The sequence below is a fragment of the Lissotriton vulgaris genome, chromosome 5, assembly GCF_964263255.1.
Source record: "Lissotriton vulgaris chromosome 5, aLisVul1.2, whole genome shotgun sequence".
Classification (NCBI taxonomy): domain Eukaryota; kingdom Metazoa; phylum Chordata; class Amphibia; order Caudata; family Salamandridae; genus Lissotriton; species Lissotriton vulgaris.
Window position 1 is genome coordinate 300057215 of NC_141693.1, and position 123116 is coordinate 300180330.

At 45.1% G+C, this 123116-nt stretch overlaps 1 protein-coding gene across 1 annotated transcript; it reads right to left on the minus strand.

Moving 5' to 3' along the window:
- Positions 1-17242: 17242 nt before the first annotated feature.
- On the minus strand, positions 17243-121480 carry LOC147710769 (taste receptor type 1 member 2-like). The gene is made up of 6 exons (XM_086919387.1): positions 121302-121480; positions 116080-116377; positions 49269-50024; positions 39387-39599; positions 35105-35225; positions 17243-18517 (listed from the first exon to the last, which is right to left on the minus strand). The coding sequence occupies exons 1-6, from the start codon at positions 121478-121480 to the stop codon at positions 17586-17588; spliced, it is 2499 nt and encodes an 832-aa protein (XP_086775513.1). The 3' UTR covers positions 17243-17585.
- Positions 121481-123116: the final 1636 nt, after the last annotated feature.

Below are 123116 nucleotides of genomic sequence, written 5' to 3' on the forward strand. Positions count from 1 at the left end.
TAGCATAAAGTACATTTACAAATTATTTTAAATTATATTATTAATATTTTGATTTTCAAAATGTCTGTGAATTCTACTGTCCTTTTTTCTAAGTCAATATTATTGTACTCCATATTTTGGTTGTAGACATTCTTGTGGGTCTATATTTTCGAATCAATAGATGTCATTTTAATTAAAAGTATAGGATCATGATATATATGTGGCTGATATTATATTGCAAATACTTTAGTCGGAACTAAACCACCACTCCAACCACCACTGCCACTGTAGGCCAGAAGCAGGAGGCCTGAAACCTTTTTATCGCATTTAATGACATTGAAAGTTTTCAGGTTGAGAAATTACCTGGAAACCTTTGTTGATTTAATTTGTTAGTAAGTGTTCACTAAACAGTAGATGTAGGTACATCCCAAAAGTCAGCTGCAATAAGCAGATTTTTCATCTAGAAACTGGACCATACGCATGGAATATCCATGAGAACATATGCAACATATGAGTCCAAAATACCACTTATGAATTTTTTTATTATTTACACAAGAAACTGGCAACAGTGATTGTAAAATAATGCACACAAAAATGTCTTGAGGTTGTGTAATTGCACATTTATCTATGTTTATGCAACTGTATCTTTTTTCTACACCCCTACTGATAATTGGGGATGATTTCTTTCCATTACTGCTCTGAAAAATAATGTTATCCTGCTCTTAACAGAAGTTCATCTCCAACCGGAGAAAAGTGTATGAACCCCAACAAACTTTCTAGATTACACCTCTATCTACCCCCTCCTCCCCCGATATGACTACTCCCCATCCTTTAAGAACCAAATACACATTTGTAATGTTACAGTAATAGAGGGTAATGTTAGAGAAAGTTAGGTGAATTTACCAGTTCAGCTTCAGGATTTCTGGATATGCACTTGTAAAACCAGACTTTTGTGTATGTGAGTTCAGTTTAAACACTGAAATTGCTTTGAGAATCTAGCCCATGATAACTAATATTTTTAATTTTAATAATCCGATCTGTGCTCATGGTAAATAAGTATCTGACTCAGGTTGGGAAAAACAGAAACTCTTACTTTATTAACAAGCTGCATGTTAAGCATAGTAAGCCGTAGTAATAGGTCAAAAGCCCTGGTATGAGCACAGTCGCCAGCAGAGCTTAGCCCTTTCCAAACTGGCAAAGGTTGAGCATCAGTAGTAACACAGAACGCAAAGGACACCATCAGTAGTAACATAGAACATAAAGAACACTCAGGCTCCACTGATCTCCTTGAAGCACTCAAACATCCACGGGGAGGATCAATACATGGTACAATAGTCATGCATGCCGAAGGAATGCATGAGGCACATGCTGCTTCCACTCTTCTTCTTGTTATGGGACTGGATTGAACATGTGACCACCAACTCCTCACAGCCTACCTCTTATTGAAAGACTGTAAGAGACATATCACCACCAGCTCCTCCCAATCGTTTGTTTGATGTGGGATTGGATAGAACACGTGACCCTGGGGTTGCAATCTTCTGTTGAGTATAATGCATCCTCCCCATTAGCAATCCTTGATGTTCTCTTCTCTGCTGCTCAGCCAGTGTGTGGGGCCATTAGAATGTTAAAAGCGTTTGTGTTTGGAGGAGTTCAGTTGGAGTGGATGGGCTGAGCAGCAAGGATGCTGCTCCTGGTGGGACTTTACCTGTAAATGATAATTAAGTTAAATAAACCTACAACTTACAAGGATTTATCTTTTTTGTAAAACTGGTGACGATTTAAGAAAGAACCTACGTGTGGAAAGGGAATTAAAGAAGATGATTTACTGGCTGAGAGAAACAGAAGAACCAAGAGTAACCTACTGCAAAATGAAGAATACAATAAACTGAAGTCTGAAAAGAGAGGAACGACTGGCAGCCCTACCAGTGTCTATTGCACCTGATAGCACACGTCTGAAATAGGTCTGAATGAACGTGATGAAATTTGGGCACTGATCTGATCTGTTGTTGGTTCCTTTTTGAAGCCTTCCTGATGTTCACCCTTTTGCTGCTTCCTCTTGTCAATTGATATAGACGATGTAAATATGATGCATAGCAGTGCTGTATGCATAGTGATACTATAATTGCTTCTATATTGACTCCTTTGTATATTTCTCTATGTATATATAGTTTTTATACATTTGGGAAACCAATTTTGGATAGCCAGTTTTCATTAGATTACCACTTGTTCTTTTCTTTTTTTGTAAATAGGATAAATATGTAATATCTAGAATGGGAACCCAAGTAGTGGAAATGTAGGAGCCTTTTGTCTTTAACTATTGTATTCTTTATTCTTTCTCCCTCGCTACTTGTGAGCATTGGTCTCTGTCTGATGATGATTTATCACTCACGTTAATCACATCTTTGTCTTTGAATGATTGCCTATTCTTGCGTGTGTGCGCCAGCCTTCCTCCAATCGAAAGAATCGGGATTGAGGCTTGCTGTCTTTTTTTTTTTTTTTCCCAAGCAGTATAATATTGGATCTGCTAGACTGCCCTGTGGGGAGATTTGTCCGTTCTTAGTGTCCATCTCGGGACCGGCGCCTGGGCTGACGCTCTAGATGCGCCTTTAATATACGTGAAGAGGCCCGCCCTTCCTTACTTGGAGTTTCAATCTCGCCACAGCGTACACCGGTTGTCCGTGTCGCCTCGTCCTTGGGACTGCAGTTAATTTTCTTTTTTTGTTGCTCCCTGCACGGCGTACTCAGGCATATGTTATGCGACTGCCTTGTGGACCGGGTGCAGTTACTTGATCACGCGAGTCAGCGCGATAGGTTTGCCTTTGAGATAGATTCCCTGCACAGCGTACTCGGGCATATTTTATGTGACCGCCTTGTGGACCGGGTGTAGTTACATGATCACGCGAGCCAGCGCGATAGGTCTGCCTTTGCGATATATATTTGTCTCTCTGACTAGCGGGAACTACCTCATTAAATGGGAGATATGATAGACCTATTCTTTGTAATTCACTTGGATTGTGAATAGCTCTTAGACATATGCAGACACGTTTGTCCCCCGCCTCCTTTGGACCCTTATATATCCACTTTGGATGCATGTTTGTGTTTTCACTCGGTCCCCTAGACGTTCAGAGTATGTATGTGAGACACAGACATATATTGACACTACTTACCACTGTGGGATGCCTTTCACCTTTGTGCGCGCACTATTTACGTAATAGGCTTGTGATTATGAACCAGTGGGAACAGAGGTCTTGGGACCTTTTTTAATGGACGACTTCCCTTTCTTCTTCTTCCCTTACTCGATGATCTTTTGATGACAGAAAGTACGTGTGATTCAAGCCACGCCTGCCCTCCTCTTGCCCTATCCAAGTGGACACATTGTTGTTATATATAAAGGTATGTCAGACTTTCTAGTTTGATTGAGACTTACTACTTTGGTTGAGTCCATATGTATGGATACTTTGAGAAACATTCTTCTGTCCAGAGTTTTACTCGGGATTACGACTCAATAGCTTCTTGTTATATGTTCACTCTAGGAAGAATTCCTTGTACTGGGGTTAGATATTTATTCCTGCCCCAACCCCCCACCCTTGTGTGGGTGGGTGTGTCTGCTGACCGCCGATATTTGTCCGAGAGATCACGAGGACCTAGAAGAATAGGTATATATATTTTTCCTGTCGGGTGACAGGGTTTGAGTTACTAAGCACTGGAATTCACTATGGGAAGATATTGAGCATTTATTTCTGGTGTTCCTGTTGTTCCCTGAGACGTGTGTCTTTTCACAGAGAGATGTGGTTGATGGTTTCTTCTATATACACGTTAGTTTATTCAATTCTCTTTCCCTCAGTATGCTTGATCTTTCTTTGCACACGGGTGGATAGTATTCCTTATTATTTTTTGTCTTTTCTTGGCCTTTTGTTTTCTCTTCCATTTAATTGGTGGACATATAAATAGACCTTGCATTTCCACGCATGGGACAGATAATGTTATTAGTGCAGCTGTGATATGATTTGAGTATATGTATTCGTATTCAAGTAAGATGGTATAATATATGTACATAATTGTTGTTACCAGAGTACCCATTGTCCTGATGAAGCCTACATCATCTGGCTGAAACGCGACTGCGACTGCGTCGACACCTTTTACTTCAATTGGAGTCCCCTGTTATCATTAAATAATTTGTTTGATTTTTGTGTGATTGGCACCAATACAAATATAGTCTGGGTTGATTTAGTAACCCCCAGGTGCTGTACTTTTGGGACTACCATTTTTTTGTGCTCTCATTATAAATTAAGTGGAGGCACTGATCCGAATTAGGATATATATGTATATATATTTTTTATATATATCTTGTGTTTGGGGTACATGGTAACTTGATACTGTAAATGTGATGTATATTTGTATATATGTATATGTGATATTTTGTAGATAGACTGTCGGTTGTTGTGCTTCCCATGATGCCAGCTCATATGTGTTGATGAATTTATATATGTAATTCTTTCATGTTTAATTTCTGCTTCACAAGAGAATTAATTGTTTCTTGTTTGAGAATTAAATTTGGATCAATCCCTTCGGTACCCTTTGTTTCTATTTTTTCATCCTAGGATGTCCCCTGCTCAGGTATGGGAGGGTTAAGTGGGCAGAACCCCTGACCATTTTTTTGCTAGTCTTTACTTTACACTTTGTCAAGTGTGAGGGTGGTTTTTCATAAAGACAATTGCAATATATATTTGTTGTTTTGAATGTTTAGTGTTGTTACATATATGAGTTTGCATCTTGGAGAGCTTCTTGTTCATTGATTGTATGATATATGTCTGTTGTTGTGCCTTTTTGGCACACTTAACATAGCTGCATAATATATATGTATTTCACCTTCTTCCCGACATTTTTTTTTTTTGGGTGTGTTCCCATTCCCCATATTCTTGATATATTTTGTCAAAAAATGTTCTCCTAAGAGGGGTATTACTAGCTTCTACATGGTATATGAAATATGTCTGTTCCTCATCTAGTTAGCTTTACAGAAGGGGAAATCAATAGACTTAAACAATTACCATCTGTACTGGGAGGGGTTTTGGCTGGAGATAGACCATTGAGCTCTGATAAAGGAGAAAGGTTAATCCAATTGCGTCAGAAGAATACCCGCACACAACTGCATGCTGAAGTTCTGATAGGGCACCTCAAATCCAATACTCTACCTGTAGGTTTACAGGTGAGAAACATTCCGGTGATCTTCCTTCAAGACAAACCATATCTAACTGATTTCAGTGGGGTCGGTACGAAGTGCTCTCAGGACTGGATAGTCCTATCTATTAATACAGCATTACGTATCAGCGAAGAGGATCTTAAGGAAATTAAAAAATTGGAGGAAGAGATACAGGGAGACCCAACTATAACTGATACTAAAGCCTTGCTAGACAGTATTGAAAAGACTCTTACAGACTTCAAATCGCATACTGTAAATCTTAAAACCACCAAACTAAGCAGGGATATACAAAACATTAAATTGGAACTGGTGTACCCTTACCTAAAGGACGATTTCTTCAAGAACACAAACCCAGGGAATCTCAATACTCAGTATAAGGGAAGATCCAAAACGAGATTCCTGACTTTCTCAAACTCTTCTTCTGACTCAGACCAAAGTGACGGAGGGTATTATTACCCCCCATATCCACAATACCAACCACACTACCAATACCAACAAAACCCCCCGCCCTTTGTAGATAAAGGTTGGAAGCGAGGTAGAGGCTTTAGACGAGGCTGGAGACAACCACAATATCAATCTTTCCAACCTTTTCCACAGCCAGCCCCAGCACAGGATCCGAATCTTTTTTGGACACGCCAACGAGCATACCCACGTTGAACATGGGTGATGATCACCAGGGCCCTGGTGACAATGACACCCACGATCACTTGAATACTGAACCCATACCAATCTATAATTTATCCAAAATAACCTTGTCTCCTGTGGAATTGAGAGTCCTTCAGAAAGGACTATCTTTTGTGCCTTTAACCATACAAGACCCTGTGGACACTAAAACTGAGGTCCTTGAGTTCCTCAGAAAGGTCAGGCTGAAAGCATTTTTTATAGATCAAGAACAACAGATGGACTGGAATGTTAGTGGTCTCAAATTGAAGTCCACTTTTTGCCCCGATTCTGCTAGTATGCCAGACGAAGTGATACTCTTTGAGAACCAGGTACTAAGGGAGATTGACAGATTGAATAAAAAGAAAATTTCTTATAGATTCAATTTCTGGAAAGAAGATCGCCAGGCATTGATCAGTCTAGCTAACAACCCTTTAGCGGTGATAAAACCTGCCGACAAGGGCGGTGGCATTGTACTTTGGGCTAGTGATGATTACGACAGTGAAGTATTGAAACAACTGAACAATCCTGCACACTATCGCAAAATAGTAAATAGCCCCGCCCCTATGTTGAGAGCCAAAATTCTACACCTGACCACTGAAGCTTTGGATCTGGGATATCTAGGCAAAAAAGAGTACGAGTTTTTGAACACTTCTGAACAAAAGACACCTATGATATATGTACTCCCAAAGGTACATAAGGATGCTCAAAAACCCCCGGGACGTCCGATTATTGCGGCATGTGGCTCAATCCTTGAGCCCCTTGCCAAATATATCGATACGTTTCTTAAACCATTTGTTAGCACCACTAGGGCGTTTGTGAGAGACACAATGGATTTTATACATAAGGTGGAAGACTCGGTGTTCGACGGTGACCAACAACTGTTGGTCACCCTCATCATCGAAAGTCTGTACACTAATATACCTCAAGATGAGGCATTATTGGTTATGGAGTTGGTCTTAGACCGTAGAAGTAGACCTCACCAGGTCCCGACGAACTTCATCATAGAACTGGCTAAAATCTGTATTAAAAATAACTTTTTTAAGTTCAAGGACTCCCTGTATTTACAACTGAAGGGAGTCGCAATGGGGTGTTGCTTTGCACCTGAAATTGCTAATCTGGTGATGGACCAATTCGAGGAGGTGTACGTCTTCGGTGCAGCGAATCCATTTCGGCATTTGTTGTCGAGATGGGTTCGCTACATCGATGACATATTCCTCATCTGGAACAGCAACAATGAAGAACTGACTCTCTTCTATGAGTGGCTTAATTCATATTCCTCCGATTTGAAATTCACCATAAGTGTAAGCAACGATAAAAGCAATTTCCTTGATGTCTGGATTTTTAACAACGAAGGAACCTTGAAAGTTAATCTCTTCACTAAACCTACTGACCGGAACACGCTTCTAGAATTCAGTAGTGGCCATCCTAGGAGCCTTAAAGAAAACTTGCCCTATGGGCAATTTTTGCGCATCCGTCGCAATTGCTCCAATAAAAGTGATTATTTCGACAATGCAGAGATCTTAATGAAAAAACTCTGCAATAGAGGGTATCCCAGGAAGTTGATCAGAGCAGCACTCAAACGGGCATGGTATAGACCCCGCGAACGCTTACTAACACCAAGAGATAAAAAAGAAGGCATTGCATTGACCTGTGTATTGACTTTTAATCCTAAAGCGAATAAGGTCAAACAGATTATTTAAAAAAACTGGAGACTTATAGACCATTTGAATATACCGAAACCTCTTTTTGCGTTTCGTAGAGGAAAGAATATAAAGCAGCATTTGGTTAAGGCAAACAGAATGTTACCACTCAAAAAAGACACTAGGGGCTTGCTGGGATTACCACCTGTAATTGGACATTACCGCTGTATGAACTGCTCTGTATGTCCAAACACTAGAGATTTGAAAGAAATAGAGATCAATGGTCACACGCATACGATACGTACTTTTTCCAACTGTAACACCAAGAATTGTATCTATGTGGTCACTTGTCCTTGTGACCTGGCATATATTGGTCAGACGTCACAAGCTGTTAAAATGCGCATTGGACAACATAAATCACGCATAAGATGTAAGTACATTGGGGCGCCACTAGTACAGCATTTTATGGAGGCAGACCACAATGAAGAAGATCTCACTTGGGCAGTTCTGGTCACAATTATAGCTAAAAATAAAACAGACTTAGAAACCAAGCTGAATCGAACCGAAGCGAGATTAATAGAGAGATACCACACGTCTGAAATAGGTCTGAATGAACGTGATGAAATTTGGGCACTGATCTGATCTGTTGTTGGTTCCTTTTTGAAGCCTTCCTGATGTTCACCCTTTTGCTGCTTCCTCTTGTCAATTGATATAGATGATGTAAATATGATGCATAGCAGTGCTGTATGCATAGTGATACTATAATTGCTTCTATATTGACTCCTTTGTATATTTCTCTATGTATATATAGTTTTTATACATTTGGGAAACCAATTTTGGATAGCCAGTTTTCATTAGATTACCACTTGTTCTTTTCTTTTTTTGTAAATAGGATAAATATGTAATATCTAGAATGGGAACCCAAGTAGTGGAAATGTAGGAGCCTTTTGTCTTTAACTATTGTATTCTTTATTCTTTCTCCCTCGCTACTTGTGAGCATTGGTCTCTGTCTGATGATGATTTATCACTCACGTTAATCACATCTTTGTCTTTGAATGATTGCCTATTCTTGCGTGTGTGCGCCAGCCTTCCTCCAATTGAAAGAATCGGGATTGAGGCTTGCTGTCTTTTTTTTTTTTTTTTTCCCAAGCAGTATAATATTGGATCTGCTAGACTGCCCTGTGGGGAGATTTGTCCGTTCTTAGTGTCCATCTCGGGACCGGCGCCTGGGCTGACGCTCTAGATGCGCCTTAAATATACGTGAAGAGGCCCGCCCTTCCTTACTTGGAGTTTCAATCTCGCCACAGCGTACACCGGTTGTCCGTGTCGCCTCGTCCTTGGGACTGCAGGTAATTTTCTTTTTTTGTTGCTCCCTGCACGGCGTACTCAGGCATATGTTATGCGACTGCCTTGTGGACCGGGTGCAGTCACTTGATTACGCGAGTCAGCGCGATAGGTTTGCCTTTGTGATAGATTCCCTGCACGGCGTACTCGGGCATATTTTATGTGACCGCCTTGTGGACCGGGTGTAGTTACATGATCACGCGAGCCAGCGCGATAGGTCTGCCGTTGCGATATATTTGTCTCTCTGACTAGCGGGAACTACCTCATTAAATGGGAGATATGATAGACCTATTCTTTGTAATTCACTTGGATTGTGAATAGCTCTTAGACATATGCAGACGCGTTTGTCCCCCGCCTCCTTTGGACCCTTATATATCCACTTTGGATGCATGTTTGTGTTTTCACTCGGTCCCCTAGACGTTCAGAGTATGTATGTGAGACACAGACATATATTGACACTACTTACCACTGTGGGATGCCTTTCACCTTTGTGCGCGCACTATTTACGTAATAGGCTTGTGATTATGAACCAGTGGGAACAGAGGTCTTGGGACCTTTTTTAATGGACGACTTCCCTTTCTTCTTCTTCCCTTACTCGATGATCTTTTGATGACAGAAAGTACGTGTGATTCAAGCCACGCCTGCCCTCCTCTTGCCCTATCCAAGTGGACACATGGTTGTTATATATAAAGGTATGTCAGACTTTCTAGTTTGATTGAGACTTACTACTTTGGTTGAGTCCATATGTATGGATACTGTGATGAGATTCTTCTGTCCAGAGTTTTACTCGGGATTACGACTCAATAGCTTCTTGTTATATGTTCACTCTAGGAAGAATTCCTTGTACTGGGGTTAGATATTTATTCCTGCCCCAACCCCCCACCCTTGTGTGGGTGGGTGTGTCTGCTGGCCGCCAATATTTGTCCGAGAGATCACGAGGACCTAGAAGAATAGGTATATATATTTTTCCTGTCGGTGACAGGGTTTGAGTTACTAAGCACTGGAATTCACTATGGGAAGAAATTGAGCATTTATTTCTGGTGTTCCTGTTGTTCCCTGAGACGTGTGTCTTTTCACAGAGAGATGTGGTTGATGGTTTCTTCTATATACACGTTAGTTTATTCAATTCTCTTTCCCTCAGTATGCTTGATCTTTCTTTGCACACGGGTGGATAGTATTCCTTATTATTTTTTGTCTTTTCTTGGCCTTTTGTTTTCTCTTCCATTTAATTGGTGGACATATAAATAGACCTTGTATTTCCACGCATGGGACAGATAATGTTATTAGTGCATCTGTGATATGATTTGAGTATATGTATTCGTATTCAAGTAAGATGGTATAATATATGTACATAATTGTTGTTACCAGAGTACCCATTGTCCTGATGAAGCCTACATCATCTGGCTGAAACGCGACCGCGACTGCGTCAACACCTTTTACTTCAATTGGAGTCCCCTGTTATCATTAAATAATTTGTTTGATTTTTGTGTGATTGGCACCAATACAAATATAGTCTGGGTTGATTTAGTAACCCCCAGGTGCTGTACTTTTGGGACTACCATTGTTTTGTGCTCTCATTATAAATTAAGTGGAGGCACTGATCCGAATTAGGATATATATGTATATATATTTTTTATATATATCTTGTGTTTTGGGTACATAGTAACTTGATACTGTAAATGTGTTGTATATTTGTATATATGTATATGTGATATTTTGTAGATAGACTGTCGGTTGTTGGGCTTCCCTTGATGCCAGCTCATATGTGTTGATGAATTTATATATGTAATTCTTTCAGGTTTAATTTCTGCTTCACAAGAGAATTAATTGTTTCTTGTTTGAGAATTAAATTTGGATCAATCCCTTCGGTACCCTTTGTTTCTATTTTTTCATCCTAGGATGTCCCCTGCTCAGGTATGGGAGGGTTAAGTGGGCAGAACCCCTGACCATTTTTTTGCTAGCCCTGGTATGAAAGGCGCGTTGGATCTCTTTAACTCTGGATTACATAACTAGTGCCGACGATGTTGGAGTTAACCGCTGGCAGCAAGTGAACTGGCATTGTGATAGAGAAATGCCCTGGGGCGCCACCAGTGCTTGAGATGAGGTGAGCGAGCCGGCAGGGTTGGAATTAGCCTCCCAAGAGCTGAGGTGCAGTTTTGTTGGTGTACGTGATGTACCAACATTCATGGTCAGCTGGCATGGAGCGGTTCTGGGATTTCAAGTGTGAGTCATTTTGACCTTCAGCTAGTGGCGTGGGTAGTGTTGGATTTCAATGGATTAATTGGTGGCAAATGGTCAAATCGCTAGTGTTTTTATTCAAAGGCATACCATTGCTGCTTGTGAGTCGCATGGTCTGCCATGCGCTGCTCCTTAGGCACGTATTCAGTGCAGTGAGAGTCAGAGGATCCGCTAAATTGGCTCAGTGAAGTCTTTCTGTCAAGACTGGAACGCAGACCTCTCTTCTCATTGAGGCACATTGTGTCAGTAGCTCTGTAGACCTTTGCTTGAGGGACGTTTCCCAGTAAGCAGCTGCAGACAGGTAAGCGAACTGTACGCTGCGTGCAGGGGCGCTGACCTTTGTGTGAAACTGTTTTCACGTCATCACACCGAATGGTTGATGCCATCTTGGAACAGGGCACTTATTATTCAATTGCACAGGAGTGTGACAGTGCACTATCTAGTTACTCCTTCGTGCTACTTCTACGCGGGAGAAACTGATGTGGTAACCAATTTTCTTGCCAGTTTCTCAACAATTGAACACGCTTGTGTGACACATTTATGAGCAGTTTCTTATGTGCATTGAAACTGTTCTTGTTTGAAAGAAGCACTGGAGGGGAGCGAACTGATGGCAAGGAGCATCTTACCTGCGTAATGCTCGTCGTGAAGCAAGTACCTGCAGTGAGTGTTGGAGGTGACACACTTAAAGAGACAATTTTAAGTGTTTGCCTGCCACTGCCGGGATAATGCACCTGAAGCGGTATCGTTAATCTGAGCTGCATTGTGTGACTGTACCCTATTTAGAACTGCTAAATACTTGTATTGACCTCGCCTGCTTACCGGTATCTTTAAGTGCACTGCATTGATTGATTGTGCCATATTCGACCTGTGCATTTTATCGAACAGCTAATTAAGTGTTTTAACTGCACCTCGCTTGCTTGCACCATTGTAGTTTTGACTCAGAGTTAACTGCGCGATACCCCCCGGCGCCCTGCTCGACTCCCCCCTCCATTTTGGAGCTGTTGTTGTTGTGCTCCGTGTTGACCTGAGCCCGCCCCGCCTCCCAGCTGAGACGCCCTCCCACTAACTATTTACAGCGCTCCCTGTTCCAGAAGCGCTGTGATCCCTCTGTGCTTCTGCCCTGAGTGGTCGCTCCCCTGCCTCTCCACCTGAAGCGGTATCGTTAATCTGAGCTGCATTGTGTGACTGTACCCTATTTAGAACTGCTAAATACTTGTATTGACCTCGCCTGCTTACCGGTATCTTTAAGTGCGCTGCATTGATTGATTGTGCCATATTCGACCTGTGCATTTTATCGAACAGCTAATTAAGTGTTTTAACTGCACCTCGCTTGCTTGCACCATTGTAGTTTTGACTCAGAGTTAACTGCGCGATACCCCCCGGCGCCCTGCTCGACTCCCCCCTCCATTTTGGAGCTGTTGTTGTTGTGCTCCGTGTTGACCTGAGCCCGCCCCGCCTCCCAGCTGAGACGCCCTCCCACTAACTATTTACAGCGCTCCCTGTTCCAGAAGCGCTGTGATCCCTCTGTGCTTCTGCCCTGAGTGGTCGCTCCCCTGCCTCTCCACCTGAAGCGGTATCGTTAATCTGAGCTGCATTGTGTGACTGTACCCTATTTAGAACTGCTAAATACTTGTATTGACCTCGCCTGCTTACCGGTATCTTTAAGTGCGCTGCATTGATTGATTGTGCCATATTCGACCTGTGCATTTTATCGAACAGCTAATTAAGTGTTTTAACTGCACCTCGCTTGCTTGCACCATTGTAGTTTTGACTCAGAGTTAACTGCGCGATACCCCCCGGCGCCCTGCTCGACTCCCCCCTCCATTTTGGAGCTGTTGTTGTTGTGCTCCGTGTTGACCTGAGCCCGCCCCGCCTCCCAGCTGAGACGCCCTCGCCCCTCCCCCTCCACCATCCATATATGACAGGAGTTCCCACGCGCAGCGTTCACGCGCAGCGACCGCGCCCCATTCGCGCCGAAGGTGCGCCAAAGGTAAGCCCGTCTACGCCCGTCCGCGCCTGGACTGCACCCAGCGCCAGACCCCCTGCCCCTCGCGCTGCCCAGCCCTCCCGCATTACCTACGATGCCGCCACCCTCCTAGCCCTTAACCCCGGTCGCGCCCCCAACTGCGTCCAAGCCGCTCCTGGACAAACCCATGGTCCTTTCTCCTGCTACTCCTGCAAATTCAGCGGCACCGACAACATCTCCGCTACGACCACACCACAGACTCCCGACCCCAACCACCTACAATGCATCCTTCTCAACACCCGCTCGGTCCACAGACACGCCATTGACCTATGGAATCTACTAGACACCATTTCTCCAGACGTCGCCTTCCTAACGGAAACATGGATGAACGCTTCCTCCGCACCAGACATTACCATTGCCATCCCTGAAGACTATAAGATCACTCGCAAAGACCGTACCAGCCACACAGGAGGAGGAATCGCTATCGTCCATAAGAAATCAATCCGCATCTCAACCAGCTCTGACGCCAACCTCGCCAACTCCGAACACCTTCACTTCCAAATACACATCGACCCCAAGACCACACTCAGAGGCACCCTCCTCTACAGACCACCAGGACCCCGCGCAAAATTCAGTGAAGACATCACGGACTTCATCACTCCACACGCGCTCCCCTCCAAAGAATACATCCTTCTGGGAGACCTCAACTTTCACCTTGAAAAGATCAACGACCGCAACACCACCACCCTCTTGGACAACCTTGCCAACCTCGGACTTAAACAACTGGTCACTTCCCCCACCCACATCGCAGGTCACACACTCGACCCCATCTTCACCTCCAGCAACCATGTCTCCTTCAGCCACACTACGGATCTCCTCTGGACTGACCACAGCTGCGTTCACTTCACCTACAACAAGCCCAAACCCACCAACCACCTCCAACCAACTCTGCAAAGAAACTGGAACAAAATCACCACCGACCAGATCTCCTCATCGCTCCTTCTAAACACCCCAGCCCACTCCTCTGACCCAAACCTAGCCACCGCCAACTTCACCCTATGGTTATCCAACACCGCCGACACCATAGCACCACTGAAAAAACGTCAAAGCAAACCTGGCAACAAGAAGGCCTCATGGTTCAATGATGATCTCAAGAAGTCCAAGAAACTCTGCCGCACCCTTGAAAAAGCTTGGAAAAAAGACCCAACCACCAGCACCAAGGACGCCTTCAAAAACGCCACCCGCACTCACCACCAACTAATCCGAAAGGCCAAGAAAACAGCATTCAAGGATCGACTTGACAACAACGCCCACAACAGCAAGGAACTTTTCAACATCGTCAAGGAGTTTTCCAATCCCTCGGCCAACTCCAACGACATCACCCCCTCTCAAGCCCTCTGCGACTCCCTAGCCTCATTCTTCCACAACAAGATTGCAGACATCCACAACAGCTTCGACAACCAACCCGGAGTCCAACCCACCCAACCACATGCTGAACACTCTCCCCCCGCGAACACCCTTAACGACTGGAACCCAATCTCCACTGAGGACACCATCCGCCTGATGATCTCCACCCACTCAGGATCCCCCACAGACCCATGTCCTCACCACATCTTCAACAAAGCAGACTCCGTCATAGCACCGCAACTCCGAGACGTCATCAACTGCTCCTTCAACTCCGCCACCTTCCCGGAAAACTGGAAACACGCTGAACTCACCGCCCTTCTGAAAAAACCCACAGCGGACCCCACCGAACTCGAAAATTACCGACCCATTTCGCTCCTTCCATTCCCGGCCAAAGTAATCGAGAAAGCTGTCAACAACCAGCTCGCCGCCTTCCTCGAAGCCAACAAATCCCTCGACTCCTCACAATCTGGCTTCCGAGCAAAACACAGCACCGAGACCGCCCTCATCGCAGCAACAGACGACATTCGAACTCTACTGGACAATGGAGACACAGTCGCCCTCATCCTCCTCGACCTCTCTGCAGCATTCGACACAGTCTGCCACAGCACCCTTTTACAACGCCTCAACAACATCGGAATACAAGGAAAAGCACTTGAATGGATCACCTCGTTCCTCACCGGAAGTACCCAGAGAGTCCGCCTTCCACCATTCAAGTCCGAGGCCACCGAAGTCATCTGTGGCGTACCACAAGGATCCTCACTCAGCCCCACCCTCTTCAACGTATACATGAGTCCCCTCGCGGCCATCGCCCGCCAACACAACCTCAACATCATCTCTTACGCGGATGACACTCAACTAATCCTTTCTCTCACCAAGGACCCCAGCACCGCCAAAACTAACCTACACGAAGGAATGAAAGAAGTTGCTGAATGGATGAAACACAGCCGTCTGAAACTGAACTCAGATAAAACAGAAGTCCTCATCCTAAGTACATCCCTTTCTGCATGGGACGACTCTTGGTGGCCGGAAGCCCTTGGAAAAGCACCCATCCCGACAGACCACGCACGGAACCTAGGCGTTATCCTGGATTCCTCACTTTCAATGAACAGACAAGTCAGCGCCGTATCCTCATCCTGCTTCAACATTCTTTGCATGCTCAAAAAAACATTTCGCTGGATCCCCACCGAAACCAGGAAAACAGTCACCCATGCTCTGGTCACGAGCCGACTGGACTACGGAAACACCCTCTACGCAGGTACTACCGCTAAACTCCAGAAGAAACTCCAACGAATCCAAAACGCCTCAGCCAGAATCATATTAGACATCCCACGCAACGAACACATCTCTGGTCACCTGAAAGACCTCCACTGGCTACCCGTCAATAAGAGAATCACTTTCCGACTGCTAACCCATGCACACAAATCACTCTACGACATCGGACCAGAATGCCTCAACTCACGACTGTCCTTCTACACCCCCTCCCGCCAACTACGTTCTTCCAGCCAAGCCCTCGCCACTGTACCTCGCATCAACAAGACCACCATGGGAGGCAGATCCTTCTCATACCTGGCTGCTAAAACATGGAACTCACTCCCCACTTACCTTCGCCTTACCCAGAACCACCTAGCATTCAGAAAGCAACTTAAAACGTGGATATTTGACAAGTAATCCTCCTCCCCTTCCTTAGCGCCTTGAGACCCTCTGGGTATGTAGTGCGCTATATAAATTATCTGACTTGACTTGACTTGTACTGATATTTGAATGCTGATTTTACAATGCCATTTTAAAGGTCAGTTACCGGAATTCTTGTGTGTTTATAGTGTGCTGAAGTTTTCAATGCCATGCTGAATTTTTGTGGATTTTTTTTGTGGTTGTATGTTGCAGTGGTATATGCAGTTGTGACATGTAAGTGACATTATCAGAATTTAACATGATTTTGTGTTACCCCTGTCTTGTTAGGTTGCGGTGGAGGGGGAGAAGTGTGTATCTTTGGTCCTGTAGTATTAACATGTGTTGAGAGACATGTGGGTGTTGTGTATCCCTTCTGGTCCTATTGTGTATGCCGAAGTTTAAGAGTGTAAGTTATCCTGGCCTTCACGTGAGACCATGTTGTTAACCGTGCTTTGATAATCCACTGTGTTTTGACCATCATTTTAAGGTGTTAAGGATGTAGGGGCAAGTGTTTTAAGCCTGGATTGTGAGATTACCATCTTTCCTAAGGAGTTAAGGATGTTGGGGCAGAGTGTTAAGCCTAATGTTGTAGGGGGTATGTGTGTTACAACCCAGTGTTGTGTCCATCCTTCCTAAGGGGTTAAGGATGTAGGTACAGTGTGTTGCGTCCAATGTTTTAGAGGGTACGCAGTTATGCCCCAGTGCAGTAGAGGGTAGAGAAACCCTGGTCCTGTTTATGTGTTTACGTTGTGTGGGGAACGTAGTGTTAGTATGTACCATGGTATGACCAGTGGAGGGCATTATGTGTTCCTGGTCTGACCTAAAGTTCTAAGGTGTTGTGGGGAAAGTGTGTTTAGTTTTCCCTGATGGATGAGCAAACATGGCGGGGTTGTCTGTTTGACCTTTTTTCTATGTATTTCTTTGGCGAAGGATTTATAGATTTTGTGGGACGTATTACTTGGGGATCTTACCATCTTACGTTCTATTGTATTTTCTATTGCCTCTATAAGGGTGGAGATGTGTTGAAATCTTCTGTTTAGTGTAATGCATCCACCCAAGTGATGTTCATTGATGTTCTGTTCCCTGCTGCTCAGTCAATGTGTGAGGTTGTGAGGTCGTTAGAATGTTGAGTGTTAGTGTTTGGATGTGGTCAGTTGTAGTGGATGAGCTGAGCAGCAAGGATGTTGCTCCTGGTGGGACTTTACCTCTAATTTATAACTAAGTTAATTAAACCTACATCTACAACCTACAATCGGTCTTATTTGTAACACTTTGTCTCCTCTCAGGCATCCCCTTTGAGTAAGAGTGCAAGAGACATATCACCCACAGCTGCTTCTACTATTCCTCTTGGTGTAGAAATGTATAGAACATGTGACCACTGGCTCCTCCTGATCCATCCCCTGTGAAGGGTTGCAAGAAACATATCATCGCCAGTTTCTCCCAATCTTTCCTTTGATATAGAACTGAATGAAACATATCACCGGCGGCTACTCCCACTCTTCCTCTTAGTGTAGGACTGGATGGCAGACTGAAAATGCTGTGTCGTATTGAGCTCTGGTCTCCAGAAGATGACATAGCACTTTGGGAAGAAGTACCCACCCATAATGCCAAAGAGGCTGGCCAGGGCTAGACTGGCATTGATGGCTGTGATATATTCAGGCAACTTGATGATCTGTACAGTGAAGAAGGAAACACAGACAGCAAAGTACACCAGCATGGCAAAGGTGATGCACTTGGCCTCACTGTAGTTCTTGGGCAGCTCCTTTCCCATGTAGGAGAAGACAAAGCAGAGCAGGCTTAGGAGGCCATTATAGCTGAACTGCAAGATATTTCCCACTGAGCTGGACTCACTGCAGTCCATCAGCAGCCTATCAGTATTGATGCTCTTCCAGGCCACCTCAGGGGAGCTGTAGATGGCCCACCCACACGAGATCAACACCTGGACACTGGTGAGCAGCCACACACATACATATTGTCCATCCCTCTTGACCCAGTAATCGTAAGCCTTGGGCAAAGTGGCGGCCATCTTGAATATGCAGACAATCTGGAAAGACTTCACGGCAATGTACGAGAAGCACACCGTTAAGGCGGTGCTGTAAATTGGATGCCTGAGGATACATTTAAGGAAGCTGGGCTTGCCAATGAAGGTGAGGACACTTAGGTATGCCGTAGCTAGTGCAGCCAGCATGAGAATGCCCATACGCCCACCAGCTGCTTTTACCACTGGGCTCTGGAAGTGAACCACAAAGGCCACCATCATCACAGAAGTCAGCAGGAAGCCCACAACCACTGCGGCTTCCAGGGGAATGGCCAGCGGTGAGGTCCAGTCCAGGAACTCCCGTGTCTTATTGTAGCAAAGGGTACTTTGTTCCACAGACCATTGGTCAGGGTTGCAGTTGGTGCAAGAGCCTACAAAGTTAAAAAAAAGACTGGTATTAAAAATGGCAAAAATACCTACACATCTTTGTGTACTCTACATTTTAAAACAGCTTACATAGAGGATCACAAATGAAATCCTTATGCTGAACACTGACCATCCATTTCACATAGCACCACAAATAAATTGGTTATTGGCATACTATCCACAGTGCGCTTTATTCACCACAAACTGAACTGTCTCTTGGCATGTTAACCATAGGGCATTTATTACCCTGCACATTGGTATTCATTTGATTAACCCCAGCAGAATGCAGCATTCAGCCTGTCCTCCCAGAATTGAAGCCTGTGAGCTTCAAGTTACACACAAATCACAAAATCACAGCAATGGATGCTCAACCCGCTGAGCTATGTAAACTAAATAAAATGATCACAGTGGGGATGAGGAAAGGATTTACTCTTAGACCAGGTATCCTGGTTATGGAAATTCCACCTACACAGGAGACACCTTGATCATTTTTTATGTGGAGATAGCTTTCAATTCTGGCCACATGTGTCTCTCTTGCAGTTTTTAAATATGATAATCCACTCTCGTCTCACCTTCATGATCTTCCAAAAAGCAGTCATGACTAGCAAAAGCGAGCAGAACTGGAGGTGAAAGAGTTTCCTTTTGACTTCCTGAGGTGTAAAATGTCCTCCTCTTACACTAACAATATAGAAGAGAGAGGCCTCCTTCACCTACCCTCTTAAGCCTCAGGTAAGCGACTTCAAATTTAATGAGCCCCGCATGGAATATTGCTTTGGGCCAGGCACCACCAGCCACAGAAACTTGGCACATACACTGTCCTCTAGGAAGGCCAGTGGACATCTAAAGTATTTTGCCACTGCATGGTAGCTTGATGTAAGTTGCCAGGTACACATGTTGTGAGATTAAAGGCATATTTACTTCAACTCTTTTGATAGCTCAGTGGGTTTACTGCATGCTGCTGAGATGGAAGACACATTTAGATGATTCAGAGTGCTACTTAAGTGGGATTATGGTTACTCCAAGTATTAACAACATGTTTCAGATATAATCATGTGAGAGTAAGTACTATATAATCACTGTACTGTATGTTTTGCATTTTACAATAAGGACATCCTGTGTGGGTGTCACCCACTAGATCCAGCCGGACAAATAGAAAACTATTAAGGAGGATAAAGAGGTAACAAATCTACGGTCACACGAAGATAACCCTTTGCCCTGCCAAATTTGCACAGAATCCTCAATCTACTTGCACCAGTGTTTGGGCTGGTACTCACAATGATTACCAACCATAGTCTGGCCGCAGCAGGAACATTTCCAACGCCATTGGAGCTTGCTGTTGTTCTCTTCCTACAAGTATTGACTCATTGTAAGCCACCCCATTATCAGCAAAAGCACGCAGACCACTGTCCATGCTGGAGAAAGATGTCTTGACACCCATCAGCTGCTAGATTCCCCTCAGTTTGGTTTTTAACAGGTCCCTGTAACTAAGCCAGGTATGACTGACATTAAAGATCATCTCATTTGGGTGCAGTCTGACGGAAACCGGTGTTTCTTATTTTGTTGGATCACCCGCTGCCATTGACACGGAAGATCTTCCACTACAAGTACAGCGACTTGAGGGAGTGGCAGGGGGGCGTTGCAGTGAATGAGACTTTTTTCTATTTCCTTCCTTTCATGTTTTTTTCTATCTCCTGGTCTGTTTAGTGTTCCCTTTTTAGACCAAGAGATCGGACTATTGGAATCCCCCAGGACTCGGCTCTATCTACAGAATTGTCTGACAAACAAACACTGGCTGAGTTGTGCAGGGTTTATCAATTACAGCATAAAATGTATGTGGATGAGACCCATCTGGAAATGCAAATAAAATGGGGCAAACAACCGCATCTGTATGATGGAGAAGTAGTGACAATGAACCGCAGTATGCTGGCATTGAAAGTCAGTCACACCGAATTTGTTACCATTTATGTTAACTTGTTCATTGGACAACAATGACAGATCCAAGAGATGGTTACAGAAAGGGCTGTGAGAAGTTCCAAAGTCTCCAGAATGTCAAATTTGTGATTTTCTTTAAGTTCATGGGCTTCGCGAAGTGCAATGCTTCTGAGGTTTAGCAGCCCTGATGGATGTTCATGACAAGATTGGTTTCACTTGGCAGGCATCCTCCGTTATGAGTCCAATCCCGCCAATGGTGTGGCTTCAAACTTTAAAAAAGTGTAGATGTGCATGTCACTGTAACCTGAAGTTCAGCAATTACCTTTTCAAATGGCTTGGCTACTTTGGTTGACGGTCATGGCGAGAGTCTACTACAAAGTCCTTGCTCAAGGCGCTTTTGTACATGGGAACACTTTGCACACACAATCACATTAAAAGACATCTACTTTGACGGTGCTGCGAGAAGCCAAGGTTTTGTTCCATTGCGCCCTCTTCTATTAAATCAGGCCCGTATTCTCTTTAAAAGCAATAGATTTGCCTGAGCATTGAGATTTTCAAATGACAAACGCCCTGTGCAATTTACAAAGACATGCTGGTGATTACATCACATTATCATGGCTAGAGCTGACCGGTAATCACTGGCTGCCCCCATTGTCCCATATAAAGGAAGCACCACAACACTGTAACAAGGTGTGTCGCTTATTCAATGGCAAGTTCTAGTTAGACTGCTGGCTAAAGAGCTGCTTTCAGTGCAGCTGCTGCTATCAAAACACACTCTGTGGTGCCATTCTTGTTATGGCCTCGTGTTGTGTGGTTTTAACATTTTTCCATGATGATTTTGGTTTCAAGTCCAGCCTGGCTCTGCCTCTGCTTATTTTTGAAGAGCTAGGTGTCCCCAGACTTTAAGCGAAGACCAGTGCAGAAAGAGATCTTGCAGCAACAGTCAACGGGGACTGCTGTGTCTAACGCTCACACAAAAAAGAGGTAGTGCAGCGCTACAGTCTGGGCTGATCCAGCTAGCACCCAAACGAGGAGGTTACAGTTCGCAATGCAGTGTACCTTGGATCCACCCTGAACCAATCACCTAATGAACTTGTTCCTGCTGCACTACCAAGAGCGGAAGTGAAGGACATGAATCGGCACAAAAAACAGGACGGCAAATAGCACATAGGAGACATAGGCTGCAACATACTTGACATGAAAGCACCAGAGATCAAGCATCAGTTCAAGCAAATGGTAGGGAAGATGCATTACAAGCTACCTGCGGTAAACAGCAGTAAGAAGAGAGTACAAACTAAGCTAAAAACCAATCTATGCAGATATCTGTTTAAGGAAAATGAGACCTGCTACGGTCAAGACCGGCCTGTGCAGGTAAAAGTGGTGGGGCAGTGGGGTGGGGTGGGGTGTGGTGACGGGAAAATCAGACTACGAGGAGGGAAAATTAAATAAATAATTCAATTTCCTAAGTCGTCATCTGTCAAGTTACTACCCAGCCCTTCCCCCCCCCCCCCCCCCCCCATCCCGCCTCACCGCCCTTACCTGCAACCGCTTCTGGATAAGGTAGTCCCACCAAATTGAGGTTGTGCCATGGTTATGGGACACATAAAACACACCAAAACGAACTTTTATGTGACAAGGCAAGATTTGACAGAGGAGAAGGACATGTAAGAAACGTTATACAATATTCTAATTACTACAAGTAGTATAAGGCATGGAATAAAGACTGGTAGAGACCCCCCACTTCCAGCAGCTCAAAACCTGCTAGAATAGATCTGAAAGGGACCATCTGCAAAAGTAGAGAACCCCAACTAAACCAGAGGTCAACGATGACCATAGTGGAAATAATCCACAAATATCGGTGCACGACTCCTCTATGCCACTGAAAAAGACAAAAACCCCTAATGGCTCAATCAAAAAAGGAAAATCAGTTGGAGAAACAAAAACTAAAATAAAAACAGCCAGCGAAGGCAACAATTTACAGCCAACTTTGGAGGTCAACATGAAAAGATCCACACCAAGAAGAACCATAAAAAAAAGCCGTCCGCTGGAGGAAATAGAGCACCTAAATGGAACCATACGAGGCAAATGTAGATTTACAAACCATGATCAGGGAAGGGCCATAATAACAGGATGTGACTAGACATCATAGAAACTAGACTTCAGGGAAGAAATTATAGGACATGAAGCATACAAGGGTAGTATCAGCAACCAGGGCATTCAATTGCTGGCAGAAAAACATAACCATGGCTATACAAGAGAGACGAGCAAAAGAGGTACGAGAAGCCTAGACACAGCAACCAAAGAAAAATGGAAAAGAGGGCAGAACATTAATTTTTGCTCCCCGAGATGGGGAGCAGACATCTAATAAGGTAATTCTGCATTAAAAGAGTAATAGCAGCTAGTGTAGAGCAGAAGGAGAGGCAAAGTGAAGAAGGAATTTATGGCAACCTATATCAGAGCTAAATCAAAGAGGAAAAGACAAAACGAACCACGCAGTGGTGGAAACATGGCAAGAAGGCTAGACATTCATAAAAGTGATTGATTGCACATCGGAAACAGTGTGCAAAATACGTGATAAAGACCAAGAGACAAGTGACACAGAATTATGACAAGAAAAAAGTAAATCCAACATGAATATAAAAACAAATGCTAGAAAAAAATCAAATCACCTAAATTATATTCAGGTTCTCAAATCCTCACTATAGACCAAAAATAAGGGTCTGAAAATGAAAAGCCAAGAAATTAACACGAGGCAGACTTGTACGTCAGTGACTCGGTGGGACTAACAAAATGGCCAGAAAACAGTGCACAACTATAAAGGAAGATCCCACAGTGATTAAGTGAGTGGATGTCGGGAGACTGATGCCTGACAAAGGAGCTATGCTTGTAGGTAGGTCAGGATGCCCAGGTTTTAACAATCTTGGTCTGTCAGATGTAACGTCGACCACTTACAATAGCGATGATGGTAGCGCCCAAGCAGATTGTCCCTTCCAGAAGGAGCCCCAAACAGAGGAAATAACCCGAATGCAAAAGCCTCTTGGATGGCTGGAAGGCTCCAGGTGGATGACTGGAGACAATCAAGAGTAGACTAAACACATCCAAGAAAGGCGAAAGGCTGGAGGAAAAACTTGTAGTAGCCTAGAGCAGGAACAAAATGGAGACAAGCTAAAGTCAGGAAGCACCTGTCGAAGGTCAGGAGCGACAGAACACACCGACAGGCCTGATGAAGCGTTCTTTACTATAGGATTGTGGGAATAAGGAGGATTCAGGAAAATGGAGGCACCAAACATGTCTCCTACTAGCACCTCCCCCCCTCCCCGGGAGAATTGCGAGAGCACATGAGACTGTCCCGGGGGGCCGGTTGCAGTAAAGTAAGTTTATTGAGGGAGTGCAGTGACCCAACAGGGCACTCTCAAGGCCCAACTCGCATCCAGGAAGACACGTGTCCTGTCCGCCTGAGACCAACTTGGGAGCTGCCGTCGGGCGGGGAGCAGGCAGCAGGCAAACATGAATGATTAATGTAAGTTCACCATAAGTAACATACCAAAACGGCTAGCAAACAAAGGTATATTGTTATTTAAAAACAAAGTCTACAAATGCCTAACCAAGAAATTAGGGGAGTGGCCTGTTGATATAAACGATCTGCAAATAGCAAAATGGTACAACAAACGTAAAAGTGACAAGGAGAACAAGATCCTTGTGGGCACTGGGAACTCAAACTTGATCAAATTCATGTTGAAATCAGCTCCACTCACACACCGTTTTGAAAAGTAGGATAAAAATGTAAATAGAAAAAATAAGGACACACTGAGTGTGGAAGGGTGCACAAATGAGGGACCAACTAAATATAGAAATGGGAACAGGATGTAAGATGAGGAGTGAATAAGTCCTCAAGAAGCCCAAAACACACCTATTGCGAAATATGAAAAGATAATTGATAAATAGAGAACACAAAGGAGTAATAGCAGCAGCTACTGATAACTCATGTGAGTTACACCCAATGACTGACATGGAAGAAAACAAGAAACAGATAAACACAAGAAAACAGAACTCCAGCTCTGAATCTGTGACTATAACTGGACCTTTGCAGAATAGGAGCTATGCAGTTGGACCGTAGCTGGCACCCCTCAAAAACAAGGAACACTGTCTTAATGAAATTCCTGACAAGTTATGAAATCTTAGCCCTTCAAGAAACTTGGCTAATAACAGAATGGGAAACTCTGGGCTACAACAACCATACACCATGTGCAAAGCAACTGCAAGTCACAAGAAATAGCAAAGGTGTCCACCCATCCTGTCGTAATAAGTATTGTGCAAAATTGAAAGCAAGGTATAATTGGCATGGAAATATACAGATGTACAATATTACGTTATTTGACAAATCTATACTGCGGGTAATAAATGTTTAAGCACAGTAGAAATTTGAGGATTTTCCAGATCTTCTTACCAAGATAAGTGAAGCTTTGGCTAAGTCAAACCCAATTATTGTTGTCTGTGGAGAATTCAACTGCAAAATGGAGAAATGGAGAAATGACTCAAATGAACATATGGAAATAAACTCAGCTTTCGGTATCCTATCTATTCAACATAAATCTCCAAAATTGAGGCAAAAGGCAAAGGACTGCTAAATTTTTATTGTGCAAAAGGCCTCTATAGGCCGAAATATGTATGAAAATCCGGTCGTCTGGATCCCAATATACAATGTAAGAGGGGCCCAGACAGTCATGGATTACATTCTTGTCATATTCGAGGATAGAACCAGATTTGAAAACTCAAGAATCTTATGTAAAGCGGCCATAACACATTATCATTGGATTCTAAAGGCAATATCTCTGACAACCCTACTAAGAAACAAGACCCAACCAGAGAATGGGATTTTGGATTGTCAAATAAGTATAAGATGAAATGAGAGAAGGGTATCAAACATCAAGGAATTGCAAAACAGTTCAGCTACAGTTGAACTGTTTGTCAAGTTGAAGTACTAAATAAATATACAACGAACATGAACATTGTTCAATCAGGAACTTCTTATGTCCCTATTACCCCTAGCGTCAAAAAGGTTTTCCCAGACACACCAATGTACAGAGAAAAACAAACATATGCTAGTTTGATGCATAATGCAAGACAGTTAAAGAAGGATCAAGAAATACTGTGCAGACAAAAATAGCACAACACAAAATAAAAAATGACAGAAGGACTTACAAATTACTGATCAAACAAATAAAAGAAGATGCTATGAAAAATGAATGCATATCTTTGGAAAAAGCAGCACTCTACAAAGATCTGCAGACTTTCTGGTGAAAAGTAGGGGCAAGCCTTTAAATAACAGAAATGCGCTTGAGACTCACATCACAGCAGATATCTGGATACAGCACTTCTCTTCTATATTCCAACCAATTGACCACAACCACAGTAAAACACAGAACTCTCATTTATCTAAGAAAACGAATAGAGAAACAGACAAGACAGAGAGTAGAGCTCTGTTTGAAAATATCTTCACAGAAAAAAACTAATATTGTCAACAAACGAATGGTAAAAGGAAAGGCACCAGGGCCAAACATGATACCAGCCGACGTCTTCAAGCAGAGCACAGATTGGTGGTAACTGATTTTAACCGAAAGTTTCATTGAGAATGCTACAACAAAAATAAGCTACCAATCTTGGCAGAACAGCATCATCGCACAAAAGGGCCCCAAAAATCAACCCAAAATCATTTCACCCAACATTGACTACAATCTTTTCCACAACTCATATTCAAGGTCTTAGATGAATGGGTACAAAAAGATTAAGGGGCCTATTACGATGGAGGATGGTGGAAGTCACCGCCGGCCCGGAGGATGCTGAAAAGCCTCTGCAGACCCACCAAAGACCCACCGCCACATTAGGATGGCTGGTGGGTCCTGGTTTCCGTCTGCAGCTTTTCCGCCACGGTTGGCTTACAACCGCTGCGGAAAAGCTCTAATATGGTGACGATGTCTCTCAGACACAGTCAGCCAAATTAGGATGGGCTGTGAAACATGCTTTTCCGCTGCGGCTTTTCCGCCGTGGAAAAGCATGTGTAACTTCACTGCGGGGGGCCCGTTTCGGGCCCCCTGGATGAAGGGGGGTGGGGGGTGCACATGGGGGTACCTATGTGTACCTGCACCATATTAGAACTTTTCCGCCGCGGTTGTAAGCCAACCGCGGCGGAAAAGCTCTAATATGGTGACGGTGTCTCTCAGACACCGTCAGCCAGATTAGGATGGGCTGTGAAACATGCTTTTCCGCTGCGGCTTTTCCGCCGTGGAAAAGCATGTGTAACTTCACTGCGGGGGCCCGTTTTGGGCCCCCTGGGTGAAGGGGGTGTGGGGGGTGCACATGGGGGGTACCTATGGTACCCCCCTGCATTTGTATGCAGAAATCGGCAGGCACCGCACGGTGCCTGCCGCTTTCAGCATACAAATGCAATGTATGCATTTTTACCATTGCGGCGGATGCAGCTTGAAGCCGCACCCGCCGCAATGGTAAAAATAGAGGATGTGACCGCCAGGGTGGCGTTCACATCCTTATTGCACAGGAGGGAACTCTGCAGGCCATGCGGAGGTTCCCTCCTACTCTATGGTGGCGGACGGACTCAGGTCCGTCCGCCATCATAATAGGCCCCTAAATACGAATCCCAATCTAAGGGGGACTCAGAGGACTGTCCATGGTGGTTCAAATAACCTTTCTTCATATCCTTCATAAATATAGCTCCGCAAAAGAAATGGCAACCTATGTAGCATACCTGTGTTTTGCTTCAGCCATTGACCTAATACACAGGCAGAGGCTATCGAAAAAGCTAAATGGGTTGTGCTTAGATCCTGCCTTACTATCTCTGATAGATATGCTGATCTCAGATACAATATCTCAGGTCAGGTTAAACCAAAAAGGTCAAGTTGGCAAAATAGTTAGCAAAATAATTGGTAGTGTTTAGCAGAGTGAGACAGGGCAGGCTGCGTGTGCCCCAATCTTTACCACTAAATTCAAACGCCATGTACAGCGAAGTCCTGAACGCAAACATAGACATTCCAGCAATTGAAGGCTTCCAAGTCCCTGCGATCTAAGATGGTAACAATGCCTACCTAATTCCTAGAACACCAAAGGGTCTCCAAGCTTAGCTTTAAGAAGTAGAGAAGCACTGCTAGAAAAGTGGTCTAAAAATAAACAAAGAGAAAACTAAAACAATGACTTTCAGAAAAAAAAGTCAAGTAATGTTTTCACAATCAAGAATATATGATTGGACGAAGTGATAGCAGATATATACTTGGGAGTATCAATTTCCAGCAACCTCAAATGGAGGACACACATTCAGACTGTCACAGAAAAAAATCAGTGCCTGCTGTGAAAGCCATCTGCAAAATGTCACGTACCCATGGAAATGACTTTTTATGTGATATTGATCGGGTCATTCAGGCCAAAGCAGGAAGCCGAATAGCCTATGGTGCAGAACGTTGGGGGCTGGACTACCTAGCATCAAAAATAGGAATTTATGAAAGAATGTTCTGGAAGTCTTTGCTAATGTTACCCTTAGGTTTTTCTACAGCTGCTCTGGAAACAGGCTCAGGTGTCAGCTTTTCCTCAATTCAGAGAAGATGGTAATTGATCCAATAAAGTATGGAATGATGAGGCTAAACGTGGCAGGTGTAGATCTAGTTGATAATGCCTGGAGAGAACATTTTAAACTAAGCAAGAAATTGAGCTTTGTGACATGCTGGATTAAAAAAACTAAGGGGTCCATTAGGTTGGCAGCCATCCGTGCCGGAATGACCCCCGCCATAGTTTCATGGATGGGGGGTCCATGGCTGGGGGGTCTGCGGCGGACGAAAAAAAGGCCGTCCGCCGCTTTTCCACCCGGTGGACATATCGACCGGGCGGAAAAGGGTTCTATGTGGGGTCGGTGTCTATCAGACACCGCCAGCCATATTAGAATGGGCATTTTACAATGCCGCCACGGAAAGGCATGCAGAGTCTGATTTGGGGGCCGTTGCGGGCCCCCAAGAACTCCAGGGGGGTGGGGGGGTGCACATGTGGGGTACCTATGGTTCCCCCCAGCAGTTCCATGCACAACATGGCAGGCACAGCGCGTTGCCTGCCATGTAGTGCATGGAAGTGCACAGCATGCCTTCCTGGCATTGTGGCAGGCGGTGCTGAGTTCACCGTCTGCCACAATGTCAGGAATGCTGGATGCACCCGCCACTGTGGCGGGCGAATCCTAATTGCAGGCACGGGACCCCCGCCCTTATGGCGGGCGGTCACTTGCTACGATGGGACGGCGGGTGGACAAAGTTCGCCCGTCATCCTAATGGGCCCCTAAGAGACTATGACAAGACATCTCATCGGCAAACGCGGCTTTTAAAATAATGTCAATAAAACAGATGAGCAAGAAAATCCACAAAATACTTCCCATATTAAAATTGGAAAGGAAACTGAAATCACTTGAGACCTTTTGACCAATAAGTCTAGTAGGCCTCTTCAACCTCTCCTTGGCAGTCAAGTTATACTTTTTTGATTTCAAAACCATTGTTATTGAGGTTTTATGCGAGCAGGAGAATAAAGATAGGGTACATATTAAGAGGTGGGGTATAAAGGATACATTTGAATACATTGGCATATAACTTGATAAAGGAGTCTCATGTAAATGCAGTACTTGGGCATTACAGAGACGGAGAGGTGTCCGGAAGATGTGTTAGATAGGAAAAAAGGAGGGGTGGGGTGGGGTGGGGGAGGTTGGTGTGGTGGTACGGGGGGTGGCTGACCAGTTGCTTAAAAACCTAACAAATCATAAATAAAGGAGACTATTTGCTTTAGCTGATCACTAACATAATATCGAATACAAAAATATAGACTTACCAAAATATCGTTGACAAAATATAGAATGCAAAAATATCGAATTCCTATCTACAAACAGGTAAGTACAAAAATATTGAATCAAAAATATAGTTGTAAAAAATATAGTTAGGTAAAATATCAATTTTTTTTAAATGTCTTAAAAGTAATTTAAAATTAATGAAATAATAAATATAATTAACTGAAACATACTTACAAATATGTAAATAACCTTAAAAGTAAACAATAATTAATTTAAGTTAAAAAAATAAACATACAATTGTATTTTTAATACTTATATATATATATATGAATGAAATGAAATTTATAATGTGCAACTAGAACCCGAAGGCATCAAGGCGCCTAACAAAAACAAATCAAAACAAAAAAGGCAGAACACAACTACAAGTATGACTTCGCGAAAAGCCGAGTTTTCAGAGCCTTTCTAAATGACTGCATGGTGGGAAGGGACTTAAGTTCCACCGGAAGAATATTCCACCACTTAGGTGCCAGCGTGGAGAAGGCTTTGCCACCCCATTTAGCTCTACGGGTGCGGGGGACTGATAACAGAAATTTGTTGGCAGAGCGCAAGTTCCTAGAGGGGCTATAGGGAGACAGGATGGATCCAATCCCAGTAGAACTGCCTCTGGCCAGGGCCCTGTAGGTCATGCACATAGTTTTAAAGAGGATCCGATCTTCGATGGGGAGCCAGTGTAGCGATTTTCTGGCGGAGGTGGCCGAGGCACATCTGGGCAGATCTAATACAAATTTGGCCACCGCGTTCTGGACCATTTGCAAGCGCTGCAGCAGACCCTTGTTTAGTCCCGCATACAGCGCATTGCAATAGTCCAGACGGGAGCCAATGAGTGCAACCACAACTTGTTTTCTCGCCTGCTGAGAAAGATAGTGTCTAATCTTCCTCAGTACATAGATTATGCCCCAGCAGGTTGAAACTGTTCTATTGGCCTGTTGACGCATGCTGAGGGTAGGATCAATCAGGACTCCTAGGTTTTTAGCTAATGTAGCAGGGACAGGACAAGCTCCCAGTGAGTCCGGCCACCAGTTCGCCGACCACATCTCTTCTTTTCCTCCGAACACCATGACCTCTGTCTTCTCCCCATTTAATTTCAATGAATTGTGGATCATCCATTGAGCGACTGCCTCCATGCAAGATCTAAAATTGGAGGCAGCCGAGCTGACCGGCTGGGAGAGAGAGACAAGGATCTGGGTGTCGTCGGCGTAGGAGACTACCTCCATCCTGAAAGATCTAATCAGTCTGGCAAGAGGGGTCACATAGATGTTGAAAAGGGTCGGACTTAATGCCGACCCCTGAGGGACCCCACAATGCACAGACAGGGATGGAGATAGAAAATCCCCCAGCTTCACCCTCTGCTCTCTCTGGTCGAGGAAAGAGGTCAGCAAACACAGGGCAGACCCCTCAACCCCAATCTCCCTCAGGCGTGATGTTAAGACCGAGGGAGAAAGGGTGTCGAAGGCAGCCGTGAGGTCTAGCAGGATCAGGAGGGTGGTCTGGCCCCCATCAGCTCGTGTGCGGATATTATCCAGCACTATGGTGAGGACCGACTCGGTGCTATGTTCCCTCCTGTAGCCATGCTGCGAGTAATCCAGCTGACCAGAGCTTTATATTATATATTTAATAAATATATATACTATATATTAAAGTAATATTAATAAAAAATATACAATAATTTTACTGTAAGATAGCAGGAGGGTAAAATCTACTATTACCACTCCAGTGAGTGCAAAAAGTAGGAAAAGCGTTGGATAGCGGGAGGGTAAAAATTACTATTCCCACTCCAGAGAGTGCAACAGTAGGGAAAGTGTTGGATAGCATAGGGGTAAAAATTCATATTCCCACTCCAGAGAGTGCAACAGTAGGGAAAGTGTTGGATAGCTTAGGGGTAAAAATTACTATTCCCACTCCAGAGAGTGCAACAGTAGGGAAAGCCTTGGATAGCGGGAGGGTAAAAATTCCTATTCCCACTCCAGGGAGTGCAACAGTAGGGAAAGCGTTGGATAGCGGGAGGGTAAAAATTACTATTCCCACTCCAGAGAGTGCAACAGTAGGGAAAGCGTTGGACAGCATAAGGGTAAAAATTACTATTCTCACTCCAGTGAGTTTAACAGTAGGGAATTATTAGTAGGGAATGATTTAATATATCAATAAAAATAAATTAAATATCAATACCAATAAAACATTAGTTAAAATTAATTACCAATGTAATATATAATAATTAATTTATTAGAAATATAAATAAATATTAGTTATTAAAAATTAATTACCTATTCATAATTAATTAACAACTAATTAAATTTCAACAAAAAACAATTAATAAAAAATAATTCCAATTAATATTTAACAGTAAATTAATTATCAATACACAAAAAGTATTTTTAATATGTAATTAATTACAGTTACATTACTTCCCACCCTATTCCCCTATAAACCCACAACCCGCTACAGAAAATAAATTAATAAAATTATCATAAGTAATTAATAAAAATGAATAACCAATTAATAAAAATTAATTACCCATTAAAAATTAATTAACAATACATTAAAAATCAATGCCAATAAATAAAAATAATTTATTTAATTACAATTAAATTAATTCCCACCCTATTCCCCTAAAAACCCACAACCCGCTACACAACTAAAAAGCTAAATTAAATTAAAAATTATTAATAAATGCTAAAAATAATATTTAATTTAATATAATTAAATTACTTCCCACCATATTCCCCTATAAACCCTCAACCCACCTACAGAATTAAACTATGCGAAAATTAAATACCATAAAATGAATTACTCAAAATAAATTAAACATACATTACAAAAGTAATATACACTTTTCACACATATACTAACATACAAAACACTTTCGATATTATTAAAAATTCGATATATTTTAATGCCTATATTATATACTTCGATATTTTAAACTATTTTGACAATCGATATATTATTACTTACCTTCAATTCGATATTTTTAACCACTATCTTGTGTCCATTCGATATTTTGTCCATTCTATATTTTTACTTCGATATTATGTCCATTCTATATTTTGTATTCGATATTATGTCTAGTTACCGCTTTGGCAGTATGTTACCACTCAACACGATTTTAAAGAAAATTAAGCAAGTGATCTCCAACTCCTTGCTGAAACTGAAGATCTGAGCCACTTCTTGCTGAGCTGTCCTTTCTACACCAGGGTCAGACGGTGCACTTTCAAAAATCTTAATAAACAAGGAAAAACTGAAGAGTGACAAGGACCGTATTTCCTTCATGCAGAGCGATTTCTCAGAAGAAATAACCGAGTGAATGTGATGTTTTCTCATGAAAAGTTGGCAACTTAGAGAAAAATACCTGAAAGGCAATGTTAGGAAGAAATTCATTCTGTGATGCCCTCATAAACACCTGTATGTGCATACAATTTGGCAGCATCTATTTATGATAATATCTGAAATATTCCTTTGTTTTTATTTCTTCCCTTTTGTATAAATATTTAATTTCATTATTTTGAAAATATTTTTGGAAAATATTTAGATATTTTTGTATGGTCTTTATAAGAAAGGCAGCCTTGGATGCAGAAATCACCTGTTAAATACTTTAAAATTCATATTCCATTCATGATGGGCCATTCTGAGATCAGCAGATTCATCATCTTGCATCTTAAAGGATGAGCAAAAAGCAGGCAACAGCATTTCACACGATCTCAATGCTGGACAAAGATCTGAAATACTGGACAAACTTGCAAAAATGAGGACAGTTGCCCACCTTAGCCAGGTTTGGTGGTTGTCTTTTAATGTGTCAACTCAAAGAACCTGAGCCTGATCTCATGTACATATATTTGAGTACTGGTAGATCTACTTTGTTTTTCATCCTTCTAAGTTTGATAAAATGGTAAGTTGGATAATAGTAACCATTTATTATTCAATGCAAAGATGCTCCAATGGATGGACATGTGTTTTGCCTATACACATAATATACTTCCTATCTTAGATTATATTAAATAATACCTTAACGCTCTTAACAACCATATGTTTAGGGAGAGTTATTCTATTCCTATAACCTTATTCCTCCCTGCACATGCTTTTTACAGTCCATCAGCTTTAATTTCCCAACTGGTCCTAGTGTACGGAGTAGCATGCACATAGAATGGGATATATGACGGTACCACACGTACTTTTACAACGCGTACCGTTACAAATCTACTTTTACCACACAAGTCGTTACAACGACTTGCGTGGAGGGGCGCTGGATAGTAAATTTTTAAATTTACTATTCCAACTCCAGTCCCTGTGGACTCTAGGGACGGAGTTGGATAGTAAATTAAACTATTTACTATCCTGGAGCGCCCTCCAGCGCAAGTCGTGGTAACGACTTGCGTGGTAAAAGTAGCGTGGTAACAGCACCGCGTTGTAAAAAATGCGTGCTAACCGCTGTATTCCCATAGAATGGTGTCAGGGAAGATTATTTCTAGAACAAATTACCTGATTTAGATCTTGGCAGATCAGCTGCCGCTGTCGCTTTCCAACAGTTTTCCCTGCCACCAGCTTGGCGATCCGCCCACTAGATTTAGATGTTGGTGTGTCTGTGGAATGAAGACCGCCGTTATAACGCCGACTCTGCCAGGAATTCTCACCCGCATCGACAGTGGTAGAGGTAGAAGTGGCTGGGGGCGGGACTCCAGCCCAGATTCCTGCTGTCCATATTACAATGTGCCTTTCCATGGAGGCAATGTGGTGGGGAAACCTCTAAGCTTGAGCTAGAGGAATGGAGGAAAAAGAGATAAAAACTCACCTTTTTTCCGGGTTCTCACCACCGATTCAGTCTTGAACACCAATGTCCAGGTTCATCCTGTTCCTCTGCTACGCTCAGCAACCCCGTTGTCGCTGGGATCTGAGGTAGGCTTTTGAGTGGGCGTAGGTGTACATTCAATAGTGTGTGTATGTTGTTGGTGTGCAATGCTATATGTACAAATATGTGCTTTACACTTTAGCTACATATACATATGGACCGATTCACAACATATATGTGTAACATATATCGTACTTACTTGTCTCCACACCACCATGGCCTCACCCCATCAGGACTTTGCTGCCAGGAAAACGCCAGCACAATGGGAACATCTAAATCGGCTTGGCACAATCCTGACAGGCTGACAGCAGTGAAGTACTATTAGCCAGCAGAGACGCCTGCAGCGGCGGCGTCTTCTGTCTGTAGCTGCAACATCTAAATACGGCGGTGGAACACCGTCAGCTCAACGGAGTACTTGGGACCGGTGCTGTGGCGGGATGGCTGTAATCCCGCCAAGATCTAAATCAGGCCCTTGCTATTATTTTGTCGAGTCTCAAACCTGGTGATTGGTCCTCAGGCTTAGCCTGCAATGTATACATCGTTAACTTAAAGAATATGAATGTCAATATTAAAATGAGTCTGGCCATTTGTATGCCTTGGAGATTAAGCATATGCTACATTATTGTGATACCATACTATGGTGGCATAGGTGTATTTTGTGTCTTGCTGTGCTAAGACATAGTAATGTGTATGTGTAAACACACTTCTACCACTGGAATAACCTCTTACGGAACACCACCCAATGAGAAGACACCAAACGGTAATATACTTAAGTGACAACGATAATAAATGGTGCTAGCTACCTAGTGGCGACAGAATGTCATTCGCAAAGACCCAAAGCAGATGAGCCACTCCCACTGCCAATGTACATACTGGACTAGTAACACACTTAAAGAACATTTAGTGCAGAAGCTGACGCAAATAATCACAAACCATTTGGAGCCAGGTAGGTTCCTGCGGCGCAGCTCAGGCAGGTGAAGCAGCAACTGTGGAACCCCAGCTGCATTTTTCCCTGCCCCGGAAGGCACTCAGGAGAGCACTGTGACAGTGGAACCTAAGAAGGAAAGATAAACATGCATAATTGTACAATGAAAACTGACTGTTCCATGGGCTAGTGGAAGGTATGGAGTGAGTGAGGGACATGAGTGAGCACAAGAGTAATTCAGATAGTTTTATTGAGTTTGGAAAGTGAGTGAGTGAGTCAGTCAATCAGTGAGTCAGTGAGTGGGGGAGTGAGTGCTACCAAGCAGGGTTGTAAGTAGAAAGAACCCAAATAAATGGAAACAGACAGTGTAGAAGTGCATAACAATGTCAGTCAGGGACAACAAGACTTGAAAAAGTCATGACCTAAAGAAAAACAATCCCTTCCCATTCGATAAGGAAAACTAGCCAGTGCAAAAAATAATACCCACACTAGATCATCCCTTCGTAATGCATTATGAAGCAAGGTAAAGAGTTGTGGATTTTACTTTCCAGAACTATGGGCATAATCGAACAGGGCAGGAGCGTCCAAAGATTTAAAAAAACTTGTCTCCCAAATAAAAAATCGGTAGAAACTCCAGCATCTCTTCAAAAGGAACAAATACATTCCACGTGCCATTGAACCTTACTACCCAAACCTTCTGAAGTTCCCTGGAGACAAGAAGCGCAAGACAGATCTATTCAATGAAAACGATTTGTTACCATAAGATAATCAACAACCGAACTTACATCAAAAACTAAAACTTCCGTCATATATGCGTTTAAACATTGTTGCTAGCGAGATAAAAACGCATTCAGTTTTTTAAAAATAAAATCACTAGCTGCCACCGTTTATTTATTTATTTAAAAAAAAAAAAATTTAAGACGTTTATTGGTATTCAATAGAGCAGTACATATAGCGAAGCCTACATCCCTGTGGGCCGGCTGCAACATTGCGATGTATCGTGAGGGTAGGGGAGTACAGGGGAAGGTGCACCGTACCATCGGTTGTATCCTCAGCGAATGGGACTTCAAATACATTTTTCATATCACATGTGCTCATTATACAGTTGTGTCTGCAAGTGACGTCTTATTTTTTCATTTTTTCTTATAAGTAAACAGTTAACTCTGCAAACAAAACAGATCAGTTCTCATCGGTATGTCCCAATGTTTAGCTGCGCTATCGCGTATATTTCCGGCATCCATGTCACCGAAACCCACAGAACGGAGCGTCAGTCCCTGGGGGCGCGGCAGTGGAGTAGGGGTTAGCAGTGCATGTGCACAGTCTGCCTTTGTCATGGTGTGCGACAGCCATTGAGAGCAGTAGGGCCCCATGGGCTGTCGACAGAGTGTGTGATGCGCCTAACGGATGAATGGTATAGCCATGCTGTGTTCTCGGAAGACGCTACCCGTGTCCGGTCCCGTGGCCGGACATGTGTCCAGGTACATCTTCCAGGTGTGGCGTGTAAGGAGGTCATGGCTATATTTGGAAAACAAGAGTCCGAAACAATGAACATGGGGATATGTGTGGGATGGGGAGTGGGAGGGGGGAGTGTACTTGCAGGAGCGATGCCACGGAGAGGGGCCGGGAGTATATTTCAATCCGTCGTGGACTAGTGAGTCTTCGTGTGGGTGGCCGTCCGTGCCCATAGCCAGCGCGTCGGACGTATGGCGCGGCCGCTGCTCAGGGCGTCCAGGGGGGAGGCGGGCTGCCTACTGGCCGCAGGCGCCACATCTCCAGCGCTCCCGGCGGGCGGGTGTCGTGGGGGGGGATACAGCCTGCATCCCTGTCGCCGGCACTGCCACCCCAGCAGTGCTATCCCATTCGTAGCGGTCTCTACGCGAGCCCTCTGGCCGTGCCTTCCCCCTGGAGGGACCTCAGGATGTCGTCCCAGAGTTGTGCTATCGGGAACTGCCTTAAGCCCGCTATCTCCTACCGGTGTAGTGCCGTGCTTTCTGCTCTAGCCCAGTTGGTGAAGGATGCATACCAGTGTTTGGGGATTGGCGGTTCCCTTCGTTTCCAGTGTTTAGTGAGCAGTCGTTTGGCTGTGATGAGGCCTAGATCCCAGAACCGAGCTTGTGTCTTGTTGAGTTTGGTTCTTTTGTACAGCCCAAGTATGCAAGCCTCCCACGTGTGTGGTAACCCCGGGCCAGTGCTATGTGTCAGGAGAGATGTCACCTCCCCCCAGTACGTGACTAGAGAGGGACAGTGCCAGAGCATGTGTAAGATGTCCGCGCCTAGCAGGTCACATCTGGGACAGGCGGCAGTGTTAGTCATGAAGTATCTGTTGATTCTGTCTGGCGATAAATATGCCTGGTGCAGTATGTACAACTGAATGGTCCGGAAGCGGGAGTTACGTGGGATGTTCACGGGGCTGGCCAGAACCAGGTTCCATTCCTTATCCGTCCAGTCCCTCCCGCGGTGGGTCGCCCATTTGTCCCTAATCGGTTGTGTGGGTCTTTGCGTGTGCATGAGGAGGGCCTGCGCCAGCCAGCGAATGATGTGGGAGCCGTTGCCCATAACATGCAGGTACTGCATTAGGTGGTGAATCGGTGGCTCATCCTGGATATCCCCCCAGGACTCCGTATATGCCCGCAGTATAGACGCGTGGAGCAGGAATTGCCCCGCCGGCAGACCCGTGCCCTCCGACAGTTCCGCAAATGGGAGCATGGCCCCATCCGCATAGAGGTCGCCCATGGTCTCCACCCCAGCCGCAGTCCAGCTCTCCAGAATACGTGGTGTCACCGTTCCACCGCTCCAGGGGCTGCCCATCAGGGGGAGTGCAGGGGCATATGGCCTGACTTCCTGAGTCAGTTTTAGGCTACGGATGAAGCATTTATGGGCCACAGCCACGTGCAGGGGTAGAGGGCGGGGTCCCTTGGTCAGGGGATGAAACAAGGCGCAGACCTGCGAGTGGGTCCATTGATAGTCAGCGGTAGCCGTGTCGTCAAGATGCGAGCCGCTAAGCACTAGCTGCCACCATTTATATTTAGATTTTTGTGGTTGTAATTGATGACTTGGAACCGAAAATTTCACCAAATGCAAAGTCATCTGGATTCACCCATGATACCAACCTCTCATTCAAGGAACACATTTAAAAAAACACAGAGATGACCTTGTACCAATTCTTGCTTCTCAAGAAAGTCAGTCCTTTTCTTCCAGAAAACGACCTCAGAACTAGTATTCAAGACCTCGTCCTCTCGCACCCAGAGAGTGGTAATGTCCTACTCTATTACCATGGCCTTGCAGACTCCACACTAGTACCCCTTAGGAGCGTCATTCATGCACAGCATGTCTCACCTGAGGCTTCAAGAAATATGATCACTTCACTGCCATCCTGATGGAACTCAAATGTCTCCTCTTGCCAGCTCGCACCATTTTTCAAAACCAGCTATCATGATCAACACCCTTGCTTATCTTGCAGACAAAGTCACCTTATCTAGTGGTTAATGGCACACTACCGCCAGGCCACAATCATGCTGCAGACTAAGACATGTAAACAAGAAAAAAATATAGGACAACAGGACTTTTCCATTTATGCACCCAGGATCTGGAACAACATACTTGTATCCATCAGGGCAGCTCCAAGAGTCGATGACTCACCCCTTTAAAGTACACTATATCACAGTGCATTCATCTTCCACAACCCAGCTTCCTCTCCAGTTACTCATTAAATGTATATTCTACTTTGACCATGTACAGCTCTACGCTGCATTTTGGATAATTCTGCACTACAGAAATACCATTTACATACATGTACTCCAGATAAGATGAGGCAGACTGTATCTCCTTGCCAGTGTTAGTAGGTACAACTGTTTGGGAAGAGAAACTCTTTGCATGTGCCATTGAATTGGTGGAGGCAAGAAGGAGTGGGATAAAAGTAGGGTCATCGATGCAAATACTGTTGGATAGAGGAGGACAGGATGGGCTTTAGGTCATAAAGCCTAAGGAGTACGGGAAGGGCAGTGAAGAAAAGGTAGTGCTGGTAATAATAACTAAGAGACCCTAATGTTCAGTGGATTCACCAAGGAATTCCAGTTATCAAGAGTGGCAAGGAAAAATTCCTCATTATTCATAAGGAGGAGTACCCCCTGACCATTGGTTACATGGCAGTACAATACATGCCTTTGCCATGCATGCTCTTACTACGCTGCCTTCGCAATGCAAGACTTCACCATGCATGGTAAGTATAAGGGCCACTTGGTACTACCCAATTTTCATGTCAGAAGCAAGTTCGAGTATGGAGTTTTTTACCGTGTTATTTATGGTGTTCCATTTGATCCTCTCAGCCTGGATCTCCAGATCCCCGGTGCTGCTGTAGGATCCCACGTACAGGAAGGTGTCTGTCCTGCTGAGGTCCCAGTCCCAGAAGACAATGTCAAAGCCGGTAGCAGAATCCCCATATTTATCAAAACTGATGGTTCGATTAAGCAGGGTAAAGTTCACATATTTCAGTGCCTGGGTCACCTGGTTTAGGGAAAGACAAGAAAGGGTTACTTAAGTCAAAAATACTTATGACAAGGTGTTTTGTAGAAGAAAATTGAGTCTGGAGGCACTGCTAATGGTGGCGAAACTGTGGGATTAATTACCTGTAATCTTCGTTACTCCAATTCTGCCCATCTCTCCACAGTGCTCACATTCTGATTTAAGTGCACCTCAAAAGACACTAAATAGAACATTCCTCCTTCATAATACCAGGCGCAGAGGGAGTGACATTCACTAGAGTTGCCTCCGGAATCCTACTGGCCAGGTTGGTATGTTGATGACAAGGCAGGTAAAACACGTGGAAAATCAAAATCTGGTATTATTCAACACTAAACAAAAACTGAAAACAGCAAATGCAAGGCAAAATCAATTTCAAGTATGATACAGCTGTTTAAATGAGGTCTGAAGGATTCTTAAAACAAGCAGTGGGACAATTGCTATGTTAAGCAAGCAATGGCAATGCCAATAGGTCTGCTTTGATATGAGAACATTTATGTAAACACAGGCAAATGCTGTTCTATGCGTTGCATCCACAAATTCTGTTTCACCAAAAAACCTTTCCTATTGAATTTCCAAGTGCTGGGAAAACGTGGCAAAAAGGACCGCTTTCTCTATTGAATGCATATATAAGATATTAATTTAATGTGACAAACAGCGGGACAATTCAATTTTCTTTTTAAATGTACAATAGCCCCTCATGAATTCCAGTGGAGAATACCCTGGAAGGTGGAATGATACACCAAACAGTCAATAAAATGAGATGATATAGTAATACTTCCAAGTCCATGTACAAGTAGTTATGCTGTAAAGCCAGACCTGAAAAGTACACTGAGGATTTTGGACGAATTTGAGACCATCTACCAACTATTGTCCCTTCCAGATCATCACCACTCAAACAAATGGCCGTCATTGCTTTCTGACAAAGGTGGGAACCCTACACATCACTCTACCCTTTATCATCAATCACATCACTTACTTGGCCCGTGCCCTACCTTAATTCTCTTGCAGCCTCCTATTTACAAATCAGAGGCATTGAGAAGAGCAAAATGTAGAAGCTACAGAAAGTAAAGAGGATTCCTAGATTCATATCTACCTTCTGTTCTTGCTGATGCGCGAGACCAGCGCTAGTAACAATGGTGTTGAGGGTATCAACGGGCAAGCAAGGAATTGCAACTACTTCCTCTAGTTACCTCTAATTGGTCACCATGTATAACTCATTGCCAACATTTATTTTTTAAACAAAACTCCCACTAGGGCCACTCTGTTGCGAGATAGTAGCCATTAGAGAGGTCCTTTTGAAAGGTCAGTATTCTTAATACTTTATGCCTAACTACCTTAGCACCCAAAGATGTCATTGAAACCCATAGGGAGAGTGGGAAGTAAACATCAGGATAAGGAAGACAGAATTAAAGTAAGGGAGATTACTAGGTGTAATTTGTCAATTACCTTCCTTTCCTTATTTTAAGGATATGCCAAAGTGGAATGTCATTGGCCTAATCCCACTCAACAACCCAACAAAAAGATACTGTGTATTCATGAACACTAAACACTCCACAACACCCCTACACTCCACCCATCCCTGAACTCCAAAAACACCTCACCAGCTCTAAACTACACTCATCCATGAGCCCTATAAAATTATTACCACTCCTAAACCCCAATCCATTCCTGATACCTAAAAAATGCTCACGCCCCTAAACTCCACCCATCCCTGAACCCTAAAGACCTCTTTACATGCCCCCTAAAAAGAAACATCACCCCTAAACATATACCATTCCCAAAACGAAAAACCCCTTATTGGCCCTAAATTCCACACAGGTTTATTGTACTTTTGGATTTTTCATTACAATTATCTTTCCTTTATATTGTTTCCTTTAATGTTTGATTTATGTGAATTTCCTTAAAATGTTCTTACTTTAAAATTGTTTTCCCACGGTTTGGTTTCCTCCAATGCTGCTTCTTAGTTTTCCATTAATTCACATACATCATCTCTGAGTATCCTGAAGTGGATCATGGCTGCATAAAATTACTAATGCCAAGCCAACATCAATACCCAGCAATTGTGACCGGTAACTACTCGGGCATAGTCAAAAGATGTACAAAGTAACATGGACCCGTCCAGGCTGTTGCCGACACCTGATTCCATACACAGATATGTTATGTTATCTTATATCTACTTGATATAGCTCACAACTCACTCCTGGAGGAGTAGCTCGGTGGAAAACTGTTCCAATGAATCTCTGCCACCAAATCTGGCAGCATGGATACGTGGAATCTGCAGAAAGGCATTATCAGAAGATCTTAACTGACTGGAAGGCAAGTAATAACTCATTTTTGAACTGCGCTGCATGAGCGGAGACTGATAAGGGCCTTGTGAGTCAGGCAACAAAGCTTGAAGATTGCCCTTTTTTATGGGCAGCCAATGTATTTTTGTAATGTAGGAGCCTAAGATGACAGAACAGGTAAATTACAAATCATCCAGGCAGCGGTATTCTGAACGACCTGTAATTTAGCCAGCAAGGTTTAATTTGCTGTAACTAACAATGCATTTCAATAGTCCAGGCGACAGCTGATAAGTGCCTGGACCAGGGTTTTCTTAGAGGTGGAAGGTAACCAGAGAAATACTTTTTTAATAGCCGCATAGTGGTATAACAGGTGCCGCATGTGGCATTGACCTGGTCTCTTAAGGATAGTGTCAGATCGAGTTTCACTCCTAAATTTCTCACCACTTGTTTGGGAGTATGGGCTGGTCCAAGATCCGAAGGCCACCTGTCAGCTGATCAGAGCTTGAGCACTTTGCCAAATAACACAATCTCAGATTTCCTGCTAATAAGTTGGAGACAGTAATTGACCACCCAGTCAGCAATCTCCCTCATGCTGTGCACAAATAGTTTTTTCACCATATCTCAGTCTGGACCGAAAGAGATAAGGAGCTGAGTGCCATCGGCATATGACACAATCTCCACACCGCAGGATCTCACCACATCTGCCAGACATCTGATAGACAAACCATACCTTTTTTAAGTACCACCCCATGGAAAGGAAAAAGACTCGTGCAGTTCAGCACTGAAGAAAGGAAGTCCTATATGTAAATACACAGTTTGTTCTTTTTACTTTTTTTCCTGCACAGTCTAAACTATTTCTCCATTGAGCAATCCCTTTCCCTACATTTTAACACCCTAGACCCAATTTACAAGCTAATTTACGGTTGTTAATGAGTCCATTAGTACCAAACAGCTATCCATAGAAAGATAGAATACCTGATAAGAGTAAAGGGTTTTATACCTGGGAATTCTCTGTCACAACTAAATGCAACGGTGAAATAGCACACCCCATCCAAGAGGTAGGGACATTTTCCCATCCAGATAAAAATCTGAGTGTTGCTCCAGGAGTGGGAAGGGAATGAGTCACTCTCAAACATAGTGGGGATATGTGAAAAGGGGTTTATCCATGTTTAATCAATTCACGGGTATAACTTTTTTTTAATTATTTGAATTTCTTTAATTTAATGTGAATTTATTAAATACATATTGGTAATAAGTATTAAAAATACTAATAAAGGGGGTAGGAACTCTTCAAATAACACAATAGTTGATTCATTAATGTATTTCTTATGTGCTAATGTTTACCCCTAATGCGGCATCTTGGAACTGATGAACATCAGTTGTTAACAATTATGTACCAGTAAGCTTAGGGGGCAATGAAAGAGCTATGTCAAACTTGAAAAAGAATAGAAAAAACAAAAAGAAATTGTTAAAAGTACCAATGTTAGGGTTAATTTGGTGGGATGTTCAAACTAAATAAAAGAAACAGTCAATTATAGGGTCAGTATTACACTCACTCTAACAAAGTTATATATAACGCTAAAGAAAAACCTTGATAAAAATGTTTAAAAGTTGTGGTATGTGTAGGAATGTTGTAGCTGAGGTCGATGTGGTGGTAAATTGCATAAAATATTTAGCTTTGCAATGTCGTGACCCATATGCAGTGGGATACAATACTGTCATACACAGCCCTTACAAATATCCCCAGCCGCCACTGATCTCTCACGTTAGCTTTTGCAGAGTTTACTTGACGAGAGCGTATTTGTACTATTTTCATTCATTGTTTTGTAAGATATGTTAGGGATCAGTATGTGTGTGAACTAGAGCACAATATTTCAGAATCGAAAAGTAAAAATACTCCTTCATATATCCGATGAACCTCTCAGGCCCCAACTAAATAACTTGCCCAAGGGGGAGTGAGAGCACTAACGCTTTGGCCACTGTCCTTTCAAGCATTGGTCTGTGGCAGTGGTGCAAGTGGACGACAGTAAGAGTGGCTGGTTGCCTCACAAGAAAAGACTGAGGTTCTGGCACTTATTATTTTCACAAATTAAGCATTGAGGAAGTCTACATTCCTGGCATCAAATGTGCAACCTACAGCTCACACACAAAACTAAATAAAAGTACTATCTACTAAACAATATTACAGGCCTTTGTGATATTTAACATGTGCTTTGTCAATAGATTTGTCACTACTGTAAAATTAATTGTAAATATTCACAGGGATCCGTCAGGGCAAGGCTATTTCCCAGACAACTTAGAACTCAATCATGAGTGTGTTTATTGACAGTGGATAGACCTATATCCAAACCACATTAACTTGTATAATCATAATGTCCACTTAGTGACCTGGTCATGGCATCAAATACCAGAAATGATAGCATGCATCGGTTCAACTTTATAAATCTAAATGTCTGGGTGTGGGAACATATTGAGCTGGAGTGCGGGGTCATGAAATACCACTTAGAATGCAGGCCTTTGAAAACAAGTTCATTTGTCCGTTACTGGCCATCCCTAAATCGACCCTAAGTTTCATCTCCCACAGTGAATTGGGTATGGTCTATTTGGAAGACAAAGTTAACATGGCCCCCTTTTACTCTGGGTTAAAATCTGGTGTACCCCACAAGCAGGCTTCTCTAGAGACATTTTGAGCGACTGTCTGAATTTGGGCAATAGATGATCTATCCCTTGGTTGGCATATGTCAGGAAAAGCTTTAATGATATGGGCCTGATTAACCTTTTTGATTTTCCAGATAGCATTGGCCTCCAAACTAAGGCCATAGTTAAGGAAAAATGTATTAGGAAGAATGAAGAGATTAGAATCGCAAGGTCAAGCCAATTATCCTCAGTTCCTAACTATTTGCTTTTTCCATGATGCCTGGGATAGAGCAGTATCTAACCTGGGCGGAAAAAACAGAACCTGGGTTTTATCTCACAAGGTTTAGGTTACATTCAATTCATTATTTGGCTGCTTTCCCTAACTCTGGCTCCTAGTTTGAATCTCATCTGGGCTTCCCATGCAATAACTTCTAAAAACAAACAACAGCACGTTTTATACTTTATGGCACCTAATATAGTAGCTCAAGAACACGCTTCTTATGACGACTTTTAAAGCACAGGCACTTAACTGTGCACTTAGAGAAGATGATCTTTTTAAAATGTTTAAATGCTCCTACGATTTGTTTCTCTATCCTCAACTATATTTTGTCTGCAATAAAACTGAGGAGGAGGTGTGCTTCATAAGGACACTTACTTTAGCACTGATGAGATTGTTACTAGTTTTAAATGAGTGCTAGTCACCAGGGGTGCTAATACAGTAATTTTATACAATTGGCTAAATGTATTAATTAATTATATTTAATGGTATTTTAAGTTAATCTTCATTGATGTGTGAAGTTTTCTTAATTACCTCTGAAACTGAATAACTATATGATATAAAATGTATGTTTAATTCTGTGTTTTTATGGTCATTGTTATGTCCGAATATAGACTATTGAACTGAACTGACAGCATGCACCGAAAATTCTCTTTCCATATGGCCGGACACTTGATTTGGGTTCATTTAACCATTCCTCATGTGGCATCAAATTTCATCGTGCTCCCTTCTGAACTTCAATTTTGTTGTTTATTACCTCCCCCTACAATAAGTACAACAAGTGGTCCCAAGGTTCCTCCTTGGACAGACCAAAGAGGTTGTGACTCTTCTAATTTCATTTGCTAAGTCACTCAAAAATGTCTTCATGTAATTTTTGCACAAGAGAGAAATAAATACTCTTTAGAATGCACCAGAGAGAAAGAAACAACCACTGTATTTTAGAATCGCCTAAGGTTTCCAATCCAATATGGCATCCATCAAGGTTGTGATGCCGATTGTAGAAAGGGAAAAAATTACCAGGATAATCTTCCAAGTGTGGCTTACAGGCAAAGAAATGATCCCCTCCCGTCAGCGGCTGACAGGTACTGGCGATTTGTTTCCTTTCTACAATCGGCGTCACAACCTTGATGGATGCTGCATTGAGTGTTTAACCCTCTCCTATCCAACCTGCATTATCGCGTTGGAAACCTTAGGCGATTTGGCCACCTATGATGGCACCACACGGATTTGGATGCCTATTTGAATTACGCACTCTGGATAATTGTGGGGACTACCCAGCAATGGTAGGTAGCTGTGACCTGTCCAGCCTAAATTAGGCGCCAGCTCAGTGGCTGCTGCTGAATTTTTAAGGTGTTAAGGCGTAAGAACAACCACACAAGCTAGCCCCAATCTCAGCGAGCTCAAATTTGCAATAAGTGAAATTTATCACACACTTTAAATTCCCTACCCAGGCGTACATTTTTCAACAAATGTGTTAAATATCACCTACAGCAGGCACTCTTAATCGAGGCATGATGTAGCCCCACTATTATATAAACATGTGGCAGGCAGGTGGATACGTCACACTAAGTAACGCCTAATTTGATGTTCAGCCCTCGGGTTCAGGCTCTAATTTGGTTGAAATCCAAGTGAGTGTTCTCTGGAACTTCATGAGCTATTTCATACAGCTTTTCTTCCTTTGCTATTTTGAAAACGAGCGTGACCCTGTTTTCTGTGGTTGGCTGAAATGTTTGTACAATTACAACAGTCTCATCAAAACGTTTACCACCGAGCAGTGCATTAAGTATGTTGCGTCAACAAATAAATCTTCCCTGGGAGGGTAACCAGTTGGACTAGAACTGTGCGTCATTCACATCAACACTTGTAAACACACTCACCTCCACCGTACCAATGTGGGAAAAAGAGACTGCCATTCTGTTGCTCCAATACAGTTTACAAGGACTACAAGAGAAAGTAGTCTGAACCCCTTAATGATAGTGACAGACATTAAGAGAAATTCCCATGCTTTCAGCTCCAACGATAGTGCTCTCAATTGTAGCCTGCAGTATGAGACGTACAAATGTGTACGTTGCATGAAAACCAAAGCCAGAGAAACACATGCTCGAAGGAAATAGGGATATATATACACACCATCAAACATGAAGTGAAAAGTATGAAATGAAGCAGAATGCATCAGTATGCTTTCCAGAGAGAATAAACACTGGGGTCAACACCCCATATCTGTTCCCCTCATTCGTAACAAACTCACAACACATCATCTCCCAGAAGAAAGTCCGAGTCTAATTGTTCAGCACAATAAAAACTTGAAAAAAACACTTTTATTCATTGAAGCGCATAAAAGCAGACTCTGTGAAAGTCTGTGGTAGTCAGAAAGGAAGGGATTGGAGACGGAGAAACGCAAGCAACTAAAAGCTGGAGCCAGGCTCAAGCCAGAGGGCTGGCTTTGGTTCAGTTAGAGGCCCTTTTGGAACCCGCAACCTAAACCCGGATGAGCTCTCACAGGAGGCAAAAGGCCTAAATGCTATAGTTGTTGACCATCTAACATTGACACCCAGGTTCAAATCCTGGCCTCAGTTTAGCATTGTGTGACTCGTGGCAAATCTCAGTTAGTGGAAAGAAAATCATGTAACAAACTGAATCTGTTTCAAAGCCTTTTATGGCCTTAGGTAAGGCCTGTGTGGCAGTCACCCCATACTCCAATCACATCCTTTAAGAGTTAAGGACAAAGCATGAATATTAACTATCAGAGAGAGATGGACTCTAGTGGCTGTACTGCACAGAACGTAACTGGAAAATCAAGATCAATCCTGGCTACCCTGCTGGACCAAAGTCTGTGATCCTAAGCAAACACTTTCTTTCACCGAGACTCCTTTTTGTTCAATATCACATATTAGAGTGCCTTCAAAGACTTGCGTTCACAATGTGTACTGTAAATGAAAGTCTCTTTGTTTTTTGTAGAAGACTGCCTCCTAGTTCACCGACATGTTTTTGCATTTGTCCTAGTTCACTGACAGCACTGGCATCTAGGCCAGTCAGATAAAAATACTCGCACTTTCAAATAACACTTCACGATAGAGAACAATAACTTGATATATACTAGAGTGTAAAGCTTTCATGTGTTAAAGAATTACTTTTGGAGTTTTGACCGCATCTTGTCAGTCTCGTAAAAACATTAAGCATGTTGCCAGGCCAGAGTTCATTGGTAGCTGGCATTTTTATTGCATGATTCAATCTAAATATTGCCACAGCTCCGCTTGTGCCAGGCTGCAAGAGCCACAGAGGTCCCTTAGCTTGCAATGTTAATGTTAAGGCTCTCCCACTTCTAATTGGAGCCCTTGGAACGGCAAGACAAAAAAGACAGAAACAATACAAAAATAACCGTTTCCTCACCGACCCTGCTAAGAGAGCCACTTGGACCTGCTGAGCAAGAGTAAATAGTGCGACATGCTCATGCGCAGTAAGTGCATGAGCCTGTCTGTACTTTGATTGCCTAACCCTCGCGCAGTGCGAGGGTCAGAAGCTATGCTGATTGCTGAGCAAGCAACACTTACTGCAGGTAGGATTCACGGTATTAAAAAGAATAGAAAGCTGCAAAAATGTGGAGGGCGTAGCCCTAACACCCTTTAAAAGAAACCACCCCTGCTCCAACTGCCGATTGTCTCTTCCGTACCCCTTTGTCCTGATGAAGACCTGCAAGCGGAGGTAGTAAGTCACCCTCGGTCAAAACGTCGACGCCCCCTAATTCAGGGCCTGTACTACGGTGCACCACCCCTCCCCGAGATTGGATGATGCATTCTGAATATGCTAGCACCATCCTGTAAAACACTAAAGAATAAAGAGCTAAAATTGTCTTGCAGACAGGCCTACCCACACTAGTTTACTTCTCTCAGCATCATTCCAGCCAGTGTTTACTGCAAATTGTGCTATTGTGTTTTCCAAATTCCCTTCTTTCAAATTCTCCCTCTCTCTCACTGACTCACTTTAAACATGAATACTTTTTCTTTTCATCCATTTCTAGAGTGACAGTCTATAGATATACTGCCATATATTGCGATGACTGTGCTACTTTCATAACTAGAGAATATAAAAACGAGTTTTTCTTCTAAAATACAGTGGTTGTTTCTTTATTTCCCTCTTGGGCTGCTATTACGTGAAGACATTTTTGAGTGACTTAGCAAATTAAATTGGAAGAGTCACAGCCTCTTTGGTCTCCCCAATGAGGAGCATTGGGACCACTTGTTGTTCTTATTGTACTATACCCAGGTCCTTTGATGTTTATTAGGTTACCCCATTAGTTCGTAATTTTTACCTACCCCTAGCACATATCCAAGCTCATCCCTTTACTCACACATGGACGGATGTTGCATCACACTGTCTGAAATCTGAAGCACTACTTTCCCCTAAAAGAAAGATACAGGTGAACTTGGTAGCATGACATAACAAGGCACCCACCTGCCAAGGATAGATGGTCTGGTTGATGCAGATAGTTTGCGTGCAATTAAGAGCCTTGTGTAGTGCATGAGCAACAGCATAGACAGCGGAGTACACGTTGAAGCACACCCTGCTCTCTCGGGGTCCCAGGATTTCTTCTTCTGTTGTGTTCAGGCAGCCTCTACAGTCCTGATTGCAGTTCTCATAGGCTCGCGCCACGGCCCCGGACTCATAATTCCTCACCAAGTGCTTTAGATGCTCATTGAAGCCCGGTATCTCCACATGCTCTATAGCGATGCCGAAAAACACCCCCAACCTCTTGATGTTTGGAATGTCATAGATGCTTTTGGCCACGGACCAGGTCTCCGTGGCTATCCAGATCTTCTGAGTCAGGTTGGTGTGGACTACGAATTGAAAGAAATCAACAACAATGATATCCAAGCCAAACACAACAATTACATTGGCATTGGTCTTAATAATGCTAGTGATGATCTGCCCCATTGCCTGCTCCCATTTTTTCTCACTCCCTTTCTCTTTCTTGGGGATGATGTCCTGGTAAGCCACGCAGAAACCTGCTTCAGCTGCCGAGTCACTCAACTCCTGCACCCCTCCCTGCCCATAGTCATCGGCTGTACCCAGCACAGCAATCCAAGTCCACTTGAATCTCTTAAGGATACGGCGTATCGCGTCTTGCTGCTTTGCAACGCTAGGGATGGTCTGGAAGCAGGAGGGAAGGTCCAGACCACTCAGGACTTTGTTAGTGGCATAGAAATTGATCTGGAAGAAACAAAGAAGGTCCTAGTTAGACCTGTTGGTCAAACACCAACTTGAGACCATGTGGATCCATAGAGCGCCATGCAAGCACGTACCAGCTCGTGCTATTGCCTAAAATCAGATCCTAAAATCAGTTCAACAGACTAAGTATGGAATAACTATCAGATAAATTCTCCCACATGGACATGTAGTAAGAACTTAAATACAAAGAGAAATACACTCTGGAATACAGTCTCCAATTAAACCAAGCATTTGCAATGCAATAGGTCTCGCAATTATGCGAGTTGAGCTATTAGCATTGTAAATGATAGTGCCTTTTATTTTTGTTCTGGTTTTTAAAACATAAATAAAAGGTTTTGTCATTTACAATGCCAATAGCTTAAACTCGCGTAAATGCGAGGCCTATTGCATTGCAAATGCTTGTTACACTTGTGAAGACTGTCTGGGAACAATAGACTGCACCTCGTTTTAACACCCAAGCACAGCAGAAAGAAGAGAAGTCAACCTTTGCAAGGGGGCTTCCACTGCCTGCCAACACGTGTCGCTGCCGTTTTAGTACCTTTTAAACTGTGTGAAATAAAAACGAATTTGTTCTTTGTTAAAATCTGAAGATTATGCTGCAGATGATGAATTATGCAGCAAATGCAGCGCATCCAGAATTGTGCAGAAAACATCACAACCGTACCATGGCATAACTCTAGTGGCGCTGCATGGCCTGTGTTTTTGCATGGTCTCCTATTGGTGCAGATGTGTAGATGTCTTGCAATCTTCGCCTGTTTGCATCTGTCTGTGTCTGTGTGTTTCTGTCCTCTGTGACTTTGTGTGCACCTGTATGTCTTTGAGTGGCCGGACTAGTTTGCCCACTTGTCTGCTTGTGTGTCTGACTCTGTCGTTTGAGTAGTTGAACATGGCTATCTATGTGGTTGTCTGTGTGCCTGTTTGTGTGTGTGTTAGTCTTTGTAGTTTTTTGTTTGTGTTTCAGTATTTCAGTAGTTGAACGTGTGTATCCTATGTGTGAGTGTGTGTGTGCCTATTTGTGCATTTATGTTTGTGTGCCTATCTTTGCGCACGATTGTGTGTCTATTTATGTGTCTACCTTTGAGTAGTTGAATGTGTGTCTTGGTATCTGTGTGTGTGTTCTTTGTGCTAGTGTTTGAGTCTCCTTGCTTTCTGTGTGTGTGTGTGTGTGTGTACTGTGTGTCTGTGTGTGTGCGTGTGTGTGTTTGTCCGTCTGCGGCTCTCACAGTCAGCGTGTCACTGAAGTGTGGCACGGCCAGGGGCAATGTCTGCAGGGCAGAGCCCTGGTATTTCCACCACCCTTGGGGTCCCTCGTGTGTTTACACAGTGCTTCCACTTTCATGTGCCCTCCCACACACGGAGCCCAGCATTTTGTTGTGTTGTTTGCAGGTGGCTGGCCAATACCTCGGCGGTGCCTGGGATGGGGCAGCGGGGCAGTTCTCATCCCACGCTTTCCCAGAGCAGGCAGTCTCTGTTCACTGCCTTCCCTGCTCCGAGACCCCCACCCCTGTCGGCCTGATTGGTTTGCCATGGAGCGGGATACATGCCCCCCTGGGAGTGCGCCAGGGTCGGATTGGGATGACAATTTGGCCCGGGCACTGACGAAAAAAGTGGCCCGCAATCAAGGGGCGTGGCCCACAATTAAGGGGCGTGGCCCACATTCAAGGGGCGTGCCCTTTCATGAAACACCATTTGGACACACACATCAATGTCCTTGAATATTAGATGTAAATACATTAGGAATTTGGACAAGTATGGTAGTGCACTGTCCAGTGACCAGCTGAAAGAGGGCATCAAAGATCAGAAATTGGATTATAAATTCAAATCTGTTCCGAACAGGGGCCCAAAAATATGTTTGGCCCAGGGCCCCCAAAATCGTTAAGATGTTTGGCACAGAAATGAATAAAAGTAAGAGGATACAATTCTTGCACAGGAGACACGGGGGAAAGGTGATAATGGCGCCATGCTGAGCAACTAAAAAAACAGCAAGGCCCCTTTTTTGAGCCCTTCAGGGAAGGCGCACCTAATAAGCAGCGAAGCCCCTGCTATTACTAACCTACTCAGCCCTCCCCAGACCTTCAGCTCAGGAGCACATGAACAGCAGTGAGGCCCCTGCAATTAGTAAATTAATCAGCCCTCCCCAGCCCTCCAGGCCTCAGGGCAATGTCCTGGCAGGGGAGCACAAAACACAGCTGCTGGGTCATCCATGGTAGCCAGGGGGAGGCTGAGGTGAAGATGGTGCAAGTTGCAAAGATCACCTGGCCCCCACAGCGAGACCCATTCTTCTTCGCCCACTATTCCCTCTGCCATTTTTCTCTGGACCCCGACCCGCCATCTTGTCCATTCCCTCGTCTTGTACCCTTCTCCCTCGTTTCCCCCTTGACGATCCTCAAATGTTTCTTCCCTTTACTCTTTTGGCTTTTCTCCATACCCTTGTATCCCTCCCACCCTCCCTTGGTGGTGTGACTGCATCCCCCCTCCAACTAGTCATGGGCGGAAAATCCGTTCCGCTCGCGGATTTCGCGGATTTTCGGTAAATTCGCAATCCGCGAGATTCGCGAATTTCCCGCAAAATCCGCGAACGGAAATCCGCGAACAGGGATTGGGTCAAAAGTTCAAGCTGACTTTTGTAACTCTTTTAGAATGGCGCCAGCAAGCTGCCAGAGCCATTCTAAAATAGTTACAAAAGTCAGCTTCAACAGGAAGCTCTAATAGATAAAGTAAAGCAGGTGCTGCTCAAATTCAGTTACACAATCATTAATCACCCCCAAACTTGGGGTGATTAATGATTGTGTAACTTAATTTGACCTTCAACTGGAGCACCTGCTTTACTTTATCTATTAGTGCTTCCTGTTGAAGCTATTTCTAGCTATTTTAGAATGGCGCTGGCAGCTTGCCGGCGCCATTCTAAATGGGGCTGAGGGCAGAAGGGCACAAAAGTGGGACAGAGGGCAGAAGCGGACAAAAAATGAGTGGGGCAGAGGGCAGAAGGGCACAGAAACAAGTGGTACAGAGGGCAGATGGGTATAAAAAACAAGAGGGTGGCAATGATTAAGCAGGCAAAACCCCCCCCCGCGAAATTGCAAAGCGCCTCGCGAACACCCGCGAACACGCAAAGCGCCTCGCGAACACCCGCAAACACGCAAAAATTAAAAAATCTGCGAATTCGCAAATTTTGCGGATTGCCAATTCGCAAATCCGCAAATTCGCGAATTGCCAATTCGCAAAATTCGCCCATGCTTACTTCCAACCCCACTTAATGGAACTCTGCCTGAGAAAATGTACTATGTGTGTATATATATATGTATATAGAGAACTCTAATCACTAGTATATGAAGTAGACCTTTGTACTATCTACCATTCCTATGTGACTCTTGAAGTATATCCATTTGTTTCTCTTCCTTGAGTGATTTTACTACTTGTACATTTGCAATTTTTGTTTCTGTTTGTATCTCTTCCTTGTGTGACTTTACATCTTGTACATTTGCAATTTTTTCTGCTTGTATCTTTTATGTAACGCATGTAATCCTAAGTCCTTATGTTTTGCAACTGATTCTTATGTAAAGCGCTCTGACACCTTCTGGTAAAGTTCGCGCTATATAAAATCGAATTAAATTAAAAAAAAAAAAAAAAAAACTGTTTATGTGCTGCGTGGGCCCCAGGGGGGCCGAGGTGAAAATGGCTCAAAAGCCTGAGCAACACCTGGCCCCAGGGAGGCCGATTTTTGCAAACAATCACCCCCTCCCCAGCCACCCTCAGCCTGATTGCTTTGCTGGGCAGGGGGTGAAGGAGAGGCCACAGCGAATAATCACTGCACAGTGAAGCTGCATTCATTTCTCTGTCTCTGTCTCCGTGCCCTCTGTGGGCCGTTTTTTTTTTCTCCCCTTTCCTACTCCACGGAGATCACGGAGACAGAGAAATTAATGCAGCTTCACTGTGCGGCTGGGAAAGGGGAGAAAAAAAAACGGCCCACAGAGGGCACAGAGATACCGGCCCTTCGGCCGATGCCCGAATGCCCGCATTGCCAATCCGCCCCTGGGGTGCGCATAAAGGGGTGTGTGTAAGGCCGGCCCGGGCCCGCAGGGGTTGCATTTGTTCCAGGCTTGCCCTGTGCTGAGCCCCCGAAGGAGAGGGGGTGATTGACGCCCCTGGCACCGGCCCTGGCCCGGGATTAATAGCCCACCCTTGTGAGGCTGTGAGGGCCTGAATGGCGAGGGCGGGGCCCCACATGCTCGCTTATGTCTTTTTAAATGAGATCACATAGGAATGACTTCCAGCCCCCCCACATGCACACCTCAAACTGCTCCCCCCCCTCACCATGGTCACCATGGTACATCGGAATTCCAAGCTGAAGTCAGCCCAGGTTTGGCATCTCTAAGCAGCAAGTTACGCTTCACCGATGGAGCCCGGGAGACAGAACCAGAGAGACAGAGTCTGTGAGACAGAGCCGGAGAGACAGAGAAAAGGACAGCGCTGGAGATATAGAGCCTGAGAGACAGAGCAGGAGAGTCTAGGAGACAGAATCTAGGAGACAGAGCCGAGGAGACAGAGTCGGAGATACAGAGTCTGGGAGATACAGCCAGAGAGACAGAGACTGAGACAGAGCAAGAGAGCTAGAGTCTGTGGTTAGAGCCGGAGAGACAGAGACTGAGACAGCACTAGAGAGCTAGAGCCAGAGAGACTGAGACAGAGTCAGAGAGATAGAGCCGGAGAGACAGACAAGGAAGAAGAAATAGGACCCAGAATGATACAGAGAAAGAGACAGTCCCAGCACTTGTTTTATCTGAAATTAAGCATCAGGAAACTGAAGTCCCGGCACCTGTTTTATCTCAAATTAAGCATTGGGAAAGTAAAATTATCTAATGCTATGAAAAGCAGCTCACATGTCAGCAAAAATAATGTCTCACAATGTACACGGAAACTCCCATCTGAATAAATGTTTGTAAAAAAAAATAGAAAGTAATATTAGGCGTGTAGCCAAACGCTCGAAGTAAGAAATACAAATGTAAGTATACTAAACAAGCAATAAACAAGGGATAACGAGACACGGCCTGGCGGCCCTGAAAGTAAATAATTAGGGGGACCCAGATTGCATGTGTGCTGGGGTGGCAGCGTCAGTACAAGTTAAGCTCTAAGTTGGTGTGTGCTGGGACGGGCAGTGTCAGAACTGGTTGCCTCAGGGAAAAATACAAGTTCTCCCTGTAAATAAAGAAAGAGGAGGTGAGAAAGGAGGGTCCGGCTGGGAGCTGGGAAAAAGGCTGAAAGGGAGGGGAGAATGCACGGAGTGCATTCCAATGAAGTCTGGTGAGGGGCGTGGGGGGGGGGAGCAGGCATATGGTGGCGGATCCCTTTGAAGCACGGCCTTGCGGCCGTGAAAGAAGTAAACAGCAGGGATGTAATTAGGGGGAGGAGAAGTCGCGCTGGGGTGTATGCCTGAGGCCAAGCTGCCCGTGGGAGGTTTGCTGATGGCTGTGATGTGTGCGCCCGTTGTGAACTAGCCTCTTGTAGCCTGTGGGAGGGAGGCTAATAGCTTTCATGTGGACGCGCGTCGTGAACTGTCGGAAATCCACTTCGGAAATCCGCTGGTTTAGCCTCTGGTTTAGCCACAATAGGTCTCTCTGCGAGACCTAAAAATCAGTTTGGTGACACAGAAATGATGAAACTGAAACTTATACTTCCGAAAAGAGGTAAATTAAATGATTTTCCTCTAGCATTTGTATTTTTGTGGGTCTTTCTTTCAGGACTTGCCAGTGTCAATGAAATGAAAAGTCGCTTCTGATGCCTTGTGGTTTCGGTGTGACATAAGATGCAATAAACATTCTTGAAAAATGTAGTCTGAACTCGGAAACTATAAATCATATACTTTGTAAGACTATTTTCTCCCTTTTTAGGTTGAGCATTATGGGGAGGCCTCTTGGAATCACTCCAGACTTCCCCGAAACTTTTCAGTGTGGTTTTTCAACTTCCACACATTCTGTTGGCCTTTGCGTGTGGCTTTCAAACATGAAAACACGCAATTGGCCATTAGCGGAAGCATGTCCCACCATTTCTCTAAATGTTCACTCCCACGGCCTCCAGCTGCCGGAAGCGAGCAACGGCATGCAGGCTGCCAGCTGCATTCCTCCCATGTCGTGGATTATGTTACAAATTAAACATAGCGCGGTCGCTTTGCCTTCCACGGCCACGCGTGCTTGTCTTCCACACTTGTCTGTAGTTCTTTTTCATTTTCACTCCTTTATTTGTTTCTAGCACTTTATAATTTGTTACAGTATCTCCCATTGGTTTATTTGATTGCAAGCACGTTATTTACTTAAAAGTCATCGCTAAAATGGCAGCACACGCCTGCAAGGCAGGCATAGTCATGTCAGCTTAGCAGCCCACCGCACTTCCTGAGCATTACCGGTGTGTATACCATTGACACTATGCTTCCAATTCTGAAGCATTACTGGTGTGTATACCATAGCACACTACGCTTCCACTTCCGAGGCATTACCGGTGTGTATACCATGGCACACTATGCTTTTACTGCCGGAGCATTACCTATGTGTATACCAAGGACACAACGCTTCCACTTGTGGAGCATTACCGGTGTGTATACCATGGCACACTACGCTTCCACTGCCAGAGCATTACCAGTGTGTATACCATGGCACACTAGGCTTCTACCTTTGGAGCATTATGGTGTGTTTACCATTGCACGCTACGCTTCCACTTCCGGAGCATTACCCGTGTGTATACCATGGCATACTAGGCTTCCACTTCTGCAACATTACCGGTGCGTATACCATGGCACTCTAGGCTTTTACTGCAGGACCATTACCCATGTGAATACCATGGACACAACGCTTCCACTTCCGGAGAATTACTGGTGTGTATATCATGGAACCCTACACTTCTATTTTTGGAGCATTACTGGTGTGTATAGCAAGGCCATTACGCTTCCACTTCCGGAACCTTATCTGTGTGTTTAGGCACACTACATTTCCATTTTTGGAGCATTACAATTGTGTCTATCATGGCACATTGCGTTTCAACTTTCACCGCATTACCGGTGTGTTTAACATGGCACGCTATGCTTCTGAAGCATTACCGGGGTGCATACCATAGCACACTATGCTTCCACTTCTGATTACTGGAAATGCTCCACTCCCAGAGGATTACCGATGTGTTTACCATGGCACACTATGCTTCCACGTCCGGAGCATTAGTGTTGGATTTCTCCCCAACTGGACCCACACCACGGAAGCGAGGATGGCCCCACTCCTCTACCCCTATTCGGAACGCAACACGCCCTTTATATCACAGCGTGGCAGTGGACCGAACAAAGGAAGAAGGTAGGAAAATACAAAACAAAGAAAGAGAAACACCCAGGCTCTTTCTATGTCACGGCCAGAACAACTCGGTATCGGCATCTAGGATAAGTCTCCTAACCTGCAGCAACATAAGACAAGAAACAGAGAAGAAAACATAAGGTTACTCACAATCCCAGTGTCCTCTCACATGAATCCCCCTCCATTCACCTTTAACACTGCCCAACACACTCCCTTTTTCTCCTTACTTGTGTGACATAGATGGCTCGTCCAAAGGGAGATGAGTGGATTGTAGCCCCACAGGTAAGAGCAAACAAAATCTCCCAATTGCAGGCGTTAAGTTCAGAAAAAAGGGGAAAAAATCATACACCTGACATAAAAAACCCCTTCCAAAGTTATGCCAGCGAAAATCGCCTTATTAGCATTACACAAATCCTACTTGTGGCCACAAACTAAAGAGCGTTCTTAAAGAAACGCCAGAAGCAAAAAGCTTCGTGAAAAGATCCCAAAAATCCACATAACGATGCGAATCGGGTACTCAAGAACCCGGAAATTGGCACCGCCGTAACTCTCCTCTGAATCAATGAAGAGCTCCAAAAATCACTCCAACAAACGAACAGCTCAATGTCCCAAATCGTATATATTTCCAGGACCAAAAGCGCAACGTTATTCTCCTGTTGCACTCAACCAGCGGGAAGGTGTTCCACGCAACGGGAATCCGTGAAGCAGAACGAAGCCTCGTTCTGCACAGCTCGGCTACAGCAGAAACAACGCCGGGAAAGAAAGAACGCACCCAACGGGATTAACGATAAATTCCACAACTTGCTCTGGTCACGGACGAACTCCAACCAGGTAAGAAACCAAGCCCCGATCAATGGCACGGGCACCTAGTTATGGAAACAGGAAGTAAAAAAAAGGGGGCGGAGGCTACCGAAAGGCGGACACTGAAAGAGGACACTGGTTCACTCAGTCAAACAGTAAGCAAGGAAGAAGGAAAAACTGCCTAATTCCTAACAGTACCTCCCCTCAAAGGCCTCCCAACGGGGTTTAGTTGGGTGACGGAGATGGAACAAACGGATTAAACGAGGGGCATGCACCCCTGTAGCTGGTTCCCAGGAACGTTCCTCAGGAGGGTACCCTTTCCAATCAATCAAGTACATCAACTTCCCCCTCCTCCTCCTAGCATCCAGGATCGCATTAACCTCGTATTCCTCCTCACCTTCCACTATCACGGAAGGAGGAGGAGGTAAGGTCTGATCGGTGTTTCTATATGGCTTCAACAATGAAGTATGGAACACCGGATGTATACCATATTCATCCGGTAACTCCAGCCTCATAGCCACGGGATTAATCACTCGGGATATAGGAAAAGGACCCACATATCTTGGTTGTAGCTTCCTGGAGCCTTCCAATCTCAAGTTCTTTGTTGACAACCAAACCCGATCACCAACTACATAAGAGGGGGAAGCTACCCTGTGTTTGTCGGCCTGCCGCTTCATGTCCTCTTTAGCTTTTTGCAGATGTTCCTGAGCTATACCCCAGATCCTACCCAAGGATATTCCTAAAGAATCCACCGCAGGGACTAAACCCGTAGGTTGGATAGGGATAGCCTTGGGATGAAACCCCATAGAACAGTAAAAGGGGGACATGCCCACAGCAGAATGAACGCTGTTGTTGTATGCGAATTCCGCAAGCGGAAGGGCTAACACCCAATTACACGTCAAGGATGTCAACAAACACTGCAGATACTGTTCCATCGTTTGGTTGGTCCTCTCCGTCTGGCCATCGGACTGAGGATGATAGGCAGAGGACATGCAGATTTTCATGTGTAAAGCCTCACATAACTCTGTCCAGAATCGGGACACAAACTGCGCCCCCCTATCGGACACAATGGCAGATGGTAAACCATGCAGTCTCACTATAGATGACACAAAGACTAAAGCCATTTCCTTCGCAGTGGGCAGCTTGGGTAAAGGGATGAAGTGGGCCATTTTTGTGAATGTATCAACCACAACAAAAATCACTGTACACCCTGACTCCTCCGGTAAATCTGTAACAAAGTCCATACTGATCGTATGCCACGGCGCAGGGGGTACCGGTAAAGGTTGTAACAAGCCAGAGGGACTGGAATGAGATGGTTTACTCACTGCACATATGGGGCAAGATGACACGAATTGTTGCACGTCAAGTGGCAATGACTCCCACCAAAACCACCGCAAACAGAATTCTCGGGTTTTATTTATTCCAGGATGACCTACTAGAGCAGATGAATGACACCATTGCAACACGGTATCCCTCAAAGCAGGAGGAATGAACATCTGTGTGCCGTGATACAACAATCCGTCTCTCATGGTAAAGGAAGGAAGAGAATCCCAAGGAGTCAGATCCATGCTTTTCAACCTATCTTTTACTGTTGTCAGAAAGTCATCTAAGGAAACACTGCCTACAATTTTTTCAGGTGCAATGAAAGACCCCCTGTCTTTATCAGTCCCCCACTCATTCTGTTTCACATGTATTCTAGACAAAGCATCGGATTTCAACTGCTGAGCAGCAGGCCTATACGTAATCATGAAATCATATTCATTAAAAAATGAAACCCACCTCATCTGCCTAGGGGTTAAAGCCCGCGCGGACCTGAAGAATTCAAGATTCTTATGGTCCGTGAAAATGGTAATAGAATGGCGAGCTCCCCACAAGTGGTGTCTCCACTCCTCGAAGGAAAGTTTAATGGCCAACAATTCACGTTCTGCTACCGTATAGTTTCTTTCGGCCGGTAACAAGGTCTTTGAAAAGAAAGCTATAGGATGCATAAATCCCGTCTCCACATCCCGCTGAGACAAAACGCCCCCCACTGCACCCAAGGAAGCATCCGCTTCAACAAAAAAGGGTAATGCCGGATCAGGATGGACAAGAACAGGGGCTGAAGTGAACCGTTCGATCAATTGATCTAACGCCATTTGCGCTACATAGGACCACACAAAAGGAATTCCTTTTCTCAATAAAACCGTCATGGGGGCCACAATCTCAGAGAAATGGGAGATAAACCTCCGATAGAAATTAGCGAACCCAAGCAAAACCTGCACCTCTTTTACACATTTCGGCGACGGCCAAGTTGTTATAGCCTCAATTTTGCGTGGATCCATTCTAATACCCTCAGCAGATACAAGGAATCCCAAAAACTCCACTTTATCTGTATGGAAACTACATTTCTCCGGCCTCACAAACAACTGGTGATCTTTCAAGGTTTGTAAGACCTGGCGAACGTGGGTCTCATGTTCTTTCTCTGTGCAGGAAAAAATCAAGATGTCGTCTATATAGACGATAACGCTCAAGTCCAGATATTCCCTAAGAACTTCGTTGATAAAGAACTGAAAAGCAGCCGGAGCATCTATCAAATCAAATCCGAGGTATTCGGAATGTCCATTGTCACAGATCATACACAAAGACTCCGTCTGTTTAGTAATAGTACCCGAAGACAACTCGGTTCCATCTATGGCCCTCACAGGTTCTGGTTGGTCTTTCAGGATCCAAGGCAAATTTAACTGTTCTGCTAACCGGATATCCATGAAATTACCCGTGGCACCAGAGTCTAATAATGCCGATACAGGAGCCCTATGGCTATTAGATATGACCAAACAAACGGTAATCATGAAATGTTTAGGGACTCTCTTTACTATACCAGTAATCTGATAGGAGGGATTGAGTTTATCTACCACCGAATCCTCAGATGGATGTACGCATGCTACAACTTTCTTAGAAGGAATTGAAGATGGTTTTACGGAACAATCCCTGGCATAGTGGCCTCCCTGCCCACAATAAAGACACAAATTCTGCGACCGTCTTCTACTCTTCTCTTCGGCAGACAGGGGACCCCTTACTCCACCTATCTCCATAGGTTCCGGAGTGGTTCGGCTCTCTCCTGTACTCTTAACGTCACTTCTAGTAGTAACTACTCGAGACAACTGAAAGCGATTTTTCTCACCTTTCCTCTCCAGTAGTCTGTGGTTCAATTTTACTACTAGGTCAATAAACTCCACACAGTCCTCAGGGGGATTCACCACCTGTGAAACAATGTCCTTCAAGTCTTCAGACAGCCCTTGATAGAACAAAGAAGTTCTTTTATCAACGGGCCAGTGTGTCTCAGATACTAAACGATTAAAGGTGGACACATAGGTCAATAAATCCAGTTTCCCTTGTCTCAATTTCAACAGCTCAGCATCACTGGCTTGCATAAAAGCATGTTTCGCAAATAGACAACGCATCTGTTCCTTGAATGCTCCATAATTATACAAAACCGGATCATCATTGTCCACTAAAGGCACCGCCCAAGAGGCAGCTGTTCCCGCCAAATATGAAATAACAAACGCCACTTTAGAGGAGTCATTTGGAAATGAAGCAGGCCGACACATAAAGTGTAAATGACACTGATTCATGAATACACTGTATTTACTGGAATCGCCTGTAAACCTCTCGGGGACCGCCAACGGGACAGGGGTAGGTGTAGTAACGTTAACAGTGAAAGGGGGATTACTAGTACTACTTGTACTCCTATCAAAGTGGAAAGTTGCAGGCTGGACTACAGAGGGTTTACCCATTCCCCAAACAGGATCCTTACTTTTCCCTGCACTCATTTCCTGTCGTAGCCCTTGATTCTCCTGTTGTAATTCCTGCACCTTGATTTGAAGAGCATTAACAGCCCCATCAATTCCTGCATAGTAGGGGCCCTCTCCTCTAGAACATTCCCATCCTCATCCATTCTCGCTCAGGTGGCGTAAAGTTCGTGGGCTTGGTTTTCTGTTGGATTTCTCCCCAACTGGACCCACACCACGGAAGCGAGGATGGCCCCACTCCTCTACCCCTATTCGGAACGCAACACGCCCTTTATATCACAGCGTGGCAGTGGACCGAACAAAGGAAGAAGGTAGGAAAATACAAAACAAAGAAAGAGAAACGCCCAGGCTCTTTCTATGTCACGGCCAGAACAACTCGGTATCGGCATCTAGGATAAGTCTCCTAACCTGCAGCAACATAAGACAAGAAACAGAGAAGAAAACATAAGGTTACTCACAATCCCAGTGTCCTCTCACATGAATCCCCCTCCATTCACCTTTAACACTGCCCAACACACTCCCTTTTTCTCCTTACTTGTGTGACATAGATGGCTCGTCCAAAGGGAGATGAGTGGATTGTAGTCCCACAGGTAAGAGCAAACAAAATCTCCCAATTGCAGGCGTTAAGTTCAGAAAAAAGGGGAAAAAGTCATACACCTGACATAAAAAACCCCTTCCAAAGTTATGCCAGCGAAAATCGCCTTATTAGCATTTCACAAATCCTACTTGTGGCCACAAACTAAAGAGCGTTCTTAAAGAAACGCCAGAAGCAAAAAGCTTCGTGAAAAGATCCCAAATATCCACATAACGATGCGAATCGGGTACTCAAGAACCCGGAAATCGGCACCGCCGTAACTCTCCTCTGAATCAATGGAGAGCTCCAAAAATCACTCCAACAAACGAACAGCTCAATGTCCCAAATCGTATATATTTCCAGGACCAAAAGCGCAACGTTATTCTCCTGTTGCACTCAACCAGCGGGAAGGTGTTCCACGCAACGGGAATCCGTGAAGCAGAACGAAGCCTCGTTCTGCACAGCTCGGCTACAGCGGAAACAACGCCGGGAAAGAAAGAACGCACCCAACGGGATTAACGATAAATCCCACAACTTGCTCTGGTCACGGACGAACTCCAACCAGGTAAGAAACCAAGCCCCGATCAATGGCACGGGCACCTAGTTATGGAAACAGGAAGTAAAAAAAAGGGGGCGGAGGCTACCGAAAGGCGGACACTGAAAGAGGACACTGGTTCACTCAGTCAAACAGTAAGCAAGGAAGAAGGAAAAACTGCCTAATTCCTAACAATTAGCTGTGTGTATACCATGGCACACTAAGCTTCCACTTCCGGAGCATCATCCGTCTGTATACCATGGGGTACTAGGCTTCCACTTCCGCAGCATTACCGGTGCGTATACCATGGCACACTAGGCTATTACTGCCGGAGCATTACCCATGTGCATACCATAGACATGACGCTTCCACTTCCAGAGCATTATCAGTGTGTGTATATCATGGAACCCTACTCGTCTATCTTTGGAGCATTACTGGTGTGTACACCATTGACACTATGCTTCCAATTCTGTAGCATTACCGGTGTGTAGTCCATGGCACACTACGCTTCCACTTCCGGGGCATTACCGGTGTGTATACCATGGCACACTAGACTTTTACTGCCGGAGCATTACCTATGTGTATACCAAGGACACAACGCTTCCACTTCTGGAGCATTACCGGTGTGTATACCATGGCACACTATGCTTCCACTTCCGGAGGGTTACCAGTGTGTGCACCATGGGCACTGCGCTTCCACTGCCGGAGCATTACCAGTGTGTATACCATGGCCCACTAGGCTTCTACATTTGGAGCAATAACGGTATGTATACCATTGACACTATGCTTCCACTTCCGGAAGCATTGCCAGTGTGTATACCATGGCACACTAGGGTTTTACTTCTGGAGCATTACCTGTGTGTATACCATGGCACCTTACGCTTCCACTTCCGGAGAATTACCAGTGTGTATACCATGGCACACTAAGCTTCCACTTCCGGAGCATTACCAGTGTGTATATCATTGACACTATGCTTCCACTTCCGGAGCATTGCCAGTGTGTATATCTTGGCAGACTAGGCTTTTACTTCTGAAACATTACCTGTGTGTATTCCATGGCACCTTACTCTTCAACTTCCAGAACATTACCCAAGTGTATACCATGGCGCACTAGGCTTCCACTTCCAGAGCATTACCGGTGTGTATATCATGGAACCCTACACTTCTACTTTTGGAGCATTACTGGTGTGTATACCATTGACACTATGCTTCCAATTCTGAAGCATTACCGGTGTGTAGTCCACGGCACACTACGCTTCCACTTCAGGGGCATTATCGGTGGGTATACCATGGCACACTACGCTTCCACTTCCGGACGATTACCAGTGTGTGTACCATGGACACTACGCTTCCACTGCCAGAGGATTACCAGTGTGTATACCATGGCACACTAGGCTTCTACTTTTCGAGCATTAACGGTGTGTATACCATGGACACAACGCTTCCACTTCCAGAGCTTTACCAGTGTCTATACCATTGACACTATGCTTCCACTTCCGGAAGCATTGCCAGTGTGTATACCATGGCACACTAGGCTTTTACTTCTGGAGCATTACCTGTGTGTATACCATGGAGCATTACCCAAGTGTATATCAATTGGTACTGGGCCACCTTATCAGACCCGGTAACTCAGGGCATTGGTGTACCCAGGGCCTACCAGGGGCTGCAGCATGTATTATGCCACCCCTGGCTGGCCATCTAAATATGACACAACTGGCTGCACGACAGCTGGGGCAAGGTGGTGTAATCACCCTTTGCTTTAGATATAGTATACCTATATCTAACCCTAAAATGGACACACAGATTCCTATCAGTCACTCCTATGGCAGGCCTTGACAATCCTGAAGGCAGAGTGCTTGGAATCGTGTGAGATGATGCTCTGGCATGAGCTGAGCCCGTTTTCAGCTTGCGGAACCAAGTCCTAATAGCTGTTCCATGATAACGCATACCATATACTCTTAAGTGCATTATAATCCTCGCGGTTATATGCTATCTCTGGTATCGCTTTATCAAAACATGTCGAGTAAGGTGTCATACGAATTGGAACACTAACCCCTCGTCAATTCTGGCGACGGGGTTAGCATTCCACCCTTCTAGAGGGACACGACATGGATGTAACTGTGAACCCCGGTTAAAATTAACTCGAGCTTCAGCATCACAAAATGGATGCTGCCACCACAGACACAAGTCTGACCCCCTACAGCTGGGAGTCCTTCCAGCGAGGGGAGCTTTGACAAAGGGTTTCCTGTCAGGGGCGGTGCTAGCACCATCCCAGACAGGGTTTTGTGTATCCTGGGTAGGCAGGGCTTTAGAGGAAGGTGACTGCAAGTGGCACCCCGGTGCTCACTATGCATCTGCCGGCTAGAACCAGTTCCAGGGGCGCACCAGCCCCTGAGCTGGAGAAAGTCCGGCATGGGAGAGGGGTGTAACCACCCCCCTTCCTGGTCCCACCCATGGGCAGGACCTAGTCGCGTGCCAGCCCCTTTTCCTAGTATAAAGATAGGAGCGGGCCCCCTTCCAAATTAGATCATCTTTGAATCCTGAAACTACTTTCTACGAAAGGAACTCTCGACTTCTTCTCAAGATTTCTCCCTTGTGACTCAGGAGTAGTCACCCTGCACCCGCAGGCACCATCCAAGAACACTGCGGTTTTGCTGCACGTCCTTCCTCCGGAATCCGACTGACCAGCACGACGAGACCCGGCTTCCCTGGCACACCTGACCTCTACCCACATCGTCAGCTCAGCTGAGATCCGTGGGTGCGACGAGACCTCGAGGGACCGGCCATCTTCAAGACTGCACGACTCTTGCCCAGCACGACCGCCGAGGGATCCTCAAGTGAGTGCTTTGGGGTCCGAGAAGCCCCAACCCTGAGCAGCTACAGCACTGAAATTCAGCCTCCCAGCCTCCACGAGATCTGCGTGGGGCCCTTCTGCTCTTTGTTGCTCACCTCGTTGTCTGGCTACTAGCCCGCTGGCTTGTGGCCTTCCCGACGACGAACGACGACATCAACACTGCTAGTCTGGTTGCTCCAGACTGGCCCTTGCTCCCCTCCAACAGAGGAGCACCCCGGACCCTCCTGGTCCACTCCAGACATCATCTTGAGTCCACCGCGTGGGCTTGCATTTGCCAAGACTTGTTGCCCCAATCCTGGGTCCAGCAGATACCATCGTGGGACAGCTCGCACCTCCATCCTGGTCGCCGACAACGCCTCCTGGTCCGTGAGACTGCAGAGCCCAGCGTCGCCCACTCACCTGGTCGAGGTGACTCCATCCGGTGCCATCCTGGTGCCCATCTAATCACTGGCTAGTGATTCAGAACTTGGTCCCCTCTGCTTACAGGTGTCTTCCATCTCCAATCCAGGCTTGGATCCATCCGAATCTCTTCACTGGTCACCTGCCAGCAACTTCTTCTTTCAGGCTCCATAGACTGCAACGAGGATTCCCGACGTCTTTCCAGACCTATGCATCCGCAGCCCCTGGGCTAGGTAACTTCTGCATTTCGGTGCCCCAGCATAGCCTCACTATCCAAGGGTCCAGATCCTTTTTCGTTTCAGCTCTACCTAGTCGGATTCGTCCGATATCACTAACTTTGCATTTACTAGTATCCATAGACTTTGTCCCGCATCCCGCGTGAGAGTGCACACTCTGCACCCGAGTCCCCTAGACCTCCTGCTAGTAATCTGAAGGTTCAGTAGTCCAGTCCTAGCGATTCCAAACCCTATGAGATTAGTACTTACCTGCTAGTAATTTAGCATTCCACTTTTAGAGTATATGGTTTTTCGTGCCCCTCGGGCATTTGTGTAAATTGTGCAACTTAAAGTATTTTCGTAAGAGTTTTGTTGTGTGCTTAGTACCCTGTCCTCATAAAGAGTACAGGGCTGTTGTGATCTAAATAAATACACTGTTTATTTTCATAACACTTGTCTGGTGTCCTTTCACTTGGTGTTCAAGGGGTATATGTGATGGTATAACAGCTGGCTTAACACGCCCTCTAGAGTTTAGCCCGAAGACTGCTCGTATCCATGCTACTAGGATAGCTGGTCTATAAGGTTGACTTACAACCAATCATCAATAAGGGTTGTTTGGACTGATACAAAGTGCTCACTAGAATACTGAACATTATGTATCAGGCCAACTTCTCACATTGGTGAGCAGCGGTTGGGATTTGATCTTGCTGTTGTTTTACCACACGTATCCTAAGAATATCATTGTGAAAGATCACATAAGTACCCAGGTACATATAACTTAGCTTAGAATACTCTGAGTTCTACTGAACCAGCTGTTGTAGTTCCACAGGGCCTAGCACACCCTGACTACAACTCTTAGCAAGGGATCAGTAGGCAAACAAATAGTGTAGGTAGGTGCATCACTTACACCACACTAGAAAAGCATGTCAGACAAAGGAGGAAGCTCTGAGTCTCCCCTTGTGTCAGTTGACCCTCCACAGGTCATGTCCAGATATGCAGCTCTTAGCTTCCAGGAGATGAGACAATTGTGTACCTCCAGGAAGCTAAAACAGGGTTCTAACCCTACCATTCCCATTCTGATTGGTCTCTTAGAGACTTATGATGCCAGGAGAACTGCTAACCCAGATTCTTCTAATCCAGATGGGAATATGCCCCCCATAGAGGGAACCACTGGTGACCCTGACCGCCACCTCCAGGCAGCAGATGATGCTGAGGAGGAGGAGGAAGAGGAGTTATCAGAGGATGAGGCAGACAAAGGTCAGGTAGAAGTCAGTAGACTCACTAGGACCAACTTAAGTAGGCATGAGAATGGATTTGGGGGACCCCCAGGGCTACTCTCAGGCAGACTTAACATTGGGAATGGACGAGTTATGTCTCTATCCAGAGGCTCTAACAGATCCATTCGAACCAATGGCTCTCAGACCTCTTCTCATAGAGGGATGTCATCCCCTAAGAGAAGGGAGCATGAAGCTAAGATGAGGGAAGCCAATCTGAGGATTGAAAGGGAAGAACTTGCCCTGGCCAAAGAGAGGCTTGCCTTTGCTAGAGAGCAAAAGTTAAGTGGGTTAGATCTCACTGGTGGCAGCATTCTCCCAAGAGAAAAAGACAGGAGTTTAGACACTAGACACCTGAGTAAGATAGTGCCCCCCTTTAAACAAGGGGGTGATATCCACAAATAGATAACTGCTCTGGAGAGGGCTTGCACTGTACAGTGTGTCCCCCAGAGTCAGTGGGCAGCTATCTTGTGGCTCTCCTTTGAAGGCAAAGGTAGAGATAAGCTCCTCACTACTAGAGTTGAGGATGCTAACAATTACCAAGTCCTGAAGAATACACTGGTTGATGGGTTTGGTTTAACCACTGAACAGTACAGGTTGATGTTCAGAGACACCCAGAAAACTCAGTCTCAGGATTGGGCTGACTTTGTTGATTGTGCTACTAAGGCTTTTGAAGGCTGGCTACTGGGAAGTAAGGTTACTGATTTCAAAGGATTGTACAATCTAATTATGAGAGAGCAAATCTTAAGTAATTGTCAGAACCAGTTATTACACCAGCACCTGGTAGACTCTGATCTGACCTCTACACAAGAATTGGGTAAGAGGGCAGACAAATGGGTCAGAACCAGGGTCAGGCCTAAGAACCAGGGTGGTGACCAAAAGAAGGAATCAACCAAGCCTCAAGAGAAGGGTGGGAATAAATCTTCTGATCAAACCACAGGGCCCCAAAATTCCTCTGAAAAGGGTGGGTCCCAAACTTCTCCCAAAACCCAAAAGAAACCTTATTGTCATACCTGCAAACAGGTAGGCCACTATAAAAGTGACAGCAGTTGTCCCAAGGCCAACAACAATAAGAAGAATATACCCCCAGGTATTACTCCCAGACCTCCTGTTACCACTAGTGGTAATCCCCCAGGTGGTGGGAGTGCCCCCAAGAATGTGGTGGGCATTACTTTGGGAAACCAGGTGGATTATGGCCTAGCCAGATCCCCTGACACAACTCTTGTCTGTGAGACTGGCATGGGGTTTGCCAACTTCACTACTGGTACCCACATTTTGGGAAAGTATAGACAAGAGCCCTTTATCAATGGTCAGAAAGTTGAGGCATACAGAGACACAGGGGCCAGCATCACCATGGTGATTGACCATCTGGTCCCCTCTGCTCAACTGACACGTGGTTTCATTTATCAGGTGACAGACGTTCATAGAGTGAAAAGAAGGCATCCCATGGCAGTAGTCGAACTCAGCTGGGGTAATGTCTCAGGGCCCATGAGAGTGGCAGTAACAGACACCCTACCTGTAGATTGCTTACTGGGGAATGACCTGGAACTCTCAGCATGGGCTGAGGTGGAGCAAGAAACCCACTCCAGGATGATAGGCCTACCCAGAAAGGTTAGTGGGGCAGTAATAGCTACAGCCCCAGTCCAAGCACCATTCCTCCCTGAAAAGGTTGGAAGAGCAGTGGTAGCCACTGCCCAGGCTCAGACAGACTTTCCAGAACAGGATAGGAGGGCTGTGACAGTCACAGCCCAAACACAAACTGAGTGCCTTCCTGAAAAGGTTGGTAAGGCTGTAATGGTCTCAGCCTCTACTCAAACAGATAGTGGGGTTGTGAAGCCTGAAACAATGGATCACTCCACCCAAACTGAGAGCATTGAGAAGGAAGAAAAGTCTTCCCACTCCCAGACACTAGGTGAGAGCCAGCCTCCTCAGGGAACTGACTCTACCCCTGGTGAAGGAACTGCCCCATAGGTAGTCAGGCCTAGCCTGGCAGAGCCCCTGATGGCAGTGGACCCTTCCCAGGTGGGACCCAGTCTGGGGCAGGTAGCCTGCACCTCTCTACCCTGCCTCAGTCAGCCCAGGGCTGTAGAGGTCAGGGAGGCCAGTGGTGGACCCCAAAGGGCCCCCTGTCCAAAAGAACTTCCCAATTAGCAGATTAGGATCACTGGAGCTAGTAGTCCTAGCCAAGTGAAAATAAAACACACTCCTGAGGGATCCCCCTTAAACTTAGTTAGGGAACTCCCACAGCTGGACACTGCTGGGCACAGCCAAACCTGGGGCCTAAAAACCTCAAACCTGACCTGTCCCTCCAGTAAGCCAAACAGAGGGACTCAGCCTCCAGCTTTAGGTAGCCAGAGGTTGACCCTGAGAGCTCACAGCAACTCAGTCATGGGAAGAAAGGCATATAGGGTGAATAGTGATTGGAGGAAGATGAGCCCAACATTAGTGGAGCCTCACTTCAGTACTCCATCCCAGCACCTGCCTTTTACTTTGCCAAAACACACCACAGGTAGTGATTTCCTATGGTGGAGACCCTCAGATACCCTTAGGGTGAGGGATTGCTTAGTGGACCATGATACAGGGGGTAACCATGCCAGTGCATGTACCACCTCATATGGCCACTCAGGCAATATAGGCTTACCTGGTCAAGGATAGCCTTATCTCCTTTCGTTGGGGGGGGGGGGGGGGGGGGGGGTGTGTAGGAAGGTGGATACCTGACTATGGTTGCCCCCAACTTTTTGCCTGGTGTTTTGCTGGTTTTCCGACTTAGTTGGCCTGGGACCCTGCCAATCAGGACCCCAGGCCTACTGCTCTCTCTGTAAAATGGATTCCATGTACCTTAGGTGCATTTACCAATTGGTACTGGGCCACCTTATCAGACCCTGTAACTCAGGGCATGGGTGTACCCAGGGCCTACCAGGGGCTGCAGCATGTATTATGCCACCCCTGGCTGGCCGTCTAAATCTGACACAACTTGCTGCACGACAGCTGGGGCAAGGGGGTGTAATCACCCTTTGCTTTAGATATAGTATACCTATATCTAACCCTAAAATGGACACACAGATTCCTATCAGTCACTCCTATGGCAGGCCTTGACAATCCTGAAGGCAGAGTGCTTGGAATCGTGTGAGATGGTGCTCTGGCATGAGCTGAGCCCGTTTGCAGCTTGCGGAAACAAGTCCTAATAGCTGTTCCTTGATAACACGTACCATATACTCTTAAGTGCATTATAATCCTCGCGGTTATATGCTATCTCTGGTATCGCTTTATCAAAACATGTCGAGTAAGGTGTCATACGAATTGGAATACTAACCCCTCGCCAATTCTGGCGACGGGGTTAGCATTCCACCCTTCTAGAGGGACACGACATGTATGTAACTGTGAACCCCGGTTAAAGTTAACTCGAGCCTCAGCATCACAAAATGGATGCTACCACCACAGACACAAGTCTGACCCCCTACAGCTGGGAGTCCTTCCAGCGAGGGGAGCTTGGACAAAGGGTTTCCTGTGAGGGGCGGTGCTAGCACCATCCCAGACAGGGTTTTGTGTATCCTGGGTAGGCAGGGCTTTAGAGGAAGGTGACTGCAAGTGGCACCCCGGTGCTCACTATGCATCTGCCGGCTAGAACCAGTTCCAGGGGCACACCAGCCCCTGAGCTGGGGAAAGTCCGGCATGGGAGAGGGGTGTAACCACCCCCCTTCCTGGTCCCACCCATGGGCAGGACCTAGTCGCGTGCCAGCCCCTTTTCCTAGTATAAAGATAGGAGCGGGCCCCCTTCCAAATTAGATCACCTTTGAATCCTGAAACTACTTTCTACGAAAGGAACTCTCGACTTCTTCTCAAGATTTCTCCCTTGTGACTAAGGAGTAGTCACCCTGCACCCGCAGGCACCATCCAAGAACACTGCGGTTTTGCTGCACGTCCTTCCTCCGGAATCCGACTGACCAGCACGACGAGACCCGGCTTCCCTGGCACCTCTGACCTCTACCCACATCGTCAGCTCAGCTGAGATCCGTGGGTGCGACGAGACCTCGAGGGACCGGCCATCTTCAAGACTGCACGACTCTTTCCCAGCACGACCGCCGAGGGATCCTCGAGTGAGTGCTTTGGGGTCCGAGAAGCCCGAACCCTGAGCAGCTCCAGCACTGAAGTTCAGCCTCCCAGCCTCCACGAGATCTGCGTGGGGCCCTTCTGGTCTTTGCTGCTCACCGCGTTGTCTGGCTACTAGCCCGCTGGCTTGTGGCCTTCCCGACGACGAACGACGACATCAACACTGCTAGTCTGGTTGCTCCAGACTGGCCCTTGCTCCCCTCCAACAGAGGAGCACCCCGGACCCTCGTGGTCCACTCCAGACGCCATCTTGAGTCCACCGCGTGGGCTTGCATTTGCCAAGACTTGTTGCCCCAATCCTGGGTCCAGCGACGTCGACAGCAGATACCATCGTGGGACAGTTCGCACCTCCATCCTGGTCGCCAACAACGCCTCCTGGTCCGTGAGACTGCAGAGCCCAGCGTCGCCCACTCACCTGGTCGAGGTGACTCCATCCGGTGCCATCCTGGTGCCCATCTAATCACTGGCTAGTGATTCAGAACTTGGTCCCCTCTGCTTACAGGTGTCTTCCATCTCCGATCCAGGCTTGGATCCATCCGAATCTCTTCACTGGTCGCCTGCCAGCAACTTCTTCTTTCAGGCTCCATAGACTGCAACGATGATTCTCGACGTCTTTCCAGACCTGTGCATCTGCAGCCCCTGGGCTAGGTAACTTCGGCATTTCGGTGCCCCAGCATAGCCTCACTATCCAAGGGTCCAGATCCTTTTTCGTTTCAGCTCTACCTAGTCGGATTCGTCCGATATCACTAACTTTGCATTCACTAGTATCCATAGACTTTGTCCCGCATCCCGCGTGAGAGTGCACACTCTGCACCGAGTCCCCTAGACCTCCTGCTAGTAATCTGAAGGTTCAGTAGTCCAGTCCTAGCGATTCCAAACCCTATGAGATTAGTACTTACCTGCTAGTAATTTCGCATTCCACTTTTAGAGTATATGGTTTTTCGTGCCCCTCGGGCATTTGTGTAAATTGTGCAACTTAAAGTATTTTCGTAAGAGTTTTGTTGTGTGCTTAGTACCCTGTCCTCATAAAGAGTACAGGGCTGTTGTGATCTAAATAAATACACTGTTTATTTTCATAACACTTGTGTGGTGTCCTTTCACTTGGTGTTCAAGGGGTATATGTGATGGTATAACAGCTGGCTTAACACGCCCTCTAAAGTTTAGCCCGAAGACTGCTCGTATCCATGCTACTAGGATAGCTGGTCTATAAGGTTGACTTACAACCAATCATCAATAAGGGTTGTTTTGACTGATACAAAGTGCTCACTAGAATAGTGAACATTATATATCTGGCCAACTTCTCACACACTACGCTTCCACTTCCGGAGCATTACCCAAGTGTATACCATGGCACTGTAGGCTTCCACTTCTGGAACGTTACCGGTGTGAATATTATGGAACCCTACGCTTATACTTTTGGAGCATTACCGGTGTGTATACCAAGGCCATTACGCTTCCACTTCCGGAACCTTATCGGTGTGTTTACCATGGCCCATACATTACCAGTTTTGGAGCATTACCGTTGTGTCTATCATGGCACATTGCGTTTCCACTTCCGACGCATTACCGGTGTGTTTACCATGGCACACTGTGCTTCTGAAGCATTACCGGTGTGCATACCATAGCACACTATGCTTCCACTTCTGATTACTGGAAATGCTCCACTTCCAGAGTATTGCCGGTGTGATTACCATGGTACACAACGCTTCTGTTCCGGAGCATTAGCGGTGTGTATACCATGGCACACTACGCTTCCACTTCCAGAGAATTACCCGTCTGTAAACCATGGCATACTAGGATTCCACTTCCGCAGCGTTACCGGTGCGTATACTATAGCACACTAGGCTTTTACTGCGGGAGCATGTGTATACCATGGACATGACGCTTCCACTTCCGGAGCATTACCAGTGTGTATACCATTGCACATTACGCTTCCACTACCGGAGCATTACCAGTGTGTATACCATTGACACTATGCTTCCACTTACAGAGCATTGCCAGTGTGTATACCATGGCACACTAGGCTTTTACTACTGAAACATTACCTGTGTGTATTCCATGGCACCTTACGCTTCCACTTCCGGAGCATTACCTGAGTGTATACCATGGCACACTAGGCTTCCACTTCCAGAGCATTACCGGTGTGTATATCATGGAACCCTACGCTTCTACTTTTGGAGCATTACTGGTGTGTATACCATTGACACTATGCTTCCAATTCTGGAGCATTACCGGTGTGTATACCATGGCACACTACGCTTCCACTTCCGGGGCATTACCGATGTGTATACCAAGGACACAACGCTTCCACTTCTGGAGCATTACCGGTGTGTATACCATGGCACACTACGCTTCCACTTACGGAGGATTACCAGTGTGTGCACCATGGACACTACGCTTCCACTGCCGGAGCATTAAGAGTGTGTATACCATTGCACACTAGGCTTCTACTTTTGGAGCATTACGCTGTGTTTACCATTGCACACTACGCTTCCACTTCCGGAGCATTACCCGGGTGTATACCATGGCACACTAGGCTTTTACTGCAAGACCATTACCCATGTGTATACCATGGACACAATGCTTCCACTTCCGGAGCATTACCAGTGTGCATACCATGGCACACTACGCTTCCACTTCTGGAGCATTGCCAGTGTGTATACCATGCAAACAAAACAGGTGATGGATAGAATGTGGATCAATGTCACACATTCACCCCAGTCCGAAGATCTGGGCCCAAATCCATCGTTTTTTTGCACTCCACACCACCCCGGGTTAGACAATGGCGATATGCAAATCAGCTCTGACCCTGTGCCCCATGGGAACAGTCCAGCCCGAACTAAAAAAGCCATGTCCTTCCCAGAACAGAATCAAGCATCCGAGGACCGGACCGGTTTCGAGGTAACACCTCTCATCAGCCCGGCTAGCTTGATTCCAGCGGTGTGGAGTGCCTGGGACCCACGTCTGAGCATCCCCAGCGCACTTATGGCGGCAATTGCAAACAAAACAGGTGATGGATAGAATGTGGATCAATGTCACACATTCACCCCAGTCCGAAGATCTGGGCCCAAATCCATCGTTTTTTTGCACTCCACACCACCCCGGGTTAGACAATGGCGATATGCAAATCAGCTCTGACCCTGTGCCCCATGGGAACAGTCCAGCCCGAACTACAAAAGCCATGTCCTTCCCAGAACGGAATCAAGCATCCGAGGACCGGACCAGTTTCGAGGTAACACCTCTCATCAGCCCGGCTAGCTTGATTCCAGTGGTGTGGAGTGCCTGGGACCCACGTCTGAGCATCCCCAGCGCACTTATGGCGGCAATTGCAAACAAAACTGGTGATGGATAGAATGTGGATCAATGTCACACATTCACCCCAGTCCGAAGATCTGGGCCCAAATCCATCGTTTTTTTGCACTCCACACCACCCCGGGTTAGACAATGGCGATATGCAAATCAGCTCTGACCCTGTGCCCCATGGGAACAGTCCAGCCCGAACTACAAAAGCCATGTCCTTCCCAGAACGGAATCAAGCATCCGAGGACCGGACCGGTTTCGAGGTAACACCTCTCATCAGCCCGGCTAGCTTGATACCAGTGGTGTGGAGTGCCTGGGACCCACGTCTGAGAATCCCCAGCGCACTTATGGCGGCAATTGCAAACAAAACGGGTGATGGATAGAATGTGGATCAATGTCACACATTCACCCCAGTCCGAAGATCTGGGCCCAAATCCATCGTTTTTTTGCACTCCACACCACCCCGGGTTAGACAATGGCGATATGCAAATCAGCTCTGACCCTGTGCCCCATGGGAACAGTCCAGCCCGAACTACAAAAGCCATGTCCTTCCCAGAACGGAATCAAGCATCCGAGGACCGGACCGGTTTCGAGGTAACACCTCTCATCAGCCCGGCTAGCTTGATTCCAGTGGTGTGGAGTGCCTGGGACCCACGTCTGAGCATCCCCAGCGCACTTATGGCGGCAATTGCAAACAAAACAGGTGATGGATAGAATGTGGATCAATGTCACACATTCACCCCAGTCCGAAGATCTGGGCCCAAATCCATCGTTTTTTTGCACTCCACACCACCCCGGGTTAGACAATGGCGATATGCAAATCAGCTCTGACCCTGTGCCCCATGGGAACAGTCCAGCCCGAACTACAAAAGCCATGTCCTTCCCAGAACGGAATCAAGCATCCGAGGACCGGACCGGTTTCGAGGTAACACCTCTCATCAGCCCGGCTAGCTTGATTCCCGTGGTGTGGAGTGCCTGGGACCCACGTCTGAGCATCCCCAGCGCACTTATGGCGGCAATTGCAAACAAAACAGGTGATGGATAGAAAGTGGATCAATGTCACACATTCACCCCAGTCCGAAGATCTGGGCCCAAATCCATCGTTTTTTTGCACTCCACGCCACCCCGGGTTAGACAATGGCGATATGCAAATCAGCTCTGACCCTGTGCCCCATGGGAACAGTCCAGCCCGAACTACAAAAGCCATGTCCTTCCCAGAACGGAATCAAGCATCCGAGGACCGGACCGGTTTCGAGGTAACACCTCTCATCAGCCCGGCTAGCTTGATTCCAGTGGTGTGGAGTGCCTGGGACCCACGTCTGAGCATCCCCAGCGCACTTATGGCGGCAATTGCAAACAAAACAGGTGATGGATAGAATGTGGATCAATGTCACACATTCACCCCAGTCCGTAGATCTGGGCCCAAATCCATCGTTTTTTTGCACTCCACACCACCCCGGGTTAGACAATGGCGATATGCAAATCAGCTCTGACCCTGTGCCCCATGGGAACAGTCCAGCCCGAACTACAAAAGCCATGTCCTTCCCAGAACGGAATCAAGCATCCGAGGACCGGACCGGTTTCGAGGTAACACCTCTCATCAGCCCGGCTAGCTTGATTCCAGTGGTGTGGAGTGCCTGGGACCCACGTCTGAGCATCCCCAGCGCACTTATGGCGGCAATTGCAAACAAAACAGGAGATGGATTTGGGCCCAGATCTTTGGACTGGGGTGAGTGTGTGACATTGATCCACATTCGGTCCATCACCTGTTGTTTTTGCATATTCCGCCCTAAGTGCGCTGGGGATGCCCAGACGTGGGTCCCAGGCACTCCACACCACTGGAGTCAAGCTAGCCGGGCTGATGAGAGGTGTTACCTCGAAACCGGTCCGGTCCTCGGATGCTTGATTCCGTTCTGGGAAGGACATGGCTTTTGTAGTTCGGACTGGACTGTTCCCATGGGGCACAGGGTCAGAGCTGATTTGCATATCGCCATTGTCTAACCCAGGGTGGTGTGGAGTGCAAAAAAACGATGGATTTGGGCCCAGATCTTTGGACTGGGGTGAGTGTGTGACATTGATCCACATTCGGTCCATCACCTGTTGTTTTTGCATATTCCGCCCTAAGTGCGCTGGGGATGCCCAGACGTGGGTCCCAGGCACTCCACACCACTGGAGTCAAGCTAGCCGGGCTGATGAGAGGTGTTACCTCGAAACCGGTCCGGTCCTCGGATGCTTGATTCCGTTCTGGGAAGGACAAGGCTTTTGTAGTTCGGACTGGACTGTTCCCATGGGGCACAGGGTCAGAGCTGATTTGCATATCGCCATTGTCTAACCCAGGGTGGTGAGGAGTGCAAAAAAACGATGGATTTGGGCCCAGATCTTTGGACTGGGGTGAGTGTGTGACATTGATCCACATTCGGTCCATCACCTGTTGTTTTTGCATATTCCGCCCTAAGTGCGCTGGGGATGCCCAGACGTGGGTCCCAGGCACTCCACACCACTGGAGTCAAGCTAGCCGGGCTGATGAGAGGTGTTACCTCGAAACCGGTCCGGTCCTCGGATGCTTGATTCTGTTCTGGGAAGGACATGGCTTTTGTAGTTCGGACTGGACTGTTCCCATGGGGCACAGGGTCAGAGCTGATTTGCATATCGCCATTGTCTAACCCAGGGTGGTGTGGAGTGCAAAAAAACGATGGATTTGGGCCCAGATCTTTGGACTGGGGTGAGTGTGTGACATTGATCCACATTCGGTCCATCACCTGTTGTTTTTGCATATTCCGCCCTAAGTGCGCTGGGGATGCCCAGACGTGGGTCCCAGGCACTCCACACCACTGGAGTCAAGCTAGCCGGGCTGATGAGAGGTGTTACCTCGAAACCGGTCCGGTCCTCGGATGCTTGATTCCGTTCTGGGAAGGACATGGCTTTTGTAGTTCGGACTGGACTGGTCCCATGGGGCACAGGGTCAGAGCTGATTTGCATATCGCCATTGTCTAACCCAGGGTGGTGAGGAGTGCAAAAAAACGATGGATTTGGGCCCAGATCTTTGGACTGGGGTGAGTGTGTGACATTGATCCACATTCGGTCCATCACCTGTTGTTTTTGCATATTCCGCCCTAAGTGCGCTGGGGATGCCCAGACGTGGGTCCCAGGCACTCCACACCACTGGAGTCAAGCTAGCCGGGCTGATGAGAGGTGTTACCTCGAAACCGGTCCGGTCCTCGGATGCTTGATTCTGTTCTGGGAAGGACATGGCTTTTGTAGTTCGGACTGGACTGTTCCCATGGGGCACAGGGTCAGAGCTGATTTGCATATCGCCATTGTCTAACCCAGGGTGGTGTGGAGTGCAAAAAAACGATGGATTTAGGCCCAGATCTTTGGACTGGGGTGAGTGTGTGACATTGATCCACATTCGGTCCATCACCTGTTGTTTTTGCATATTCCGCCCTAAGTGCGCTGGGGATGCCCAGACGTGGGTCCCAGGCACTCCACAACACTGGAGTCAAGCTAGCCGGGCTGATGAGAGGTGTTACCTCGAAACCGGTCCGGTCCTCGGATGCTTGATTCCGTTCTGGGAAGGACATGGCTTTTGTAGTTCGGACTGGACTGTTCCCATGGGGCACAGGGTCAGAGCTGATTTGCATATCGCCATTGTCTAACCCAGGGTGGTGTGGAGTGCAAAAAAACGATGGATTTGGGCCCAGATCTTTGGACTGGGGTGAGTGTGTGACATTGATCCACATTCGGTCCATCACCTGTTGTTTTTGCATATTCCGCCCTAAGTGCGCTGGGGATGCCCAGACGTGGGTCCCAGGCACTCCACACCACTGGAGTCAAGCTAGCCGGGCTGATGAGAGGTGTTACCTCGAAACCGGTCCGGTCCTCGGATACTTGATTCCGTTCTGGGAAGGACATGGCTTTTGTAGTTCGGACTGGACTGTTCCCATGGGGCACAGGGTCAGAGCTGATTTGCATATCGCCATTGTCTAACCCAGGGTGGTGTGGAGTGCAAAAAAACGATGGATTTGGGCCCAGATCTTTGGACTGGGGTGAGTGTGTGACATTGATCCACATTCGGTCCATCACCTGTTGTTTTTGCATATTCCGCCCTAAGTGCGCTGGGGATGCCCAGACGTGGGTCCCAGGCACTCCACACCACTGGAGTCAAGCTAGCCGGGCTGATGAGAGGTGTTACCTCGAAACCGGTCCGGTCCTCGGATGCTTGATTCCGTTCTGGGAAGGACATGGCTTTTGTAGTTCGGACTGGACTGTTCCCATGGGGCACAGGGTCAGAGCTGATTTGCATATCGCCATTGTCTAACCCAGGGTGGTGTGGAGTGCAAAAAAACGATGGATTTGGGCCCAGATCTTTGGACTGGGGTGAGTGTGTGACATTGATCCACATTCGGTCCATCACCTGTTGTTTTTGCATATTCCGCCCTAAGTGCGCTGGGGATGCCCAGACGTGGGTCCCAGGCACTCCACACCACTGGAGTCAAGCTAGCCGGGCTGATGAGAGGTGTTACCTCGAAACCGGTCCGGTCCTCGGATGCTTGATTCCGTTCTGGGAAGGACATGGCTTTTGTAGTTCGGACTGGACTGTTCCCATGGGGCACAGGGTCAGAGCTGATTTGCATATCGCCATTGTCTAACCCAGGGTGGTGTGGAGTGCAAAAAAACGATGGATTTGGGCCCAGATCTTTGGACTGGGGTGAGTGTGTGACATTGATCCACATTCGGTCCATCACCTGTTGTTTTTGCATATTTCGCCCTGAGTGCACTGGGGATGCCCAGACGTGGGTCCCAGGCACTCCACACCACTGGAGTCAAGCTAGCCGGGCTGATGAGAGGTGTTACCTCGAAACCGGTCCGGTCCTCGGATGCTTGATTCCGTTCTGGGAAGGACATGGCTTTTGTAGTTCGGACTGGACTGTTCCCATGGGGCACAGGGTCAGAGCTGATTTGCATATCGCCATTGTCTAACCCAGGGTAGTGTGGAGTGCAAAAAAACGATGGATTTGGGCCCAGATCTTTGGACTGGGGTGAGTGTGTGACATTGATCCACATTCGGTCCATCACCTGTTGTTTTTGCATATTCCGCCCTAAGTGCGCTGGGGATGCCCAGACGTGGGTCCCAGGCACTCCACACCACTGGAGTCAAGCTAGCCGGGCTGATGAGAGGTGTTACCTCGAAACCGGTCCGGTCCTCGGATGCTTGATTCCGTTCTGGGAAGGACATGGCTTTTGTAGTTCGGACTGGACTGTTCCCATGGGGCACAGGGTCGGAGCTGATTTGCATATCGCCATTGTCTAACCCAGGGTGGTGTGGAGTGCAAAAAAACGATGGATTTGGGCCCAGATCTTTGGACTGGGGTGAGTGTGTGACATTGATCCACATTCGGTCCATCACCTGTTGTTTTTGCATATTCCGCCCTAAGTGCGCTGGGGATGCCCAGACGTGGGTCCCAGGCACTCCACACCACTGGAGTCAAGCTAGCCGGGCTGATGAGAGGTGTTACCTCGAAACCGGTCCGGTCCTCGGATGCTTGATTCCGTTCTGGGAAGGACATGGCTTTTGTAGTTCGGACTGGACTGTTCCCATGGAGCACAGGGTCAGAGCTGATTTGCATATCGCCATTGTCTAACCCAGGGTGGTGTGGAGTGCAAAAAAACGATGGATTTGGGCCCAGATCTTTGGACTGGGGTGAGTGTGTGACATTGATCCACATTCGGTCCATCACCTGTTGTTTTTGCATATTCCGCCCTAAGTGCGCTGGGGATGCCCAGACGTGGGTCCCAGGCACTCCACACCACTGGAGTCAAGCTAGCCGGGCTGATGAGAGGTGTTACCTCGAAACCGGTCCGGTCCTCGGATGCTTGATTCCGTTCTGGGAAGGACATGGCTTTTGTAGTTCGGACTGGACTGTTCCCATGGGGCACAGGGTCAGAGCTGATTTGCATATCGCCATTGTCTAACCCAGGGTGGTGTGGAGTGCAAAAAAACGATGGATTTGGGCCCAGATCTTTGGACTGGGGTGAGTGTGTGACATTGATCCACATTCGGTCCATCACCTGTTGTTTTTGCATATTCCGCCCTAAGTGCGCTGGGGATGCCCAGACGTGGGTCCCAGGCACTCCACACCACTGGAGTCAAGCTAGCCGGGCTGATGAGAGGTGTTACCTCGAAACCGGTCCGGTCCTCGGATGCTTGATTCCGTTCTGGGAAGGACATGGCTTTTGTAGTTCGGACTGGACTGTTCCCATGGGGCACAAGGTCAGAGCTGATTTGCATATCGCCATTGTCTAACCCAGGGTGGTGTGGAGTGCAAAAAAACGATGGATTTGGGCCCAGATCTTTGGACTGGGGTGAGTGTGTGACATTGATCCACATTCGGTCCATCACCTGTTGTTTTTGCAGTGTGTATACCATGGTACACTAGGCTGTTACTTCTGGAGCATTACCTGTGTGTATACAATGCCACACTACGCTTCCACTTCCGGAGCATTACCCGAGTGTATACCATGGCACACTAGGCTTCCACTTCCGGAGCATTATCGGTGTGTATATCATGGAACCCTAAGCTTCTACTTTTGGAGCATTACTGGTGTGTATACCAGGCCCATTACGCTTCCACTTCCGGAACATTACCAGTGTGTTTACCATGGCACACTACATTTCCATTTTTGGAGCATTACCGTTGTGTCTATCATGGCACATTGCGTTTCCACTTCCAGCGCATTACCGGTGTGTTTACCATGGCACACTATGCTTCTGAAGCATTACCGGTGTGCATACCATAGCACACTATGCTTCCACTTCCTCATTACTGGAAATGCTACACTTCCAGAGTATTACCAGTGTGTTTACCATGGCACACTATGCTTCCACTTCTGGAGCATTGCAAGTGTGTATAGCATGGACACTATGTTTCTACTTTAGGAGTATTACTACTGTGTATACCATGGCACACAAGGGGCCCGATTCACAGAACTAACTTAAGACAAAATCCTAAACTTACTACTTTTGGTATTCACAGAAGTTAGGATTTTTTCTTAAGTTTGTCTTAAGACAGACTTAAGACAGACTTAAGACAAAATCCTAACTTAAGTCTGTCTTAAGTCTGTCTTAAGCCTGTCTTAAGACAAACTTAAGACAAAATCCTAACTTCTGTGTATACCAAAAGTAGTAAGTTTAGGATTTTGTCTTAAGTTAGTTCTGTGAATCGGGCCCTCAGCTTTTATTTCTAGAGCATTACCCGTTTGCATACCATATCACACTACACTTCCACTTCCGGAGCATTACCAGTCTGTATACCATGGCACACTACGCTTCTACTTTTGGAGCATTACCTGTGTGTATACCATAGCACACTATGCTTCCACTTCCAGAGCATTACCGGTGTGTATACCATGGCACACTACACTTCTACATTTGGCTCATTACCAGCGTGTTTACCATAGCACACTACACTTCCACTTCCGGTTACTAAAAATGCCTCGCTTCTGGAGCATTACCGGTGTGTTTACCATGGTACACTAAGCTTTTATTTCTGGAGCATTACCCGTTTGCATACCATATCACACTACACTTCCACTTCCGGAGCATTACCCGTCTGTATACCATGGCACACTACGCTTCTACTTTTGGAGCATTACAGGTGTGTTTACCATAGCACACTACGCTTCCACTTCAGGAGCATTACCACTGTGTATACCATGGCACACTAGGCTTTTACTTCTGGAGCATTACCTGTGTGTATACCATAGCACACTACGCTTCCACTTCAGGAGCATTACCACTGTGTATACCATGGCACACTAGGCTTTTACTTCTGGAGCATTACAGGTGTGTTTACCATAGCACACTACGCTTCCACTTCAGGAGCATTACCACTGTGTATACCATGGCACACTAGGCTTTTACTTCTGGAGCATTACAGGTGTGTTTACCATAGCACACTACGCTTCCACTTCAGGAGCATTACCACTGTGTATACCATGGCACACTAGGCTTTTACTTCTGGAGCATTACCTGTGTGTATACCATAGCACACTACGCTTCCACTTCCAGAGCATTACCGGTGTGTATACCATGGCACACTACACTTCTACATTTGGCGCATTACAGCGTGTTTACCATAGCACACTACACTTCCACTTCCGGTTATTAAAAATGCCTCGCTTCTGGAGCATTACCGGTGTGTTTACCATGGTACAATAGTGCAAACAGAGAATTTAATGACTCCATAGATGTATGTTGTGCTCGTTGCTTTTTCTCCTCCAGGATTTACCCAAGGGACGTGGAGGGCTTTCTGACCCTAGAAGCCTTTTCCGTATTCAGTTCTGTGCTTGACCTACTCAAGAATAGTGGGCGGTATCTTATCACCCACTGTTTCCACCTGTCTTCCCCAGGGGATGGATGGCAGTCGCCCAATTACAAATTCAGTTTTTCTTTTATACGTGCTGATGACAAAAGATCTGGTCCTCCTGCCCTGGCATGATTTTGATGCAGCTGACAGCAGCACAAGGGTGGAGAGTGGTGCATCAGGGAGATGGCTCAAAAACACATGCCCTCTCTGTGAGTGCTAACACAAAACAAGCATTGGCATAACCAATGGGTCTCGCTTTTGGGACCTGATAAGTATTTAGTTATGCAGCACAATATTCTTGGTGCAACAACATCAACTGTTGCGTGGCTAAACACTTATAAGGTCCCAAAGGCGAGACCTATTGGCTATTCCAATGCTTGTTTATGTTTTGTATACACATCCAAACAAATGTTACGTGTATTTGTACGGCACTCATGCCTTAAATGGTTTTGAAAATATTAATATTAAAAGTATCTTAGGCAGGGTTTTTGTAAGCAAGGTTGATAAATCGGTCTCAAGGAAAGCTTTCACTTGTGAACATGTTTCCGCAAACCTATCCAGTTAATCAATCTTCGACACAATTCCCAAACTGAGCAATGGAATGTACATACAAAGAGGAATAAATAATTGCACTCAAAACACGGAATACCCCTGCACTGTACTTACGATCTTTAGGCAAATAGTCCTTGTTATGTTTTCAGAGTTTATGAATCTGAATCGTGTTGTAATGCTGTAGGTTAGTACTCTTCACCTGGAATGTGGGAGTGGAAGTGGGGTTTTGTGAATCTAGCCTCAAGCTGCAAAACTTGAATAGATTATTATTAATGTTGTCCTTTTTCAGTGAAAAACTATTTTTTAGGAAGCACATGCACTACAACTACAACAAATCTTTTTCCCCACCATGCGGTAACTGGGTAAAATGAATATCATCAAAAGAATTACGCAAACTGCCCAATGCACAGCTGCATCTTTCCTTTGATGAATGGCCACACAGAAATGTATTAATTGACCACCGCAGTGCTGGGATGCATGTGCTCAAATGAAAAACATCATAAATTAAATGAAAAAGGATTATGCATTTTAACAATCACAAAGTGGAAATATGTTATGTGCTTTAAATGTTTCGATGGAATGAAAAGCATATCTGAGGACAATTGCATGGTTTTGATAGAACAACAATGTCCTGCAAAGTAATCTTTGACTTTGCTATTCGAATCAATGATTTGTAAGGCATGCGATCTAGAATGGGGCACAGATCTATTTCTTGGAAATAAAGTATAATGAATTCAGTGCTATCCTTTTTCCACGTAATACAAATATGAAGCAGTACCTTCAAATCCTATAACAGAAGTTTTATATTCCTTTTTCAAGCAGTATTGCCATGATTTCTGATCCATGCCTTGGTTTGCGTTCCATGCAGTAATCATACTTGACAGTTCTTGAGACCCATCTGTAAAAGGTTATTGGATATCAACGCTGAAAGAATGTCAGTCTCCCATCAAAAGGCAAGGTATGGTAACTTTAAAAACGATTTTGTCACAGTGTAGTTTTTTTTAGGGGGTGAGGGGGTGGTTTACAAATCCTTTAGGCTTTATTCAGTTCATTGTTATAAAGGAGGATCATTAACAAGCACTGGCGTTGCCAATAGGTCTCGCAGTAGGAAAGTTGGAGCTATTGGTTTTGTAAATGACATTTTATATTTATATATCGTTACTGGCATTGTCAATAACAATATATAAATATAAAATGCTTGCCGAGGAGCCTACACCAGGTAGTGCAAGTCTTGAAAATCGTTGTATCCTAGAATGAGCTTGACCCCGATAGGCTCATCCACGGTCCTACAAACCTCTGCGTTTGAAACAATCTACCCCATTGTGTTTGTAAATTGCATCAGTACAGCCCATAATGCACGGGAAATGCTGATAGCAGGGGATAACGTTGCCGTTGCTAGGAAACCCGAATATAAACTCGAAATGTCGGGTTGGGTTTATGTTAACTCGATTTGCTCTTTCTAGGCACTATTCCATCCCAAAAAACTCGAATTAGAACCAAAATAGGCACGTAGTGCTAAACAGGTCCAGGCGCAAGCATTGGTTGTTGCAATAAGATTCCACAAGTCTAGCAGGAGCTGCCTACTTTGGATCTGTGGAACCAGGTTTGAGTCTCTGCGTCAGCTCAACATTGTGTGATTCTGGGCAGATCACAATGTACCAATGTCCTTGGTGCTCACATGAACTACACCCCAGATCCCTCTGCCAACCAAAATCAGCGCAAGTTCACACTTTATTGCAACGACTCCCCTGGCTACGTTTTACCGCAAAATCGAGTTATGCGGAAAAATTCTTCCGCAAAAAAAACGACTGATTTTAAACATAATTTACAAATAAGTGACACATTGTAATTAGCTGCGAATCCCCACATATTTAAGCTGTACATATTTTCTCGGAATTAATAATAATCATAAAAATACTCAGAAATGCGATGTTTCTAATTCTTGGCAAATCAGTTAAGTGGTGGCAGATGTGAGCTGCAGGTTAAGAAGACTTGTAGTCTTTCATCCATTAAAGATGACAAAAATGAGCAAATTAAATGGAAACATTTTAACACCTACTTAGAAAAGGCAAACAGTACGCCCAGTAAGTCGTGCCAGGTATATAGTTCAGGGAGTCAACGCTCACCGCTGACGTCAGCTACATGAAGTCAATTAAAATGTCAGCAATGTCAACGCAGTCTTTCATCTTTCTGAGGTTGGTAAACTAAATGCCATTAAATTAGTTGCAATGAATACCTGACATTTACAGAACTTCGAATAGCCTGCAAGTTATTGATCAGAGTGGGGCGGCATGGTGGGCAGCTGGGCTATTAAGACCTCTCGCCCCCCCGCCCCAATCCTCCAACAAGCACTTGTATAGCTGCCAACTGGCCCCATGGGGTTTATGGTCCGTGGAGAATTTTTAGTCAATCTTGAAAGCTGGGACTAGCAGTGTTGTACTATAGTGGTAAACTACAAAGCTCCAAATCATAGCGTTCAGAAAGTCGGAACCTGGCTTCACGCCCCGTGCAAACCATGGGAGGCAGCTGGCGCCAGAATAAGGGTCTATTTTTCTCCTACTAAACAAGGAAAAGTGCCATATGCAGCAGAAACACAATGTATCCAGGTCTATGCTTTCATTTGAAACCTCTCTGCATTCTGGGACTTGTAGTCATTACTTCAATTGAGCCCGCTGGACACACACTCCTGACAATAATGAAGTATAAAAGTAAGACCCACTTTATATCCTTAATATTGCCTCTCCCTTTGCGGCCAGAAGGAGGGGTGGGTTTCAGGTTTTGTTTAGTTTAGAACAGCATTATGGGGTCCAGAATTCTCATGCTGTTCCACGTCAGCGAGGAGTAGCTTATCCTTTCCTGGTTTTCTGTTTTGTATCCTGGTGCTTGTAGTCTTGCACGTGGACGTGTAAACGACAAGTACCCGAACGCACAAGTGAATCATTTAACGAATGAAATGCTTCTGGCGGCTAATATGTGAAACCCTGAGCTCTGGAAGCTTCATTACCCAACTGAATGGCACTTTTTCGACCATAGAACGATAAAGGGCAGCGTGGACCCACCTGGATTCCAAAATGTCACCATGTGATCAGACACGGGTCTTGCAGATGATGTATTAGTCTGGCGGAGCTGTCAGGCCTGTGTGGGCGCTATATAATTATTCAAAGCACTCGACCTCCATCTTCTACTGCTGTCTAGTGAGAACTTTAGGTTTCTTTGTGGCCAGTTACTGTAAGTAATTAAGTAAGTAAGTAAAGTAAACTGGATGGCCAGTTACTGTTAATCTTGCAAAAGGGTTGACAAAGAACAGGCAAAAATTACTAATACTGCAGGACAAAGAACAAGAGCGGCAGGGAAACTGAAAGTACGGCCGGCCACCGGCCAGCCATGAATAATTAGGGGAGGAGAAGCCGCAGAGCACACGCTGGGAGAAGCCCTTTGATGTGGTGGCGGCCGTGAAAAGATGCAATTAGGAGGGAGGGAGGGAGGCTGATGCGCGTGCTTGTTTGGTCATGTGATTCACGTGAACTCAAAGAAAACCGCACCAAAAAGCCCTTGGTTTGACGAGTATTTTGAGCACTTGAATTCTCGCTCCGCTCAATGCGCATGCGCATTGATAGGTCGCGAGACCTAAAAAGGAGTGTGCTGAGCCTCAAAATGTTATACCATGTCTCTAGGTAGCCATCTGTGTGCCACGGTGAGGGGCGGTGCGAGGGTTACATGACTGCCGGCTAGGTTGGCGGGTCGCGGGTGAGCTCGAGGACCGCGTCGGGAATGAATATCTTGCAAAGTATTATGGAAGGTTAGAAGTTGAGGAGCAGTAACTCACGTGTATCGTTCAGGATAAGTTTCCAGGGTCAAGCGGGGTCATCAATGGTCGGTGATCGGACTCCGGTAAACACAGCAGAACAGCCGTGGCCAAGGGCAGCGCTGGAGCTGCATAGGGGGTGTTGCGCTGCCTCTAGGGTTCTCTTCCAGGGGAGACGAGGAAGAGGCAGCGGAGACACTGAAATCGGCGGAATCGGCGGCGGAGAACCCCGCAACAGTGAGTGGTCTGAGTGTGGCATAACTTATCATACACAGTGGTTACAACGGCAAGCTCAGAAGCTACAGCAGGAAGGGGAACTAGAGTCAAACGGGTGGCCGTGCGGCCGTCAAAGTGCCGCGGCTGTGAAAGTGATCGAAAGGGGACGATGAAATACACAGTGAGTGTGAGTGAAGAAGAACAAGCATTGACCGCGTGGCCGTCAAAGTGAAAGTGATCGCGGGCTGTAAGGATGCGCGTGAGCGATGCACTTAATGAGCCATGACGAGAGAGGAAAGCCAGATGGCGCCTCTGCTCGTGACTGTGCGCGTAACCACGCGCTCTAGGCCACACAAAAAGCTGTGGTAGGCTTTTTAAAGCCCACTCACTAAATGTCTTGCAGAACAGCGCATGCGCTGGCTCAGGCAAGATCTAAAAAGAGTACTTCCCTAACATCGAAAACAGACAATATACATATGGTAAAGAGGCGATGCTCCATGGGTTGAGAAGCTGGTAAGCAGGCAACCGAGAGTGACAAGAATTCCAAACTAGCGTAAGCACTGGCCGAGCTCCAAGCCCAATGTTTATGGTAAGTCACAATATACTTCGCAACAGACAATGCATGTGCTGTCAATTTGGTTTAACCTAGAAAATTAAAAGGCAGGGCACTGAATAAACATTTGAGTTAGCCGAGGTAGTGCTGTTGCCCATAGTCCCTAGCACACTTCAGCGACTTTTCACACCGTACTGCTTATTTCTGACAAAACTAAGGCTAAACTACATGGATCTGGGTTGCAAAGGTCGCTGGAGTACACTAACATTGTCAGTAGCAGCACTGGCTTTGCTAAGTCTCACCTTAACATCTTAACATGTCACCATTCTCATTCTCACTATTAAAAAAGGTCATTTTGTCAAGGATTCCATTATATTTAAGCGCTGCGTTTTTGAAAATACCGTAAGCTTCACTGAAGCCTGGCACATACAAATAAAATGTAAACTTTCCATAGACAGAAAACACGTTCCTCTCGTTCACTCGTGCATCAATAGCACAGGCATACCACTTGCAACAGCAATGCAGGATTTGCTAGCGCACAGGATGAGGAGTAGCTATTGTCAGTGCAAGAGGTGCAGAGACACCAGTTTCTAGGGATGTACATGATCCACTGCACCTTAATTGTGTCTGTACTTTACTACCCAAGAGGGCCTTATTTTTCTACTTTACGCTCCATTTAAAAAAAATATTCAGCAGATAACCATTTGAATCCATCTTGAGGAAAGCCGGTTCACTCATAACTCAGGTCTGAGTTTGCATTAAGCTTTATGAGGCAACTGTGATGGATGTGGGCAATGCTAACGTTGGAAGCGGGGGTTCCAATGAAAGAAGTTGGCAGTGGAATCTTAGAACCATTTTGTGCACCTGCACGTCTGCTACCTACAAATCAGGCGCTGCCTTTGGTTCCCTATTGTCACGCTTACTGCACACACGCATGCCAGAAGTTATATTGGATTTAAAAATCTTTTATACTACAAACCCATAGAACATGAAGCAAAACTTATCGACAAAGTTGACATAGACTAAGCCCATACACTTGCGATCACAACTTTTTCACCTATCACATACATATCCATGACACACATTAAAATGAGTTAAAAAAAAAAAAATTCTCAAATGTTTGCGAACAATAAAGAAGACCTACTGCTCACAAATACACCCATACGTAAACGCATTTCGAGAAATTCGAAGCAAAAGTATTAATTAATTGTGCCTCAACTTCTAAAACTTAACCAAGTAATGCTACATGATGTTCAAAAAACATCTGTGGGAGCAAACAATGACAATTTAGACTAAACCAATGTGGAAAATGTAAATATATTTAAAAAAATGAAATTAACTGAAAAAACAAAATGTAAAGGGGGTGACAGGTGTGTCAATTATGGCTCCAACGTGAAATTTAAAAAGGCATGAAATTCACAAGTTAAGGTATTACTTTAAACTAATATTCCACCTCCATCGTACTAACTTAACCACAATAGACGGGTAGGATCTTGAATCTAAAGAGTCTCACACAGATAGATTTCTGATGATTGACAATTTAGGTCAACCACCGCACAATCTGGTCGAAGAAGCCTATGTGTTTTTTCAGTGTGTGGACCAAGCTGCTGATAGATCAAGGAGGATCAGAAGGCAAGAGTCACTCACTCAGTAATCAGGAGGGCATCATCAAGTACCTGAAAAGTAGTACTCCCTGCGCTGCAGCATGGTTTGAAGCTCTATAGGTAGTCTTGGAGGAAGTTGTTCTTGCTGATTGAGTTTTGGAATCAAAGGGAGGCTGCGAATTAGATTTTTCCATTGAATGGTGTGTGACGGGCTAGTAGTTGCATGATTGTCTGGATGCACAGTGATCTCAGCTCGTCATGAGCATGCGGGCGCTGTGCGCGCCCACCTCCCCCCCAGCACAGCGGGGGAATTACCCCCGCAGCGAAGGGGTTAAGCGAAAATCCTTTTCCCATGTTGTAGGAAGCTGGGTTCCAGTTGCAGTAACCCCCCCACATTTTGCCAGACTACTGATGCACTTTGACTTGATGTGCCCTGGGTCCCTGCCAAACAGGTTCCCAGGGCCTCTGTTCTTTCCCCAAAATTGTACCTTGTACCCCCAATTGGAATCTCTCTGGCCACATGTCAATCCATTGTAAAACGGTTCCATGGGTACCAAGGGCACGGTGGCCAGGGAAGGCCTCTAAGGGTTGCAGCACTTATTGTGCCACCCTTGGAGGCCCTGTACCTTTACACACACACACTGCCATTACAGGGTGCACGTGTTGTGGTGCAGAACAAAGTGAAGATTTGACATGGCACACATCCCAGTGAACCATGCCTACAACCCACTGCCCTGGCATAGATCAGTCACCCCTCTAGCTCGGTGCACTATACCAGTGGTGAGGGTACAGGTGCATGAGCCCTGTACCCCTACAGTGTCTAAGTCAATTCTTAGACATTATAAGTGCAGTGCTGCCATTAAGAATATATGGTGCTGGGAGTTTGTCATTACGAACTCCACACTACCATAATGGCTGCACTATAAACTGAGAAGTTTGGTATCAAACCTCAGCACATTAAACTCACATTGATGCAAGTGTAGGAACTAATGTAAAATGCGCTCAGAGGGCATCTTAGAGATGCCCCCTGAAAAACGACCAACCTCTGGTGGATTCCCTGACTGGGAAACACCAGCCTGCCACCACGAGACATGTTTCTGGACCCCTGGGGTGGGAGCCTTCGCTCCCCGAGCATAGAAACAAAACCTTTCCTGGGAGGAGGTGGTCACACCTCCCCCAGGCCAGGAAGAGCCATCTGTGGCAGGGGATCTTCAAAGGCCTTGCGACCTTTGTAATGTTACCGCCTGCCTCCCCTGCTATCAGGAGCAGGCCCCCTTCCTGTCTCTCCTCCTTGTCGGCGGGAAGACAGGTGGGAAAAATTAGCAAGCCCAGAAGGTGTGCCCACCTCTGCTAACCTCACCCCTCAGGTGGGGGAGGAGAGGTGAAGCCCACTCTTCAGTGCCCGCCATCTTGCAGATGGCAGGCGCTCCTCAAACAGGATTAGGGATTGTGCTCACTCCCACATGTGGGGTGAGCACACCAAGGGTGTAGTCACCCTAAGGTCAGTAGCTCATTGGCTACTGCCCCGAGACCCCTAAAACACCCCCTAAATACAGTATTTAGGATGCAGCCCTAAAACAAAAAAGGAGACAAGAAACCACAAGAAGAAAAGAAGACGAAGGACCGAACTGCTGTGCCGAAGCAAATAAGAGGAGGACGCCTACTGACTTGGCCCCAGCCCTACCGGCCTGTCCCCACCTCGAACCTGCAGAAGCAAAACTCTGGTGTGTCCTGCAGCCAGCAATTTCAAGAACCTGAGGACCTGCCCGGCATTCCAAACCAAAGACTTTGTCTCCCGTGAACACCGGATTAGTTCACCAACAGACTCCATCACTGGCAGGATCAGCGAGTCTGCACCACTCGCCCCAGTGCCGCTGAGGATGCACCTTTTGTGCTGGCTTGAACCCCCATTTGCCGTGAGCTTAAGTCCAGGAGCTTTGCTCCCACAACCCTGTGGCCTGCACATCAGCAGCCAGCAACCGGAGGTCCTCTATCCCCCATTAGATAACATTGGGCCTCAACACTCTGCACCCGGCTTCACTAGTGCCGCTGAGGGTGTAACAAGAGTGCATCCTTGACCCTAGGGGACCCCTGAGTCTACCTCCAGAATACCAACTCCCACAACCGAATACTTACCTTTGAACCGATAACCCTATTTTCCTCCATAGGATAACATTGACTAATTTTCTGTGAAAAATTCTTAGTGTGGAGTTGGAAATCTATGAAACCCTTTAAAACTGTAACTAAATAACAAAAACACTTTTACTGACCTGTTTACAGGAAATGCCCCAGTGCAGTATCCAGGTATACTGCACTGTGTAAGAAAAGTAATCTGTAAAGTAATCTACTTGACATTCTACTGCAAAGCCAATACAAAGTATATGTACAGTATATCAAAAGCATTGCATTACTAGTAGCTCTACTGTAATCAAATCAAAGTGCATATACACTTGCAATTCAAACTGTTTACAAACTGCATTACCACTGTAAAGTATTTATTGCTTGCCTGTGCCAGGCTTACTTGGTTCTAGAAAATAGAATAAGGAAAAGAATATTTGTATACAAACACCAAATTGGTCTGAAGTTCAGTCTTTGAGTGTGTGATATCATTTGCTGACTGAGTGTGTACAACAAATGCTTAGCACTACCCTCTGAAAAAGCCTTACTGCTCGACCACACTACCACAAATAAAGAGTAAGGTGCTATCTATTTTTACCTCTGCCTACTTTTGGGGTTCCACTGGATTCTGTGCAAACTACCTCACTTTGGTATAGTATATACAGAGCCAGCTTCCTACACATGTGCAGTGCGCTTTTATATTTTTTCCATATCATTTGCCTCATTAATCCAGTACTGTGGTAATTTTGGGACTGCACATATTTTACAATGCTGTTTTAAGTACAGATAGTCTAAAACCAATCGCTGAGATCCATCTGGTTTTAAAACCAGATAAACCGAGTTTTCGTAGTAAATGGGCATGGCACTAATATGTCCTGATATTTTAATTCATCTAGAATTCGTTTGAGGCATATTTTTGCTTTTAATTTCATGAGATATTTCTTACTGTAACGGAATAACATGCACATTACCTTTTTATTCCAAAATACTGACGCCATTTGTGTCACCCATTCTTTGGCATACTGGTCTTTAAGTGGTTGGGTCATTAATGTTGAAAAGGATCCTATTATAACATAATCTCTGTAGGTGGATCAATCTTCCTCATCTAGTATTATAGCATAGAAATAGAAAGCTGTGAGCACAAAAACTAATTAAGATCATTCACTCAATAGCCCCTTCAATCCAAATTTGAACTTTGTAAATCAAATCTGGTTTGCTTAAATGTCCATCTAGTGTTTCACCCTTGAAATAGACATTAGGCTGCCCATGTTCAGGAGAGTTTGAGCTTTAAGTCAGTTATTATAATTTCTGCCACACTGTCTTAAATGGCTGTTGACGACTCAAGATTCTTCAACAGGACACTCTTTGTGTGAAGCATCATAACTCCTTGTTGCAGGTACTTCCTTATAGCTACTTTCATCATTTGGAAGAATTGTTTTTATTCTGAAACATTTTTGTCCCAGCTCATTTGCTGACATGCTTGTACATCTTCAGGTTCCTGATTGGTATGGACACTGTTATGCCGTTCAGGTATCCGATCCCAATGTTCCCGCAGAAAATGAGATGAAGTTCATTAGACGACTGATATCTCTTTGGACCCCTAATATATTTTCTAGTTCACTAATTATATTCTCCATGTCCCTCATCTCTCCATTAGAAAGTGTGGTTCTGTGGAAGCTTACTTTGGTTGAGGTGATGAGGAGACTGCATATAGAGTAGAGGTGTTTGAGTTGACAAAGATCCCCTAGGTCATTGGTCTGTCTACATTTCTTTTCTTGTCTTTGTAAGGTGTGTTTGATCTTGATAAGCTCTTGGGAGCACACTGGTACTAAGGATTTGGTTTAGGGGTACAGTTGTTTCAAAGGTGTGGTGGTGTACACAAGTGTTTTCACAACACTTGTCTTGCATACATTTAGTAGCGTATTGACATATAATGTTATGAAATATAAATGGAACTTATATAGCACAACTGTTACTCCGTAAACTGTCCTAGGGCTCTGCACAGTCAGGTGTGACACCAAGGGGTGGCATGTGAACAGATTAGTAGTTGGAAAAGGGCCACGTTTTTAGTCTCTTCCTGAAAAGAGTGGTAGATGTAAGACATCTTAAATCAAGTGGGGGTTTATTCCACAGCGATGGTGCCAAAAATGAAAAAGACCTGCCACCCGTTCTGGATTTACGAATCAGTGGAATTTTGGTTGGAAAGAGGTTTGTGAGCAAAGATTTCTGGGAGGGATCTAGAGGCCTATTCTTACTTTCAAGTATCTTGGACCAACTCCATGCTGTGATTTGAAGACAATCCTCTTCCTTACTGGAAGCCAGTGAAGTTCTCTGAGAAATGGGGCACGTGTGCTCTTTTGGAGAGGCTGAGAACCATGCAGGCAACCGCTTTCTGGACTACTTGCAACTTGTTAATCAGGTAGTCAGGCAGGCCGAAGTATAAAGCGTTCCCATAGTCCTGTTCAGATGTAATCAGAGCTTGGACCACTGGTTTTCTAGCTGACAATGACAGATAGTGCAGAAACTTCCTCAGCAACCGGAACATGCCAAAGGGAAACATCCTTTACAACGGAACCGTTATAAAGCGGTAACATTAGAACGCAGAATTTACAACGAAAGTCGTTACAACGACTTTCGCTGGAGGGCGCTCTAGGATAGGGGATAGTTTAATTTACTATCCAACACCTTCCCTACTATCCACGGGGACTGGAGTTGGAATAGTAAATTAAACTATTCACTATCCAGCGCCCCCAACGCAAGTCGTTGTAACGACTTGCGTTGTGAAACCTGCGTCGTAAAGGTACACATTGTACCGTCATACATCCCATGCCAAAGGTCCCTACTACTGCGTTGACTTGTCGCAGAAAGGAAAGTGCCCCATCAAATGTAACGCCTAGATTTTTGATAGCATTCATGTGAGTAGATGGGGGAGAGGTATCATCGTGCCAAAAGGTCTGCCAGGGCATTCTTTTCTTAAACCGAAAAAAAGAAGCTCAGTCTTTCCCCTATTACATTTTAGCTGGTGGAGGTAAATCCACTGGAAAACTTCAGACAAACACTTCCTAATTTTTCCGTGGGGAATCCTTCATCCCTGCCCCGTGAGAAAAGTAACTGGGTGGCATCAGCACAGGACACTACTTTGGCACCCAGTGTCATAGTAGGGGGTCACGGTCGAGCATCTGTAACTGGCTGGTGTTTGCTGGAGAGTATGAAGGGAAAGTCTTTGAAGGAATATTATTTGTTTTTCTAATTTGTATCCACGTAGATCTCCGTTTATACACAAAGGAGAGAGAGGGAGATGATGGTAGTATTCTGTTCCAGAGATATCTTGTAGCTGGGTTGGATTGACGAAAATGAAATTATTTTGCAATTAAGGGTGTTGCCTTTTGGAGTGGGTAAGTTCAGTGATATATTGTTTGACCGTGTTGAGGAGTGTATTAAAGGTATCTTTGATTTTCTTGGTGCTTGATTCTATGTTGGTGATGTGTTTTATCTAGGAACCTGAATCAATATTGCTATTTTATGCCCTTGTACGGCTATAATCAATAATATCCCTATAATGGCATAGGAATCAGATCCATATTCAAGTAAATAGCCCTTGCAGTCCAAAGCATGGCAGAAGCTACTTCCTTGGATTCCTAGAAAGCACAACGAGTTCTTTCGACACACCAAACCTCCAGCAACCTGGGAAATCCCCATTTGCTTTTGTTTTGATTTGTCATTAAACTCCTGCGAACACTAAAGGAACAGTCAGTTCTTAGTGACATCTTTATTGACGTCTTATGTCCAAACCTTACGTCAAACTCTGCACCTTTCAGGTATAAATATACCAACGTTGCCTTAAGCAAACACACGGTGATGGTTTTGGAGCCGAGCAGCTATCTACTTGACAGAGAGCCCACCTGATGCGAGAGCCCATGGACGCTGCCCCTCCTCTTTGACGCACTGAGAGAGACGCTGTCTTTTCTCCTGCCGAGAAATCCAGCTCCGGTGTTCTCAGCCGCCTTCGCGGGCTGCTGGGATATCGAGTCCTGAAAGAGAGATACCAGACCTCCTGCATTTTATTACCCAGGTACGGAGCTGACTAAACCCTTAAAGAGAATTCCTGAATCCGATTCTTGGCAAAACCAACTTAACTTAAACTGCTACTTACTTACTCCTTCCCACGTATTAGGCTTAGGTCAGGTACACCGGCGTAGGCGTATTTTAGAAGCACCAGTTGAGTACGTTAGTCAATGTATATATGTATGTATATATTTTATCCATGTTAAAGTATCTTATGGCTAAGAAACCATATCAATGCTTTTACAGTATTATTTCATAATACTCTTTTTACTGTACGCACTTTACTTTACATTAAGTATTGCAATTATGGCAATTCATTTCTCTTGCATGAGAAAGAAGACTGCTCAATAAATTACACCTTTTATTGAAAACGCCCGTCTCTCTTTTCTCTGCACTCTGGTGAAACTAAGTACGCACAATGACTAGAGATACACTCTTATTCTGAGGGAGCAAAGTTGTCATGTTATATGGTTGTCGGAAGCTAATCCCTTCTTGTCTATCCAGGGAGGTTAAACTCCTCCTCGTTTATTCGAGAAAGTTTCTAGTGACCTCTGAGCTAGCTGGCAAACCTTAAGTCTAATATAGTCAGTAGAGACCTAGTCGACCTCAGTCCTATGTGTACACTGCTGAGTATATTATTCCAATGCGCAGAGCCTATTGGGAATATAGGAACTACACTATATGGCGCCCAACGTTTGGTAAGGCGATAAAACTAAAGCAAGACGTTAGAGTAACCCAGTCGTGCTTTTTCACGCAGACCCTTTTTCCCGTAAATACTCCAAAAGACGTCTGGAGTGGGTAAAAGGTTAAAATCCGCCGGAACTTAGTAGGAAGAGATTCCTATGTATAGTTTTTGGTTTAGTCAACGTTGAAGGATACAGTGTTCCAAAATATTGTGCACCTAATCTTTGTTTCCTTGAAACTAGATCTGCAACAAAAACTTTCTACCAGTAAAAATGGGGGAAAGTGAAGAAGAAAGGGAGGCAGCTAGAATAGCAGCTCAACTCCTAGAGGAGGACACGAGTCTCCTACAGAATGACCGGAATGCTATACTCATTCCGGTCAACATAAGAAAAACTACAAGCATTTGCAATGCAATAGGTCTCGCAGCATTTAAGTTTGAGTTACTGGCATTGTAAATGACAATGCTTTGCATAATTTTTGTTTTTTGGTGTCCGTGTGTGCATGGCAGTGGTGGTGTCTGTGTGTGCATGGCAGTGGTGGTGTCTGTGTGTGCATGGCAGTGGTGGTGTCCGTGTGTGTATGGGAGGGGTGGTGTCCGTGTGTGTATGGGAGGGGTGGTGTCTGTGTGTACATGGCAAAGGTGGTGTCCGTGTGTGTGTATGGCAATGGTGGTGTCCGTGCATGCATGGCAGTGGTGGTTTCCCTGTGTGTATGGCAGTGGTGGTGTCCGTGTGTGCATGGCAGTGGTGGTGACTGTGTGTGTATGGCAGTGGTGGTGTCTGTGTATGTGTATGGCAGTGGTGGCTGCAGTGACCCTGCTCATTAGCCCCAAAGGCCTATCGTTTTCACTTAAACTTGAGGGCTCCTGTTTGCATGTAAATGCCCACTATTTGCATTTAATCGCCCTTCGTTTAAAAGTGAAACAGTGGCGATTCATGGGAAGTTGAACCCAACGCCCTCCACTTGTCAGGTGGTAACTCACTCAAGGTTCACGCCCCCGGGCCTCACCCGTGACAAGCATCACACCTTGGACCTATACTGTAAAGAATGAGATTACTGCACGCTGGGATTTTCACGACGGAGATGACATAAATTCAGGTCACGCCCACTCCCTTTTATAGTGCTGCGTTCCTAATCACCAATCACATTGTCTCACCCCCCCTCAGATTGGCTCAACTTGAGGTTCACTCTTAACTGAGTCTGTCTTAATTGCTTCCTTGATTTGCGCGCGAGAGGGGAGGGCTCTTGGGGGTGTTGCATTCGTTTTCCAGTAAATCCCTAACCTTTTTCCAAATCCCTTTCACACTTGCATTTCCCGGCGCCTTTAATCAGCGCCCACTGTTTGCTCAGCCTCCCTGCGCATATGCAGTGTGAAGGCACCAGTTGCTGTGTTTCACCCCCCCCCCCACTCCAGTTTGGTTTTAAATTGCCTCCTCTTCACAGTCGTGTGTGACAAACATCCGACCAGACATACAATTGGCACGCACACATTAAATACATGTAAACTTAAAAAAATACGTTTTCAGTGCTGTGCCACAGAAAGGGGCCAGGTGGAAATATATTCAGCTCATACGTTTGTAAAGTTTCGTTTTCTAATGTGGATCACCATGAAAAACAGCTAAAGTGCAATTTTGGGGAGCAGAAGCCCTGGAAAAAAAAAAAGTAAAAAAAAAGGGTGGTTCTCATTTGACCTTTAGAAATGTTCCCACCCTCCCTTGCAATACAGCCTCTGCTGTACCCGCATTTGTGTCCACTGGCCCCCTGCTACTATGCTGTGTCTGCCACAATCTCCCCATCATCTGTCCTGGGGAGGGCCCTGTTTACTCGTCATTATCTGCCCCGGGCTGGCTGCGGGCCACTGATGGGACCGGTCAGCAGCAGCCCGGGGCCAGCACATACCAGAGCTGGGCGGCTGCTGTCCGTGCAGTCTGAGGGGAGAGGCCACAACAACCTGGAGAAGGCATTTGAAGCAGAAATGAGCAAAATAATGCCGTGGGCATGACGAGTTGTTTGTATACAGTGCTTGAAGGCCCACTGCAATAGCCAAGCGCTAAATCACCGGACGGTACTTTTTGAAAATATAATGATGTACACCCCGCAAGAGTGGATGGAGTTTTAATAATGGATTGCGCGCTAGCCGGCAACTATTGCCGTTCAATGTGAAAGACCAGTGCGATCCCATCTTCAAAGTGAGGTATCGACCCCACACCCTCCTGCAAACCTCCCCCAGGCGCCCCACAAAGCCGGACCCCAAACCTCCCAGGCCCATATGCCGCATTCCGCAGGATCTGTGAAAACAAACCGCAAGAAGCGACAGCTGACGTGTGCAAATAAAACGACAGGACACGTAAACAAGAAAAACAGAAGACGGAAAGAATCCACGGACGGAATACACGGAGGACAGAGAAATCAGCAGCAGCATCCTAAATGCCCCCGGAAGTCCGCCGCGGCCGCCCCGGAAGTCAGGCACGGTCGCCTGTGACGGGGGCGGGGCCACGTCCAGACCGGAAGAGGAGGCAGGCGGAGTCGATGCGTCTCGCGGCCCTGGGCTCCTGTGAGCGGTGTGGAGACCCGGGGCCGCTCTAGCAGGAGGTTGGGCGCAGCGTGCTGAGAGAAGAGTCCCCGACATTGCCCAGGTAAGTTTCAAAAGGCTGGGGGGGCTTGGTGCACTTGTGTGTGTGTGTGCGTGTATGCTCGTGTGTGTATGCGACGGTGACGGCGGGGGAGGGGGAGGGGGGGCCTCGGTGCACTTGTGTGTGTGTGTGTGCGCGCGCGCGTGTGTGTATGTGTCAGGGGGGGTGTCTCTGTATGTATGTATGTATGTGCGTGCATGGGCGCTTGTGTGTGTGTATGCGCATGCGTGTGTGGTGCTTGCGCTTCCCAGGAGACAGCGCCTGGCCACAGCGCGCGTTCCCGTTTCAAATCCACTCCAAGGATGCGCGCGGCCGAAACTGTCTCCTGGGAAGCACACTCGCTAACAAAAGATCTCTAGCGGAGACACAGCGCTGACGCGCTGTGTTCGCTACGAGACCTAATAACTCTTAAACTTATAGAAAACGGACTGACATCACAAGGTGGTGCAATCATATTCGTGGTAGAGGCCCATGAATATCGGCAGACAGAGGTATTCTATTCATGGATAAACTTTCCAGCAGCAAACGCTGTAACACACGAATTCCACTATTACAAAATAGAGGAACCTCTGGATGAATACACTCCTTTCGAGGACGTTGAAATCCCACTAAATTACCAAGAGCACCTGCTCTGGTTTAAAGGCGCCCTAAAAACATAATAATCACATAACCAGGCTCGGTCCACTAGGCAGACTAGGAGCAACGTGGCCGGTTCTAGCCAGCTACACACCACATCCAGACATTGATAAAATGTCAAGCGAAGAACTCTTAGTTAAAATAAAAGAATTAACAAAGGCATATAGAGAGTTAGTTTAATTGGCAATGGAGGATATAACTTACCTCCAGAAATTGAAAGAAACAGATATAGCAGACCAACCAATTGAACTTGCCAGAATCATAGAAAAATTCTATGAAGAACTAGGTAGAGATAGTTTGGGTGGACAACCGGTAAAACCCCAACTAACTGAAAATCCTGAAAAGATATTTATTAAAAATAATCTAAACACGCCAAAAAAGAGCTGGGATGGAAATAAACAATCCACTCCCAAAGGAAAAAGATTCCAGTCCAGAGGAAGGTCTCCTCAGCGTAGAGAGAGATCTCCAGGCCGAGAAGACCAATCTCCCCAAAGGGAGCCCTCTAAAAAAAGATACAACCTTAGAGATAGGGATAAAATAAGAAAACCTGACAGATATCAAGATGTTGATACACGTCCCTCTCGATCCTTCTCACTCAATATTTCTCGATCTTCCTCACAGAAATCGGAAAGAAGAGGACGGTCAGAACAAAGAGAAGAGCACGTCAATTCCAAAGACAAGGAACCTGCTCAAAGTAAAAAATTACAATTTCCAAGAAAGAAGGTAGCCAGTATTAAAATAATCAAACATGCCGAGGATACTGAGGACACAGCTGAAAAACGGAGAGTGGGCCCAGACAATGATAGACAGCGCAGCAGAAGTGACAATAGCTCGCAAGATCCTGATGAATCATCTGGAGACAGTGGACACGAATGAGTGCATTCAGGTGGAAACTGCAGATACCAGAGTTAGAAAACTTCATAAAATATATGAAATAACATTACGTATAGAGGGAGATAAGACTAGGAAAGTAAGGGGTCTGTTTTGGGATAACCTTTCAAAAGGCTATGACATCCTATTAGCTGAGAAAGACTGGCCACCAGAGTTTGTCAGGGAGTGCGCTCGTGGCGAAGAAATGATTATGCCTGCCTTCTCAAATCATATTCCAATTCATAGAAAATACATATATGCAAGAAAATGGGCAGTAGCTCAAGCTCCTGCATTATATAAAAATCATGTAGGTTGGGATGAGGACTCTCCTCCTCACAAAATCCAGTTAAAATGTCAACCAACTGCACAAAGGCAGTACCCAATTAAGCAAGAAGCTAAAAAACAAGTCAGGGAGATCTTAGATCAGCTTGAATACCAAGGGGTGATCGAAACATGCACCTCTCAAATGAACAATCCTTTGTTTCCTATCTCCAAACCAGACGATTCATATCAATCAATCAATCAATCAGAGCATTTATATAGCGCACTACTCACCCAGAGGGTCTCAAGGCGCTAGGGGAGGGGGGTCCGCTACTGCTCGAACAGCCAGGTTTTGAGTTGCTTCCTGAAGGCGAGGTGGTCCTGGGTCAGGCGGAGGTGGGTCGGGAGGGAGTTCCATGTCTTTGCGGAGAGGTAGGAGAAGGACCGTCCCCCTGTGGTGGCTCTTCGGATGCGGGGGACGGCGGCGAGGGCGTGGCCGGTCGATCGAAGCTGGCGTTTGGGAGCGTAGGAGTTGAGGCGGCTGTTGAGGTATCCTGGGCCTTGGTTGTGTCGGGCTTTGTGTGCGTAGGTGAGGAGTCGGAAGGTGATTCTCTTGTTGACCGGGAGCCAGTGCAGGTCTCTCAGGTGTCCGGAGATGTGGCTGTGACGGGGGATGTCCAGGATGAGTCGTGCTGAGGCGTTCTGGATCCGCTGGAGTCTCTTCTGGAGTTTGGCGGTGGTTCCGGCGTAGAGGGAGTTGCCGTAGTCCAGACGGCTGGTGACGAGGGCCTGGGTGACCGTCTTCCTGGTCTCGGTGGGGATCCACCGGAAGATCTTTCGTAGCATGCGCAGGATGTTGAAGCACGACGAGGAGACGGCGTTGACTTGTCTGGTCATGGAGAGGGAGGAGTCCAGGATGAAGCCTAGGTTGCGTGCGTGGTCTGTTGGTTTGGGTGCGCTGCCGAGGGCGGGGGGTCACCAGGAGTCGTCCCAGGCGGAGGGTGAGGATCCCAGGATGAGGACTTCCGTCTTGTCCGAGTTCAGTTTCAGGCGGCTGATCTTCATCCATTCCATTCATATCGTCTAGTCTTGGACTACAGACACCTTAACTCATGTTGCAAGACATTTGCTGTACAAAACTCACACAGTGCAGCACTAATGAATAACATCGTTCGCAAAAAATACAAAACAACATTATACATCTCTAATGGTCAAAATATTGCACCTGAAAGCAGGTATTTAACCGCTTTCTCAATAATGGGGTCACAGAAAATTTCTGTCGACTCCCACAGGGATTCAAGAATTGCCCAGGAGTATTCTCAGCAAGGGTAACAGAGTTACTACAAATATATGATGATGAGGCATTATCGTATGTCGATGACATCTATCTCACAGATGATGACCTGGATACTCACTTGAAAAGAGTGAACACCATAATACTTGGGTTCGCAGCAGAGGGTTACAAATTCAACTTTAAAAAGTCACGAATTGCCCATCTAACTGTCCTGTTTTTAGGATATGAAATATCAAGGGAAGGCAAAAGCCTAGCACACAACTTTTTAGAGAAGTGCGCTGTACTCCAAGCACCAAAAACGCAGAAGAACTTACAATCAATACTAGGTTTCCTGAATTTCGGAAGAACTTACATTCTAAATCATGCAGAGAGGGTTAAACCTCTCTATGAATTAATAAAACCTGATTTTAAATAAATCAACTGGACTCAGAAACACACAGAAATGTTGAGATAATTGCAAACAGACATGTTAGCTAAAACAAAATTACAAACTCGCGACAACACACGCAACCTTGTAATCAGAGTCATCCCAGGAAGATGCGGATTCACGTACCTGACCTCTAATGAGGGAGAAACTGTACCAATAGCTTACAAATCACATTTGTACACAAAAGCTGAAAAAACATTCGGTCTTACAGAGAATATAGTAAATACGGTTCAAACTATTGTAGCAAAAGAAAGAGCCCAAGCCCAAGGTAAAAGAATAACTGTTTTTACAGCAGAATCAGCCCTTGAGGCGTTATTAAGCCTAGTTAATCTAAAAACGGTGGCATTAGATCCAAAATGGATACAGTGGGAGAATTCTCTTGCTGCAAAAGATGTGACATAATATTTTGACCCGAACATGAAAAAACTGAAAGATCTAAAATATGAAGAAGAATATCCTCTGCCAATCGAAATTCTGCCTCTCCAACAGTACTCTTGTGCAATCTATATGGACAGATTTGCACAACATTACGATGTGTATAATAAATCCTACAATGCAGCATGCGCGATTGTTAAAGGTCGCTGGCGCTGTGGTAAATTCAGACCGAAAATAACAAAAACTGAATCATTAAGAAACTGTTCGGCTCAGCGAGCTGAAATCAGCTCTTTAAAGATGGCGCTTGAAAATGCCGATCGTGAATTCCCGACACTAATAGTGTGCGATTGGCATTTCTGCATCAAATCTTACAATAATGACTTGCAGAGCTGGGTTCAAAACCATTACAAAGATGACACACACAGGTGCCACAATAAAGCATAAGAAGCTTTGGGAACAGGTAGTTCTTTTGCAGAAAGAACTACGAAAGACTCACGTGATACATACACTGAGTCATCAACCTGATGGCGTTCACGTTGCAGGGAATTCATTGGCTAATACAGCCACAGCGGAAGCAACTCAACCGGCTTCCCTAGCCAGAAAAAAGCGTTCAGAAAAATACATAGACGGGGAAACAATGCTTGCAGTAAAAACGCCTTCAAAAGGCGACTGTGCAGCACTACCCGTGAACTATCCACTCAATTATACATACATAATTGATGCAAACTCCGTTCCTTTTGCTCGAATCCCTGGAGTGGGGGATAGAGTAATTCCAAACACGAACAGGAGAATCTTTTTAATAGCGGATGCACACATGGGATTGGGTCTAAGGCACCAAGGGATTAAGGAATCTCTGAAAGAATTACAATCAGAATACTGGTGGCCGGGGATGAGCCTGCAACATTACAAATTTGCAAAGAGCTGTCCGAACTGCAACAGAGATCGCAGTAGTGAACGGACCGGAGTATTGCCATGGCCATTCTTGTAGTTATCATAAGGCTATCTATAAGTAAATTCCAGCGTCCCATTAATTTCTTTTTAAGACTAGATTCACTTAAAAATGCAGACACCAGCGCTCGGCTGACGCCAGAACTGTTATAAAAGATTTGCGAGTCTATATCGGCACATACGCAATTGGCATGCTACATTCTGAACAGGGTCCTGCTTTTAGCTCTCGAGCTTATAGGGAGGCCATGACCAGCATGGGCATTGCATGACGGTACTCTTGTCCCTTCCATCCTGAGGGAAATGGGATTGTGGAAAAAAAAACGGGACATAAAGCAATCTGTAACGGCGAGGGTATTAGGTTCGGGTGATGGGTGAGTCCAACATTTAACAAGTGTCCAACGTAGTCTTAACAATTTGCCAAGAAATTCTCTTAAAGGTTTCAGTCCGTACGAACTATTGTTCGGAACTAGAATGCATATTCAGGACTTAGATAGTCACACTTCAGTGGTAGAAAGAAAATGCTTTGATATCAAAGACCGTTTGGCTGTTTTACAGGACTTAAATGAAACAAGAAAAGACCTGAGCAACATAAAGTTAACACAACAGCCAACAGCCACTGAAGATAAACCACCTGTCCCAGCAAGGCCTGTCTGGATTCTAAAGATTGGGGATCTGGTCAGAGAGAAGATCGCGGTGAAGAAGGAATTTGGGCCTTCTTACAGAAAAGCAGTACCTGTCTTAGCTGTCAGCGGAACAAGATCAGTAGTACTACCGCCTCTTGCTGGTAAAAAGGAGAACCGAGTTGTATCCATCGACCTGGTAAAACCACAATCATGTGGCCAATAATAAGTAGTAGGCCTAGTGGACTCCCAAGAAATAGCAGAATACCAAAATTTGCTACAATCCAAGAGGTTCAAACTGAGAGACTAATCACATTTGATAAACCTGCAGTGAATAAAATAGGACTATGTAACAGAGCCATGGAACTTGTGCCTCTGGAAACCCAAATACAAACAGTTCGTCAAGAAACACCTGTCTACAACGATGTAGCCTCAGACTATGCTAATGAAAGAAAAAACGAAAAAGCAAAAGAAAATTCGAAAGCAATTCCAACAATTGACAGAACTGCATCTGGCTACTTCATCAATTTCGATAACTTTTCTGAAGATCCAAGCGAACCTGAAGAAATGCCAATAACAAAAACTTTCAAAGACAAATTAACTGAACTTTTTCATCAACTCAAAGAAACCTATCTGATTTCTCCATGGATTGAGTTTTGGATTGTGTTAGGTGTGCTTTTCCTCCTGCTTTGGCTCATCATGGTACTTTGTTTGGGAACATTAATTGAGGGAAAATACAGTACAATGGACACAGCAAGTCAGAACATCAACTTGGTCCTAAAGCCACACAAGTCATCTCACATCGAGAAAAGAGAACTATCATCAGTGAATGTCACAGCCATTCCAATACCCGGTGGGGTAGCTTGGGACAAAACGGATTACGAAATCTATGGCCTGGTTGGACTCTTGAAATATCTACATCAATTCAAGGTTTCATTAAGTGACTTTGTAAAACCAACTACATTCTCTGATGATTGGGACTTTGAAAGCATAAATAATATGATGCCAGATTTAGTAATGTCAGCAAAATTTACAGAACATGATTATTTACAGGGTTCATCGAACTATGAACAAATGTACTGTTACAACCACTTTGCACATCACTATTTAAATAAATCTGCTCAACCTAGAGATGTTTTTAAGTATAATCAATGGGAACATTGCGCAACTCCACCAAAAGTCAGTTCAAAAACATTTTATGAGACATTCCCATACTTCTCAGGGTTTAACACACGTGATGCAGAAACGTTTTATTTTAAACTGTGAAATAAGACAGGGATGAAAGCAATGTTGACAAATACTAAATTGATTTATTCTGAAACATTTTATGAAAAAATGATTACATTTGTTTTTGATTTCTGGAAAGACAACATTGAAACAAAAACCATCTGGGGTACAAAAAATTGGCAGGTCCAAGGTTTAGAAGCATTATTTAGAGCCTGCATGATCCCCGAACAAATAATATTTCTGAATGAAACCATTCAGCAGACTACTTGTCTTGGCCTAGCTAAGATTTAAGACTTAAATAAACCGTCTATTCCAAAGCCGATACCTGATAGTAATACCACTACAGATGTTGAGATAGACGTATCCCTTATTTTACAGCAAAACAGAACACATCCTGATTGGAAAAAATGGTTGATCTGGCCAACAGACACAAATAACTGTCAAGATAGATTCCTGAACAAAAAACAGGGGTTCAAAATGACCAGACCAGACCCTAGATACTCCCAGAGACAACATCCAGGGATAGTAACAACATACAGTGTAGGGAAACTATGCCTTGAATGGCTACAAACATCCACACTGGCTGAAATTAAGCGACACTTGACTTTACTTAAAGACGGTGCTGACTTGCGTGATTTCATAATGGGACCACGCAAACAGCGTCAAAAACGTTTCATAGCGGCCGGTATATACGCTGCATACAACGAAGCTTGGAAAGTAATGCAAATTGAGACAGCAGAAAAATTACGAGAAATTGATCGTATTAATTTGGAAGAATCACTTTCTGTTGTGGACAATGGGTTAATGACTCTGTCCTCCAGAATATATTCACTGGACAGTATTGTATCATCTGCTATTGATATAATAGATCAGGACTTACTACTGTTACAACACGGTCAGTCTCAATTACGTTCTATTGTACAGCTAGGCTGGACGTTACAAAATCTGCGTTCAGGCTACGTGCCATGGCGTTTGATAAACACAACGTCTTAATTCTCTATCTTTAACCTTACTGATAAACAAATCAGTTTGGCACAAAAAGGAGCAGACTATACGATTCTGAGCATTGAAAAACTTGAGAGATTACCATTGACAATGTCAGAAAGACCTGTCATTCAATGGATAATACACGGAATAATTACAATTCCGATAACAACTTTCCAATTTAAATACTGCCAAGAGTATATACCAGTGGGCCAGTATGAAAGGTTGGGTAAAGGGTACATTAAGTCATCATGGAAATTGCCTTATACACACACATGTTGTAGTGAAAGGAAACTGAATGTATTTCTTAGTAGTAACAATTGTAAACATTCACTAAGTGGTATACTTCTGTGCCAAGGTATTAATTTGCATGGGGCCTGTGAGGGGACTTCAAATAACCTTTCATGTCACCTGCACGGCACACCTGCAACACAGATAGAGCCATTCTTTAGACGGCTTTCTAACGGGAGCTATATTCTAATAATGGACCACAGCTGTTGTGGCATGGTGCCAGGGAAAGCTTATCTCGTAAGCGTTAGTTCCATGGTCACTTGCTGTATGCAAGTATTATATCCAAACAGCTCTCCAGATACGGAGGCGACGATTTGGCCTTCTTTGAATATCTCTTCTATACGAATTGATACTTTAAGCAGAATGAAGTCTGTTCTTTTACAGACAACCGTGCCTTTAACGTCATCTAAAGAAACGTATGATCTTCTAGTTGCAAGGACAACGGCAGAGATACATACCCTTTTATCAACAAATTGCCTCGCGCATTTCGTAGAAATGCTAAGCCAAATCCTAAATATGTTTGATGCCAGTAGTATCCCACATATATTTAAGAAAAAATTTTCGGGACTGTTAACACCCTTCGAAGAAGATCTGGGCATTTTTCCCAATTTTGTCCATTCTGTCTTTGGCGGCCTACCACTACTTTTGGGACTCGTAGCAGGAATTTTATTTTTGACCCTTCTGCTCCGATATGGCAAGCCAAGTCGCAGACAAGACTCCAGCAACGATGGAAGAAACGATCCTAGCTATACGTTATCGGGACCGCATAACTAAAGTCCTTGGATTAGCCCGGCTAAGAGATCTGAATATGACCTGGTTTCTTTCATTCAGACCGATCTGGCAAAATTGCATCTTACCTGTGCTTCGATGTATGCTATGCGGAGAAGAATGCGTGTTGGACGTCTGTCTTACACTACCATCAGCAGTACCATTGGATACAGATACTTTGCTAAGTCCTGTAACGGCTCATGCATCGTGTTGTCCCCAGCGGCTACCCATTCTGATGACGGCATTCGTTGAGACTTCACCACTACGATTAGGTGGCAGTGAAGTACGAGATGAGAGCAGCATCACCCAGGTACGACCTTCAATGAGCATTACTGATCCTGACATCGATGATAGCAATCATTCTCACGAATGCACTGTTGCGGCACTTTCAAACTTGATCGAACTTTCACCTGAATACGTAGACCAATTTTTTGCGAGTCTGTCTGAAATTATGTTCTCCCCTGAACAGAAAGAATAACTTTTTTAAGCAACGAGCACACAGCGTTCCCCTGAACTCTGAATTCGACCTTCAGCTTTGATAAAGAAAAGCTACTGAAAACATTTGGAACTATTTTTTTCCCCTGAAAGCGAAATTATTTTTTTAAACTTCCAAAATATTTACCTTTTTCTGGCACATGTACTCTGCTTAAAGTAGAACTATTCTTAAAGAACAGAGCTTCTATTTTTAGGAAACTCTAGAGACAATACATTACCTCAGCCTCTAGCACATTTACAGCAACTGTATTTATAATGTGATGGAATGGTCTTGACCTTCTTTTCTGTTTAACTGAATTATTACACTGCTTGAAAAGCGTACAGTACCAATAATCATTTTCGTGTATTTCGCATACACCATTTCGAATGCATAAAATGTATTTTGGGGTGGGTTGGAATACACATGCACCTTTAAATGTTTACTATTGCTTAGTTTTAGTAATGATGGACATTAGATCGTGGAGTGGGTGATGTGTTTTATCTTGGAACCTGAAACAATATTGCTATTTTATGCCCTTGTACGGCTATAATCAATAATATCCCTATAATGGCATAGGAATCAGATCCATATTCAAGTAAATAGCCCTTGCAGTCCAAAGCACGGCAGAAGCTACTTCCTTGGATTCCTAGAAAGCACAACGAGTTCTTTCGACACACCAAACCTCCAGCAACCTGGGAAATCCCCATTTGCTTTTGTTTTGATTTGTCATTAAACTCCTGCGAACTCTAAAGGAACAGTCAGTTCTTAGTTACATCTTTATTGACGTCTTATGTCCAAACCTTACGTCAAACTCGGCACCTTTCAGGTATAAATATACCAACGTTTCCTTAAGCAAACACACAGTGGTGGTTTTGGAGCCGAGCAGCTATCTACTTGCCCGAGAGCCCAGCTGATGCGAGAGCCCACGGACACTGCCCCTCCTCTTTGACGCACTGAGAGAGACGCTGTCTTTTCTCCTGCCGAGAAATCCAGCTCCGGTGTTCTCAGCCGCCTTCGCGGGCTGCTGGGATATCGAGTCCTGAAAGAGAGATACCAGACCTCCTGCATTCTATTACCCAGGTACGGAGCTGACTAAACCCTTAAAGAGAATTCCTGAATCAGATTCTTGGCAAAACCAACTTAACTTAAACTGCTACTTACTTACTCCTTCCCACGTATTAGGCTTAGGTCAGGTACACCAGGGTAGGCGTATTTTAGAAGCACCAGTTGAGTACGTTAGTCAGTGTGTATATGTATGTATATATTTTATCCATTTTAAAGTATCTTATGGCTAAGAAACCATATCAATGCTTTTACAGTATTATTTCATAATACTCTTTTTACTGTACGCACTTTACTTTACATTAAGTATTGCAATTATGGCAATTCATTTCTCTTGCATGAGAAAGAAGACTGCTCAATAAATTACACCTTTTATTGAAAACGCCTGTCTCTCTTTTCTCTGCACTCTGGTGAAAGTAAGTACGCACAATGACTGAGTGAAATAGCTGTCTATTGTTTTCACACGACTCTAGAGATACACTCTTATTCTGAGGGAGCAAAGTTGTCATGTTATATGGTTGTCGGAAGCTAATCCCTTCTTGTCTATCCAGGGAGGTTAAACTCCTCCTCGTTTATTCGAGAAAGTTTCTAGTGACCTCTGAGCTAGCTGGCAAACCTTAACTCTAATATAGTCAGTAGAGACCTAGTCGACTTCAGTCCTACGTCTAAACTGCTGAGTATATTATTCCAATGCGCAGAGCCTATTGGGAATATAGGAACTACACTACATTGGGATTGATGACACCGAGGAAGGTGGGGTGGATATGCTCAACTTAAGTTTGAGATTTCTTCTGTGACATTCATGTTAGATCCAGCAACTCTGTAGATCAAGATGTCTGCCTGGGAGGAAGAGAGTGGAAAGAGGCAGGTGATCTTGAATGATGAAAAGGGTTGCTGGGTTACCTACAACGTGAGGCCAGGTAGGCTTGAGGATGACAGCGAGACCCCCACCTGTCTTATTTATTTAAAGTTTTATATAGAGTAAACTGGACCTGAAGGTATCAGAGTGCACCAGTTACGTTACACAAGGACACATTCATTTCTGTTCTGAGAGATTAAGTGATTTGCCCAGAAACAGAGGATGGTGGGCTTTCATGCCAAAATTCGAACCCGATTCTCCAGCTTCGAGGCCGCCCACTCTAGCTATTAGGCCACATCCTAAATGATTTATAAACCTTGGATCTTGTAGCCTGTGGAGATCAGGATATCTAAGACTTGGTCGGATGCCTGTGTGAGCCTGCAATGATGAGCTGCATTGTGTGTTCTGTTGAAGGTGTGTCTATGCTACTAGTGAGAGGGATGAAAATAAGGTTCTTGGCATTGGTTGGGTGGTGTGTGTGTCTAATTGTGTGGTCCTGGTGTGAGTGTAGGTATGAGGTGTGGCATTTTGTGTGTGAAGCACATATTTTTGATGGCATATTTGGAAGGTCGGAGTTCCTGTATTTGGAATTTCTGCACCCAACAAGCTAACACAGCCGATGTCCTCGCCAAGATGTGCTGTGGGAGAAATGAATGCAAAGTGGACAGGCTTCTGACTAGGCAGTGCCTTCAAGAGGTCACCTGACTAAACTTGGTGGTTGCTGGAACTGCCTTTGCAGACAGGAAACATAACTAAGCTTCTGACTAGACGATGCCTTTGCAGAGCCATGTGATTTGAGCTCTGTGTTTACTGGGGTGCATCTTCTCTTTGATTGAGTCAGGTTGGTCAATGTGAGTGGCCTGGTAAGTGGAAATACAAGGGCTGGCTTTTAGCTGGGAAATGCACCCTTATTGTGGAGTAACCTGACAGCTGTGTTTGGTGGAGTGCTTCAGAAGATAGCAAAAGTAAAGAACCTCAACAGAACCATTCAGTTAGATAATATTCGAGGCCAATCAATCAGGTAAGGCAAATAGGAGAGAAATGAAGAGCCCTTTGAGATCCAGTCTCAATGACAGCTACTCTTATACCCAGATAGCATATACCAATAAGCAGCTGGCTTGGACTCTCACAGGAAACCTGGCCCTGAAGAAGATATCACATCGAATATGCAAGCAGGAACCCACATCACCTCCATCAAAACAACACGTGACAGAGTAAAAATGGACACCCAGTGACCTGTGACCCCCAAACTGGTCATCTGCATGGGCGCTGAAAACAAGAAACCCTGGGCCAGAGAAATACTTGTGGTTAAAAAGTAAAGTGCGCCATCATGTCATTGCTTGTCGCGAGCGCCCAACTCACCAAAGTATATAAGTTGGCCCCTGAAATATGCATTTATCTATTGATTAAAAGAACTTGGCACTTTGAAGTACTGTATGGTTCCTTGCAGGTAGTTCTGTTTTTAACGTTGTTGAATGTTCGTGCATATAGGTTTTTATTGAATAGCAGTATGCCCTCTGTAATATTCACTTGCTACTTTGATGTATGTAACCTGTGTGGTTTTCTCCGAGCTAGGATAAAAATCATCTTATGTTCACCTTTGATTTTGTTTTATGCACAAAGGTTTTATTTGAATTGCAGTATGTTCTTTGTTATAAGCATTTGGCACTTTGGACCAACCGCTAAGGTTCACTGTGGGCTGTGATAAATGTAGACGTATTTTAGCTTTGATTTTTTTTGTGTATGGTCTATATAAGAATAATGTATGCGAAAATGTTGTACGTACTGTAAAATGTCATTTTGTGAGGATTTTTATTAATCAGACAATATAATGTACTTTCATACTATTTATTATCTAAGCTGCACGTTTTATTATAGACAGTAGCACTTTGAAAATACAGGGAATCTTGTTCCACTATGAGAGCTGTTTACACAATATTACGTTGAAACTGTTGGTGTGAAAACATTTAAGCAGAAACGCCAAATTATGAAACCCTCCATAATTTCTACAAAACGATGCTGGTATTCTCCCGTCATCGATTCGGGGGTAGCTGGTGTGCAGAGTTCCCAGCGCCCTTAGTAGTCTTCTACTCAGTTCAGATAAGTGACATTACCGGCACAGTGTCACAAGAGGTCGCTGCGGCATCAAATATGCATTGCTCTAGGTGCAGCTCTAGCAAGACGTATATTTGCAGTAAAAGTTCCAGGTTTTAGAATTGACATAAGTAATAGATTCTCGTCGGGTGTAAGAATTACTGTGCTCCAGAACTGTCTTTCTTTTCAATTTTTCCACTTCTGTACCTTAACTTGGCCCTGGTCATTAAAAATTAAAGGCCAAGCAGTCCAAATGGCAAACGATAAATAGTTGTACTGTCGACAATCCTTTGTTGCTATCATGTAAAAGGTTAAAATTCAATTTATGTTGCACATGACAAGAACATACATGTTAACATTATAGAGTAGCTCAAACCTCCCTCCCAGAAAACCTCGGGTACTTTAGATGTCTTTCGACTGGCCAATCAAAACTATATAGTTCTGCACCAACTGTAGCTGATTCTGTCCAGTTCAGTTTCTGGTGACCTCACATTCTCTCTACCTGTATTCCATCGAGTCAGCTGTTCTAGTCTATGCTGCATCTTGACCTGAAGTTTGCCTCTGTAGTGTCTTCAGGCTCCTGAAAAAAGGATTAGTGAGTGTCCTCCAATTCAAAATAAATCAGAGTGCATTCCTTTCGTTGTTTTTCACTTGTTCCTTTATTTTTCGATGCATTATTTAATATTCCAACAATAATGAAGTGTACCACTTGATATACAAACAGCTGACACGTGTTTCGCCCCTGTGGCTATTGATCCTGGGGCTTTCTCAAGGCTCATTGATATCATTTGTTGTTGCTCAAATCTCTTCTAAAGGATATTGTCCTGGCCTGTTACATCTAGTCCTGGGTCCTATCCCCCACTCGTCCTCGTGTTGTCGTACTGACGAAACACGTTTCGGCTGTTCATATCAAGTGGTACACTTAATTATTGTTGGAATATTGAATAGTTCATTACAAATAAAAGAACACATGAAAAAATTATTTTGAACGGGGGGGGGGACACTCCTAATACTTTTTCTACAACTCTTACACTGGGGAAAAGAAGCTCCAGGCCCCTTAGAGTGGTCCACCAGCACGAAATAAGGGCACCTCAACAACAGGAAGAGAGGGTTGGACCTTGAATTCTACCGCCTCGTCAGACTTCACCTCTTCCTGCTTCAGTCTCTGCCCCTACCTCTTTTACACTGCTCAGCAAGATTCCAGGACCGAATAAAGCACAGGCGTCCTACCGCCATGCTCCTTTGTGAAGTCCTCATATTCTTAAATACAAGATCTTAGTAGTGTGTGCATTGGTATTCATACAGACCCAAATACTGTGGAACAAGACATAGTGTCTTGATTCAGATTTGCTCTACTTCTTGCTTGAGCAGGCAGCTTCTGCCCCGACTGCTGATGATCCCCCCGGCTGCACTCAGGAAACGACACGCAGGCCAGACCGACCTCAGCACACTACACCTCAATGTATAACTTGGGTGTTATTTTTGACTCCATGTTTTCCATTTCTGCTTAGGTTATTTATGAATTAAGCTGTCGATTCCAGCTATTAAACAGTCGAATAAATCACCACTTTCTCATCTTTTCTCCCTAATAAAATTATAATTCTGCATGGGTGAAGGATGGTGCACCAAAAAAAAGTTTGTAGCAATGAGGTTATTCGGAAAAAGTTCCTTTATTATTAGAAATCGTTAAAAGGCCTCAGACAACGCGTTTCGTCCCCAAGGGGACTTTGTCAGGGCAAGAAACAACGAATATTTAGGGGTGAACCCAGGACATGCTAATCCCAAACACGAGGAGTCCACGTTGTAGGTCGACGAAAAACTCAGTCTAATATGAATCACAATGTAAGCGTGGTCAAAAAAAGAGGGTGAATGGTCATTCCTGTAGCAGCAGCTCAATCTTTCTATAATGTGCGCAAAATGATAATCTGCGAACTCGGTCCTCGTGTCAACAGGGTGGAAACTAAGTAGATCTGGGGAATAAGCAAAAATAGACCAATTCCTGGTTGGTGGAATTGATGTCACGCCTGGACTAGATAGACATTGAAAATAATACCATCCGCACGGAACAACCGGGTACAGGAACTGTAATATATGCAAGGAACAGCAAGTGATAGGGCATGTATCAATCCTTTTCACAGCTTGAGTGGTATTCTCCCCATAATAAAGGAATGTACTAGGTTCAGAGTACCGATCTTCAAAACGCCAGAGGTTGTTTATGCCCTCTTCACCGATTGATCCGCTCCTTCTAGAATCGATTTTAATTTCCCCATTAGACTGATCTTTAAACTTCTTGCTCATCTTAAATTGTGTTTGTTTGTATTGTTTATAAATGTTTACGGGTCAGACCCCTTCATATCTGCCTTGCATGTGTACATCTCAATACCTACCTGTGACCTGCATGCAGTGGGCGTAGCTCACATAGGTGCAGCAGGGACAGTGGAACCAGGGCTCGAGGGGCCCATTGAATCCTGTGAGTTTCTGTATTTTACAATTCCAACAGCAGTCAAAGGGGCTACCAAGCTTCTCCTGGGTGTATCTAGTCTCAGCTTTCCTTCTTTCAGCGCCTAAACATGTGAATGTCCCTCTTTTTCCGCTGAGTTTGACTCATTTATTTTGTTCAGTTCTCTCTAAAGGAATCCTTCCTCTTCACTGCTGTTTGCCTCACGATGATTCATACCATTATAATTCTGTGCTTTATTTTATTGTAACCGTTTATATAGTATATGTACAGTGCATGAAAGTGCTTTCTAAATTAGAAAATGTGACAGAAAATAAAATGCCTCAGTGGTGCCATCCCTTTGATGGATTTTTGTCAGAATATGGTCTATAGAAATGTAATCTGACATAAATATTGTATCCTAAATAAAATATCATGCACAAGATATCATCCCATTGGGTATACATTTTCCATTATCACATCCAAAGGTGCAATATTTTTTGTTAGCAATATATAGGACACAATATTTATGTCCGCTGACAAAGAAGAGACCCACCTGGTTGGACCAGTTTCACTTTTCACATATGGAGGGCCTCCTTTGGCCTCCATCAATACACTGCAAACGAGTTGCCTACCTGAGGAAGAAGGAGCATGTTGAAGATGGAGGCAGTGGCCACTGCAGCGTCGGTGCTGTCTGGGCCTATGACAGAGATGACCCTGGGCACGTAGTCAGCATAATGGTTCTGCAGGTTGATAGCCCCATCCCTGGAGATGAAATCGAGAGCAGGATGGATGTTGTTGTAGATGTAGCAGGAGTCATAGGTTGTGTAGCCTAGGGTGATGCCAGGCAGGAGGGAGCTGGAGTTGTTGATTTCTTGGATGGCAAATCTCATTGCTTGAAAATAGCGGAAGCCCGGCAGATTGACCTGCAAACTGAGGAAGACAGTGATGGGTCAAATATGGCATTGCGGGCTGGTCCAGAATTTATGATATTTTTTGATATCTTGAGTTAAGGGTTTCTAGTGCACACTCTATACACTGGTCAGTGTTTAATTGCAAATACTATACCACACTTCAGTGCAGGAGAGAACTGCTGCCTGCAGCATGGGGCTCAATTAGAACAATGTTGGTGTTGTGCCTTCTTTTAAAAAGGTGCAACTCTTCTCACACAACTTTCAATTGGCCAGTTAGAACTTCTTTCACAAAGTATAGAAAGCGTTAAAAAAAAGTGTAAGTATGCCAAGTGTTTTCTTCAATAAATCATCCTTTTCTCTCCATCCATTTATATCCTTATCCATTGGCTCTACTTAATACATTCATTTGTAAAGCCAGGCCCAACTGCATTCTGGGGTCCTGCTCTTCATCAGAGGATGTTTATCAACCGATTGTACAAAGTCATCCCTGGTGTAATGTCGTGACCATGTGCTATTGATGTGCATTCACACCATTACACCAGTAATGGCTATGCTTTACAAATCACATCTGCCATGAACAAAACACTGAATTACAATTGGTACTGGAATAAAGGTGTGCATTGTATGCATACACACACCATAATTGGCAAATTTCAGTTGTTTTGTGTGTTTGAGCCAGAACATACATATATTTATGGGGTTGTAAGTGGTTCTGTGGATGATGTCATCAGTGATTTCACTGACTATGTCATGAGTGATGTAATATGTGAGGTCATAAGTAGTGTGTTGCGGGGGCGTATATTATAATTAGCTCAGGTAAACATAGCTGCTGAATTTCAATGGTTTTGTACAAGTGAAATCTGAGCCTAACTATAACGTCCCTGTAACCTGTGTTTTTTCAGTGAATTTCTAAGATATTTTTTTATTCTATTTCCTAACTATAACGTCCATGTAACCTTTGGTTTTTTAGTGAGTTTCTCTAGGCCCCAGCCAGCTCCCTCCCTCCTGCAGGAGCCAGCATTGCTCCTGCATGCAAGGAGCTACTAAAAATGCAGCTCCCTACACAAGGGAACAATAGTTTCATCTGTTTCCCTGCCTGCATGACAGCAGGCAGGGAAACAGATGACAACTCTGCCTCCAGCAAGCAGGAGTGGTTTTACAGCTTCCACTTGCTGGAAGCAGAGTTATGTTTGCTCTCACGTGGTGGGAGCTGTTAGCGCCCTTCAAATGAGAGCCAACTGCTATGAACTGGGGGTGGCTGCCCCCAGGGCTATTAAATTGGTCCAGAAAGGGAAGCGCATTGCCCTCCTTCTTTACAATGCACAGGCCGGGACCACCACCTCCCTATTATTTACATGGCCCCGGGGAGGTGGTGGTCTCCAGGGTACATGCGAGCAATAGAGGGGAGGGTCCACACACCCCCTCCTTTTTCCTCATAAAGCCCCGGGTAGGTGGTGGTCCTCAGGGCTCTAATAGTCACAGGCCGTGCAGCCCTCCACCATTTTGCATAAGACTTGGCCAGCCCTGGGGAGGTGGCGGTGCATGGGCCAAGTTTGGCCATTGGAGGGGGACCTCAAGCACCCCCTTCGCTTATTTAAACAAAAATAAGCCCCCAGGACCTGGCCCACTCTGAGGCAAACCTTTTAAAAAGAGAGGTAGCCCGCACCTTTTAAACTTTTTATTTTAGCTGTGGATTCGCAACTCCGTCACGATTTCTTGGCAAAATATATTTTTTATGTTTTTTTGCCCTTGCTAGGTCCCAGGGGGACTCCAGTGAGTGCATGTGTTTCCTAAGCGTTTATGAGTGTTAAACGTATATACTAAGCTGCTACAAAAAGTTAAATTAGTGTACTAGGTGTACTACTAATTAGTGATACTACTTTTAACATATATTATGTGAGTGGCTGTCTGATGGTGTGTATCCATGTGTGAGTAGGTGTTTAAGTGGCTCTATGGGTGTGTGAGTGGTTGTTTGGGTGAGTGAGTGGCTATCCTAGTATGTAAATGGGTGTATGAGTAGCAGTATGCATAAGTGTGCGGAGAAGTGTGGCTCACTGGTTAGAGGAGGCAGACCTGGAAGCAGAGGTCAGCCCGGGACCAGGGTTCAATTCCCGGCTCGGTGGGGTCTTGAGTCCTTAAATGTCCACGGACTCGACAATTCTCGATCCGGTGCCTACTCGATTCATGGGTTCACACTCTGCGACTCTGGGCAATAGCTTGCTTAATCTCCACAATGACCCCTCGCGGCGGGATGCCTGGCTTTCACCTTGTGGATACCCTGCCGGGGTTATCTCACAGGGGAATACCAGGACGGGTTCCCTAAGCAAGCGCTTAGATACCGGGTCGGTGATTTGCGCTATATAAATACATGTACATTTACATTTACAAGTGAATGGCTGTGGGAATGTCAGAGACTGTATATGTGAGTGATGGTGTGTGTGAGTGGCTGTATGGGCGAGTGAATAAATATGAGAGTGGCTATATAAGTGAGTGTGAGCTTGTGTCAGTGACCATATAGGTGAGTGAGTACATGTGCTAGTATATGTATAGGTGAGTGGGTGTGTGAATAACTGTATGGATGAGTGAGTGGCTGTGTGAGTGTCTTTATAAGTGAGTGAGATGGTGTTTAAGTAGCTGTATGGGTGACTGACTCAGTGTGTGAGTGGCTGTGTAAGTGTCTGTATGACTGGATGTGTGAGTGGCTGTATTGGTCAGTGACTGGTGCATGGGTGGCTGTATGGGTGAGTTAGTGGTTGTGTGAGTGGCTGTATGGGTCAGTGGATGTGTGAGTGGCTCTAAGAATCAGTGGCTGGGTATGTGAGCGCTTGTATGGGTCTATGAATGGGTATGTGAGTGTTTATGTGGGAGTGGGATTGGGTGTATGAGACATTCTATGGTGTGGGTGTGTGAGTAGTTCTGTGGATGATGGCATCAGTGATGTCACTGACCATGCCATGAATGATGTTACATGTGAGGTCATAAGCAGTGCATTGCTGGGGCATAAGTTATAGTTAGCTCAGGGTTCTATAACTGCTGAATTTCTATGGTTATGTACAAGTGAATTCTGAGCCTAACTATAATATCCCTGTAACCTTTGAATTCTTCAGTGAATTTCCATGGTTTTTAAAATTCTATTTCCTAACTATAACATCCCTGTAACCTTTATTTTCTTCAGTGAATTTCTAAGTGTTTTTACATTTTATTTCCTAACTGTAACCTGCAAACTTAATAATGCGTGTTAGTGGTTGTATAGGTCTGTGAGTGGATGTGTAAATGGCTGTATGGATCTGTGAGTTGGTGTGTGAGTGCCTGTGTGGGTCTATGACTGGGTTTGTGAGTGGCACTATGGGTCTGTGACTGCAGGTGTGGCTTTGTGAGTGGGTGTGTGAGTGCCTGCGTATGCCTGTGAGTGGGTTAGTGAGTGCCTGTGTAGGTCTGTAACTGGGTTTGTGATTGGTGCTATGGATCTGTTAGTGGGTGTGTGAGTGGCTGTGTGGGTCTGTGAGTGTGTGTGTGTACCTGTGAGTAGTATTATGGGTTTTGGGCATTTGAATACTTAGGGTATGTAAAAGGGTGAACCATGGACTCTGCTCTCATGAGATGACAAAAAAACATTTGTCACAGTCACTACAGAACAGTTTGTGCTCCATTAGATCAATGATGCATTCCCCTCCATTAAGGATTTCATATTGTTCTTCAATGTGCAATACAAGAGAAAACACATTAGATTTGCCTTCTCCAAGGCATTATGACTGTTTTGACTCTATGAAAGTGAAACTTCAACTGGGTCACTTACTATGTTTATATTTTTAAGTGCTTCCTGTTGAGGTTTAAATTCTGTGAAATGTGCACCTGGGCCAGACTGGCACCTCATTTATTCCCAGAAGAGTCCCCAGTTTTGCCAAAAGGGTCTACCCAACTGGAGCACTTTCATCTGGTTAATTAGTAAGTGCTACCTTGTTGGGTAAATGTCCTGTGCAGTACAGCTACGTAAAGAACCATGAGGTAATGTTTCCAGCAGCCGCTTCCAGTGGGCATAAGGCAGAGGGTACAGACTGCACCCATGTCCTGTGACCAAGAGACCTGCTTAAAGTACATATTTGCTGCAGGGCAAAGGGCACAGTCAAAAGATCTATCCGTTAGATCCAACATTATCAAAGATATGAAGCCATTGCTTCTTAGACATGTTAAAATGCCAGTATCAAAAACAGCAGATTTTTTAAACCCTTTGTAGATTTTTGCCTGCACCACCATGCATCATTATGGCCAACCTGTGATTCTTCAAGGCAGGACCCAGGATCCTACAACTAGGCATACCCTGTATGAGACAGCAATTAATGTATGGTTCCATGTTGGGTTCTGTGCAGCAAGAATGAATCAAGACTCTGGATAGTCTGTCACAAAGGCACACTATGATCAGTATTATCGAAGACCGCTGACTGACCCAACAGGACACAACGGGGAATGGGATACTTCCCCAGACAATCTGCCACACAAGCTAGGCCAGACTCTGACACATGACTCAGTACATTATTTAATGTTCTAACATTGAAAGATGAAACCAGGTAACCCTCTTACTGGACAAACACCAAATTTTCAAAATGTTACCTAGTAAGGGAACATTGAAGATCAGATGGTAGTTGTCGAGAACATCAAAATTTAAACCAGCTTTTTCAGGAGTGGATGCAACAGCAACATTTGTGTTATCAACCCTACATTACTGCTAACAGTAGCTATTTTCTTCTTCAAGCATGTGCCCATTGTATCTATCCATGTTTAAAATCTAATCGAACAGCATAAAATTTCTTTGCGTAAGCTGCCAAAACATTCCTAGCTTACGATGGCGATCTCCCAGGTATCCACTTCGGTTCAGTGCTGACATAGGCTAAAACTACCTTCAATGATACGGATACGTCGCACAATTCTCCACATTGCACACCTACCTGCCGCAGTTCTCCACCACAGGTGTGCTACGGGGCGGGATGCTGGCAGTGGGAGCATGGAACGTGAAGAGTCCACCGATGTTAAAGTCTCCATGGGTCACAAAGTCTGAGCCGCTTCCCATCTGTTGGCAATGCAGAAACTCAGGAGCCATACACAGCAAAAGGAAGAAGGTGAGCATCGTCCCAGGGCCTAAAAGTTGATGGACCTTCAAAATGCCAAAGCTATTTTCTCCCCCCTCACCTTCTCAGCCTCCTCTGCCTCTTGCCTAATTCTGTTCTTCTTTCTCTCAATCACTCTCTCGGTCTAGCCTTTTTCTTTTTCTGTTATTTAGTCCTCTACAGCTTTATTTTATCCCCTTCTCCCTCTTCAATTTTCGGTTTTCTCTCTTTTCTTTTTTCCTACTTTTTTTCTTTCTTCGTGTTGAACTTTTCTGTTCCTTTCAAATATATATCTTTTTATTATTTCTGTTATATTTTTCTCTTATAGTTTCTTCCTCTCCACTCTCTCCTTTTAATTCTCAGCCTCTCAACGTTTGCAATTTTCCCATCTCCTTTCTCTCTCGCTTCTCTTGCTCTACCTTCTTGCGGTTTCTTTCTCTGCCTCTTCTCTTTCTTCTCTTCTCTGTCTTCTCTTTCTTGTCACTCTTCTTCCTTTTTATTCATTTCCACGCTCTGACCCCTGTGTGTCTGTCTCTTTCTTTCTCTGACTGGTGAGCTTTCTGTCCCTAGATTACATTTCCACAAATCTTGAACCTCAGTAAATAATGTGCTATATATGCAAACGGTCTTGTACATAAGAAACCGATTTGCATATTTCCACGCTGCTCTGAGAGAGAGGTTTGAATGTTAGCAAACAGCCTGGTACCCAGCCTCTTACTTACAGCAGGTGCAAGAGGCCATCAAAGGAGGATCGCAACACGTGACGTCGTTTCGCCCCGAGAAGTAAAGGAGACGGCGCTGCCTTACAGTGGTGCACGACGACATTCTGCGTCAGCATCACCCGCAGCAGTGCGTCACGCCGTTCAGTGCAGCACATTCTCTAATGGCTGCGTCAAGTCGTTCTGTGCCAGATCCTTATCTGCTGACCCAGCACCGAAAAGCTTGGAAAAACTGACTGGGCTTGTTCCAAAGCATCCCAACTGTGGACACCCTGAAAACAAAACTGGCTTCTTGCAGTTTAGGAAAGTACCTGGCGATCTGAGCCAAGGAGTCAGATTTTAATAGCACTTAACAAGCTTTAGTATATTGTACTATGATATATATATTTTTTGCAGATTTATATTGCGCGAACTCGACCCGAAGGTTTTGGAGCTCTTTACATGAGCACCAGTTACGTTATACAAGGACACACTCATTTTAAAAAATAAAAAAAAATGGGTAGGCAGGGGTAGAGTAAGTGATTTGCACAGAATCACTGGATGTGGAGTCGACCCGAGGCTCGAATCTTGGTTTTCCAGCTCCAAAGCTGGCAGCCAAGAGGTGAGACCACATCCTCTCCCTGATGACGTGATATGACGTGTTCAGCCACCACTGGCAACCAAGCATTTGGGCCTAGTCATGAAAGTACGTTCACAGCATAACATACCTCATTTACACCCACCTGGAGTTCACAAAAGGGTTCCTGTGCATGACCTGGTCTACAGTGAATATGCTGTTCCCAGTGCAGTCGTGAACCCGTGCCCAAACTATAATCTACCAGGGGCGGTGGGTGACATTTCAAAGTGGTAGGGCCGCGGTGCAAAGTTATTTGCATACAGCACCGTAGCGAGCGAGCGCAGCAAGCGAGCCCGAACCCCCCAAGAAAATTTTGAAAAA

Coding starts and splice junctions, on each gene's coding strand:
- LOC147710769 (XM_086919387.1), bottom strand. CDS start 121,480: ATGCTCACCTTCTTCCTTTTGCTGTGTATGGCTCCTGAGTTTCTGCAT. Junction 39,600..49,268: donor AGACCATCTATCCTTGGCAG/GTGGGTGCCTTG, acceptor TCCCTAAACCAG/GTGACCCAGGCACTGAAATA. Junction 35,226..39,386: donor GGAACACCATAAATAACACG/GTAAAAAACTCC, acceptor TTTCCTTCTTAG/GTTCCACTGTCACAGTGCTC.